The sequence below is a fragment of the Lepisma saccharinum genome, chromosome 9, assembly GCF_977018435.1.
Source record: "Lepisma saccharinum chromosome 9, izLepSacc3.1, whole genome shotgun sequence".
Lineage (NCBI taxonomy): Eukaryota > Metazoa > Arthropoda > Insecta > Zygentoma > Lepismatidae > Lepisma > Lepisma saccharinum.
This window is the reverse complement of record NC_139237.1, coordinates 85,428,199-85,572,377: the sequence shown is the minus strand read 5'-3', so window position 1 is coordinate 85,572,377 and position 144,179 is coordinate 85,428,199. Positions and strand designations below refer to the sequence as shown.

The following is a 144,179-nucleotide window of genomic DNA, read 5'->3' as shown; positions in this document are numbered from 1 at the left end:
ACAGCTTCGTAAAAAACACTCAAAGACACCATAGATGTTTTTATGCTTGATGAGAAGAAATGGACAAACACACATACTGAGATGGTTCCGGTACACAATGTTAATGCATAGAAACAGAGGAGTCGAGTGGTAAAAAATGTTCCGATTTCACGTTCTGATTAAAATGACAGCCTTACAGTGGCGACGATTTAAGGGATAGTTGCTCCCCATTTTTTTGCCTCAATATTATGCCCTGTTAATGTTAAGCCTTGTCTACCAAGAGAAAATAAACTTTCCTTGCACCACCCTCCCCCCCCCCCGTTTTTGAACCCAATTGCCACCACTGGTCTTAAACATACAATTGTGAGGTTCTTACTATACCCCTTAAAAAAATTGGTGTTGAGCCCCCCCCGAAAGGAATTCCTGGATACGTGCCTGGCAGTATGAATATATTATCAACTGTAGATCTATTTGGTCTAAATCCCATTTGATATTCACCCAATTTGTTTTCTGTAATTTCAGAGATTCTATTTTGTAGAAGAATTGCAAAGATTTTGTATGCGACATTCAGAAGCGTAATTGGTCTGTAGTTATTACACTGCAACCTGTCTCCTTTTTTAAAGATTGGGCAAATGATACCATGTAGCCATTCTTGTGGCATTTCCTCTTTATTCCATATGTTGAGTATCAAATTATAAATTTTATTCCTTATCATATATCCTCCGTGTCTTATCAGTTCTGCTGTGATATTATCTGAACCAGGTGACTTATTCATTTTTAAGGATTTTATGATTTTATTTACCTCCTCATATGTTGGTATTGGAATTTCAGTATCATTTTCCAATTTTTCGGGTATTTCATCTTCAGACTGTAAGTGTTCCCAATTTAATAATTCCTGAAAGTACTCTTTCCAACGGAGTAATACTTTTTCTTTCTCAGATATTACTTCTCCAGATGCATCTTTACATAATGAAGTTGCATGAGTGTAGTTCCTTACATGAGATGTCACAGCCTTAAAAAAATTTCTTGAATCCTTTCTTCTATGGTATTCCTCAATCTCTTTGATTCTATCATTTATCCATTCTTTTTTCTTCTTTCTGCATACATTGTTGGCAATTCTCCTTTTATTCTCATATTCTTCACAATTTGCCCTTGTGTGTCTCTGTAAACATCTTTGTCGTGCAGTATTTTTCTGATTTATTACCATTTTACATTCATTATCCCACCATTCATTCCTTGGTTTACCATCTTGCTTTTGTATTACTTCAGTTGCTGTTTTCAGAATAGCTTCTTTGAGTTGTTTCCAATCTTCATTTATATCTTGGGTATCAATAATGTTTTCCAAATTTTGACTCATTTTTTTCCTATATTGTTTCAGAATTTCTTTACTATGCATATTGCTTTTATTCCATTTTATCTGTTGTCTTGGAATACTTTTTCGTACAGGTATTAATTTCTGTTTGATTACTGCCTTGACCAAAAAATGATCCGAATCACAATTCAGACCCCTCATTGTTTTTACATCCTGCACCATTTCCTTTTTATGTTCGTTTACTAAAACATGGTCAATTTGGTTGGTAGTTTTCCCATCTGGGGACACCCAGGTACCTTTATGTATCTTTTTATGTTCATACTGTGTACTCATTACAGTCATATTATTTGCAATAGCATAGTTACATACTAATTCTCCATTATTATTGGTTATCTCATGCAATGTATGTTTACCTGTTACTTCTTTAAATGCATCCTCTTTTCCTATTTTTGCATTTAAATCTCCCAACAGGACTATCAGGTCATGTCTCGGGGTTTTATCTTGCACTACTTGCAGTTCTTCTTAAAACTTATCTTTAATGTCATCATCTTTCTCTTCTGTTGGAGCATACACGTTTATAAATGTCACATTACAGAACCTTCCCTTCACTCTAAGTTTAGATATTCTTTCACTACACGGTTCAAATCCTAGTACATGTTTTACCATTTCTCTCTTTACTAGGAATCCAGTTCCATGCTGACCCGTAGTTTCTTTACAACTGTAATACACAGAGTATTTATCTTTCTTGATTTCTCCTTGTCCTTTCCATCTTACTTCCTGTAATGCGACTATCTGCAACTTTGTTGCTAAGACTTGGTCAGCTATTTCTTGCATTTTTCCAGGTTTTAGCATAGTCATGATATTCCATGTTCCTACACAGATTATATCTTTCTTATTCCTTTTCATATGCCTAGGTCGTTTTCCATTAATCCATCCGGCTTTCTGTAATTGAGCTTTTTTAGCGGAAGGTTATTTTTATGAGACCAGGGTGCTGGCCTAGTGCTCAACCCCCATTTCTTTGGAGGACCAGGATTTTCTGTTAGGGTTTACTCCCTTAGCTGATAACATCCAGTTTAGGCAGGGAGGTGCAGTCTGGCGTTCGGAAAAGTTCGGAACCATTCGTAAACCTCCACGGATGACGTCAGACACAGGACATGTCAAAGACGAGCACAAGCAACGGCATAGGAATTCATATATACTTCTTCCGTGTTTTTGGACATAAATTTGTCTTAAAAATCGATTGAATGTTCTAGCGTGTGTGTGTAAGTAAATGTATATGTATAGAGCAGACTATATCTAGTAAACTGTGTCGCCGAAGGTTAACTATCAATATAATTAACATGTAATGAAAAGCGGGAAAGCAGGCTCGGGGGTGGAGCAGAGGTCTATTCAGAATTTTCTCTTTTAGGGGTGTAAGTTCGTGTTTATGGGGGTGAAAAGGTATACTTAGAGCCAAAATAACCACAAAGTTGTCCTTTTTTAAAAACTGTGTGGAGTGTTAGGGCGAAGTTAGTGAATAAATCACTGGGGCCGAGACATTACAATATCAAAATACCAAAATGTAAATACAAATGAAAGAAAATATACTACCATGCACAAGTTAAAATTAATTGATAAATGTGACTTACCATGTCCAGGAAAGAAGCATTAACAAAACGCCAGGAAATACACAAAAAGCACACACACTGCACTGCGCACATGTAGCAAACATAAATAATCCAAACACTATTGTTATTTCACTTCACACTCTGTTCACGCTTCATTTCAGAGTCTGGATAGATGGCTTTTTATATCCCGTGAAGCGTCAACACACACAAAATATTGAGTACTTGTTTCTCATTTGTTCTCAAAGTCAAATATACATTAATGTAAATTAGATCACAAGTTCCCGTTCCAAAGTTAGTCATGCCTGACTACGGGTTGGCATTAATTAGATAACAACCATTTTTTACCTTTCTTGAGCAGACTTCGATTGTGTTTAATTTTCGAATTTAAATGCCTGATACGAATGTATGTCCGAGTTTTGACAAATAAATCTATAATTTCCTTCTTTATCATAGCAAACCTGAAAAGTAATAATTTCCTCATTGCTTTCATTACTCCACATTCCCTGCTTAAATCACCAGGAGGATTGTATAAACAAAATGCATTTTCCATTTGTTCAATGATTTGGAAAAATTCTTCAGTAGGTTTATACAGTCCACCACGCGACACTATGTCAACCCATTTTTTCTCTTTTTGACGAACGGGAGGAAGACTGTCCGTACGAGAACCCAAATCTTTATCTAAATGCCGACACTTTTGCGCAATGAAACCTGCGATATAATATAAACCTTCCTTGGAACAGTCGTGGGCTTCGTTGTCACTGCACTCTGTTGGAAACTGGAGTTCGCTGCCATCGGTGTTATCCTTCGTCTTTGATTCGCCTTCCTCTTTGTCAAGTAAAATGTCAGACACCATCGTACTAAAAACACTATTGTATGTCCTACTGTGTAATTCATCATTCTCGCACTGATCCCTGGTTGGCATTTTTAGGGGAAGTTGTCCTATATTCACTCCTAACAGCAGCAGCCTAAGTCGGTTTTTAAATTCTGTAGGGAGAGGGTGATCATAGAAACCTCCCATGCCACGAAGACGCGAGAAAAGATTTTCAATTACATCCTGATTCAACCTTGCAGTCAGTAAAAAATTCATATTGTGTTTCTGTTTCATATCCTGATAGAGCCCAAATAATGCGTTGATAGATTGTATCATTCCTTGCTGAAAAGGCAACAATTTTCCACGTCCTTTCCCGCGAACACTTTCGATGACCTGCTTCATTTCATTTAACACCTTGGTTTGATGTCCAAGATGCACTCCAAAAGCACTTTTTAATTTAACATCAAAATTCTCTTTAACATATGAATTCATTATGTCAAACCAGTTGTTAATTAATGCGAAAAATTCTGCACTTTCAACTTCATTTGGAAATAAATAACATATAGCACTGCTTGTCCTTCTAGAAAATAAATGAGCGGCATAGAATACTCTTTGTCTCTCGCGACCTGATACGGAAATGTGTGCATCCGTTATCGATAAAGGCAAATGAAGTTCACTTTCATTTTTATCTAACACTGACTGTATGACTTTTTTTGTTACGACATTCTGCGATGGCAAGACTTAACCTTTGTCAATAAAATGGTTTCTTAGCAATTTAAGCATGTGTGGAGTATCTGCAAATACCCAAATGTTCCGTCCCTTATCATTCGGATTCACAAACGAAGGATGACTCGAAGCGACACCTAATTCTCGCCAAACCCTTATATTTCCACCTCCCAAGTCGGAAACACACGCAACAACTTCATAGCCCGCACTTTGCACTGCTGATATTACTAAATATAAGATATCCTTAGTCATTTGTGTGTCGAAGTTGTAGTATACAGTTTGTTTCCATGGGGCGTACAACCCGCGAACCAGAATGACCTGTAAAAAAAAGAAAAAAAAAAAAAAACTTTCTAAAATCTTGTCATTAAAATGTTGAGTTTCGAGCAATAATTACGGTATTAATACTTGATAATAATCTCATTATGAACTACTAATAAATTTAGTACTTCATCCTGATAACACAGTCTATCGAGATGTGTCTTTCCAAATTTTAATATGTATTTTTCATTCTTAATTATGCTATGTAACACTTTTTTAAGGACTTTAAAGTAGTTAACTTCTATTAGAAAAACTTCAGTCAAAAAATTAACGCTGAGTTTTGGTGAACACACCCTAGCAATTTTATTCATATTTTACCTTATATCTTTTCACATTGATTTGGTGTTTTAAGTCCACTTTATGCACAGTAAGGCTAATCGGGACTGGACCTACAGTTTAAAGTGGGATCCTAACCACTATGTGCCTCCACCGGGAATCAAACCAGGGACCACTTGATTGAAAGGTGACGACTCCAGAACTGCGCCATCGGAAAGGCTCTCAATGATGAATGAATGAAAATGATTACTTGCTCATTCGTTATGCTAGAATTTGACTTCTGTTACGTTCTAACATTATATAAATAACTTGTTAATTCTACTTGTAAGTAAAGTAATAAATTATTTACCTGTGCATTCTTGAACGGTCCCATGACAGTGTCACTCTCAGCGTCGTACGCAACTTTGGAGTATATATTCATTTCGTCGAAGCATAATACGCAGCACTTTTGGTGTGGTTGAAGTGATTCTCCATAACTCTTCATAACATCAATAACACTTTTCAGAAGGCCTGGTCTACACTTGAAACTTTTTGTCCAGTGACGCAAAGTGGAAATGCTTGGAAGAGGGATTTTCATATTTTTCCTCATGTAGGTGTAAGCTTTTCTTGACACATGCCTAAGTGCTAATGCACTTACAATATCACTTCTCGACCACAGTTTCGGTCTGCTTTTGTGGTTAAGAAGACATTCGATTTGGTTGGAGGAAAACACTGGTCGAAGAATTTCCCTTACTTTCTTAGACACATTGAAAGCAGATTGCTTTGATTTGTGAAGTTTTACTAACTGTTGCCTCAAACTTTTATTGCTAATTTGTAAATTCTTCACTTTATGTAATAAACGATTGCATTGTTTCTTTACTTTGTTTACTTTCTTAGCACTTTCATCATGTAGTGTCTGCAGTTTCTTTATTTGTTCTTCAGCACATTTTCATTTCTTTGTCAGCGTTTCGAACTCACTATCTTGTTGCAGATTGGATATATTTCCAGTACTCAAAGTCTCTGAATTATGTGCCATGCAAATTCTTTTGCGAGGAGACAACTCTTCAAGTTTTTCCAATGCTCGCTTTCTAATCTGACGTTTATTGGCACGTCCACTTCGATCAATTATGTCATTTGGCTGTTGCACACTACTGCAATTCACCACACAACCAGGCAAATTTAAACTTGGTACAGCGTTTTTATTAAGTTGCGATCTACAGGCAATGCTCAGCAGTTCTGCTTTTAAGTTCCGTTCGTAATCAGCATCCAGAAAATGCGATGAGCACACTGTCGCTGTTTTGGCGTTAACAGGATCTAACCTCTTACACTTTGAAACCCATATCTTGCACGTAATCGGATCCTTTGGGAACGAAAAGTAGCTTACACCTACAGTATTTCTTGCGTTGTTCGGGCACAAAGCAACAGCACAATTGCACGGCATCTTCCTTAAATGTTATTGTTGTTGCAAAAAAAAAAATTCTCCACTATCACACAAGCTACAGAAAAAGGAAAAACAAGGCACTTTCACACTCTCTCGCACAAATGCAGATCCTATAACAAGCGGAAAGGTCAGTGACAGAGTCACCCCTGTCCTGTGAGTGACGTCAGGGTTGGGACCGCCCACGACCCTCTTTTTTCAGCTTCGGGAGGGAAGACTGCGCTACTTTCTCAACTATATATATACTTACTTTGCAGTTTAGGCGCTGGATACTCGCCTTCACCCTCCTCCGTCTGCCTGCATTGCCCAGGGGTCACGCGGCTAACAGCCTTCGGGGACGTGGAGGTAGGATTTGTTGGTAGTATTGGTAGTTGTTATACCCAATGGCGTTCCTCAGTATTTACAGAGTGTTCATATCAGCATCTGAACACTCCCTGAGACCATACCTACCTTTGACCCCCTCTTTGACGACTTCATTGTTAATAATTACTTATAAGTTTTTTGTTTGTTTTATTGGATTAAAAATTTATTAGAACTGTTTTATTAACATTCAGGGAACGCTTGTTGTTGTTTAGCCAGGTGTTTAGTTGTGTCGTTGAAGTTGCTCATGTTCCAGGCTTTTTACTATGATATTTGTATCATCCGCAAATAGTATTGTTTGAGACTTTGATAAAGTTTCTGAAAGATCATTTCGTAAAGTGAAAATAAAACTGGTCCTAGAATTGAACCTTGCCGGGACTAAAAACAGACTAATGCTAATGAGGCAAGTTACTAATTTTTAAGGAATATCAGACATTCCCCGTTAGTGGCTTAGATGAAGTAAAATATAGCACTGCTACACACAAAGCTAAACCGACTTTCTGCCATATCACCCCCTCTCAATATTTATTGATACACCACTGTTTACAATAAGTGTGGTACTATTCGCTTGTTTTTTTTTGTAGGTTTTCAAATGTAAATCTACATGTGTTATTATCTGCTCAATTTTTTTTGCGCCTATTTGATTGGCAGGGACATCTTCAACCTTATACTCCTTGAAACACGCAACTCAAGCAACATCTCTTGAAATTGGATGTGTTTGAGTCTGTACCACTTGATCAAGTTTTCCATTTACATGTGACTGCTCTTCTGAACTGTAAAATTAACGAAAATATAATGTACATACATACATCGGTAACTCTCTCACATTATATTGAAGGATTCTATTCGATATAGAGGCACAGTTTATTGACTTGCTTGAACTCATCTTTAAACTGTAGTAGATTCAATTAAGACCAGCCTCTCTAACCGTACATTACATATTGCAATAAATGTAATCTATTTATTAGTAAAGGGTGTATGTAATTGTCTAATGACTGAACTTACAATTGTGCATAGCAAGATAGCACCGAGAACGATTGTTTGATTTGTTAAATTATGTTATTTTACGTCACTTTTCTGTCCCTTTTGGCTAATCGCGACGAAAATGAGAACGTTTGATTATATCATTCGAACAAGCGTTCTCGGATTATCAGCCAGATGAAGTCAATGTTAACGTCCTAGCGTCGAGCTCGCACGATGAAACAGAAACACATCTTTTACGACATGATAAAATTGAAATAAGTGAAATAGATAAAATGAAACGCACGATTAAAGATGAATTTAGTATTGTCTTGTAATTCTGTTTTTGCTATTTAGCGTCGCGTTTCTGCAACTTTTGCCTATTCGAGACGATGAGGATGAGTAATCTCATGATGAAATTGAGAAGGGGAACTTACAAAGAATCAGGGTGCGAAATCCTGGGGGGACGGGGGGGATTTTCACTCCCCAACAATCTTGACCTAAAAAATCCCCCCACCAAAAATTTCCCGTTTTTCTTGTAACAACAAAATATAAGCAATTAGTATTTATTTCTTATGTACTTTACTAGGGCCTCCCCCATGGCGCAGTGGTAGCGTCATTGCCTTGTAATCAAGGGGTCCCGGGTTCGATACCCGGTGGAGGCACAAGTGGTTCGGATCCCACTTTAAACTGTAGGTCCAGTCCCGATTAGCCTTACTGTGCATAAAGTGGACTTAAAACACCAACTTATGTACTTTACTAAGGATAATATCGAAAACACACAAAGTAGTGAGTGCAGAATGCTATTTCTTTTTTTAAGAGATTATTACTGTCTACACCAATAAGAATATGCGTGCAAATAAAAAAGAATGCAAGTCAAACATGATTATAAATTATAATAGTTTTGTATTAATACAAAAACTAAACAAAAGCTTGTACATAACAGAACTATTTTGTAATTTATTGACATCTTTAACCAGTTAGTGAAGAAATTAATTTGCTACTTTACACATATCTGATAGGTATATATAAAAGTAACTAATTAATTACTTTGTGTATTTAATAATAATGTTTTTTAAAAATATTTAGTAATTAATTGACTTTTATATTTAATAACATTATAAATATGCATATTATAATAATTTATGTATCTATATGTGTGTGAGTGTATATATATATGCATATGGGGTGTAGATTAAGATCTTCTTCCCCCCACAAGTCTTCAATGACTTCGCTCCCTGCAAAGAATACCCAAGTCAATGCCAGGATTTGAACCCGGGAAGCCTGCTACCGTGGCGGAGAGGTTAGCGCTACGATGCCAGGGGTCCCGGGTTCGAATCCCTCCCTAGACATGGATGTTTGTGAGTGTCCATTCATCACTCATTCCCATCTTCGCAATTAGCCAAAAAGTGGCAGAGAAAAGAAGTAAAATAAACCAAATTAATAAATTGAACTTGGGAAGTTCTTGGCAAGATCGAAAGTCGACCAATTAACGCACTTGACCACTGAGCCGGCTGAGTATTGTTCTTGATCAGAAATATATAAATCAGTGTAGCCTACGTACTGATATCGTGTTCTATTTTTTAAAAAAATATATCCCATAATTTACAGAAAAACTCAAATGTAACTATGCGTAGTGCTAAGGTCGTCGCCTTGTAATCAAGGGGTCCCGGGTTCGATACCCGGTGGAGGCACATGTCACATTGATTCGGATCGCACTTTAAACTGTAGGTCCTGTCCCGATTAGCCTTCCTGTGCACAAAGTGGACTTAAAACAACAAATCAATCAATCAAATGTAACTAGTCGTCAGATTTGAAACATCAACGAAAACTCCAGGATTTCATTCTATTTTAGGAGTGTTTATTGTTATTTGTACTTTTACCAACAATTAAACAGATTAGCAATGAGTGTAACCATGGTAGCCAATACTACTAATTGAGATCCATTGCAGCATTCGTTAGGACAAATGGGACATTTCTTGTAGCCTCCCTCGATAATAGGGAGATTAGTTATAATGTCCCTAATAAATTTGCAGTAACGAAAATTTTCAGGATGACCAACGCAACACTTTCGAATACAAGTAATATGGGAGACTCTTCTCTGAAATTTTATGTTGAAGGAATTTCATCACAAAGTGGTAAGCTGCGATTGTGAAGTACATTACAGAAGGAGATAAAGATACGTTGATCGGGTTTAAAGTTTTAGGATATCAGCACGGTAAAGGAAATGCAAATGGCTCAAATCCTCCAGGCTAAAACCTTGGTTTCTGCTTTGAACGAATTATACAAAAGCCAGCCAACGTTGACAGCACTTTTCAAACGCAAGAATGATAGCTCCCGGGTACAAACCGATTCTCCGAGTGCTGCAAGATATAAACATTGGACCCCCAAAGCAGGGCTGGTGGAATATTCTATTCTTAAAAAGAAAATGAACAAGATGGAGACGTTGTGCAAAATCCGTCATGATGACCGAATGCAGAGAATTTGTGAACGCCGCAAGATGCATTTCGGCAAAGGAGTCGGGTCAACTAACCACTGTAACAGCTCATCTTTGAATAGGGTATCTGGAACACCTCTGCTGTTGTCTACTGCACGTAAAACGACGCACTCCAAAAGCCAAACGAGGCATGTTTGTACTGACGCCAGGAATAGGAAATCACACTACGACACATTAGGCGTGACTTGCAACGCTACTCAATCCGATATTAAAAGTGCATACTACAGGCTGACTATGAAGTATCACCCAGACAGGAACAAAGGTAGTCACGAATGTGTGAAGCAGTTTCGATCCATTGTTACGGCATATGAAGTTTTGGGCAATTACAGACGAAGGAGAATATATGACAGAAGTCTAATACGAACGGCAGACAACTATAGAAATAGGGATTTATACAACTACAGATATCGTCGTGACAGACAACCACAACCTCGAACAACAAGGATATACGACTTCGAAGAGTGGGCAAGAACGCATTGCGATGATGGGCTTAACGGAAGAGAAGAGGAAAGACCACCACGTTGGGATGATACATCAGCAGGCATGTCAGACTCCGATAAAGATGCTCTCATAACGCTAATGTGCATACTCGCTTTCTTGGTTGGAGTATCGTCCAGAAAATACAAATGGTCCGAATTTCGGACTATGAATGGTAGAGAAAGCTCGCCAAACTCCACCTGTACAAGTAGATAGTCTTAGAATGTGACCCAATCAACATCTCTTGGACATTCTTTATCTTGGTATCATGTGCATCCTTCCATAATAACCTAGTGATTTGTAATGTTTCGTTCGTAATAAATATTCCTTGTTACTCTGTGAAATTAAAGAATACAATACCATATACATGTATGTAGTATACATGTATGAATTATGTGATTAGTTGAAGACTATTATTTTCATCCATTCATTGAGAAGAATTGCAAAATATATAATTCAACCTACATGATTAGATTGCGATAAATTTATTATTCCTGCAGTCCATAAATTCGTTGACCCAGGCCAAAAAGCTGTTTCTTATCGGGGCCTCTGAGATACTATATTTCGGAAGCCCCGTTTTTATAGTTAGACAATCAGTGTATATAGACTGTAACATTACATAAATGTAACATTACTTCAAATAATATATAATAGTATAAGGTGTGAAATATAATTGAAGGGTGACATTTATTTCCCAGGATAGCAGGGGTGTGCGGGACGGACATATTTAAAATACCGACATTTGGGATGTGAAAAAATCACAATTTTTAGACCAAGACATTTCTGGAATGAAAACTGTCATTTTCAAGAAGATATCGAGAATTAACCCTAGCAATACCAAGGGGGGGGGGGGGGGAGGGCCTCTCAGTCCCACTGATTCATTTTTTGCGTATTACATGTATATCCATCAATGTAAAAATTCATAGAAATAGTAATTGTTCTTTGCAATAATTAGAATGACATCGCGTGATTTTTCCCAAAAATGTTAATTAAAAAGTTACTTTATTTCGTTGATATTCCTCGGTAATTCTAAGGAAAGATTTCGCAATGATGTTTTAAAGGTATTTTAATACATGAGAGGATATATTCAATTGCTAATTATAGTAACAATTTGAAATAATGAACGTATGGGTAGTAGAAATAGAAAAAAACATAACTTTGCTAGAATTTTGCACAGTTTAAGCATTGTTCCAAGTATCAATTGAAGAAAAGTAATACATTTTACAGTGATTTACTATAATTACTTAAAAATCATTATGTAATTTATCTTTCATGTATAATTCCATGACATGAAAGTAGTGTCTAATTAGATAACTTATGTGTACAAATGACAGAAAACACACATCAGTCCAGTTCAATTGAACTTTCATTCATGGGCCTCTGAACCCCTCCCCCCCTTTGGTAATCCGTGTAACAAAAAATACCTTGGCATTGCTAGGGTTAAGTGCTTTTAAATGAGAGACAATGGACATTTCCACTCAATTATTTTTACAACAATTTTAAAAACTACACCCTGGAAAAATGACCCCTGCAAGTTCTCGCGTTTCTCTGCGTCCAGTTTAAAGCAGAAACGAGACTTCCAAAGTTGCGAGGCTAGCGTTGCGCTGAAAACACGCCGCCGCCATGTTACTACGTCACTCCTTAGGGAGAGCTCGCTTGTCGTCTGCTTCAAGTGTCCAGTTCCGGATGGGTAGCCCACGGTGAGCGAACACGTGCAGCAGTTTTACAAATCTGTACCGATGTAAATAATGGAAGAAGGAGCGATAGGAGAAAGGAAACAAATACAGAAAAGGGGCAAGGAAATGAACATATCGTGTCGAGTCGAGGTTGTGTGTTGCAAGACAGAAATGTGTAATTATTATCGAAAGAGCACGTTCAATTATATTAGGGCAGAACCATATATCACACAATACAGGTGAAATTGTTGTAGGTTGACGTGAATTGTTAATCTGCCTAAACTCTTAAAATACTCTAATATCTATCCCTATGCTTTGTAATGATAATTCTTCTATGAAATATCCCTGCTGCTCACGTGCAAAATAAATGAAAGGGTTCAGCTGCGTGTGTGTTCTCAGGCCATGCGAAAAATATTGCTTATAAAATTGGTTGCTGACCAGACACTCAAAAATATTTTTTAAACTTATATTTATCGATATTTACCGTAACCTATGTAGTGCAAAATAGGAATTTTCACATTCTTCACTTTATTTATAAAGCCTATTTAACTTTCATTTCCATAATGCAATTTCAGTTTGTGATCCATTTCTGTTGCGCAAATTATGATCAAATATTTTTGTGCAGATAAGAGAAAATACACTGAGAAGATTACATTAGTTGCACAGTACATATCTATACTTAGTTTATGTATAATTATTACAAGGAAATAATGTGAATAACCATGGGTGTATATAAAGGGCATTCAACGGGTCCGAACCCCCCTCTTTTTTTTTTGTTCACTAAAATTACCAGTTTCCTTATTCTACCCGCTTGTTCATAAAAAAATTCCTTCGGACTTATTTCATTCTCTTAAATTACAGACGTATAGGACGGGATACGGATGGGATGGAAATTTCGTAATTCCACACACCAGATGGGACTGCAGACCAATATCTGCAATTTCCTGATAGTTTCGGAATTTCTGCGATAAGAAACTACATTGAGACTGTCAAATCAGTTATTTTCTCCCCCTCGAATCATATTAAAGAAATTTGGTTCTTAAAAACGTATGACACAAGATGAACAGAAAAGTATCAATCAGTGGCGTCTCCTGACCCTGAACTTCAGGCGTTGGCAAAGAAGGAATGTTAATCCTCTCATTTCTGTGAACCAATATTACAAATTTTCTCCGAACATTTTTGGTGTAAATTTAGAAATATTTAGAAAAACATTAAATTACATATATTATTTTAAATGAAATAAATACTTCATTTAAAATATTAATATATTTGAAGGATAAGGAGAAGCAAGGACTGTTTAAACGAGAAAATTTTTGTTCAATACTTCGCCATACAATTAAAGCACGATTTTGAAACCAGAGGGGTTGGTGGAACACCCATCACCCCAGAGGTCAGTTATTTTATTACTGCAATACAAAATATCAACATTTTTAGACTGCAATATACTGAATAATACGTCTGAATAGGCAAGCAAGTTGGATAAAGCCTTTATTAAAAATATATTTTCGAAATCCTTCAGGAAGCTAGAAAATCCTCTTGAAGTCATTACAGTCAAATGATCGAAGTCTTCACTGTCACTAACATGTTCAAAAAACATAAGCAGTGCTTCTCTGTTGTCATTGACAGTCCACACTAGCCTAGAGGTGAAATTCCATTTGGTAGGAACTAATGACGGGAGCTTTCTGGACATGAAAGCAGAAAGTTAGTGTAACCTCTTTGGAGAATGAGAGAAAAACGTACAGTGATTTAAGACCTCAAAAGAACACCTTAAGATCTTTGTTACAGTCTAAACGTAACACGGTTGATGCAATGTCTGATGTTTCATCGACCTATGATAGCCACAAAGTGTGTGTTTTAAAACTGAAACTGAATTTATTAAATCATTTTGAATGCCTGCGGAAGTACGCGAAAAACTGTAGAATTTAATAAACGTTCTTTTAATGAGGGATCAAATTCGGCACTTGCAATAAGGAATTCCATGTAATTGGCCTTATTGAGAGATGCTGCATTTTCCTCATGGCCTCGTAATGGCAGTTCTTGCTTTGCTAAATAGCAGACGGCGTTAATCAACCTCTTTATTATTTCAGACTCACTGTGTTTTTTTCACTACAGTATTGGATGATTCAAATCCTCATACCCTTGATAATTCCAAACACCTTTCTTAGTCGAGAATAATAAACATGTCCAACAGTAAAATTTATTCACATCACACCCGCAAAGCCAGTCTGAAATTTCATAGAGTTCTTTTCGAAAATGTCTTTCAAAATCTTTTCCAGCACCACTTTTTCGTTTAACACATGTTGACATCGTGAGATTCGGACATGGTCGACCATTGTCAACAGTAGCGCAGGAACGGGGGGGTACAGGGGTACATTGTACCCCCGCAAATTTTTGAAGGGGGGTACTGTACCCCCCTAATTCCGTAAATCGAGTTGTACCCCCTGTACCCCCCTTTGGTAATTTGACAGCAGATGGAAGGTGCTACTGTTAAATTTACCTATTATCAATTCGCCCAATAAAAAAATGTATTATTGTTTATAAATTTTAAACATTATAGTCCTTACCACAGAAATTCAAAACATTTAATTGTAAACTTATTATACTACATTGTGCTTGCTACTAGTTAGTTCATTGACCTAAGTTCTTGGAAACCTCTTTAAGGAGATGAAAATTGTTTAAAATGTGTGTGGAACGATGGAATCAGATTGACTCTCAGACAATTACGCTGCAGACGGTTGCTGCTTTGCGCAAGGGGGGGTACACATTTCTAAAGCAGTGGTCGCGTCGATTCGAAGATAAGATACAAATCTTCATCAGAAGAGTATATGACTGACCCCATTTTCTTTTGAATATTTATAATGGAATTTTCCGAAACGGAACACTTACACGAACGAGACGAGACACGACAGACCAACTTTGGGGGGAAGGGGGTTACAATGCACTCCTGTACCTCACCCATTTTCATAAATTTGTGAGAGGGTGTTGAGAAAACTATACTTATACCTATATATTAAGATATATATTTTTAAAAAAATAAGAGTGCCGATTAGCCTATCTGAGAATGAGGTGAATTTGGAATAAGTTTTCATAACTTCAGAGTGGAAACCGAAAGAAAAATAAGCACAAACAAGAACGAGAAGGACCTCACCACACAGGAGACGAGATGAGGCTGTGACAATTCTCGACTCATCGCATCGCGATATCATTCCTAGGTGAAATGAAATCTTTCCTAGACATTTAAACAGGGTGCAATTTGCGATTTTATCAGAGGGGGACTATTTTTTACCTATGTATTAGGTATACTTATAATTGGACATTAATTGCTTAAAATCTAATTGTGATATCGAATGCAACACAAACACAACGCCATTTTATGTTAAACTCTAAAGTCAAATTGTAAGAAAATTACATTAGTCAGATGAATGCACGAGATAAATGAGACTAACTGCAGGTTCTATTGGTAGATTTTGGATTGGATTTACAAGATCTTTGAATGAGATGGGAATATTTGATTGATTGATTTGGTTTATTTTACTTCGCATTTCTGCCACTTTTGGCTAATCGCGAAGATGAGGATGAGTGTTGATGATATGATGATGAAATTGATAGACACTAAAAAATAACACCCATGGGCAGGCCAGGATTCGAACCTGGGACCTCAGGCGTCATAGCGCGCTATGCTAACCCCTCCGCCACGGAGTCCGGCGAGGTGGGAATGTGTTTTAGATTTTCTTTGTAGATGCGAAAATCTTTAACTGTGACGCGCACATGCTTCTGCTTACATTAAAGTTTACCTTTTCACATAAACGAGAAATTGACATGTCATCCTAAAACACACGCATGTATCTGCATTTAATACCACTTCATACAAAAATAAACCTTGGCCGGCTCTTCACATTGTCCACCAAAAATTGAAAAGAAAGAATAAACTTTTGAGCGTATGGCTTTCCTTGCTACTTCTGAGAGCTGAAGGATTTCGGTTTTGTAAATGTACCGAATGATATTACTTTCAGTACTTGAAGAGCGACATTAGGTACAGCTAATTATATTACAAATAAATGATTTGTCAAATTTTTCACAAATATTTCAACTTCTTACGAGTTGATTGGGAACCATCTGAACTCATTTTTTTCTTTTTTAATACAACACACTATAGATGTCTGAGAAAATACCAAATACATGGCTTCTAAAAGGCATTGGATGTGGTACACATCTGCCATAAATTGTTTAAAGATATTTTTATGCGTAGCTATGGGACTTTTAAAATTAGAATGAACGGAACTGAAGTGGAACTCTATAGTATAATGTAGTTTCTATATCCAGTGGGTGGGAGATGATTATTCCTGGTTGGTGTGGCTCAAGAACCCCCCTGATTTTCCGTTCCGTGAAATCCAAATAAGCCCAGAATGAGGTCCAGAGCTTAGCCTTATATGTTTCAGAATTGTTATCTGATTTTAAAATCTGTTTTTTTTTTTTTGAAAACTTAAATTCTAACAAAAACAATGAAAAATATTTATGCATATTTTGCATTAAATAACAGGACATTCGTGTGTGCTGTTCTAAAAGAGAATATTTCTCATGGCTTCACATTATACCTAGGTATCAAGGTCGTTTTTGTGGGGGTCCAGGGGGTCCGGACCCCTTCCCCCCAAAAGACTTACCAAGTAGTAAAAGTAATTTATCAAAATATAATTGTTTAGCATTTGTTATACTCAATTTCCATCAATGTCAATACCATGCTTGAACAGCGTAACAATTAAAAGTTAGGGTGCGGCAGAAATATCTCCCGGATTTCATTTGTGAATAACAAAGCAACGATAGATGTTATGCAAAACTTTATTGCACAGTTGGAAAGAACAAGGTTTACCATTTTATTACATATTTGCAAATAACAAAATGTTCCAATTATTTTTTGTCAAAATTGCCACAAGTCACCATTTTGTGTGACATAGTTGACTTTGTTTTAAAATGATATCGTCCAAATGCCGATCTGCACAGTGTACGCATTTCTGAAGTCTCGCCCTGAAGCTCTGCATTACCCTCCTAGTCATGTCTGGTCGGTATTGCCGCTCTTTCCTGTCTGATACCATCTTTCAGATCATTGGCTGTCCTCGGCCTTCCTTGGTAAACTTCAGCCTTCAGGTACTTCCACAGAAAGAAGTCGCAGGGTGCGAGCTCCGGGGAACGAGTTGGCCATGGAAGGTGACTTCGAAGTGAGATCAGACGCCCTGGAAACATTTCACGTAGCACGTTCATCGATACGCGTGCTGTGGCACCATCCTGTTGGAACCACACAGCCAATTTGCCACGTTCGTTCGATTGCGGTTGCAGAAAGTTGCGTAACATCCATACATAACGGTCAGACGTTACATTAACTTGGTGCCGTCTTCCTCAAGAAAGTAGGGACGTTCATGGAGTTGTCTCGGTACATATGGGAAACAAAATGGTAATCCTTGTTCTTTCCAACTGTGAAATAAAATTTTGCATAACATCTATCGTTGCTTTGTTATTCACGAATGAAATCCGGGAGTTATTTGTATACTCGATGGTTTTCTCCGCTGAACTTATTGGAAGGCAAGGAATTTGGCTCATACGGCTTTGAAGGATTCCAAAGTTTTATGCACACTACTAATGATAATATCCATAAAATATTAATCAGGAACTTTACTTTTCGTTAATTGGATCTAACTCCTTTGTTTGTTATTCAACAAATATTCAATTCTTTTTCTATCCGACATTAAATTCCTTGCCAGGGCAGTTGTTTTTGTGCAAATCTTGGCGATCTTAACTACACGTACGCTAGATAATGAATACTTGCTGTTATATTTCTATTCTTTTACTATTTTTTACCTATTCATGAAATAATAACAATACAATATTAATTAATGTACATATTTAATTAATTAATATATTAATTTAATTAAATATAATTATCCTAATTATTATTATTGCGACACTTGATTGGACATATATATATATATATATATATATATATATATATATGTACCCCCCAAATGAAAAACGTTCCTGCGCCACTGATTATCAATCACTTGTTTCTTCTCTGAATACGAAAGCGAAGAAAATGAATTATTTTAATACTTTTGCACAACACTTTCACTATTCTCCATCTTAAAATAATCACATCACTTCACACCACACGTTTAAAAAAGAATGCACAACAATCAGGAGCAAAACAACGCGGGGCGAATGAAAGCCAAATCGTTGGGAACAAATACAACGCCTTGAGAAGCTAACCATGGTGGTGGGTGGCAGGGTGCGCATGCGCGGTCATCCTATGTTTTGGCAGTGGTAAGACGTTGTATTTCCTCTCCAACGTCCTGGCAGTCCGGGACCGATCTGCCTGCCTGACAACCACTGCGAGCTGCGCCGCGTTCGAAAACTACCGGGCGCTCGAAACTGACAATTAAAGATAAACGCTCAAAATCGTAATTTATAAAAGTACAGATACTTTCTTCTTTATTTCATTTTCCTTTGGCCGTTGACACACGACTTACACACCCAGAGAAATCGCCACTGGTATCAATACTAATAAGTAGTGTGACTACATACACACAACTTTGTCGGGTCCAGCACCCCTCCCCCCTGCTCCCCAACAAGCTTCCGGCCAGCAGTGTCCTGGATTTTCACTTACGAAATAAAGCAACCCTAATCATACCAAAAGTTGATCCATCCCTCCCCCCTGTGAACAATATATACGCCCATGTGTATAACAATATCCCATACTGAAATGGTACGATATAATTATTTTGAATTTTGTACTGCGAAAAAAGCAGCCTCATCTCGTTACCCCGAACGCATTAATTGGTTGGTTCACAACTTCACCACTAAGGATCCTATCGAAACGAGACATGGCAGCCTTGGTCTCGTTCTCGTTGAGAGTTGTAAATGTCTGTCTCGTGTTTATTTGTAAATGTCTCATTGACAGTCTCGTCTCAATTTATAAACATCCGTCTCGGGTTTTGGAGGGCAATTCTCGTTCTCGTCTCAAGTCTAGAAAAATATAGAATTAACAACGTATGCAAAGGCTTATCACTATAAATACAAAAAAAACTTTGTTAATATTTTTTTTTGTTCCTCGTTTCGACGGTACAGCCCTCAAAAACTAAATATTATCCTGCTTATATATGCAAACCAAACTGCAGGTTCAGAATTACCAGGAATGAATTGGCGTTGTAATTATTATACACAAAATTCATGATTTATCTGAGGAAGTCGCATGTTCCAGGTTTAACTCGGCCTGGGCATGACTGTTTCCTTGTGAGTGACATTTCATTGAACTGGAAATTGTTACATGGGAGGATGTGTGCTCGAGACTTTGGGGACAGTTAGGGGGATGCTTCTATTGTTAATGTTAGTGTTGTTCACGAGACGAGGCATGTTCCGTCTCGTCTCATAAAAGATGGGACAAGTGAATGATTTCGAAATGAGATGGGACAGAAGAAAAAGTTCCTATCTTATCGTGGCTGGTTGGGTGATATTTAGATTGTGCAGTTGGTGGTAGTGTGTGTGTGTGGGGGGGTGTACTCCTGCACCCCGACTTCGAATACTGCTTGCAGTTATTCATCTTCATTGTAGCGATTAGCCAAAAGTGGGAAGAAATGTAATGTTAGAGATGATACATAATAAATTAACCATGCGTTCTCATCGTTGCGGTTAAACAAAGTGAACGGAAAAACGACGTAAAAGTAGGCTAAATACAAAAATTTGCAATATATATTAACTGAAGAAAACTGTCATTTACTGCAGGAAATTTAAAAACTTACCGTATCTTTTTATACCGTATCACCTCTTATATTGCAGAAATTGACGTGTAAACCAGTGTGTTCTAAAATTATTATCTTAAAATTTGTGAAGAAAATATTATGACGAAAATAATTGTAATTCCAGAAAAGGCATTCCTATAACATTAAGTTCTTGCCAGTCAGAACTAACCTATGTATTCGCAATGAACAAGGCTGTTCACGTGTTCAGCCATTGTTACAAGGTTTGCTTTGTCACCCTAATGGGAAAACCCTCCACCGAGTGGCTGAATTATAGTAAATACTACTATACTGCTAGGGCATAATTCATCTCCAAGAAATGGAGCACAGAGTTTTGCACTGGAAGTTGTAAGATACTTGTTTTACACAGTAACAAGTGCATTTTCTGTCGCTTCCGCGGCTCAAGCTAAGTTGACGGGACGAGCAGAAGCCCCGCCTGCACGCATTTCTAAGTGATGACGTCAGAGGACCTCCTGTCTGTGGAGAGGACGTTTTCAAATCCGTGACGTAGGAGGTGAATTTCAGCGGTGTTTGAAGCCGTGTTTCTCAAGAACCGAAACAAATATCGCCGAGATATTTTGCACATCTCATGTTTGTGTCATTATCTGTAAAATGATTGGATTTAAAACGTTTTTCATGTCAAAGTGGAAATGTCCATTTTACAAATTTTCTGGAATCAGAAAGTAGGGAAATCAGTTCCCGAAGTTGAGATGGCGTATTTTTCCCGATTCCGGTATCGACTTTTCGGGGCCCGGCGTACCCACCCATGGAGAACGTGCCGTGCGTTTCGTTTGCAGTTTTCGTGCGATGCGTGAACTTCGTTCTCGCATGAAACGCACGGAGCAGACAACGCGCGTGCATGATGGCTTCAAACTCCACTAGTTCGGACTCACACTTCTAACCTGTGGTTCGGATAATGTATTTAATTTGGCAGTGTCTGCTGCCACGATTTTTCTGCTGGAACCTCAAAAGAGATGCGCGTGCCAGCAGACTCGGTTTTTGTCTTATCGTGAATTCATACTTTCACAAAAAAATTAAGATTGTGTGTCTTAGGGCCGGTTGCACCATCTCCACTTAACGTCTTATCCCCCACTTAACACCATTTTGCGGTTGTTCAATGTCCGCCTAACGTTACCTAGCACTTAAAGTCCCGTGTAACGTAAGTGGCGGTCGGGGCTCCGCCTAACGCGTTAAGTGCCAGGTAAACATGGAAAAGCAGTACACTGTGCAGCCAACAGATACGTGCAGCACCTAGTATAATCTGTGTTTACACTTTTATAGTTGATAAAATGGCAAAGTCTCGATCAGCTGTTGCAAATTGCGAAAGTTTGCTGCATGTTTTGCATTACCAAATAACAGCAAAAAAAGGCGGATTTGTTAATTATCCCAGGAACGGCAATAAATAAAGCAACGTTTGTAAATATATGTGTAGAAATGAATATTAGATGGTCATTTTCGTGTGTGTTCCGAAAATTTTGTATATTGATATTAGCATTAGCAGTTTCACTGTAATTTCGTATGTAGGATTTGAGTGCATGCGGGTACAGAAAATAAAACCAGGTTAAAGTAATGCGTTTGATGCTTGCAAAATTGTATTAAAATGCCGTTCCAAATAAATGAATGTGTGTTTGCTGTAACAATTTTTTTCAACCAAACGCAATACACGAAATGTACACCATGCATCAGTTGCTTTTTCGCAATCCTGGTAATTTGTAATCTTTAAGATTAAAACACGTGTAATATTATTAGAGTCACTTCCGTCGCCATTGGTGTGAATGTAACATTGCAAATAAACAAGTAATGTGTTGTTTTCGAATAACAACTGGCAAAGAATGCACGTATAATATTTAGCAGTAGCTACTCTCATACATATGTATGTACAAGGAACAATTTCCGAATGGTGGTGTGTTTTTTACAAACACACACATTTACAATAATAACCTTGCAAGAAACTAGATACCTAGTAGTACATAAGACGTAATACCAATCTTTTAAGAAACGTATACATTGTATATGTGTGATTTTGTATGTTAACTTCCAAAATTGGCAAAAAAAAACGTTTACTGTTAACAAGCATCCTTACGATGTTGACATGCATGTACAAGGAACAATTTCCTACTGGTTTTGTACCTAACGTAACCAATCCTACCCTAATATTCATGGGAGAGCATAAGACGTAAATGCCAAAGTTTTTTTTCGTAGTTTACTACTTAGAGGAAACGTTTTATGCGAAGTAACATATTTTTCATTACATTGTGCGAGATTTTGTACTTTAACTTTAAAACTGGCAAAGAATAATAATAATAGAGACAGGTACAGCAGTATCTTTACGGCGTTGATACGTGTAAACAAGGAACAATTTCCGAATGGTGTTACGTTTCATAGATACAAAGAAAATGCACCATTGTAATAAACCTTGCACGAATCTACATGCCTGAAGATGCATAAAACGTGCACTCAAGTTTTTTCTGATTTTTTTTTAACATTCATATGCAATACACATGACCTTGTATTTGATTTTTCAAAATAACTGGCTTAAAAAGACGAGCGGCTAGGGGCAGCATTAGCACCTTGGGAAATACATGCTAACAACACCAAACCTGGCCTGCCTAACCTATCCACGTAGGCATATAATAGCATAAATGAGCATGTAAATAGGTTTGGCAAATTATAATTAGTTTATTTAAGCTATTATATACATACGTGGATAGGTTAGGCAGGCCATGTTTGGTGTTGTTAGCATGTATTACCCAAGGTGCTAATACTGTCCCTATCCGCTCGTCTAAAAAGGACCACAGCTTGTACGTATGTACAATGTATATTTTCCTGGTGAATATTACTGTTTTTTGTAAAGAAATATATACGTTCTTGCATTGCACTAGCATATAACGTTGCACGAAACTGCCTACCTGAAAGTATATACAGCCTGGAGTTTCTTCTTTTTTCTTAATAAGAATAAAACATGCGTACATACAGTACTGCGGTACTTTACATTACTATTTGATTCTTCCTTTTGTGCTAAGATGATAGTAATTCCCAAAATGTACCTTGTACATGGAACCGTTGATTAACGATTTTTTTTGTGCTATTCGAATTTGTTTTGAATACAAAAATTTAATTTTCATCTGCATCGTTAACCAACTTTCACAAAAGCTGCATTATAAATAAAGAAGAAACCTTTAACATGGTCAACGTTGATAATACTAATACTCGCTATTCGCTAAAGAAGGGGTTACGGATTGATAAATTATTAACAGAAACGAATGATAAATTAGTAAGAGCAGAATAGAAGATTGCTCTTCTCATTCCGTATATTTACACAAGCTCAGATATGTCAGCCTTGCACTAAAAATTGAATAAATGTAACTTGCATTTGTTACGACTTCGTAAAATTTTGGTCACTGTTTAGTAGTGTTTAATATTTTTAAAAAAGTGACCGTATGTCTTACTGAAAGATAAGACGAGGAATATTCTTTTTTGCATTATGTTAATTGGAGTACGTGAAAAATAAATTGAAAATTTTGTAAGCTTCCCACTTCTTCGAAAGATTACGGGTTATATTGTATCATATAACATACATTTCATATTATATGAGAGTACGACACATGCATTACCTACTTCTATCAGCTGTTTCATTTTATTGCAATAAATATTTAGTTTTTTTAAACATATTTCAGTTGAAAAAGCATGCATTTGGAATTGACAAGCAGATATTTGCACGTAAACAACAAACAAAACACAATCGAAAACACAACTTTCTCCAGTTTCTGTTGCCAGGTCGTACGGCAAGCAGGAGAAAGTTCCACCTTACAAGGCCGAGGATAAAAATGCTTGGTGCAACCCACCGCCGCCTAAATCTCCCGCCTGTCGTTATCCAGCACTTTGTAAAGTGGCAGATTAAGTGGCGATGGTGCAACCGGCCCTTAGCATTCTTCTAATAATAAACCTAAATGCTCTCGTAGGTTAGGTTCTGTTAGCATTAAGTCGGAAAATTTTCGGGACGGGGAAATGTTCCGAAGCTCTGGAAATTTCAAATTCTACACGTAATTTTCAACTTAAGTGATTGTTTTTGTATTTCTGGTACAAAAACGAATAATTTCCGATAAGTTCCAGACACTTACAATGCAGAAAACGTCGAGAAGTAACGACTTTTAAAACGACCATTCGGTATTTCGCGACTACTCGGGATCCCGAAAAGTCAGGAAGTTATTTCCCGAAGTCGGGCGGGACGGGAATTTATTTTCCTGAGCTCGGTCCCAACTTTTCGGGATCCCGCACACCCCTACTTTCTTCAAACAAAACGCGACACCGCTTTCACAGCGTCCCATAACCAGTCTGTAAAATAACTGGTTTCACCCTGGGTCCTACCTTCGGACACCTATGAGTGAGATGCATGAGCATGACGTGTTAAAAAAATCACAGGGAATACAAACAGTCTCGAGAGAGGTGTATTAACTTTATAAGATCATTTAAACAAACGAACATCATTGCCCGAATCGAGCAAAACAAATGGCACAGATGTTATGTGTTAAAAATGTTGTAGGAGCTACAAACGAGTTGCATCGAAGCAAGACAAAAATAATTTCGCTTTTGAAACACAATGACGATGCTACTGGGATAGTAACAAGAGTTGCGGTTTTTACGAAGTGTATGTACTGTACCAACAAATCACCTATGGAACGTTCAAAGTATGTTTTTCGCAATGAATTGTGTCGAAAGAAGTGGTACGGCAGAAAATGCACTTTTTCTTTATTAAGGCAATCCTGTGATCTGCGATTTCTAGGAAGTCTGGAACGTGTTAGTGAAACTGTACATTTTACTGGAGAACTTCGAAAGGCGACTTTCAGTCGCGGACTTTGTTTATTAGATATAGTAGCTGTACCCATATTGTGCCCTAGACTGGAATTGCTAGCTATTCAGATCATGCAAAGGAGAGCAATTTTTACAAGCGTGACCTTTGAAAAGTCTCATTACGAAGCACTGGGTGTCACTCCCAATGCAACTCAAGCAGACATCAAAGATGCATACTATAAGCTATCAATGAGGTATCATCCTGATAGAAATGAGGGCAGTGTTGAAGCTGCAACACAGTTTCGTGCTATTAATGCAGCATACGAAGTACTGGGAAATTACAGACAAAGAAAAATGTATGACAGAGGTATGCTACATAGACCTGATGTAACTGAAGAAGATGTGGCTGGAGAAACCAAATTTTACAGGTCTAGGTTTACCCGAGAGAGAGCACCTACTGCTACAGGAAGAACACAAATATATAACTTTGATGAATGGACTAGAGCACACTATGGCAACACTTTCAACAGGAGAGAGTCAGCAAAGGCAAGGTGGGAACAGGAAGTATCATTTGTTGAAACTGATAAAAAAGAAGCTCAAACAAACATTGCTCTTTTAGTTATATTGGGTGCATTTGTATTTCTTTTGTCATTTTCAATCAAAAGTGAGGATGTTGTTTCAATTAAAGAGGCAGATAAAGAAACTGAAAATGCACGAAGCAAAAACTCTCCCGAGCCTTAAATGTTATTTCTGATGGCAATTGCATCTGCTGCTGTTTAGTATCAAGTCATTAATTGTGATATATAAATTTTATACATGTATACCTACATCAGATTTTATATCATGTAATAAGAGCTAAAAGAAATGGACGTTACAACTAAAGTATTGTACGAGGTTAAATGTGAAGATATTAAGTTGATTCAGCAGTCAAATCTGATAAACCTTATTTACCTAATATTTTAATATAATGTCTTCTGAAGACTTCGTGTAGTCAAATAGCGAGTTTGTAACACAATACCTAAGGAGAGTTTACTAGTTTTGTTTTGAACACCATGCTATGCTATAAAACAAAGGCCATGTATATTTGTGTATATAGAATGTTGTAAATAGATAATTTATTTTTGTTTGTATATAGAAAGTTTATGTGTAAATGAAGTTATAAATAGAATTGTAAAAATATGCTACTTTTCTGATTGAGATGCTGAAACATTCCATGAATGAATACATTTGGATAGCATAAATAACTTGACAGAGTTCATTTGAATTACACGTAATGCATGTGATGAACATCTCTCTATATCCGTATTTCCACAAGGTTCAACATTGATGCAAGTATGCATTAAAAATATAAAACCGTTTGCCATGTTTATGCGAAACTGACGTCAGTTTTGATTCATGCAATTTGGAGAGCAAAGTAACTAATTATCACGCACCGTGGCCAACCAGTACAAGGTGTTAGGCTTTGGGCTTCAGGATGTGCTGGTTTGGGTCTCCTGGAGGTAAGTGGAACAACTTTTTTCCCCGAGATTTATGTCCGTGTATGGGACCGTTGGACACCCACCACCACAAGTAAATTGGAAAGCTACGAGTAGTTATTGACCAACTCTCATGTATTTCTTGGGCTCTCCCATATTAAAGCCAAAACCGGGGGGGAGGGGATCGTGCTTACCACATGTCACCCCTAAACTGATTGCATGAACTCGCACTGGTGACAGTGAAGCTGGCAAGCAGTAGGTAGGCTGACTGTTGCACCATGGATTAGTAAAAAATAGTAACTAATTATAACATACTGAAAAGTTATCAAACCTGGGTACTGTGTCCACATGCCCAGAACTAGCTTCAGAAACCCCAACCAGTGTAACTCATCCACTGTGATGCTTTTTAATTTTTTTTACACATCAAGTCTGAATGAAAAAATGTCTTTGCCAATTTCTCCAACCTGCCTTTTCTCAGAATTTATTAAAATGTTTACAATACAGGAACCTTTATTTACTCCGTAACTCCACAATGAACATTTGAGATTTACTGAGGAATGGCTGTTTTCTCAAAATGTTAAGATTCATGAATAACTGAAATTTGACAATAATTCAGGAGTGCCAAGAGTCAACATTTCCCAAATATCTCACAGACTCGGTATTCCAAAGAAGTGTAAATTTTCCAGGAATGTTCTTTGAGATTGCAGGTTCAAATATTGAATTGAATTGAAAAGTCTTTTTATTTACTACAGAGCGAGATTCAGCCTTGGGCTGCTCTACCACCTAACTCTGGTGAATAAAAGTTACAATACATACATTTATAATACTGAATAATACTGAAATCAAATAACAAAACATGAATGAATTTGACATAAATGAAAAATAATAAAATTATAAGAGAATACAATGACAGATACATTAACACACGCACACACACATACACACGTGTACATACGCAATTTCCAAATTGATACTAAAATAGCATGCATACAGGATGAAATAAATATTCGTTGTGTCAGATAAGTGTTTGCAAAATACATGGTTTTACTTTACTTGATTCCTGTTGCTTAGCCGTACGAGCTAATGCTCAATTGTTGTCTTTGCAATAAAAATAGTACGATATATGGATAACTTGTGAACATTTATTTCATTCTGGTTGTTCCTCATTTTAAATTTTTTGTTTAACTTTACTGTCAATGTGTTAGTGATCCTCTGAAAAATGGAGACTTTGTTACAGGTAACCCATACTTGTGGCCTATTTCCAATACTAAGCTGACATATGTAGGCACTCAGACTGGTCTTATGCAAACTGATACATCATAAAGGCTGCAATGCTTCAGTTTGAAATTTCTACATAGTACATCTCCTGTGTGTACCTAATCTTCATGAATTTACATCTCTAATGCACAGACAGGCTAAGCAGGATTGGGCCTACAGTAGAAGTGGGATTCAGGGTGGCCACTCTAGGATCATGATAAAATTCAAGTATAATTCCCAGTTTTCAATACGAACTTTCTAAAAATGCAAGGGTATACAAGCAGATGTTTTCTCTAATTCAACCTTATGCATTACCACCTCTCACCACCCCCACACAAATACATTAATAATATCAAGGGTCTGAGATTTCAATGTATCCAAAAATTCTAATTCAATTCAATTAAACGGCACATGTATTTAAAATATTTAATTAAGGTGCGGAGTTTACCTTTGCCATTTTACATACTGAGACTCGAAATACATCTACCAACACAAGTCACAAATGTTAGGGAATATACTAATCTACGAAAAATTGTTAATTGTATAAAAATTTAGAACTCAAGGTAAATATGCGATATCGCCCGGATGGATTTCTTCAAATTTACAGGAGAAAGTACTTACTGAAATGAGTATCTTTAGCATTCTCGACGTTCTTGGAGGTATTTTCTTTCATGGGAAACTAAAAACTTCGTATTTGAATGCTGCCGAACAAGAATTAATCACTTTTTATGTAAGAAACTTGCATTGCCTGCCATATTATGCCGTTGTTTCCATTGTGTGCGTGCAGATAGCGAGAGCGTCGAAAGTCACACGGTCTCGTCAGTGTTTCCAAACGTGCATTTTTTTTACGAGAATTTTTTTTTAACTATGCTTACCTAACCTAACCCAACCTAACCTTGCCAGAAATGGTTTTTGGGGCTATCCGGCAATGGTTTGTGGGGCTTTGGGGCTATCTGTCAGTGGTTTGTGATGACATAATGAACACGAAAGTAGGTATTTTTCGGTTAAGAACGTTGAAACACTGCATACCCACTCCAAAACAACAAAACACAAGCACGGCACGATGATCCATGATGAGTGCATGCCATATTGTCTGTTACCCAAGCGGAACAAGGAAGACAAATAATCACTCGTAATATGAAAAGTTGACACTATTTTATGGAAAGAGGCATAACTTCACCTTAAAGAATGTTCCGCAATGCAGAAAAGGCAAGTACCAGTGGTAAAATTAAGGAAATAAATGAGATAAAGGTGTCCGGGCGTTATCGCATATTTACCAAACTCAAATTTACCTAATAAAGTTAATTTCTTATCTTGCAATTATCTTCTGCCTGTCAGATAGATTGTTCTGCAAAGAACACTAACCACGTAAATGGTACGAGAGAATTCTGTTTTATTTTCCTTCCTCGATTAAAATAAAAGCTAGACTGTGAAAAACTTGCTTCGGGGCATTTGTAAATGTATGACTTCATTTGGATTAATAAAAATTGCAATTTTCACGTCTACGGAGAAAAAATCACGTAGAATTCATGCATAATTCCTGGAATTCAAGGAATTCCCGGTGAGTTGCCACCCTGGATCTGAACCACTATATGCCTCCATGAGGTATCAAACCTGGCACTCCTTGTTTACAAGGTGACAACGTTACCACTACTCCATCAGGGAGGCAATGCATTTGAAAAACATAACTAAGTACCGACTTATGTTTTACTTTGTTCCTGATCTTTGTATGCCATAAAACAAACTGAATAAACGTTATTCTTGAAAATCTACATAGTTGACATTTGTTGTGCCATCTTCCTTTGTTACATTTGTTGTGCCATCTTCATTACACAGTAAAGAAATAATGTCTCCTTTCCGACACTTCTGGATAATTGTGATGACGTGCATGAAACTGATGAATATACACTTGCAGAGTTGCCCAGGCCAAACAAGTATGAACACACAAATGTATCTTTCCATGCACTGTGTTGGCTATACTGATCGCAACTCGAACTGGCGGCTGACCTTGAAGGCTATTTCTGTCCCCCAATCATTTTCGGAGGCATGTGGTCCAATGGGTGTCGACAAACTCAGTTCAGAAGTAAAAGCTAAATGGATCACATCGCTCTCCCGAAGCAACGTTGCCAAGTGTACTTCTGTTTTTGTCAGTTGTCTTTATATGACTGTGGGGTCGTCTGCATTCCGACCTCTGGGTGGTCTTTCCGGAAACTTCTTCCTTCAGAACCGTGTGGCAGTTGTACCATTAACCCCCGCTTATCTCTGGTACTGACAATACCATTGCCCGAGAAGACTTTCTTGATTTACAGGACTTTTGGCAACATGTGGTGGACACAACACCCAGTTGTTAAGTCCCACGAACAACGTTCGCTACCTTGTGACTCGAAAATGCCCGATCTCAGTCGAAGAAAATTCAAATGCTCGCTGATTCATTGTTTACCAGTCGCCAGTTGGAGTTAAGTTCAGTATAGTGGCAAGAGTCGAAAGGGCGTTCAATTTAAAACAGGACCGCACATTGACAAGTACATAATTGGGTGCATATTTAGCTTGTAGTGGTAACCTGATTCCTGTATTGTTGAAAATTATCAATTTTGTTTTCCTATATAAAAATAAAATTGCCAAAATATAGTTATTGCAGTTACCATTTTGCAACATGATCAATAAATTTCGAATACCTTGATTAATTTTAGGGAGAAGAGCAAAAAAGTTACTAATCACAAGAATACATAATATACATGCAGCAGCAGGTACTGCAAAGTGCTTTATTTATAATAAATCATGTATACTTTTTGTACAACCACATATAGAAATCCTTAGAATAATTTACAAATCAGTGTCCATAATCATACAATACATGCAATTGTCTTCCGCTGTGTATGTTTTTATTGTTGAGAGGTACCATTACATAATATGAATCTGGTCTAGAAATTTGGATATCCAAACTGGCCCTGGTAAGGCATTGGCATCGGCATAGATGTCGGCATCATAGGGTATGGGGCTGGACTGGCTGGTGGCGGCGAAGCAAAGTTTTGATAAAAATTTGTTGGTGTTGAATTCTGTGAAGACATCGACGTTCTTCTGCTCATGAGCTCGCTCATTTTCTCGGCTTTGACCTTCCTGAAATGCATCAGTTTCCTCGACACGGCAAATTTCTCTAGAAATTCATCTACTTCTAGGTCCCCAGCAAGAAACTTTTCTCCAATTTCCTTTAAAAAAAAAAAGAAAACAATGAAAACTGTGGTTCAACATGCAATATACATGGTGTATAAAGTACGAGGGAGTATCAAAACGTTTGTACAATCACTCTGAAGGAAAATAACTAGAAATCCACAAGAACATTGTACATTGGTCCTTCTAGATTAAGCACACAAATTTTTGTCACTTTTCACTGCTTGCTTCTGTACTTTTTTTTGCCTGTGAATACAGAAAAGTGTCATGATTGACAAAATTGAGGCATTGAATGTCATAACTTCCTGTATCGCCAGGGAAAACCAGTGAAGAAAATCAAAGATGAGATGAAAGCAGTCTATGGGGGAGGGAAGTCCATCATATGAGATGATTTCCAAATTGAAAAGGCAATTCCAAACTGGTCAAATGGCTATTTCCAATGTATGGAGTTCGTCCTTCACAGATGATGCCACTGTGATGGACAAAGTGTTGAAGATGATACTTGAAGGCAAGAGGATCATCATTGAAAGTAATCTTTGTTGGTTATGGGTCCATCTGGAATATGATACATCAACAGCTGCACCTTCAGCACAGTGGGTGACAAGAGAACTGGAGCGAAAGCAGCACTTGAGATGGTATGCCATTGTGAACTGAATGAAGAGATTTTTTTTAGCTGCTTGGTCACAATGGATGAAACTGGAATGTAATGTCATGAACCAGCAACAACAAGAGATGGGCAAGCAGTGGAAACACAGGTGCTAAGGTGATGCTATCAAGTTTGTGGGAGTGTAACAGAATCATCTTGACTGACTACCTGCCACAGGTCAAACAATCACTTCTGACTATTGTAACAATTATTGACTATTATTGTGATCTCCCAGTTCAGTTATATGAGGAATTGAAAGTGAAATAGTGAGGAATGCTGTTGGCAGACAAGGCACCAGTCAATCCATTGGAATTCAAATATTGTCCCACCATCCATATTTCCCAGATTAGGCACTATACTAAGGTGCAAGCTATCTTGACAGTGACGTCAGCTGGGACCGCACTACAGGTTGATGCGAAACCATTGTATCACTCCGCGGAAAGCATGAAAGATTCTCCGTCACAGTTGTGTCTCAGAGTCCGCAGAGAAAGCACACAGGAGGAAGGGAACGTTTTTGTGTACAGCTGATCAAGGGTTGGGTCGGGTGGGAGGTGGGGGGGGGGGGGGAGGTAGCAAGGACTGCTCGACTTCTGACACCCTTTCAATGTTGCCAAACTTACATGGACGAAAGGTCAATTGAGTTCGAGTGCGTCTGTTGTTTTTACCGAAATGAAGGGCAAAACCGTACATAGTGAGAGCCGAGAGGTTATTTCGAATATTGTTAAATTTTTTGACAACGAAGCCAGAGAAGGATGTTACACGTTTCCGGTCAATGAAACTACAAAGCGTGCAGCGGCCGCAGTTCAAATGTCGGACACTTTCATTAAGAAAATTAGAAAGGAAGGAAATTCAGGGGGGAAATTTACGACACCAGGTAAGCACAGGTCTGCCGAAAAGCGTAGAATTGTTGTAGACGACTTTGACAAGTGTTTGATTAGAAGAACTATTGGTAATTTTTATACGGTTGAACATGAAGTGCCAACAGTAAAAAAAAGTGCTTTCGAAATTAAAGAAAGAAATTAATTTTCGGGGTAGTCGTGAAACTCTTCGCAACATTATTTGCAATGACTTAGGATTATATAGTATTATATATATATATATATATATATATATATATATATATATATATATATTAGTTATATCAGCTAATCAAAACCAACAAAAAGCCGCCGCAATATCGGGTCGACACTCTTGCAGCAGAAAACGGCCACACCGTACTTCGTCTTCCACCTTATCATTGCGATCTAAACCCTATTGTGTATGTTTGGGGTATCATAAAGGGTCGTATTGCATCACAAAATGTGGATCGTAATTTGGGCAGAGTACTGGAAGTTGCAAGAGAAGAATTTCAGAACTTTCCCAAAGAAGAATGGAAAAGGTCTTGCGAAAAGTAAAGTCGAAACAAGTTACCGCCTCTGGCCTGGTACCTCCAATCGCCGCCACTGTCTCTGAGGATATAATTATAATTAATAATTAAATTGAAGATAAAATCTGTTTACTATCGCATAGTAAGAATCACAACCATGACAATAGATTTTATTGTCATTAATTATTTAAATCGGGAATCGTCACGAACGCTATCCATTCTTCTTCAACCACTGATCGCGCCCCACTGAACGTCGCGCTTTGCGGCAGGTCCGCCAGAATTTCATCTATCATGAGAACAGCTGTGAGGCATCGTGGCAACAGCGTGCCATTTGAGAGCAGAGGAAGAGAAGGATTTCCCCCAGATTCTGGTCTCCTGCCGTTCACCGCGACAGAAACAAGTGGGGGTGGATTTTAGTTCGCATCGTTTTTTTTTTCTTCTTTGTTGAGCAGTATATATAATTTTAACTTTGACTTGTAGTATCTAATATTTTTAACACATTTATATGCTCTGTATACGCTGTAACGTGTTTTCATTAAGGAACTATATTTTTGTGCTCAAGCCTCGCGAACTCTCCGTTCAAAGGCATGTTGCCATCTCGTATTCATTATCCGATTCCGTTCATTTTCTTGTATTTATACATCGTGCTCGTTTTAATTGCTCTTTATTTTACATGATTCCATTCTAAAAGAAACCTCGCATTGCGACATGTTGGACTTCCTTCCCTTGCATTTCAAACTATTGAAATTCTTTCCCTTGTTTGTCTTTTTTCTTAGTGCAGACAGTGAAAGTATCAACGATGGAAGTTTGCAATGCTGGTACTACGTCACTGTCAAGATAGGTTGCACCAGAGATTAGTAACTACTTCCTCTTTCTGGAAATAAAGCATCCACTCAAAGAATGTGGGATGGATGTTATTTCTGAGGTGCAAAAGTGGTTTCACACCCAAAGTGCAGTGTTCTATACTAATAACTTACACAAGGACAACGACTGCTGTCAGAAATGTGTCATCAAGCACATAGTGACTATGTGGAGGACTAATTCCACCTTGCGGTCATAATTGTCCAAAGTTGTTTCCTTCCATGTGATTGCACGAACTTTTGATACCCCCTTTATAGTGACCTGCTGATAATAAAAGTCTTTTAAGATCACTCTTACGTCAACACAAGTACATGAAAACATATACAGGGTGAGACAGTCAACCAGGAAGATTTAAAAAAAGATCGACGAAAGAGGAACGTCTCCTCAAGTTTAGTCCACTTATGGTGGCTAGACTGGATATAATACTGTAGCATCTGGTTATGCCAGCCCCTGTTGCTGTCCCAAGTCCCCTTTTAGAAAAAGCTTTGATTTTGTGGATATTTCCGTATTTGATTAATTGATGCCCAAAAGGAGAGAAGGGGTAAGGAAACGCATTTGAAATGAACGGAATATCATTTAAGCTGAGGATAGGCCCACCGAGATAGTTATGCTAACTCGGTGGTAAGGGAAGTGCCGATGGTTATGCCATAGGTGCGCAATTATATTGATTTAGAGATTTGGTAATTTTGGTCTATGCAAGACACTCATGGAAACGCTCTGTAAAATATGTATATATATAACTACGTATAATAAACCAATATATCCTACGAGAATGTTATGATTTCAAGAACAACGATACTGTCCATTTAACCAGTTATATATTCACTTGCTGTATATGTGTAAACGAACCAGGGACATAAAATATAAATTGTTATGTGAAACCCCCCTTTTGTAATTCCGGCGCAAATATAATCTGCTCGCTTTGCACCCAGGGTGAGGTGAAAGGAGAGATTGAGGGATGAAAGTAGGAAGTAATCCAGAGGGCCGGATAGAAACGAGGGATAGGGGGGCCGACACTTTCACATATGGGGGCTCTATTGTCCAGGATATATCTTGTTGTATAAATTGTCGTCAGGTCTATAGGTTTGAAAGATAGACGGACTGACGGACGGATAGATTTTTTAAATTTTTACAACGAAGATCGTACAGAAGTGAATGTTATTACGAAGTGGGAAAAGTAAAGTAGAAAAAATGGCAGTACAAATTGATAGAATTTTGCTTGGACAGTTATTGGGTAATCAGGATATAAGCGATAAATCTCAGGAGGAAATTATTAATGAATTAAATAATCTTGCTTTATCGTGCACGGAACAGCAGAGTGCTAAGGAAGAGCAGAAAAAAGTTCAGAAAATTCTCGAAAAATCAAATTTACCGATTCCAGTCTTCACGGGGAGCGATGACAAGATTTGCAAGAGTTGCGGAATTATAAAGATGTCATGGGCATTTCGGAGAGGTCATTGTTTGACAAGATTCTTCCGTTTTCGCTAAGGAGGGCTGCAGGGGATTGGTTTAGATTTTCACGCCCGTTTGAAGATTTCAAGAGCTTTGAAAATGCTTTTTTAGAAGAATATTATTCTGTAGATTATAAGAATGAGATCGACCGTTTGATTCTGAATCGCTTCCAAATGAGCGAAGAATCTCTGGTTTTGTTTATTCGTCGAATGAGAAAACTCTTTTCTATGAGGCAAAAAGAGACAGACGAATGTGAAGTAATAGAACATATTCTATCTCCTGCACACCCTAGTTTCTGAAGGCATTTGTATGGAATGCAATTTCATACTTTGAAGGAATTGGAATATGAAGCAGCCATTGTTCAGAGAAGGTTGTATTCAGAAAGGCTTTATTATTCACCACTCGCCGGTGAGACGGAATTATCTTTTTCTGAAGTTTGCAACACTGAAGAGGACACCTCGCGAAGAACAGGAGTAAAACATTTAGCTTTGTCTGCGAGGACAAGCGAGGGGGGAACCGAGAGTGACCAGCTACCCTTATGCTCTCTCAATCCAGGTTTAGGAAAAAGGGTCAAGGGCTGTGAAACAACCGTGTTTCTAAGAAGGGGCATTGGCGGTGACGCGACCGTAGGGCAAAAGAGACCCTCTTTTGATGCAACTTTTGGGCAAGCAGGGGCCAATAAAAGTTCTGCAAAGTTAATTTGTTGGGGCTGCCGTTGTGAGGGCCATAAACTTCAGGAATGTCAACAGACCAATAAAGGGAACCAACCCGCAGGAAAGGGAGGTCAGCAGCGTCCCCAAATAAACATTCTGTTGCCCGCCGGGAGAAAACGCAGAAACAAAGGCCGTTTTTTGAATGGAGAAGGCTGTTTTCAGCAAGACCTCGAACCTCTCATTCAATGTAGGATTAACAAGAAACGCTTTGTATTATTTGCAGATACGGGAGCTTCAGCTTCCACGCTAAGTTTGGAAACAGCCAAGTTGTTAGAGAGGGATGGAAATAAATTCATGAAGACGAGAAAATGGAACATTTCATTAGCTGTGGGCAGCGTTACGTCGAAGGGCGAGATGTATGCTACTGTTTGTATTAATAACATGAAATTTAAGCATAAATTTATCATCCTTGAGAATTGTTTCCGTGACATACTCGTTGGAAGGGATTTTTTGAGGCAGAGTGGGATAATTTTGCACATTGAGGAGAACGGTTGGTCGTTCAAGGATAGCGACGTGATTTACACGTTCTCGAATCGTGCATGTAAACGAGAATTCGCTGTTACAGTTATGCAGAGAAATAACGTGGTACAGGAAAGGAATAACTCGTCAGATCCCTCGAGCCTGGATGGATGCAACACACATGCACATGAGAATAGCGGGAAGTCTACGAATGAGGATACGGGCCAATTAGTGGATTCCCAAGGACTCGAAGTTCAGAAGACTGCAAACGCTGGTGCATTATGCTCTCTGAAAATCTCGAAAGAGGTGAAGAGAAAACGGAGGAAGGGAAAAAAAAGGGAATGCAAATTTCCTCGAAAAAATTCCATTTCTACGGACAAGAAGAACCATGCATTATCATTTTTGCCTTTTGCTTTAAAGGACAATGAAAATGATGAATTACTGGTTTCTGAGAGGCTACAAAAAACTTCATCGCTTGTTTCAGAGCAAATGAGAGACAGTTTGTTATCTCAAATAATGAAACAACTGAAGGGAAAGCATTTCTCTGGGAGTAGGAAGTATAAGGAGAAAGTTGCGAAGTTGGCCAATCAGTCGTTTTTGGATGAGGAGGGAGTTTTGTGCAGGAGTATAGACTGCAAGCAAGATCCTAAGGGAACAGCCAAGATATGGGTCCCGTTGAGTTTGAAATCTCAAATATTGACGTCACATCACGATTCTGAATTTGCAGGACACAATGGGAAGCAGAAAACTTTGTCGAAAATCAAGGACAAATATTCGTGGCTTGGAATGACACGAGATATCACTCGCTACGTCAGAAGTTGCGTTCCCTGTACTGTTTCCAGCAAAAGGAAGACAGAAGTGAGACCGAAATATAAGAAAACAAGCCCAGCTTTACATAAAGTGTTCCCGGGTGAAGAGAATGAGATCAAACGTAGGCCATGTAAATTTCGCATTGGAGGCAAGGTGTGGCTGAAAGAGCACACTATATCTGGCAGATTGCGTGGCGTGAATGGTGAACTTGAAACGGAACACTCAGGTCCATGTTTAATGCCTGGAAGGATTAAAGAAGATACTTTCAGGGCAAAGAATGGGAAGGATTGTCCGATTGTGGAAGGTGAACCAGGCCAGTTGTCCAGCCATAAACCACCAGCTTTTGCTGTGAGGTGGAGTGACAGAAAACAGCCAAGGGGAGCCACGCGACAACTCCTAATGAGGGTTAGCAAGACTACCGTCGGGCCGCCTAGCCAGCAATCCCAGCTGTCATAATAGCCGACTGCGGATCTTCTTTTATTTCTGATTTTTTTTATTTAGTTTTCATTTGTATATAACTTACCCCATTTTCTTCATTTTCACAACACTGTTTATTTATTTGCGTGTCTCCAAGTTGTGAACAGAAAGACACATTGTGGATTTAGGTTCAAGAGTCGAACCAGGACTCGGGTGAAGAGTCGAAGCCAAGGACTCGGTGGAGAGTCGAAGCCAAGGACTCGGTGGAGAGTCGAACCAGGACTCGGTTGAGAGTCGAACCAGGACTCGGTTGAGAGTCGAACCAGGACTCGGTCAGGAGTCGAACCAAGGACCCCTTCAGGAGTCGAACCAAGGACCCGGTCAGGAGTCGAAACCAGAGACTCTGTCAGGAGTCTAAGCCAAGGACTCGGTTAAGAATCAAACCAGGGACTCGGTGGACAGTCGAACCAGGAACCAGAGAAAACCAAATTCAAGGAAGATGCTGTCAGGAACACTTCATCCTAGAGAGGATACTTCAGTGGCGGACTTCACAAGGAAGAGGAAGCTTGGTGAATCTGTGAATATTGTGGACAATGTGATAAAGTGGATGAACTAGTGACTATTTCATTTTTCAGATATTCTGAGAACAGTTGAATTTTTAGCGTATATTGGATGATTTTGTAAATATGGTGATCTTGTTTTGAGTGTACTGTTTTTTCTAGTTCCTCTTGAAGGGGGGAACTATGTAACGGTCGGATTGACCATTACTGGTTTTGGTATATTGTAATAATTAATTCCTGGCCAGCTACGAGGGTAGGGTTAAGTAATATTTTTCCATGAGTGTACTTTTATGTTATTATTGCATGTAAGTGTATATTATTGGATTGTGCTTTGCTGGATGTTAGATTCCCCTGTTTTTTACCTCCCCGGTTGGGGGAGCTAGGTGTCTTTCAAAAGACCGTTGGCAGTGGAATTTTCCAACGCTACGCGGTCCACGTCCACGGACGTTTACCCCGGCTATAAAAAAGGCCAGTGGGCTTTAGCAGAAAAACAGTGTTTCCCCATTGATCGACGAAAGAGGAATGTCTCCTCAAGTTTAGTCCACTTATGGTGGCTAGACTGGATATAATACTGTAGCATCTGGTTATGCCAGCCCCTGTTGCTGTCCCAAGTCCCCTTTTAGAAAAAGCTTTGATTTTGTGGATATTTCCGTATTTGATTAACTGATGCCCAAAAGAAGGAGAGAAGGCGTAAGAAAACGCATTTGAAATGAACGGAATATCATTTAAGCTGAGGATAGGCCCACCGAGATAGTTATGCTAACTCGGTGGTAAGGGAAGTGCCGATGGTTATGCCATAGGTGCGCAATTATATTGATTTAGAGATTTGGTAATTTTGGTCTATGCAAGACACTCATGGAAACGCTCTGTAAAATATGTATATATATAACTACGTATAATAAACCAATATATCCTACGAGAATGTTATGATTTCAAGAACAACGATACTGTCCATTTAACCAGTTATATATTCACTTGCTGTATATGTGTAAACGAACCAGGGACATAAAATATAAATTGTTATGTGAAACCCCCCTTTTGTAATTCCGGCGCAAATATAATCTGCTCGCTTTGCACCCAGGGTGAGGTGAAAGGAGAGATTGAGGGATGAAAGTAGGAAGTAATCCAGAGGGCCGGATAGAAACGAGGGATAGGGGGGCCGACACTTTCACAACTTGCAAATATTTGGCATGCAAGCTGAGATAAAATTCGACATGACCACTTCCACTTGAATTCTACTTTCTTTCTACCATTTTTCGTATCGTTTGTTTACTTCCGGTTTGGTTACAGAACGTGTTTTCTCGTTTTGTTTTACGGTACATAATGTGGCTGATTGTAGCTATCATTTTTCACATAATATCGGTGTTCCTGGCAACCCTGGAATGCATCGCTTTATGATGGGATATGACGTCACAAATGCAATCAAATGTTGTGTGTGTGGTTGCCAGCATTCAGGTGGCAAAACGGGCTTTTTTGGGCGACTGTAGCGCCGAAATTACGCACCAACGAGAAAAATGTTACTGAGAAAAGTTGTTTGTCTTGACGTCCTTTGTACATTTCCATGGTTGCCATTAAAATGACACCCTGTTTATCATAAATGTCATTAAATATGTCAATTATAAAATATACAATATATCGACCGTCCTTCATTCAAAATTCGATTGTAAATTGAAGATTTTAATCTACTACTAATGGTATGAACAATGACTAGGAAAGAGGGCAAAAATTAAAGAGACATTAGGAAGATAATAGTTTCCTACATAAAAATCACATCTAAATGCTATTACCTGTTTTATTAATATATTTAAATACATTGTGGTAGCTGACAAAAGGCGATGGAAAATGGAGAAGAAATAACAAGTCGGACTCATTCCTGTATTCTGGGGATTGCTGAGTTCAGTGTCCTTAGATATGAGGCTCTTTGTGTATGTTTTCGATATTATTCCAGTCAAGTACATTCGACTCCTAAACTAATTGTTTATGTTTGTTGTTAGAAGAAAAACTCTCCTCCCCCGGAAAAGTTTGGGGGGGGGGGGAAATTTCAGGACAAGATCGTTGGTGGGGGAATTTCCCCCTGTCCTCCCCGGGATTTTGCACCCTGGTTTAACATCATATTTAAGGTATAATTTTAGGTATATTTGGCAGAAAAGTGTGCTCAAGTGAAAATGCATATTTTGGAAAAAATAACATTGAAAAGTGAAAAATATAACACTGAAAAAACAAGGTTCCTAACTATAAGACACTCACCTCTGTCTGTTCTTCTGCTTCTGCTGCAGCTGTTTGTAGAAGTGCTAGCATTGTATCTAACGATGTCATTCCCACATGTTTCTCTGTAAAGGAGAAAATGGAAAACCATGTTAAGGAGAGAAACACATTGTTGCAATCAAAGTAATAAAATCATTATAATACCCTCTACGAGATGTGGGCATCTTGCTACAGCAAGTTCCTTGACCTTTTCAGGTAGATTGATGTTGATTTGGTGTTTTAAAGTCCACTTTATGCACAGTAAGGCTAATCGGGACTGGACTTAAGAGTTTAAATTGGGATCCGAACCACTATGTGCCTCCATTTTTCAGGTAGAGTTTGAAATGCACTGCCACACCATCAGTGGCGGTCCCTCCATGGAACAGAGGGAACAGGCTGTTCCCCCTTCTACTTATCGCCCTTTTTAACTATTTAAATTATATATAATAACATAATACCATAAGAACACTTCTTTCTTCCGAAATCAAGACGCCGAAGACAAACTTTCACCGTGACTGGACGTTTGTTTACTTCACCTACCCTCGTTGCAGGCCCGTAGCTAGAAGGGGGGGGGGACAGCCTGCTTTGCCCCCCCCCCCCCTGTGAAAAATACAGAACACATTTCTACCTAAATTCTCATTAATCTTTACAATTATATCCTGTATTACTCTAGCAACATAACAAAGACATTTATTGATTTTGTGATTTATCAAGGTGTGTGGGATTCCACATAATGTCGTATCAGGATTAGGGGAAAAATTCCCTTCCAGATTCAGACTTCGTGAAATGATTTCGCAATTTTCAAAGTTCAATTTTCTAGAACAGTTGTGACATTTTTTGAGTAGTCTTGTATTAAAGGTGCCTAATGTATTTGGATGTTTCTTGGATGTGTCTACCTTTTGGTAATAGTGATTCATGTGGTAGAAAGAGGGAGTGGATATTTGATTTTTGTTACTTAGGGATGCTTTTCTGCCACATCTAGCTAATCGTGACAATGAGTGTTGACGTGAAATTTATGATGAGGCACTCACAAACAGTGCTGCAACCACAGGGGGCAGGGACATTGTGCCCCCCAATCTTGGAAGGAAGTCCAATCTGGGGGGGGGGCAAACATTGAAGTAAAGAAACCTGACTAGCAGACTCTAAGAATAGCAGGACAAATGGATACTCATGATGGAATTAGTTTTCACGTGTTTCTTGCATTTTTCTTCCAGACGGCTAAGGGCACTTGCAGGGGGCACAGAGGGGCAATTGCCCCCCTCGATTTCAACTTTTATACAAATAAAAGTACATTTCGTAAAATTTCCTAGCTCGCTTATGCAAATAAGATAAGCAACATAGGCATGTGTTATTTTAAATGTATCCTAACCAACCCTTAACCACAATCCCCATATTACATTTTTGATGCAGTACTATGTCAAGTACCTAGTTTTTTTATGAACCTGAAGAAGGAGATAGTCAATCTCTGAAACGTCGTTCTACAGGAGGAACAATATACTCACATACGTAAGTACAATTTTTAACTTTCCTTTTTATATTTTGGAATTGTGAGTAACTCGCAACTAACCTACAATATGCTTATGATACCTGTAAATATCAAGTTGATACAGTCCCTATTAGCCTATTTATGTTAAACTTTATATTCTTTGGCAATCTGGAAAGGTCATTATCGAAATATTGCTTTTGGATGTTGCTCGAACTTTTTTGTTCGTTGGAGTTTCAAGATATCATTCCTTTTCTGTTACTTATCTCTTTTGGGGGAGGGGCAAGTGCCTCTGTGTAACCTACTATATCTGCCAATGCGACACAATATATTAAAGATTTGCCCCCCTCTAGGAATGACTTCGGCCTCCTACAAAGAATTCCTGGCTACGGGCCTGCCTCGTCATCCCACCCTCTGCTGTCTGACGCCGAGTATTTCCGACCACGTGCGAAGGTAAACGATCCTTCATGGTGTCACAGAAGCTGAACTCTCTAGCTGTTCCCTACGAGAGACAGCGAATTCGTTTTCCTTCCAGTTTTTGCTATGTGCTCAAGTTTAATTGCGTCGTAATGATGGTTTTGAATGTAGTAAGTCTATAGTTTCCTAATCTCATTGCAAAATTCCGTCTGCCAGTCCTAACGAACTGGAAAAATCTTCTACAGTCTAAGCGTCTGCTAAATGCCTTGGCTAAACACTGAGAAATAGCTTTCGAGGGAACAGCTCGCATCCACCTGTTCCTCCAGCCCCAAGATGCACGCAGCAGCAGGACAAGAAAGCGAACGCTGCGAGCGTAGGGTTGCAAATGTTGTATGATGGACCAGCTGAAGACTAAAGGTTTTAGTTCATTGAACTTTACAGAAAAGACAGCAAACCAATACCTATCCTAATCGAATTAAAAACTAAAACTAAATCGTACACAAGGCATTTTCAAACAAGTTACTAATACTCTGTAAAATTATTAACTGGATACTCTTCCAGTGGCAAATTATTGTTGTCCTTGTTCCCGAGTAGGGAGTTTGGAACAGTTAGGGTTTTGTCACAATTTCTACAAATCTAGCCGACGTCATCAAAAAACTCGGCCATCTGAATGCAATTATTGCATTGAGGACGTTTGAATTACACAAAATGCTCAACTCTACAGAAAAAAGGAAAAAAATGTCAACTTAATCTACAAATAGAGAGATGAAACAGGTTTCGACAAAACATTATTTTTCTCTGATCACTCATAAATTGCTTTTATTAATTTTTTCTTTGTTGCACATCAACAATTTTGTTTTTAATGTTTTCTTTACATTATATCATATTTGCTTTAACATTGGTATTGTTATAATTTTAACGTGCTTCATGTATGCCACTTCTCACAATTTGTAACATATGTATCCTATGTTTATTTGGTTCATTTCAACAAGGGTTGAATTTTACTTGGTCTACTGTATTATATTACGACAGGTACGGGAGGGGAGGGGGCAAGTGCAGGTCACCTGTTCCCCTGCCTGATTTAGCATCGCACGCCACTGCACACCATACTGTAAAGCTTCGAGATTAAGAGTTGCAAAAAAAGCTGGCTTTCTTGAGTGGATGCTTTTTTTATTATTAAAAACCCAGCTTCTTGGGCAAAAAAGGAAATTTGGGCTTTTTACATATTGCGACTAACCCAGGAGTTCCCAAACTTTTTCATTTCATGGTGCCATTAGTGTTTCACTATTTTTCCACGGTGCACAAGTTAGAATTTAGGCCTATCTAACACTTGCAACGCTCAGTTATTGTGGTTAGGTTGCTTGCCTTAAGTTAAAGAATAAGTACATATTTCAAATTCAGAAACATTTTACGTGTCAAAAATACTAAATAAGCACATACACAGTCAATACACATATTGAATCATTTTCATATTCATAACAATCACTGTTATTTCGCGGTGCCCCCTGTAAGCCAGTCACGGTGCCCCATACTTTGGGAACCACTGAGCTGAGCTAACCAGTGTCAGTTAAGGAATTTGAGGAATTTTGAAATACCTAATTATTTTATATGATGACACATATTGGCCATTTCTTCTACTTACTAATTTGTTTTTGCGTATGTGTGTTTGTATTGGTGCCTACCCATTGCGTAGTGGTAACACTGTTGTCTTGTAATCAAGGGGCACCAGGTTTGATCCTCAGCGGAGGCATGATTACCCTATCTGAGCATAAAATTAACTTAAAACAAACTCTCATGTGTGTGTGCAGTTGATGTCATAAAAAAATAAGCTAACTAACTAACTCTCTAGCCTTCTTAAACCCGAAGGTTCATGGCTGCAGCAACACAGGCCTTCCATCTTTCCCTATCTTGAGCACGTTCTATATACTCTTTTCCATCCCTACCGATTTCCCTTAGGTCCATCTCAACGTTGCCCCTCCATCTTCGTCTTGGCCTTCCTACAGGTCTCTTACCATCAGGTTTCCCAACAAGAATCCTGTAAACTCCTCTTTCCTCTCCCATTCGTGCCACATGGCCTGCCCACTAAGTCTTCTTGATTTAATTATTCTAATAATATCTGGACATGAATACAAATTATGTAGTTCTAAATTATGTAACCTTCTCCACTCACCTGTCTCCTCATCTCTTTTAGATAAAAAAAAATAAGCATGTGTTAATATTAATTTATTAGATGTTTCAGGACAATTAAAAAAATCACTGTTCATAAAGTAATATTTTCACCTTGTAATCAAAGGGTTCCAGATGTCTGAGTGGACTTAAACAAAATTTTACTAGGAGAAAGTCAGATATTTTTTAAATGGACATTTTTGCCATTTGTGGTCAACCTATTCCAGTTTCAGCATCGATTTTATGGCAGTGTCTCTCTCTTGCCAGCCTCTGGCCTGGTACTAGGTTCTGACGTAAATGATATCGGGCCGCGAGACTTCATTAGATCCAGTGGTTACCAACTATGTATTTTAAACCCAATTTTATACTTGTCAACAAGCCTAGACACATACCCTACGCCATAATTTATTTATTTATTTATTTCAAAGTTGCATATGTAAAGGGTGGCGCAAAAGTCATCATCCTATTTGAACTGACCTTTAATTTAACATCTTATTGTTTATATCAGTAGTGTTTTGTCAGTTAAATAGAAGATACTCACGAAATTGATTGTGCGTGAAAATGAATAAGTATACCCCACAAGAACGTGGAAAAATTGTGACAATTTTGCGTGACACTTTTCCGGGCAGAGTAATATCCCGTTTTGGTGATTTGCCATGGCCAGCCAGGTCCCGCCGATTTGACCACTCCAGATTTTTTTCCTTTGGGGATATTTGAAGTCATTGGTTTATGTGAATAAGCCAGAGACGTTACAGCAACCGAAGGACAATATTCAGCATAAAATTGAAAACATTTCCCCTAAGATTTCCAACACCATGGAAAACGCAATAAAAAGAGCCCAAATTTCCATCAATTCGAATGGTGGTCATTTACTGGATGTTATCTTTAAAAATTGAGAACATAAAATTTATAAGTATCAATAAAAGTTTAACACAAAAACACCTACTTTGTTTAATTTAAAACCCAAGCTATAGGCTAAGAAAATCAGGTGACTTTGTTTGTTCTAAAACCTACTTTTAATGCACTACTACAAACATGTTGATTTTCCCTGAAATACAATAAATTTCTCTGACTTTTCAAGAAACAATCACCTCCCTGACTTTTCTAGGATTTCTGGATTTTCCAGACTCGTAAATGCCCTGAACTAACATTCATTCAACAATATTAATGAAAGTCCTCTTAATACAATTACTTACTCATTTCAGCCATTTTGCCTTCTATACTCCTGCATAACTCCTCTCCCTGGATGCTTAATTCCATCAGCCGTTCCTTTCCTTGGTTCAGTTGCGGTTCCTTAGCCAGGTTGAATTCTGCTAATGATTTGTTGCTAGCCATTAACATTTCCTTCTCTGTTTCAAACCTTTTGAACTGAAAAGTTAGGACACAATTATGGCACACTGACAACACAACAAACCACAAAAATACATCTGACAGATACATGGTTGCTTAAAAGTGAATCACATTCAGAGTTAATTTTGTTTCTTATGCATATTCTCACGGAAACAGAAAATGTGAAATAACACACTAATGTTTTTCATTTTTATTAAAGGTGTGAGGTGCATTTCCCTACCATGTTACCATGTTTTGTCATGAAATGAACTGCAAAATGTGAAATAAACTCTTATACATTAGATTTAGAGTTTTTTTTTTACTGGTCCGACACTTTCTGCAGTGTGAATTATCCTGAGAGTTATGCAAATCATGATTAATTCAGCTGTGAATATTTGAGAAGCAAAACTGGACCCCACCTTTACACCTAGTTTCCTCCAGGTACCCACTTTATACGATGCTGGGTTGGCACTGGAGATGCTTGAACAGGTGGGTAAAATTCCGGGACTTCCCCAGCGGGGATCGAACCTGGGTCTCTTGGATGGTAATCAGATGCCCTAATGACTGAGCTACCGTGGCTCAGGTATAAATTTAATACTGTGAGAACTACATAAATGTGCTATTAGAAGAAGAAAGTTTATTTTGTATCATAAGTACAGACTGGATGTTAGGCAAAATGCCTATTCTTTCCTGTTAGAGATATTGATTGATTGATTTGTTTTATTTTACTTCGCTTTTTGTGCCCCTTTGGGTAATTTGCGAAGATGGGAATGAGTGATGATATGATGAATAGACACTCAAAAACATCCATGCCCAGGCCAGGATTCGAACCCGGGACCCCTGGCATTGTAGAGCTATGAGCTACCAACTCTGCCATGGGAGCCGGCCTTGTTAGAGATATGATGAAAACAAATGTTGCGAAGGCCAGGGGGGAGAGATTAGCTTCATTTAAAGACAATTTAAGTTTGCCTATTTCATACGATATATTTCATAAATGCCAGATATTGCCTATTTTAGGCATTTCCTTTAAAATTGGGACATGACTGAACTCTGTGCATACAATTTCCTGTTCCAAGGATTAGTTTCCGATGCTTCCAAGAAATTTAAAAATAACAGTTTACAGTAGAAAGCTGAATGGCCTGCTCAAGGTCAAGCTCCACCCCGATTCATTGGAAGAATGTCGCCAAAGGGGTGATTGGCCTCTCCCCCTCAAACTTCCCTGGGCTGGCTATCTGAGTTGCATTCCACAGGTGCACATATTCTGGAGAAAGCTCTTCAAAGGATCATTGGAGTTTTCTCTCTCTCGTGATTTGTGGTGGAAATTTTGTGTGTATTTGTGCTTTTTTACTCGTAGAAATGCCCACAGAAGCATCTTTTCTGAGAACCAAATTGAGCAACTTTGTGAAAAATTCGGGTCCAGTGTGTTTACAACTGATGGATCGGTGTTATATTGTAAGTTATGTGAAAAGTCTGTGAATTGCACGAAAAAATATTATGTTACGCAACACTTACAAACTGCTAAACACAAATCGGTTTCTATAGAGAAGCAAAAGTCATGTGACGTAAAACCGTCATTACATCATACGCTATTTCTCCTAGGCAGTCTCAGTTTTCTGCAGATTTGTGTAAGGCATTCATAGAGGCAGACATTCCTTTGTCGAAGTACACAGGTGAACATGTACCGAATGAGTAAACACTGCGTAAAAATTACGTAGAAGGGTGTTACACGGGTGTCATTGAAAGAATTAGGGAGGAAGTTAGGGGGGGAAAAATTGGGTGTCTATTGATGAAACAACCGATGCTATGGGAAGGTTTCTTGCTAATGTTGTAATTGGTACAATGGAACACAATGTAGAGCCCAAAATATTTCTTCTTGCATGTGAGCAACTGGAAAAAACTAATAGTACAGCAATTGCTCAGTTGTTTACTTCCGCACTAAATTTGCTTTGGCCAGATGGTGTTAAGCATGAAGATGTGCTTTTGTTTGTAACAGATGCAGTGCCATATATGAAAAAAGCAGCAACGGCCCTTAAAGTTATTTTCCCTGCTATGTTGCACATAACATGTCTCGCGCATGCTCTCCATCGAGTTGCAGAGGAAATTCGTGTTTCATTTCCCAAAGTTGACTCTTTAATATCCAATGCCAAGAAATAATCCTCAAGCACCATCCTGGGTTCTTTTGTTTAAGGAAACAGCACCTTAACTTGCTTTGGCTCCACAGCCAATAATAACTAGATGGGGTACTTGAATATCTGTTGCAGTATATTACGCGACCAACTATCAGAAGGTGGCTGAAGTAATTAATTCCCTATCTGAAGATGATGAAAACATCAATTCGCGTAACACAGCATCTTTTGAAAAATTCTGTTGTGCGAAACGACTTAGGATTCATCACCACCCATTATTTAAATTTGCCAGACACAATAACATTACTGGAAGAGAGAAGTGAAACACTGATAAATTCTATGGACCGTTTTCATTCTGCAGTTGACCAAATTTGTACTGTACAAGGTGCTAAAGGTCAGGCTGTTTGTGAGAAATGTCAGCAAGTTATTGCAGCTAATAAGGACTTGGACAAATTAAGGGCAATTCAACAAGTTCTGAAAGGTGAAAATATACAAACTGAGTTAGATCCACACGTTCTCGCGTGCTTTAAGTATGCTCCGGTAACATCTGTGGAGGTTGAAAGATCTTTTTCAATTCTAAAAAATGTGTTGTCCGATCACAGACGTAACTTGTTGGTTGATCACCCGAAGAGAATACCTTGTTGTGATGTGCAACTGCAATTAGTGCTTCTTATTCAGAGACTGCCAAACTGTACAGTACAAACTTGAAATGCATTTAAACAGTTTCTTAGTTCGAACTGCTGTGTGAAATATATAGCCTAGTGTAAATTTTTTTAACTGAAATAACCCTGTGTGCAGTGATAAAGTGTATTTTGAAATAATTTGCGTACTGGTTGGAAGTAGCCAACAATTTCTTTTGTCAGACTATTGTGTGTAGCCATTATACAATGGAAAATTTTGGGCTGACGTGACTCCTGTTTGCAGTGATTTATTAAGTATAATATTGGACTGCTGTCTCTAATGATGAGCTCCTGGTTTATTTTAAGCAACTACACTGGTGAAAACAATTAAAGGGACAAATGGTTTTTAATGCAAAAACAAAAGATAACAATGAAATAACACCAAACGTGGCCACAATATCGTCCCAGAACAAAACAATAGATGAGAAAACAAACATGGGTACAACCGCCACCCATGAAAACCAAAAATGCCAAATGTCCAGCACAGCAGCTGACCGACGCTCTGTCAGTGAGGCCAAAAAAACATGTCTAATAGGGCGTATGATCGCCCCGTACAGCAATACAACTCTGGCATCGGCGATGCATACTGTGAACGAGGGTCCTTAGCAATTCCTGTGGCAACCGCACCCACTCTTGCACTAAGGCACACTTGAGCTCAGCGATGTGTGTTGGAGCTGGTTGGAGGGTTGCAATTGAGCGTCCAAGGGCATCCCATACGTGTTCTATGGGATTAAGGTCAGGGGACATCGCAGGCCACGGCAATCGTTGAATATCCTCTGATTGAAGGTATTCATCCACCAACTGCGCCCTATGTGGACGGGCGTTGTCGTCCATAAACATGAACTGCGGTCCATATGCTCCGCGGAAAAGTCGCACGTAGGGTGCAAGGATCTCGTCCCTGTATCGCTGACCTGTCAGAGAACCTCTATCGAACACACGAAGGTCCGTATGCCCGTCTGCCATGATGCCTGCCCACACCATCACACCGCCTCCGCCATAGTGGTCCTTTTCGACAATGTTTGAGGGCCGATATCGACTCCCCGTTTCTCGCCAGATGAGAACACGTCTTGAGTCGCTGTCCAGACTGAATCGCGACTCATCACTGAAGAGAATGCACCCCCAATCATTATCCGTCCAATACAGGTGTTCTCTGCTCCATGATAACCGGGCCCTTTTGTGCTGCACAGACAAAGGGATGCACACTACAGGGCGCCTCGCATACAACCCACCTTCATGCAGTCTCTGGGCGACTGTTATGCGTGAAATTGATGTCCCTGTTGCATTATACAGGTTTCGAGACAGCTGTGTTGCTGTCGCGGACCTATCCCTCTTGGCGAGAAGTTGCAAATAACGGTCTTCAGCCAGCATTGTAGCCCTTTTGCGGCCTTGACCACGTCGGCGGACCACTGTTCCTGTCTCTGTGAACTGTTTCCACAGCCTGGACACCACATTTCTCGGAACCCCGAGGTCCCTACAACAGGTTGCCTGTGATTGGCCTGCCTCGAGTCTTCCAACTATCCTCCATCTTGTGGCATCATCTAAACGATGCCGATTCGCTATACTAACGATGGGTAAACACAGAAATTCAAAACACACGGATTGCCCAATGCTACGGTGTTTCACAACGTACTGCGGCTCCGATCCACGCCGAGCAACTGGGTACCTCTACACACACGCGATCACAGCGCCACCGCCGTACGACGTCATCGACAACTGCATGGCACGGTTTGTGCGCAACACACGTCGCTATCGTCTGCTCCCTTCTTTGCTTCTCGCCGTTCCATATTTTTCTTTTCTTTTAACAAATACCATTTGTCCCTTTAATTGTTTTCACCAGTGTATAAAGAATGTACAGGTATGTTTCTATATTTTTTAAACACCTATTTCTTTTTGTATGTCTATCTTCATTATTTTGAGTTAAATTTCATTGCCTTTTTTATTGCCTATTTTGAAAATTATAAGTGCTTATTTGCCTGCCTATTTTATACGTTTTTGGTGCCTAACATCCGGTTTCTAATCATAAGTATAAATTTTAAATTAAATTTGGTGTTATTTTCACCATTTTAACACCAAAATGCTATTTTATATATGGCTTTTGATCCCAAAATGTGCCCATTTTTTGTACCAAAGTCTTGATCATAAATATGTGGCTCTAGCAATCAGAAATACTTACTTTTTTCATGAAATCTGACATCCAGTTGTTCCTTTAAAGTCACATTAGTTTCAGCATTTTTGAAGTTCTCTGCAGTGTATCACAGTATTTATTATTGAAAGTAAATTATATTGTTTTTTTAATCTTTAAATGTGGTAGTATTGGGCATGGTTCTGGCAAATAATTTTTACAAGTTGTAGGAAGTATGACGAATGTATTTAGAATATTTAAAATGATTATGGACATAAAAAGATGTCACGCTGCAGCAGCATGCCAGACTACACAAGCTTGCATTTGATTGGTGAAATCCTCAAGTGATATGAAATGACATACATAACCATATAATAAGTTTCTTAATCTTCTCTAAATCATCAACTATATAAGCAATGGCATTTTATAAACAAGAATTCAAATTCCAACATATCACGTGGAGCTGGCAACATCATCTTGATGTGATAAATAGTATCACACAAAACAATTTATTACTTTGCTATAAAACATCTTCATGAGCTAGAAAGGTCAGAAAAAGTTCACATGAACCAGAACCTTCATCATATGTACAAAAATTTCACTTACCTGTTCCGTATGTTCCTGTAGCTGGTCAATAGTTACAAACTGTTAATTTCCCAATAAATTTCAATTATCCAGTCTATTTCCCAATAAATTTCAATTATCCAGTATATTCCCCAATAAATTTCAATTATCCAGTAGGCTATATTTCCCAATAAATTTCAATTATCCAGTCTATTTCCCAATAAATTTCAATTATCCAGTCTATTTCCCAATAAATTTCAATTATCCAGTATATTCCCCAATAAATTTCAATTATCCAGTAGGCTATATTTCCCAATAAATTTCAATTACCCAGTATATTCCCCAATAAATTTCAATTATCCAGTAGGCTATATTTCCCAATAAATTTCAATTATCCAGTCTATTTCCCAATAAATTTCAATTATCCAGTATATTCCCCAATAAATTTCAATTATCCAGTAGGCTATATTTCCCAATAAATTTCAATTATCCAGTCTATTTCCCAATAAATTTCAATTATCCAGTATATTCCCCAATAAATTTCAATTATCCAGTAGGCTATATTTCCCAATAAATTTCAATTACCCAGTATATTCCCCAATAAATTTCAATTATCCAGTCTATTTCCCAATAAATTTCAATTATCCAGTCTATTTCCCAATAAATTTCAATTATCCAGTCTATTTCCCAATAAATTTCAATTATCCAGTATATTCCCCAATAAATTTCAATTATCCAGTAGGCTATATTTCCCAATAAATTTCAATTATCCAGTCTATTTCCCAATAAATTTCAATTATCCAGTAGGCTATATTTCCCAATAAATTTCAATTATCCAGTCTATTTCCCAATAAATTTCAATTATCCAGTATATTCCCCAATAAATTTCAATTATCCAGTAGGCTATATTTCCCAATAAATTTCAATTATCCAGTCTATTTCCCAATAAATTTCAATTATCCAGTAGGCTATATTTCCCAATAAATTTCAATTATCCAGTCTATTTCCCAATAAATTTCAATTATCCAGTATATTCCCCAATAAATTTCAATTATCCAGTAGGCTATATTTCCCAATAAATTTCAATTATCCAGTCTATTTCCCAATAAATTTCAATTATCCAGTATATTCCCCAATAAATTTCAATTATCCAGTAGGCTATATTTCCCAATAAATTTCAATTACCCAGTATATTCCCCAATAAATTTCAATTATCCAGTAGGCTATATTTCCCAATAAATTTCAATTACCCAGTATATTCCCCAATAAATTTCAATTATCCAGTCTATTTCCCAATAAATTTCAATTATCCAGTCTATTTCCCAATAAATTTCAATTATCCAGTATATTCCCCAATAAATTTCAATTATCCAGTAGGCTATATTTCCCAATAAATTTCAATTATCCAGTCTATTTCCCAATAAATTTCAATTATCCAGTATATTCCCCAATAAATTTCAATTATCCAGTAGGCTATATTTCCCAATAAATTTCAATTACCCAGTATATTCCCCAATAAATTTCAATTATCCAGTCTATTTCCCAATAAATTTCAATTATCCAGTCTATTTCCCAATAAATTTCAATTATCCAGTCTATTTCCCAATAAATTTCAATTATCCAGTATATTCCCCAATAAATTTCAATTATCCAGTAGGCTATATTTCCCAATAAATTTCAATTATCCAGTCTATTTCCCAATAAATTTCAATTATCCAGTAGGCTATATTTCCCAATAAATTTCAATTATCCAGTCTATTTCCCAATAAATTTCAATTATCCAGTATATTCCCCAATAAATTTCAATTATCCAGTAGGCTATATTTCCCAATAAATTTCAATTATCCAGTCTATTTCCCAATAAATTTCAATTATCCAGTAGGCTATATTTCCCAATAAATTTCAATTATCCAGTCTATTTCCCAATAAATTTCAATTATCCAGTATATTCCCCAATAAATTTCAATTATCCAGTAGGCTATATTTCCCAATAAATTTCAATTACCCAGTATATTCCCCAATAAATTTCAATTATCCAGTAGGCTATATTTCCCAATAAATTTCAATTATCCAGTCTATTTCCCAATAAATTTCAATTATCCAGTATATTCCCCAATAAATTTCAATTATCCAGTAGGCTATATTTCCCAATAAATTTCAATTATCCAGTCTATTTCCCAATAAATTTCAATTATCCAGTATATTCCCCAATAAATTTCAATTATCCAGTAGGCTATATTTCCCAATAAATTTCAATTACCCAGTATATTCCCCAATAAATTTCAATTATCCAGTCTATTTCCCAATAAATTTCAATTATCCAGTCTATTTCCCAATAAATTTCAATTATCCAGTCTATTTCCCAATAAATTTCAATTATCCAGTATATTCCCCAATAAATTTCAATTATCCAGTAGGCTATATTTCCCAATAAATTTCAATTACCCAGTATATTTCCCAATAAATTTCAATTATCCAGTCTATTTCCTAATAAATTTCAATTATCCAGTCTATCTAGATGCCTTAATTTCTGTTGAAAATGTGTTACTGGTTTATCAAAGGTACACCAAGGAAATAACAAGTAACACAATGCTGTCTTATTTAATGACTTGCAAAAATAAAACTTCTTGAGGTTAAATGTTGTACACATGTAATGGCGAAGAAAGTGAACCTGCCTAACCTACCCATGTAAACACAATATTTTTGGACACACACAAAAACAAATCAAACATATATGTAAAGAAAACTGCACCTAATTTTGCAATTACCTGATTGAGGTCCTTAATTGTGTCTTCTAATTTGGTATCATCATTCAATAACTCTTTTAGCTCATCAGCATTTAAATGAGTCAACAATCCCATAGCTGCTGCATGGTCGGGTTCAAAATAACCCATGCCTCCTCCATACATTGTCAAACTTGATCAAAAACACAAATCTAAACAAAAAAAACAAAAAAAAAACAGAATTACATCATGAATCTTGCAAAGTGTACAATGATATTCTTGTGCACTGTATGAACATAAGTTTTTAAGAGGTTTTTTTAAACATCGAATGAATGAAATCAAAACTGACAGCTATTTGATGTGATTGCACCACAGATCAAAGTAATTTCACCTGCGATTACAGTAGATCGCAAAGTTTTGCAACCAGGATGGAAATAACAGATTTAGGGTAATGTGATGTATGGTGTAACTAATTCATCTTTATCATGACCCTGTCGACTTTGGACATCATTTCTGCTATTGAATTTGTTTTAATGTTTTTTCTTCTGAAGTTAGTAGTCTCTCTAGTTCACCAGTATCATATACGATTGTATGAATAAATCACTTTCATCCTTTTGCTGTTTTTTTTTTCCTTCTTAATAAAAATCATAATTCAAGTTTACATTTTCAAGCATATGCATACAGAAGACATATTAGTGTAGGAGATAATTCTGATAGAAGAGAAGAGAGTGATATTGGAAATGAAATATTTAAACGTTGGGTAAAACTTTCAAAGCCGGGAATTGTCTGGAACTTGTTTATTCTGTAATTGTTGACATTCGTACTTACTTATTCTGCATTGCGAAAGATTAACAAAATTAGTATCTATTGTCACCATATCAAGTAATTATTGTTCGTTCTTTTCTCGCTTCCTGAACATGCAAAATGGTGGGCAAATCTTGACTAGCGTTGTGTTTCAAACGGCAAAGCAGTGTTTTAACCTTCTTAACAGAAAAATTCCCGCATAGCCCCGAAAACCATGGCTAGACTCTACTTTACGTCCTTATTGCATTTTGGTGGTAACCGATGGCAGTTAACAACACTGCAGGCTCGTCTTTGTGTCCACGTTGAGAATGGGCGTGCTTTGCTCATTTGCGTTCTGCGTGGTGATTGCTTCTTTGCGTTTGCGGTGCGCTGTGCATGAAAAACAACAGGTTCCAAAAACTTGTCGATAGTGTAAAATATGTTTATCCCCAGTAATAATTTAGTGCATCGTAAAAAACCATGCTTGCAGACAGCTGGCATTTCTTCGGGTAAGTACCGTTTTCTTTTTAAACTTTCTGTTCACGATAGCCCCACTAACCATTCACGGGTAGCCCCAAGAACCATTCACGATAGCACTCATTTCACCCCTAAATATGTGCTACATCATCGAAAAATTTCCTCAGTATGTTCAATTATGCATCGGTATTTATCGATTTCCTCCTCCAGATAATTTTTCCTCGCTTTGGGATTTACGTTGTTGAATTCCTTATACAATAAGTTTTCCAACGATATATGACACGTATTCCTTAGAAAAAGGATGTAAAGTAGTGTCTTACCAAAACCATTCCCACATAGCCCCAAAAAACATTTACGCATGGCCCAGCGGCGTAGTGCCCACGTAAAGCTTCTAAGTCCATCTTACGAGTTGAAATTATTGAATAAAACATATTAAATTCCCGTATTTATCGCTTGAACACACATAGCAATATCAGACTGCAAGTAGAACTTTTAACGAAACAATTGAAGACTTGTTTTGATTCGAGTTGTTTCTCTGTAAGGCTTCTTGAGAGGACTTACGTGCGGGTGAATGGAAGAAATGATTTGGACTCGCCCATGGTGGGTGTGTTTGCTTACGTAGTATCTTCTCAACCAATGACAGGGTGCCTCGATTCTCAAGCACTGTAAGGTGCATTACGAGTGGGTGCTAACTGGCGAGAATTTCTGTCCCCACTGCGTCGGCACGGTCGGAAGAGATCCAAGAAAATCGACTCCTGTGTTGTTTCAACAATGCTTGACGGGAGGTGTAGCTAACAAAACGGGTGTAATTTTAAATGTGTAAACTAACTATTAAGTTCACAAAGAGATGATATAATGTTGGATATTACCTTCATTAGAAGCAGCGAATTAAAGATAGAAGAGGAATGTCTGGCAATCCTAGATCCGGCAGTGCCTGCAAAGTTAGGCACGTGCATCCCAGTTGCCCGTAATGTTAAAAGCTTACGGGTAATACTTAGTGTTATATTTACAGATTGTTTTTACATTTTCCTTTCACTAAGTTGCTTGATATGCTTTTCAAAATGTGCGAAGAATATTGTAACCATGATAATGAGTAATATTCTCAAATGCATTTGCATTTCCCACAAATGTTTTTTTAGTGAAAGCAAAAGAATAATAAGAATAAAAATATGACGTGGCCTTTCCAGAAGAAGAGTTTGTGTACTTAACTAAGTTGTATGCGAAATTTATCAATTGCTACCAGTTGAAAGTTGAACTACAGGTAATTTATTCTGAACCTGAATATCGAGTAAAAAGTGTGTTTGAACTTCATGAGTACCTGCATACTACCCATTTGAATGAAGCTGTTGAACAAGTGTACAAACTAACAGAATTCTTCCTCACTGTTCCTGTCTCAAGCACATCGGTGGAAAGGTCGTTTTCTACACTGAAGAGGATTCATACATTTCAACGCAGCACACAGACTCAGGCAAGGAAATCTGACTTGGGACTGATATCCATTGAAAAGGAGCTGCTAAGGAAATTGACCAGAAACTCCCGATTCTACGACGACGTGATTGAGGAGTTACAGTATAAATGAGAATTTTCATTAAGTAATACATATGCTATTATTGTTAACATAGAGTGTGTGCATTTTGTGTTTGAAATTGAGTATGCCCATACATGACTTAGATTCAAATAAATTATATTTAGTTAAAATATCTTTGGGTTTTCTTTATCCAATATCAGGTCAGGTTTATCTAAGGAAGTCTTACACCTTTCATACAATCACACTGGCATGGCCCCAAAAACCAGTCGGGATAGTATGACCATCCACAAATAGCTCCAAAAACCATTCTGGATCATATAACCATCCACGAATAGCCCCACGCACCATCACGGTAAGGTTAGGCTAGGTTGCTTTAGGTTGGCCAATATAGTGAAAAAACTGTGTGTTTGGAAACACTTACTGGGGATTATGTCATCAGATGCTCGCAATATCCGGTTCAAGTACATGGATGGAAATGCAAGCAACAGCTTTTGTGCATCGGACGGACATTATTATACAAAAATACATGAATTAGCAGCCAAATACATTGAAAAATGCGAGAAAACACTTCTACGACCTTCCGAAATTACACAGAAACTCAATTCCATAAGTACTTTCCCCTGTAAACTTGAAGAAATCCGATTCCCGGCTTTGATAGTTTTACCAAAGGTTGTATACCTTTAAAGTGTGTGATTTGTTGATTTGAGAAAAAATAGGACATTCTAGAAATAAGTGTTGCGCATCAGGATTTTCATGACCACATTTGCAATTTTCTTGAGTTTTGATGTGTATTTTTGCTAGGTGTGCTGGTGTACGCACATGTCCCGTCCTTAACCTATTGATGAAAACTATGACTTGCCGTGGGAGTGGGGTATAAATAGAACCATGGGTCTTTGGTTGTAAAGACTGCTATCCATCTATATGTATTACCCAACCTTAAATTGTTCCTTGCACCATTTATGGTACTTGTTTACTATCCATCGAACAGATACTACTTACAGTAATAAGTTCCTGTAGTACTGTCTAACATCGGGAATGTGTTTTGTCTGAAATTCAGGTAAGTTTTCCGTATCCTGGAAACGGATTTCTTCAAATTTAAAAGTTTGGGGCTCATTTGGGGACAGGTAACTCCGGCCAATTTCTAACATGCCTTTAACAGGGAGTCTGTAGAAAAAGCCACAGAAGTCAGGTGTCTGGGACTTTAATAAATATTAATACAGTATTTTTTGTGTTATTGATGTTGTTCAACGGCAGAATAAAAATTGCACTAATAAAAGTAAAGAAAAAACGTTATAAAATTTCATTTGTACTTACCTCATATGCATAGCGGAACATTTTTCAACTTGGGATTACTTTTTTTTTTTTCAATGAAAAAAGCGTAATTTTTAACATTACAAGTATTTATTGGTCGTTGCTAATTGGCGGGCAAATCTAGACTCAAGTTGTCTATCGTCAGCTGATATGCAGTGTTTACAAACTTATGAACCGATAAATGCCGCACAAACTATTCACAAAAGGTTTTTAAGCGAAAATTGAACCACAAACCATTCACAGAAGGTAAGGTTAGGTTAGGTTAGGCAAACATACAAAATTGAATTGGGAAAAAAAACCTGCTCACATGTCATCTTGTAAAACTACCGCGTGGTTGCTACACTGACAGGGGCGAATGCACGGAACATTTGATTGACATAGTCGACGGTAATCGTGGAACGAGCTATCCTGCAACGGAGATACATGAATGTCGAAAAATACCTTACTTACAGGCCAAATAAGTTGCACGATTCGAAAAAAAAAACACTTTTCCCAGCTTTAGAAAGTCCACAGGAACTAAAGTCCGTAAGAACTTTCTCGTCTTTTCTCCTGTAAATTTCAAGAAATGTGTTTCTGCTATATCTAATTGTTACCAGTCACATGGTCTCGTCAGTGTTTCCAAACGTGCATTTCTTTATGAGAATTGTTTTTTTAAACTATGCTTATCTAACCTAACCCAACCTTACCTAACCTTGCCAGAAATGGTTTTTGGGGCTATCGTGAATGGTTTTTGGGGATAACGTGAATGATTTTTGGGGATATCCAGCAATGGTTTGTGGGGCTATCGTGAATGGTTGTTTGGGGCTATCAGTGGTTTGTGATGACATAATGAACACAAAAGTAGGTATTTTTCGGTTAAGAAGGTTAAAACACTGCACACCCACTCCAAAACGACAAGCACGGCGCGATGATCCATGACGAGTGGATGCCATATTGTCTGTTACCAAGCAGAACAAGGAAGACAAATAATCACACGTAATATGAAAAGTTGACACTATTTTATGGAAAGAGGCATAACTTCACCTTAAAGAATGTTCTGCAATGCTGAAAAGGTAAGTACCAGTGGTAAAATTAAGGAAATAAATGAGTTAAAGGTGTCCGGGCATTATCACATATTTACCTAAATTATTACATGTGTTGGCCATTTTTCTCTGTACAATGCATGTAGTCCTACATCTCTGAAGTGAATTGTACATTGTGTATACAGTGGTGGATTACCAAATAGGCCCACTAGGCACGTGCCTATGGGCGGCAACTCTTGGGGGCGGCAAATCTTTTTTCCAGAATATCAAGAATAAAAAAAAAAGTGTCTTACGTACACAGTGACAATTTAGACCTATGAAACCAATGTTTCAAATCAACAGTTTGCAACACTTTCGCTTCATACAAAAGAAACCTTGATGTATCGGATTTATGTGTTATCAAGAAATGTTTTATCTGCTCTGCCTCCTTCAGGCACCAATCAATTTGTTTTTAACCCATGCTGTGGCTTTTATCGCTTACAATGACAATGCAAGTCGCCCAGCCTTTGTTGGTTTGTTTTTGTAAATACATACCCCTCGCTCTTCCACTAAGCGTTTGTTAATGGCCAGGCAGGAAAGAAGACTGATTGTTTGAAACTCGCATCTGTAACAATGCCAGTCTTAAAAAAAAAATAAACACATAAACACTGCTGATAAGTGAGTGAGTGAGTGAGTGAGTGCAGCTTTCGCGTGGACCGCAACTAGTTTTTGTCTTACTGTATTCTCAGGCTGGTGCATTCAGTTTGTTGCTAGTGCGTTTGCGATTTGGTGTTTTTTTCTTTTTTATGCAGCAGGCAGCATGAAGCGAACGAAGTTAAGTGGGGCAGGTTATCGTAAACTTGCAAACGAAAAGCGTGACAGAGAAGCAACCTTACAGAAAAAGCTTGGTACGGTTACAGCTACGAATTTCCCACAAATGTTTTTTTAGTTAAAGAAAAAGAATAAAAATATGACATGACCTGGTAAATTTCTCGTATCGGACAAACAGCTGAAATTTCCTACTTCTTTTCATTTCAATATTCGTACTTACGTATTCTGCATTGACAAACATTGCTGAAGGTGACATTTCGCTAATTTCACCGAAAATAGCTATATTTGCGACATATCGAGTAAGTTTTCTTGGTTGCTTCTTCCCTTCCGTAACACGGGAAATGGCCGTCACAGTTTCACCACCGTAGTCCATATGCAATGTTTCAACCCCACCACGCGTAGAAAGTGCAAGATAAGAGAAATTGAGTGATCCGCGATCGGCACAATTGCTCATTATTTACCGGTGAGAAGGAATGTCGGAAATGTGTTCGGGAATGTAGTTTTGATCCATTTTAATGCGAATGCATGTGGTTTTCTACGAAAATCTATTTCCGACGAGCTATTGCTGCTGCCGCTATTTGCTTTCTGCACGAGAGCACAATACATGCTATTGCTGCTGCTGCTAGAAGCCGATGTTGTCCGAATGTGGGAAACGTGTTCGGGAATGAAGTTTTGATCCATTTTAATGCGAATGCATGTGGTTTTCTACGAAAATCTATTTCCGACGAGCTATTGCTGCTGCCGCCATTTGCTTTCTGCACAAGAGCACAATACACGCTATTGCTGCTGCTAGAAGCCGACGTTGTCCGTATATGCTAAATTGGACGAAAGGAGTGCTAATGGAACCTAACCTAACCTAGTAGGCATACCTCGTCCCCGTGATGGTCCGTGGGGCTATCGTGAATTTTTAGGCTAACGTCAATGGTTTTTGGGGCTACCCGTGGATGGTTTGAGGGAAATAAAGAACAACAGTAAGTACTCGTTAATGTAAGAAATATACATTATTGTCGTTACAAATTCATTATTTCACCTAAAGAAATGTTCCACAATGCAGAATGTTACGTTAACTACATTAACGAGTACTTACTGTTGTTCTTTATTTCCCACAAACCATGCACGGGTAGCCCCTAAAACCATTGACGTTAGCCCAAAAACTCACGATAGCCCCACGGACCATCACGGGGACGAGGTATGCCTACTAGGTTAGGTTAGGCCTGTTAGGTTCGGTTCCATTAGCACTCCTTTCGTTCAATTTAGCATCAGCGCATCCTGCACACGTCATTTTCAAAACGTTGATCACGTTCAACTGATCATACGTATTTAAACGTGTGACCAGTTACATAAACGTATGTTTGGAAACACTGGCCCGGATTACGTCATCACGCACAGGCTACATCCACCTGGAAGTAAATGGATGCAAGAGCTCTCGTGCAATGGTCACACATTTATATCGAAAAAAATATGATTAACCGGCAAAATTGAATGAACGATGCGAGAAAACACTTCCCCGAACTTCCACAACTATAAAGAAACCGTAAGTAATTTCTCCTGTAAATTTGACGAAATCCGTTTGTCCGATACGAGAAATTTACCCATGACCTTTCCAGAAGAAGAGTTTGTGTACTTAACTAAGCTGTATGTGAAATTTGTCAATTGCTACCAGTTGAAAGTTGAGCTACAGGTAATTTATTCTGAAGCCGAATATCGAGTGAAGTGTGTGTTTGAACTTCATGAGTACTTGCGTACTACCCATTTGAATGAAGCTGTTGAACAAGTGTACAAACTAACAGAATTGTTCCTCACTGTTCCTGTATCAAGCTCGTTGGTGGAAAGGTCGTTTTCTGCATTTCAACGCAGCACACAGACTCAGACAAGAAAATCTGACTTGGGAAAAGGAGCTGCCAAAGACATTGACCAGAAACTCCAGATTCTACGACGACGTGATTGAGGAGTTACAGTATAAACGAGAATTTTCATTAAGTAATACATATGCTATTATTGTTAACATAGAGTGTGTTCCTTTTGTGTTTGAAATTGAGTATGCCCATACATGACTTAGATTCAAATAGATTCTATTTAGTTAAAATATCTTTGGGTTTTCTTTATCCAATATTCAGGTCCGGTTTATCTAAGGAAGTGTTACACCTTTCATACAATCACGCGATGCCACTGATATAATGGAATATCCAGTTGATAAATCAAAGGATGTAGGAGAGTGAAAGTCTTGGATCGAAGTTCTGGAACTAAGTAATGACAGTACATAAAGAAAAATGAGGCGTATTATGAGAAATATGGTGTAACTTATGCATATAACATAAATTATCCCATTTATAAAAAGAGTAGAGTTCATGACGCAATTGTGATTTCTACGTGCCTTTACTTTTGTAAACAATGATTTCAGCAATACATAATTTGAAATTTAACACAGATCTGGTGATTAATTATGCAATTATAAAACAAAACAATATTATATTGCATAAACAAATATATATCTCTGCTTACGTTTAAAAAACACTTGTACTCTCGCCTACAATCAAAAACAAACTAAACTACTCGTACAGATGATCATGTTGTTCATTCTTTCTTTATGGATGATTTTGGGTAAGCATTACTTTGGTTTGGTTTGAAGGAGGATTAGTTTTTTCTTTTTAACGTAAAGTATGTTTCATTATGCTAGATTTTGGACGTAACTGAAGAGAGACAATTCTACTGAAACTAGAATAATGCAATAAGCATTTGCATTTATGTGGAATTGCTCCTAAGTGAAGCATTTCCATTACTTGATGTATCCAGAAATCACCAATGATGGAATTGAATTTTGTTGCTGTGTAGCAACAACCAACAAGCCTACTTTGAAGTTGTGATGTTGCGTTCCATCGTGTGGACGATGTATAGCTTCGCACGAAAACACAACATTTCTGTAAACAAAAACAACAAGGATGTCCAAAGTGTGCAGTATATCGTGAAAGTGGAACAACGAGGAAGAAGACACGAAGAAGTAGGATCAAATAAAGCAGTGCCGATGGCTAGAAACCGCAAAGGATAGGTGATATGAGCCAATATACAGCAACAACAACAACTCCTGCGATAGCTGTTACTGCTGCCTCTCAACATCTCGGAAGCAAGTGACAGCAAAGGTCTCTCAGGTCTCTCATGTTGAGTTCTTCTGGAGGCGTCAAAATAGGGTAGGCCTGAAAGGTTGTACCCATAGACATGGGTTGTACCGGTTGTAGACAGATTTGCTTTCAGTTGTATTGTATTTTAAAATTCATTATAGGGATGAGAAAAAGAGCCTGGAAAAAAATCTTTATTTGTATCAAACCTTACCAGTCAAAAAATAGAGCCATAGACTGATTTACAGTTAGTCTCAGACCTTGCTAGGTGTTATCAACCAAGAAATGAAGCCGTAAACTGATTATAGCCACTGTTTCGAAGTGTACACCTGAACTTTATGCATACCGTTCAATGGATTTTGACATATTGGTAACAGTAGTATAAGCCGGAGACACATTAAACTCGTTTATTTTCAAATAAATATCATTGCTACTTACCTCATATGCATACCGGAACATTTTTCAAGCTGGGAATCACTTTTTTCCATGAAAAAAGCGTTATTTTTAACATTATAATCATTTATTGGTCGTTGCTAATTCGGCGGGCAAATCTTGACTCACGTTGTCTGTCGTCAGCTGATATGCAGTATCGTCAGCTGATTTGTCGAGGTATTTTCTTTCATCGTGGAGTATATTTAACTGGGAAATCATGTATTTTTCAAGATAAATATCTCACCGACGCACAATTGCCATTACTTTCATTTGCTTGCCATACGACAACCGGATGCTGCATACGTTTGATGACGTAAGCCCCTGTCAGTGTTTCAAATCCCCCCTTTTTTAATATGCTTGCCTAATGTAACCAAACCTAACCTAACGTTATCGGAAATGGTTCGTGGGGCTACTACACTGCATGCCCACTACGGTAGTCAAGATTTGCCCACCATATTCTGTGTTATGGAAGCGAAAAAATGAGTCAAAGAAATTACTCTGAATTTTTTTTTTCATGTAAAAAGCATAATGGCACCTTGAACTATGGGAGCGATTTTACAATACAGGGAATTTCTCCATTTTGTTTGAAATTCGGCATACTCACTAATTTTGACCCCCTAATCACGAATCTGCAGTCAAAATTTGGCGCTCACACGTGGAAATAGCAAAATAATCGAAATTAAGTTCTTATTTCCACACCCTCGATTTCCGAATTTCCCGCCGGTTCCGGGCTCCGCCCCTGGGGTAATCGACCTACCACCCCCAACCGCTATCGCGGCCCCGCCTCCGCTCCGCTCCGGCTTCCCGCCTATATCTATAGACTCCCTGTTAAGGGCATGTTAGAAAGTGGCCGGATTCACCTGCCCCGAAATAAGCGCCAAATTTATACGTGAGCGCCAAATTTTAAGTGCAGATTCGTGATTAGGAGACCCAAATTAGTAAGTAACCGAAAATTCAAACAAATTGGAGAAATTCCCTGTATTGTTAAATTATACCGAACTATGTTCCGCAATACTCAACTGGGTAACATTATCGTATGGGCAAAACGGATTCATTGAAATTTCCTTCAAATTTACAGGAGAAAGTACTTACGGAAATCATTTTCTTGAGCGTTTTGGAAGTTCCTGAATGTAGATTTGATCCATTTTAATGTGAATGCGTGTTGTTTTCTGCGAAAATCTCTGTCCGACATGCTGTTTCTCCTCACGCCATTTGCTTTTTGCATGAGAGTGCAATGTTCCGTGTGTTAAGACGATGCAACAAGTAACAGTAAGTACTCGTAAATAGAGAAAATAAACATTATCTTAGTTAGAAATGCATTATTTCGCCTTAAGAAATGTTCCGCAACACGTTAGCAATGTAAAGAAGTCCGAAATATATGATTCGGAAGTGTTTTGCCCATACGATAATAGTACCAAACATTCATCTATGTTACTACTTTTAATTATGTATTTTTTGCAACATATGCACACCCACCTCCCCCTTCCCATGTTAAGGTTTGAGTATATCTTGAAGCTATGTCTTAATATGTGTTAACTTTTTTACTAGATAAAGTTCAGGTATTTTTTCTACATTCTGCCCTTTATATTTTGATGCAAAACTTTCAGGGTTGTTGATGTTCTGCTACCTTTTGCTCTATGATTCACCACATTACAACTATTTTTATTGTGACTTTTACCTATCTCTTTAACACAAAAAATATATTTGTGAAACTTCCAGGATTTTTTTTTCTGACCGTTGCATGGACAGTATATACCACACTTGTTTTGTTTTTAACTTCCTCCTTATGAAACTATTCCAGGTTACTTTTCCTTGCTCTGGGCAATATAATCCACATTTTTCTTTTATCATCAACATTTGTACTACTTTACTATACCGGAGACACCTATCAATGATTCATTTCGCAATTTTTTACATTGCTAACGTACTATTCTGCATTGCGGAACATTTCTTTAGGTGAAATAATGAATTTATAACGAAAATAATGTCTATTTCTTACATTAACGAGTACTTACTGTTGTTCCTTATTTCCCACAAACCATCCACGGGTAACCCCAAAAACCATTGACATTAGCCCAAAAATTCACGATAGCCCCACGAACCATCATGGGGACGAGGTATGTCTACTGGTTAGGTTAGGTTCCATTAGCACTCCTTTCGTCTGTCGTGCAGAAAGCAAATGGCGGCAGCAGCAATAGCGCATCGGATATAGATTTTCGTAGAAAACCACATGCATTCGCATTAAAATGGATCAAAACTACATTCCCGAACATCAACAATGCTACAGAAAATGATTTGCGTAAGTACTTTCTCCTGTAAATTTGAAGAAATCTGTCTCTGGTATAGTAAAGTGTTACCTCAACATTTCCATTTTAGATTTGGTATACTTTCCTTTATCCAAAGTATTTTCAATAACTTTGACTTTCCATAACGTCACCCTGTTGGCAGAAAATTTGTTTCTCAATTCCTTCTGCTATACTGTCATGAAATTGATTTTCTCTGTGCAAGAGGAATTACTTTACTTGGACCCACACATTGCTCTTCATTCATTAGTTTAAGAATTACATATTGCTATCAGTTTTATGCCCCGTTTCCTAAATTACAGTTCCATGTATTTTATGTCCTTTCCATGTCAAGGTATACCCGGTAGAGGCACAGTGTTCCGGATCCCACTTTAAATTGTAGGTCCAGTCCTGATTAGCCTATCTGTGCATAAAATTGACTTAAAACAACAAATCAACCAACGAACCTTGTCAAGGTGTCAATCTTCAGAATTTTTACATTTCTGAATCATTTACAAAATCACTAATTTTTGTCCACATTTTTTTATTTCCATATTCACAAATCTAGGGTGTTTGGGAAAAAGCACTTTAGTCAAAATAAGGGAGTTTTATGTCAGGTATTTTTTATGTTCATTCTTTTAATAGTAATAATAATAATAATATTTAATTGTCATTAAGCTTGTACAGCAATAGACAACGTCAAGAGTTATACATGTGAAATATATTATAAAATAAGGAGCAATTACAGAATACCTGGAGTATCTCCGATTGCTTTCAAATTTGGCATACTCACTGATTTTGGCGTCCTAATCACGAATCTGCAGTTAAAAATTGACGGTCACTTTTAGAAAATGCGAAATAAGTAGAAATAAGGGGGTCCGTGAACGAAGTAAACACTGGTGATTTATGAAGGAAACAACAATTTTTTGCAATGATTAGCGTTCAGAAACTATCTTTATGAATATCCTGAATTTTAACTTAACTATGCTTGCCTAACCTAACCTTACGTGAATGGTTCGTGCAGCAAGTATGTTTTCCAAATTTACTGAAGATGCCATATTGTCACATGTAAAGCAACGCTCTATGGAACTGATAGCGAACTTTACTTGTTCACATCATCAAACATGGCAACTATTAGTATTGATAATCATGTGCACAGTATTTCATATTTTCTAGACGTGACCGCCAATTTTTAACTGCAGATTCGTGATTTTGAGGTCAAAATTAGTGAGTATACCAAGTTTGAAAGCAATCTGAGATACTCCCGGTATTCTGTAATTATACCTAAAATAATATAAAATTATAACCCCTTTTATGTTTAAGTTGCACTAAAATACAATATTTTTAATTTAAAGAAATTCTTGAGTTGAGTACAATGGTGTAGCAACTAACCAGGCATACAGTTTATGTTTAAATACATTCATAGGCATATTTGTCACATCAAGAGGTAGCTTATTAAATAGTCTTAATCCTAGAGCTTCATAACTATTCAGGGATTTTGAGAGTCTGTGGTATTTATATGCCTGCTGTTTCCTGTAGTAGAATGTACATCTTGTCTACTTTGTAGTTGTGGCAAATTTTTGTTTACATACAACAGCACAGTGTAAATATATATATTTATCACAGTCATAAATTTTAACTTAATGAACAGTGGCTTACAATGAACTAATGGTACTACTTTACTATACCGGAGACACCTATCAATGATTTATTTCGCAATTTTTTACATTGCTAACGTACTATTCTGCATTGCAGAACTTTTCTTTAGGAGAAATAATGGATTTCTAAAGAAAATAATGTCTATTTCTTACATACGATAGCCCCACGAACCATCACGGGGTCGAGGTATGCGTACTAGGTTAGGCTAGGTTCCATTAGCACTCCTTTCGTTCAATTTAGCATATACGGACAACATCGGAATTAAAAATTCCACGGCATCTTCCACACCCGGCAACAACTTCACGACGTATCCTCGACACGTCATGTAGCAGCAGCAATAGTGCGTCGGAAATAGATTTTCGAAGAAAACCACATGCATTCGCATTAAAATGGATCAAAACTACATTCCCGAACATCAACAATGCTACAGAAAATGATTTGCGTAAGTACTTTCTCCTGTAAATTTGAAGAAATCCGTCTCCGGTATAGTAAAGTGTTACCAAACTAATTTGTGTGAGTTGGTAATTATTATCATGGCTTTTTTCTGCAGTATTAAAATTTCTTGTACATAACTGCAGTTCCCCCAAAGTAAAATTCCATATGAAATAGTACTTTGAATGAAAGCAAAGTAAGCTGATCTTATGTAATCATCAAGTACCTGACTGTTTAGATTCCTCACGGTAAACATTGTAGACATTGGAATTAAAATTATATGTATTTTTTTCAGTACACAAGACCATTTGGAACTGTTTACATTTTGCCATCATGTTTTTCATTCAGGAAAATATGAAAAATGTCCCATTTTGTTATTTTGAAAATCTTGTCACCATACTTATATCAAGTCAAATCATGTGCTTTTTTGATGAACCACTCACCCCACCTTATCCAATAATGTTGCACATTGTTTCTTTACATATTTACAGATATCTTCTCATATTTCAGGCCAACCATATAATTGCACTAATTTTGACCAGACGATAATCCATGAGGAATTGGATGAGATGGAAAACTATAGACCCACACTGCATCCACTTGAAGCCAAGATATTATGGGACCATGAACTTTGTACCAGTACACACACCACCTAAGGTTACTGAAATGGAAGCCCTGTGCGACTTCATATCATTATCCTCTAACCTGCTTGTCGTTACTGGAGCTGGAATATCAACAGAAAGTGGCATTCCAGACTACAGATCAGAAGGAGTTGGTCTTTATGCACGGAGCTCTACGAGACCGGTCCAGTACCAGAATTTTATAAAAAGTTCCAGCATTAGGAAAAGATATTGGGCTAGAAACTTCGTGGGCTGGCCGAGGTTCTCTTCGTTCCAGCCCAATCCAGCTCACAGGGTGTTAAGTGATTGGGAAGCTAAAGGGAGATTGCAATGCTTAGTGACACAGAATGTTGATAGATTGCATCAAAAAGCTGGAAGTAGGAATGTAGTTGAGCTACATGGCAGTACGCATGATGTAGTGTGCTTGAACTGCGAGTTTCTGGTGCAGAGGCACGAGTTTCAAGACATCCTGTCGCAGATGAACCCTCTTATGAAACTCGGTGCCACAATGATAAGACCGGATGGCGATGTCGATTTGTCCCAGGTAAGTTGATTGTTATCAGTTCAAGTATTAATTTCAAGTAATTTTGTTGTTCATGTACCTAGTAGGTGATCCCAACTTAAAGAGTTCATGCTGTTTCCGAAAGGTACAAGACTTGAATTATGGTCTTGCCAGAAGAGACATAACCTAGTGCACTTCAAAAGTGCCAATTAAACATGCAAAAGAGCACACAGTACAGAGCATCCATTCTTGCAAGCTTGAGTACTTGACTCATGGATTCGTTGTTTATTTCTTTGATGTCACGTAGGTAGAAATTCAGCAAGTTGTTGGTTGAAGTTCTTCTAATGTGTGGAAATGTATGTATGAGAACATTTTAAAATGCTATGTGATTTCTATGATGAAAAACTACTGCTTAAAACGTAGAGTTGGAAGTAGTCGTAAGAAATCCATATTTTTTAAAAAAAAGAGTTTTTTGCGTGGCTTTTTTGGCTGTGATTTTTTTGGCTTTTCCCCCAAAGTGTTTCAAATCAGTGAAAATACACAGGCTGGCTACTCACCGGGAATTCCGGAAATTCTGTGTGAATTATTGGCTCCGGGAATTATGTGTGAATTCTGCTTCAATTTTTCTCGATAGACGTGAAAAATTGCAACTTTTATAAATCCAAACCCCATTCAATTTATACATATTTATAAATGCCCTGAGGCAAGTTTTTACAGTTTAGCTTTTATTTTTATTGAGGAAGGAAAAAGAAAGATATATGCATGGAAAATAGAACAGAATTATCTCAATCTCTTTGCTTTGTTAGTGTCCTTTCGAGAACAATCTTTCCGACAAATGGAAGATTATTGCAAATATCTTGAAGTTTATTACGTAATTGAGTTTGAAATTCTCATTCAAAACAAATTTTTGGAGATTATTATTTATCCCGTAACGTTTGTGACTTGTGTTTGTAGATGTATTTCAAGTCTGAGTATGTGAAATAACAAATGTAAATTCTGCACCTTAAATTATTTTTAATGTATATATACCATTTAATTTAATTGAATTAAAATTTTTGGATAAGTTTGAATCACGTGGACTATTTGTATTGTTAATATATTTGTGTGGATATAGAGAGGCGGTAATACGTAAGGTTGAAATAGATAAGACATATGAGTCATTCCATGCCAAATCAACACAGATATGTGCAATTTCCAACCTGACCATCTCCGATTTTCTTGAAATTTGGGGAGTTGAAACTATGCATGGAACTTAGTAACTATGAAAAATTTTTGTCTCGTGCGTCTTGTAATTGTTAAATTATTCAACGTCAAAGTTCGCGTAAATTGCCCTTTTTGAGCCCGCTTAGCTGTACTGAATGTGCTGTACCTCCGCCACTATTTCACCTAAGAAGCTCAAATAAAGCTTATTGTACAGGGAATTGAACAAGCTTTCCAGTGATATATAACAAGCCCACCTATCGATAAAAATGTAATTTTGCCACGTGACCTTTGACCTTGAATGTCTCAAAACATGTCATCACCAAAATTCGTGAAAAAAATATATTTGGTTCCTCATGCCATACTCTAAAACATATGAAAAAATCATTTTGGGACTGCAATGGGATCAGAAGATACAAAATAATATGTGTAGCTATGTGTCTAATTACATTGTAGAATGTGGCCCGAATTTTTGGAAAGACCAACATATCCTGCAAGCCAAGGAAGGTAAGAAGTAAGACACCATTTGACAGGAGCACTGTGGTATTCAGGGCCGATTACACTATTATGCAAGGATTCGAAGGTAACAAATAGAAAAATTAAGATGTTTTGTGCATAAGGCAGCAACTTATATATTGAGGTATTTACTAAAGGATTAAAATGAGTTGAAAGTGATTAGAGATTACAATGGACAACCAACTAGAATGAGAAGTAAATTAAACAACACACTTTGACTATAACTATTTCAGTAACATAACTGGACGTTTGACCATAAATAATATAAAAATACATTACAAAACATACCAAAAATACAGTTGGTATGAATCCCCAGAATATCAAAGTTCAAGAAACATATTTCATTTAAAATGAACCTTCAAACTGCAGAAGGTATGAACAATAACTTCAAGTTCAAACTAACTGAAAAAAATAAGAGAATGCACACAGAACTTACACCAACATCAATACTGACGCACAAGATATTCGACCCTTCGTATTTCTTGTGGCGACATAACGTAAGTTCTTCTTGTTGGCGCTCTGACATCAACCTTTGTAAGGATGGCTATCTTGTCCACAACAAATATGTCAGGTTTCTCAGGATATGTAAACGAAGTGGATGGCCCATGAGGATGGAGAAAGCTTTTCCAGCTTAACCCAGTAATATCAGTGGGCTCTGATTCATGTCGCTTTCTCGTCAGTGATTCCTGTTTCATGTCAACAGAATGTGAGAAGACTTTTACATGAATAGTAGTGTGGCTATCTGGCACAACACAGTGTATCTTTTGTGTACCTGCAATTGTACGAATCTTTTCAAATCGCTGTTGAAGGAAGGAAGCCTGTTCACCGTATTCCATATTAGTGGTGAAATGAAAATAACACAATGTAATATTTTGTGAACACCATTCAAATAGCTGTATTGGTGTCATGATCTGAGAGTTGTATGAAGACTGCAAACTTGCACGGGCAGCAAGTCTCTTGACAGTACCAGCGATACCGTCACATGGTCCTTTGCCGTGTGATGTGGCAAAGAAATGCCACTCTGCCGAGACACTGAAATCAGTATAATGGTAACATATGTTAACAAAATTCTTCCGGTTCTTATACTGGGCTGCAGAACCATCAGAAAAGTAATAAATATGCTTAGGTGTTCTATTGAAGTGGGATATAAGAAACTTTATCAAATGGCACTGGAAAAGATGCACACTGACAGTATCATGCTGAAGGCATTCTGATATTATAACAAAAGAAATGTGATCTAATGCACGGATTTTTAAAATTTCTGTAATAAGCAAGAAAAGGATGAGTAGTGGCCAGTGCATTGTACGAATGGAACCCCTGTATTTCAACCTTGAAGAACAAATGCATAATTCTCTGCAAAATCACACAAAATAATGTATTCATTGTCGCAAACCTTCTCCTTCAAATCCCTTAGGAAGCGAGACTGCTGGGTTGCAATGAAAGAATGAGGCAGGAGCTGTTGCAATTTTTCTTCAAGAATTTCCAAAAAGTCTTGTACAGGAGAGATAACTGAGTGGAGAGTTGTCCTGTCTGTAGATGTCCACATGTGGTATGTTATTTCATCAATTCCGTTTACTTCAAACAATTGAGCTATTGTGCTGGGCAGAGCGGTAGCGAAGGGTTAAGAATATTCAGAGCATGAGACTCCCAGGGTTCATTCTTCTCCGCTGCCACTCCGACCAGGCACTGGGAAAGGGTAGCTGCCATTCACTATTACTATTGTTGGTAAAAAAGAATAAAAATAAATAGCTGTGAATTTATACTACAATCTATTCTAGAATTAAATAAACAAAATCAATAGGTACAACTCTCCCACCCATTTTTGTTTACATAAAAATAAAATCCCATTGGCCAAAGAAAAAAAAAATTAAAAAAAGGAAATAGCTATTTGAAATTTTGAGTTCAGTTCGTGCACGTTCCAGATTCAACTAGATAAATTTTAGGTCCACACGCTTAACTTCACATTTTCTCAGTCCGTGAGGGTCCAGTAGACGCGGGGCGATAGTAAGAAATGCCACTGGCACTACTGCAGTCGGGCTTCACTTACTTGTCTGGATCAGCTATCTCCCCTCGGCGTAGCACAACTCAATGGAAGATGAGTCCTCCCATCCACTGAACTTGTGTTTTATCCACTTCACCACATGACACAAAGGACAACGAAAGTTCTTCTCCTTCCCTCACTTAACACAATTTCACAATCCTCCTCTCGTCAGATCTAAAAACACACTCTCTGGAAAAACGCACGTTTTTCTCTTCCAGCACAATTTTCTTAAAGAAGGGGAAGAGATAGCCAATCAGTTCGTCAGTTTTATCGCCCTTTGGCTCCTCTGTCCTCCCTTGGACCAATGGTCACCCGTCTTTCATGGTTCCAATTAACATGTTGCACAAAAAGAAGAAGGAAAAAGTTACTTCTTGGAGACCCCTCTTTTCACCACACACACAACTGCCAACTCGTGTCCTTATTTACCCCTAACTGTTCCTGTATAAAATCTATGTTGAAGCTTTTGCACTCTATTATTCCATGTATAACAACTCATCACGCCTATGCACTGGATAGAGGATCCGATTATTAATTATTTGAACAAAATTATGACAATGTAAAGTTTAGTTAATTTTATGGGGGTTTGGTGATACTGGATTCTGGGGTGTCGCTGGAATGTAGGAGTTGGGGTAGCCGTACGGCCTCTCTGTCTTCTGGGTCGACAAAGAAAAAAAAAAGAAACGGTCGACTAAGAAAAACGAAGAGAAAAAAAAATGATGGGCTTGCCAATGGAAAGAAAATACGAAAAATCAATAGCATAATCTACTAATAATAACAAAATAAAGGTGCGCAGTACACTATATATTCTATTAAATGAGATGTACCAGGGCAGCTCTCACATGATGACAGGTAGCATTTTGGCTGTGCAGGATTACATATTATTTGCGCAAGACACTGTTTATACATGTTTAGTGGCCACTGTGCATCCCGTGTCAACTGTCTTATTCTCGAATCCTGCAACATTATCTTCACGTTTTGGTGTATAGTGCAAATACATACACTATGGGTACCACTTGCACCAGCCAGAATACAGTTCTTGGGTCGTAATTGACAAAATTTAGACAGACCTATTTTCAGTTCCGGATTCTCATCTTTAAATGCTCGATGCACTTCTTTCAGATTTCCTAAAACCAAATGCTTCTGCTTGTGAACCCTGGTTCCATTTTCCTTCATGGACACAAAATCTTTCTTTCCAGGCAAACATCGGCTTATGTCATCACTGTTATAGAATGCTGTCACCTCGAGTACAATATTTTCACTTAGGAGTCGTCCAGGACTAGGATTAGGGGTTTCTAGTATACCACATTCTTTTACTAACTGTTTCGCCTTCCTTACTAAATAGCTTGAAGCTTTGAATTCGTTTTCAACCTGTCGAATGCTCCAGCTTTTTGGTAGAACTGTCAATATCTCAATCTTTTCACTGTTTGTAACACTGCTATTGAATTTCTCTCTCAGTTGATTCACGATTTCGGATTCCACATTTCTTTCACAACTTTCATTTCTTTCCACATTGGATACGTACGTATTTGTCAGTACCTGAGTAACTCTCTTAAACTTTTCCTTTGGATATTGTTTTCCTTGCAATTTCTTCCTTTTTACTGGCGACTCACCGAGAAATGTAAGACTTGCATTTAATGAATCTAAAGCAACACTTGAGGCTACATAAGTCTCATACGTCTCTGATGACAGTGGACTAGAAGGGTCCTGCAATTCTGTGCTTCCTGCATCCTTGGATGTACTTGAAGATGACAATGGCCCTTTCATCTGTGAGAGTTTCTTTCGACATTTGTCGCATATCTTTTGCTCCATTCTTATACCATTGGCTATACGAACCATCCACACTTGCACATTACGTAAATATTTCTTGTATCTTTTGTGGTCATCTTCCCGGAAAGGATTACAACAGTATAGCAGCTTCTCAAAATCCATTTTCTGGGTTTGTTTTCTCACTAACAGCTTAACTGCTGTGTCCTGTGTAACTTAAAAATACTATTTCTGGAACCCTATCTACTTATTCACTGACAGGTAATATGTGATAAGTTAGGAATTCCTGCGATTGGCTTTCTTGTAATTGGTGAAAATAAAAATATCTGCGATTGGCTTAGTGACATTGTTAGCTCGCTGCGATTGGTCAAAATAAGAATGCCTGTGATTGGCTTGTTGGCATGGCAAGCTTACTGTAATTAGTCGAAATAGGAATGTGTGCTATTTGAGTAGTTAAAATTTATAAGTTATTGGAATTGACCATAAGAGCAATGAGATATTATCGAAGATCACATTGAGTGACCTTAATTACGACCATCATTGTTTAGTATATATTGGAATGATATTATTTTCGTCTCTTTCAATATAATTAACAACAAAATTACACCAATTCATTGCTCAGATTGACAAAAATTAACAAAATGTGGCTTTTATCAGTCACATAGATACACATATTATTTTGTATCTTCTGATCCCATTGCAGTCCCAGAATGATTTTTTCATATGTTTTAGAGTATGGCAAGAGGGACCAAATATATTTTTTTCACTATTTTTGGAGATGACATGTTTTGAGATATTCAAGGTCAAAGGTCAAGGTCACTTGACAAAATTATATTTCTACCCAAATGTAGACTTGTAATATATCATTGGAAAGCTTGTTCAATTCCCTGTACAATAAACTTTATTTGAGCTTTCTAGGCGAAATATGGGCGGAGTTACAGCACATTTAGTATAGCTAAGCGGGCTCAAAAAGGGCAGTTTATGCGAACTTTGACCTTGAATAATTTAACAATTACAAGATGCATGAGACTAAAAATTTTCATATTTACTAAGTTCCATGCATAGTTTCAACTCCCCAAATTTCATGAAAATCGGAGATGGTCAGGTCAAAGGCTGTGTTGATTTCGCATGGAATGACTCATATGCTTGTACCCTTGAAGTTTTGTAAAGTTTGTCTTGAAAACTGGGAATTATACTTGAATTTTATCAGAGTCCTAGAGTAGCCACTCTGGTACATTACTTGACTGCATTTTTCTTGTTTCACAACTTATATTTATCTTTCTACTGTAAAAAAATCCCCATATCTAAATTTAAAGTACAACTTTTGATGTAAAATTCATAGCTAGACGTAAGCAGTTTGCAAACATATGGCTTTTTTGAATGGATAATCTCTCCCAAATGATATCTTTTATCCCTTAAGTGTGGAATTTGTTGAACAAGTCACTATTGGAAAATGTAGGTTTTTCGTTAAATTCAATTAAACAAAATTTTTTGAAATAACACACCAATATTTGCATAAATATAAAGTTTTTATCTATACAAAGGCTTTCATATTTCACAACAAATGTAAATAATTCAATGATACACAAATACAATAATACTCAAATACTTATACAATAATACACAAATACTTATACAAGAATACCAACATACAGTAATACACAACATGTTAGGGGTGCCCCCTTCACCCACTTTTTGCCACTTTTGCCCCCGCACTATGCTAAATCGTATCTACAAAGGGAAATATACTGTCTTTACGTTTTGGAACTTCACCCCCCCCCCCCCCCCCCTTCCTTGGTTTTGGACCCCAATCGCCTCCACTGGTTGGCATGTAATTCAAGTTCATGTAGAATTTTTCTTCCTAGTGTCTTTTCATCTTCTACTTTTTCGTCTTTTTCCTCCCTTGCTACTATTTTTTGTTTCTACTACAGCTATAACTATCTCACCAAACTTCTGTGTGACTTTATACGCCACAGATGATCGAATATAGTTGAAACAAACATAAAGCATATATATGCCTTCCGCACTACAGCAGCACAATGCAGAGGACGTATATATACGCGATCCACACTTAAGAAGTTAAATTTCAGTAGGTTTTTAAATATATATATATAGATACTCGCATAACTTGAGTAGTTTTGCATACATATTTTAAAAATATAATCTAATAGTGTAATACAGTATAATTTTCAATGTTTGAAGTCCACTTTATGCACAGATAGGATCACTGGAACTAATTAGTAAAAAGCCAAAAAAGCCAAAATTTCCGGTTTCCCTCCCCAAAAAGCTGGCTTTTTTGCAACTGTATTAAAACGTGGGAAGAACAACATGTCCTCAATTTTATATACTGATTGTATTTCGCATTGCAGTTGAAGTGCAAATTTGAGAGACTTTTGCTTTCAGTCCATGACTTCAAGACCGAACTGCGAGACCATTCTCCGAGATTGTTCGCTTCAAGTATGGTCCTGCACCTTTTTTGGACATGGCCTCATTATGGGATGCTGCAGGTTTTTGCTTTTGATATTACTGTCAAGTCTTACCAACCCTCCCGGAATGGCCAGGCATCTCCCAGAAACTCTCTCTCTCTCTCCAAGACAAACTTTATCTTCTGGAATGATGATATCTGGTATTATAATATTTCCATTATTTTTAAGTTTGTCTTTTGGTATGCATTTGCCACGCGAAGAAATTTGTGATTGCAAACTAAACGAATAGAGTTCATGATATTATTGGAAGACTCATGAAAAATGAGTCATTGCTTAAAGAAGTGGGAGGAGGGAGAAATAGAAAGTTTAAACACATTGTTGCACCACACAACTGCAGAAAACAAAAAGAAATTCATTGTTGCATCATAGTCTAGTGACTTGTTTGTTTCCCTCCACCTAGTTTTGCTTTATTGTATAGATTTTGTTCATAGTATGTTATAGTGAGATTAAGTGCATTTCAGTGTTCTTATTGTTGCCATGGTCAGTTCGAGTCTTGAGAAATGAAAATCTTCAGTGACACATGAAAACGTTCATTCAATTGGTTACAGAAAAGGAGTAAGCTTGAAGTGGAATGTAGAGACTATAAAGACATTTATTGTATTTCAATTTGAAGAATTTTGTTGTAGTGTTATGGCTTCAGAAGAATTTGTTTATCTGCGTATTGAACTTGTTATGTTTACTTAGAAATTGATTCAATTTTCCAGTCACAGTAGCAATACCGAAAACAGGTAACAGCTGATATTTAGGACATTAGTTTTCCAGAACATTTTAATCTAAATGGTTGAAAGCTGTAAAGAAATCTTCTGGAATATTATCCCGTAAAGTTGGCAAACCTATCCCCACCCCAAAATAAGAGTGTTTTTGTCGGAAAGGAAAGTCTTTAATATTTGAAGAGAGAAGAATCAATATGCACCAAGCATACGGAATGTAGTGTTATCATTTTCTACCCTTTCTCTTACAGAAACATATTCATTCCTTGGGTTTTCTTCAGTTTAGAAGCTTAATATAACAGCCTGCTGGCTGCAAATGTGTTGGGAAGGGGCTAGGGAATGTCCAGGAAAAAGTCCGTCAATAGCCTTTCCTGAGTGTCGAGTGGTTTATTGCACCTGTTTGTGCTTTCTTGTCTTGAGTGGTTCCTGAAGCTGTGAGGAGGCAATGGATGGTTTTGCTTATTTGGAATGAGAAGTTAGTAGTATTCTGAGTACTCAAATCTTCATGAGTCTTTTACTGGTTCCCCTTAATTGCTTTTCAAATTGGTGTTTCTTAACAGAATCGATTTGTCATGATTTCTCTTTCACAATAAGCAGTAAAGGTGGCTCACTAACTTTTGTTTCGATGTGTACTACAGCGAACATTCACTGAGCGGTGTTGCTCCTCACCACGAGGCAACACTGTTGCCATAATTAAAAATGAGGATCACCAAAAGTATAGCTATTGTGCATGAAAAGTATTGTTTTGAGCATCATAGAAACTTTGGTAATATTATTGTTTTGTATTTTATACCAGTTTTGTATCTGTGTATTAACTTCATTGACGAGTATAAATGTGACATGATGAATTTATTGATGAATAACTGACTATTAGAATTGTATGACCAAACAGTTATTTCCTCCAGGTCAGGAATATTATTAGATGCCCTATATAACAGAGTGAGTGTAACTTTGTGGCCGGCTTATAGTTTCAAAGTAGAGAATAAATTATACAAACTGTACAACACTACCTCACAAATAGTGATCTCATTGCAGGAGGGAAGAGTACCGGAGAGGGGGGAAGGGATGTAAAATGATAATGATGTCCATCTCATTTGAATTTTGTGCTCATGTGCTGTTATCAGTGCCTGAAGTGTAGGAAAAGGAGATGGGATGATATGTAAGCATCCCCCCACCTATCCCCAAAGTGAATAAGCGTAGGATTTTTCATTGAGCAATGGCTACTAAAGAGTACTTATATCTTCCATGTTAAGGTGCTCATACCCATTGAGTTATTTATTATTAATGAAACATCAACTTACAGGGTTTATTCCGGTATAGTGTGATAAATGCAATAACCTCATGGTTGATGCACCAACCTATCATATAGAAAGTGAATTTTTGTGGTCAGAACTTCTTTATTTTTCGATGTTTTGTCACAAGTGTAGGATGTATATGTGTAGAGGTAGACAAATACAGGTCACCCAATATCAATGGTTCCTGAATTTTTAACCTTCCGGCACTCGTGCTTATTTCTGTCACATGAGTACTCGCGAGTTGTATTGTTACAACACTCACTATTTTCAGTCATACAATTGTAATTCTTCAATCAAGTAGTTTTTCTTAATATTTATTAACGCTTTTTACACTAATTCTATCAATCATGAATACAAGTAATCACAGAATAAAAAGGTGAAACAAAATATGGAATTGAAAAAGGAACACAAGAGTACTCGCGCGTTTTAAAAAGTACAACAGAGACACAATCACTGTTTCATTCTTCTGTTGCAACTAAACAAGTGACTAATAAAACAACATATTTAGTAGTAACTATGAGGAAGGACCAACAAACGAATACATTGGTGAGCAAACCTTCTCACTTTACTTTTAAAAATTATACATTGTTGTACTTTTTACAACAGCGCGAGTGCCGGAAGGTTAAATTAAGTTCTAAAAAATTATATTTTTCTTCTTTCAAGTTCTATTTCGTGAATATATTCATTACCTTCTTTTTAAATAAAAAGTACAGTACATGTTTTTGTTGTTCGTGTATCATTATATCAGAATAATTAATATGCCATTACGGTTTTCTTAACCTTAGCCTTAAAAAAAATATTGTGTGGACATAATGAAAAAATGAATTTAATAATGCAACTGTTTTTAGAACTCCTATTGTTTATTGATTTCTGTTATTGTTATTTCAGTTCTCATTGTAATTTAAATTTCTGATACAGTTTACATTGTTTAATCTTTTGTTTGTTTTTGAAAGAGACACATGTGCAGGTATCAAAATGACAAGTAAATAAAGAAATCTAAACTAACAAATGCATTTGTTATATTGTAATATATCTATTTAATTTTCAGGAGCAAGTGGAAGGATTTACAGTACCTGATTGTGAACAATGTGGAGGAATATTGAAGCCAAATATTGTGTTCTTTGGAGACAATGTGCCAAGGGAAAGAGTAGAGAAAGTCAGAAAAGAAATAGAAAAATGTGATGCACTGCTAATTGTTGGGTCTTCAATGTTTGTTTTCTCGGGCTTTAGAATAATTTTACAAGCCGCAGAATTGGGCAAACCTATAGCCATAGTAAATATAGGTGAGACTCGTGGTGATAAATTTGCACAGGTAAAGGTTAGTGCACGATGCAGTGATGTGTTAACCAAAATTAATGTGTGATAGGATTTTTAATCAGTTGTAGTGCGTTGTTACCATTGAACCGTATGTACAACTGGAAGGACTGCTTTATGGTGCAAAATGTGAAGATATTCCCTCACTTAGTTATAACAGGTCACAAAGGAATGAAAAGCTGATGCATACGATTTTTTTTATGGTGGCAAATATGATTGATTATTTGATAAAAACAAACTATATTAGAGAACTCTTGCATAGCAAAATGGTTAGCACTCAATTCATTGATCCCCATGTCATCCAATGAAAAAGCTGTTCTGTGCTTAAAGGGCTGTTGCACTAATAAAAATTATTAGAAAAGGAGTACCTCACCTATATTCAAAAACTGCGAGTTTTAAGATTAAAGTAATCATGTCACTGTATTCTTAAGAGCTCCTTACTAAAGTTAATTGACATTGAGGATTCTGGTGCTGCTTCTGTCAGCATCATGTTAGAACTTGCCACCATATTATTTCTCCACTCATAAAACAGCCATTTTGTCACTTCAAATTGAAGATAGCGCTAACCCCTGAGCCACGGTGTCATGATCAAACAACTGAACATGATTGACATGGACGTCCGCAGGAATTTTTCCTGGGGGGGGCAAAGGGGGAGGGGCCACCCCCCACTGCCCCCCCCTTTCCGGACTTCCATGATGATTGAGTCAAAACCATAGAAGAAATATATATTTCTAGACTGGATATCATATTGTGCAAGGTAGAGACTAAATCTTTTTTTTTGTTTAAATAAAAAATGGTATATGCCTCAAAGCAGAAAAACTTTAAATTTAGTAACCACTGCTTATAAGCATGTCTACAATAAACAAATTACTTACGAGTGTGCCCTTGTAGATAAATTAATATTTTATGATCAGAGCTTCTCCACGACTCAATTTCATATATTAAGTAGTGAAAAAATCCAGTCTGTTATTACAAGTTGAATCACTTGTGGGTGTATGGAACACTGTGAGTGTAAAAGAACTCAGTGTTCCAGAAGGCATCCGTTTGCAACACCAAATGTTTAATTATTTTTGTTCTATAGCAATGCCAAAAGGTGAGAAAATACCTAGCTTATCAGATTGCCACCCGCTCTTCCCTCATGACATGAAAGAATTAGTTGCAAAGGTGGAAACACTTTTCCAAGTCAATGAAACATTGTGGCGGGCATTCCAGTTATACATAACTGGTTGTTACAGAGATAGTTGTTGTTAATAAATTTTATTTTTTATTTCTGCATTTTTATTTTCTGATCCACATTTATCTAACCTTATTACTTTGATTTGTGGATACAAATCAATGTTCCTTCTGTTGTACAGCATTTTGGTATTCTCAGCATTTTTACATACAAATCAAAGTTCATGCTGATATCACAGACTACTGTAAGTGCAAGGAAGTTTACTACTTTGCACGGGTCTAAAATTTACCTTTAGATTACAACACTAATTTGTAAACTGAAGTTATGATTACATGAAGTAATAGGGTAAACAAAATGGAGAAGAAATATATGTGGCGTAATTTAAGGCTAAGTACACACAGGAGGTAATGAATTGGATTGGAAATGGAAATGTCTTAGGTCTGTGTTTACCTCTCTTGCAGAACGATCCTCATCAGTAGGTTGTAAGAAGCAGTTGTGGAAGATTACAACTCTGGAGTGATCATGTTATCATCAGACAGGAATCTTCCGTATGCTTTCAAATGATACTCTGCAAACAGGGTCTAAGATGCTGTGCTTTGGACTCCGACTGCGGGATGACATGGGTTTGAGTCCACCTGGGTTCAGTCTCTGGGTATTCGACCTGTGTATAGGACTGGTGGCAACTCACCATCATGAGGAAATAGGGGAGCTAATCCGGTTTTGGAAATCTATAATGGCAGGGGGTTCGACATACTGACCCCATGTCATCCTATTATCGGTTGAAGAACTCCACATCTCTAGATAGAATTGTGGGAGGGAGACTGTCAGTTGGGAGATAGGCCAAGGCCCTTCCAGGGCTGTCGAGCCAGGGATCATTATTATTATTATAGTGCATTATAATATTGTCATATGAGGAGAAGAACACAACTCCAAAATATGCTGTTTTTAGTTTTGTTTAAATAAACTCCTCAGAAGAGCTCTATTCGGAGTCACAGTGACATATCTCCACTTCGAATCGTTAGCAGTACAGTGGAATCGTGTATTCTCAATTTACTGGCTCTTTTTTAAGAGTTAGTCATATTCTTAAGAATACGTTATTTCCTCTCTCCTGTAAATTTAATATTGGAGTTATATCTCTCTGGTCTCATGTGATTGTATCGAGTCCACCACATGAGGTGAATATGATTATTTAGGACCAGTGGGTCTATTTTTTGTCCAACTTTTGCATTGGGGGTTCTTGGGTAATTTTTTCTGAAGAAGTTTCTGTTCATTTGCTTATCATATGTTTTGCATTGGTGCACAATGTTGTGTGCTATTCAAGTGCTCTTTCCACCGAAATAAGCAAGTGGTCCACCTGAATTGATGATTAAAATATGTGCACGTTTTGCTATAATGTAGCACTTTCAAAATGTGCCATTCTTGGGAAGCTAAGACACAAAATGTTTAATAAATGAAATCATGCAGGATAGCTCGGTAAAGGTTAATATGTGTAAAAATAGTATGTAATAATGATTATATGCAGTGTTAAAATGATTCTCTCAGGATATCGACCAGGTGAGTTGTAGAAAAAATTCCAAGCTTTTGAGAGCTAACATCACTCTCATCTTAAGGTGAAAAGTGCAGTGCTGAGTGTCAACCTGGTGTATATGTGTTCTTAGATGGAGGGAGGTGCTTGGTAAAGATGGTGGACGAATCGGAAGCCATGGCTGCTGCATCTGCACTGCAGGTTGACTATCGCTAGCCAGGCTGGGTCTAGTTCTTCCCTGAAGATGAGAGTGACATTAGCTTTCGAAAGCTTGGAATTCTTTTCACAATTCACTTGGTCCATAGCTCGAGAGAATCTTTTCATCATTTGTTGCCAGGAAGGCTTCAGGACTTACTTATATACAGAGCGCCCAAAAATTTGTGTCAATTGGGTCACAGTTGAGTCGATTGACAATAAAGAAATTCTGATTCTAGATGTTTTATGTTCTGGTTTACATACACACAGACAGGCAGAAAGAGTGAACTTGATGTTGCTGGAACACATCATGTAAGGAAAACGTAAGGTATCAGAAACACATGGTGCTCTTTCCTCAATACACTCTTTAAGACGCAACACAGCACAACTTGTTCATACAAATAATAACAGCTGAGGAATCATGTGGAACAAGTTAGGCATGGAGACGATTTTCTTTCCAGTTAATTCAGCATGAGAATGAATGACAATTTGAAAGGATTAATTTTACAACACTCCCCATGTTTTTTTAATCATATCTGCACCTTTCTCCCCAATCATCAAGCAAGGTGCAGTGAGATGACCAGTTGGAATAGTAGGCATAATGGATGCATCAATTACACGCAGTCCTTGGACACCATACACCTTCAATTCAGGACTAACCACCGCATCAGAATCGGAAGAAGGGCCCATTTTACATGTACCACACTGATGATTGGCAGGAAATGAGAAATGCCTCATTGCACACTCCCAGTATTCATCTGAGCCAAATTCTAATTCTTCACATCCAGGCACCGGTGTTCGATAAAGAGTGGAGTCAAATTTCTGAAAGGCATCTGTTTCACTTAATGCAATTGCTTTCTTTATGCCTTCAATCACTATAGCAATATCTTGACGTTCACCAAAGTAATTTTGATACATAAGTGGTGCATCAAAGGGGTTTTTGCTTCGAAGCTTAACTAGGCCTCTACTCTGAGGCTTCTGTATTATTGGAAAAGCACACCAAGCATCATTTTTTGCAGTTGGCCTTACATAGGCATTGTAAGTTTCATCCTTTAGATTTAAAGTAAATAAAGAACCTGGAAATAGTGTCTCTGCACTTATGCAAGCACTTGCCAGTACGATCTCAATATCAGGACGGTCGTTATTTGGATCTGCATATTTAGTCTGTTCAAATCCCATTGCCTCGCTGCCTCCTGGAATAGTTAGAGGACCAGTGTGACCAATGTAATAATCAAGAAACACTTTAGGGTTAAATAAACGGATATCTTTTATAGATACGGTATCATTTATAATAAACACTGTTGCAAGTGGCGCCACACGATCCTGAAGATTTTGCCCAACCTTCAGATCTTGAATAACAGGAATGTCTAGTTCTTGTAAGTGTTCCCGTGGGCCTATACCTGACAGCATTAAGAGCTGTGGGGAATTTATGGCTCCAGCTGATAGAATTACCTCTTTGCTGGCTCTGGCAGTTTTCATCATTCCATTTGTGAAATACTCAACTCCATATGCTCTTGTGGTGTTGGGATCAATGAGCACCTTGGTAACATGTGCATGTTTTGCAAGATAGAAATTGGACCTGTTCTGTATCGGTTTTAAGAAATCCTCTGCTGTAGTTGATCTAGTTCCGTTTCGTGTTGTTACCTGTTCAGGAGAGTATACCAGCTGAGTTTTCCCATTGTGGTCCCCAATTTCTAAACCTCTTTCCTTTGCAGCATTAATAAATGCTGTTCTTAATGGTGTGTAGTATGGAATTGCCTTTACATTAACGTATCCACCTGTAGAATGGTAAGGAGAGTCCATAAGTTCAGGTATAGTCATGTCTTCAAACTTTAGAAAATAAGGAAAGACGTCATCAAATCCCCAGCCTGGGTTTCCCATAGCCTCCCAATCATTATAATCTTTCCTGTTGCCGCGACTATAGTTCATGTCACTGAGAATTGATGTTCCACCTACGGCTTTCCCACGAGACCATGAACATTGGTTGTTTTTCATCGCAAGGCATGCAGAATCAGAAGGTTCTGTTTTATAACCCCAGTTATAAGGAGTGAGTTGACCCAAACTTGAGAAAAAAGGAATATCGGTTAATGGAGTCTCGTCTGTTCCTGCTTCAAGTAGAAGAATATTCCACTCTGTAACTTCCGTGAGTCGATTTGCAACTACACAGCCTGTTGTACCAGCTCCTACGATAATGAAATCATACTCTTCAAGTAAGTTCAACTTATTATGGACTTTTCTGTCAGAGTTTGTGATAGATAGTTTGTGTACTTGCAAGATTTTTTCCCAGAATGCAAAATGCAGGACAGCTTTAACTTCAATAAGGAGCAGGAAGAAAATACAGTTAAACAACCCTCTTGTCTTCATCCTTATTTGGTTGATTAATAGTCAATGAACCTGAAAAGGAAAGGGAAAAATACAGGAAGTATGAAAGTCAATAACTGTGCACATATAATCGATGGATAATATTCAGCGAACAACTTTCCCCCACATTTCAGTGCACAATATCACGCTCAGCTATATTTCCGGCAAACAGATCATATCCTGTGTTGAAACATTCCAGGTAAGCTTTGTGCTTATGGCCTTTGCCGAAGTAAATGAAGACATGATTATCGTGATCATACGAGGAATGTGCACGTACAAATTTTTACAAATTTCTCGCTGTGAGAAGGCTTCTTCTGCACTTTCCTTAACATGTGCTAGCCTGTTTACTAGACTTCATGCATATTTCTTCCCAAATGTACTGTGTGATGACGTAAAGTTAAATAACATCCATTATTCTGATTTAAGTGTTTTCTAGGAATTCAAAAGAAATTATAAATTTTGGAGTAAGTATTTCTTTACATAATTTGTTGGATGTGTTGCAGCTTTTGATTCAATTGGAGATGAAAATGAAATTTGTATGATGGATAACCAGTTTTATAAACCTTTTATATTCATTTTGAATGCCAGATAATTTGAATATCCACATACAGAAATGTGGGGTACCAGTACACGACATCTTAGCAAGAAACGTCAAATAATAAGGTATTCTGGTTGACATTCCTTAATGTTGTATACCTATTTTTGTGTTTTATTCTGGTTTTGAAAACTCCTTTAATATAGGAAATGAAGGTTTGATTTCCTGGAGTGTGTCTGTTGTGGCTTATTATGTTTTTACTTTTCAACACACTTCAAATGTGTCTTTCTCAAGAATAGAAGCAATGAAATGCTGTATAATGTCTGTCTTAAAAACAACAATTGGGTTCCAAAACGGGGGGGGGGGGGAATGTCTGTCTTAAAAACAACAATTGGGTTCCAAAACTAGGGGGGGGGGGGCAAAGACAGTATATTTCCCTTTATAGATAAGGTTTAGCATAGTGCAGGGCAAGAGTGGGGCAACTGCCCCCTCCCCCTTGCTGCCACTGCAGAAAAGTATGAATACATGTGTGTTTCGTTTTATCATGCCAAAATTACATTCCTTTGTTCAAACATAGTTATGTTCTTATACAGTAATGAGGTTACAGAACTGCAAGGGCAGCTTACTTTCCTTTGGTAGATTAGGTTTAGCATAGTGCAGGGGAAACTGCCACTCGTAATGCCGATTGGTTTGGGTTCCAAACCTCGGTGGGGGGGGGGGGGTTGCAAGGACAATTTTCTTTCTCGGTAGACATCGCTTAGCATTAAGAGGCTGTGGCGCGGGAAAATTCCTCTCCCAATAGCGGGCACTGTTCTGAACCTAATTAATATCCATCGCTGTTAATTGAATGTATATAGTTAAATGATGTAAGAAACTGCCAAAAATTTAATTGACACATGGTAATTGTCTTTTTAACTCAGTTTCCTTCGATTACTTATCCTTAAAACACAAACAAAAATCAAAAACACGTACATCATTTAATCGGTGTTATAACGTCTTTACAATTATAAAAGAAAATTAATATCAAATTTTAAAAATAAGCAAAACAATTTCAAATCAATCTGTACCGAGAATTGACGTTTTAATTGCACGAGGAAAAATGATAAAAAACGACTGTTACTAACTTCTAACAAATTGCTCCTTGTACAGCTAAGAATCTATTTCGAAGCTCGTGAACGTAATGCGTTGATTATACCTGACAGGTATAATGTTATGCTTAAATACACATAATTTCTTAACCAATGCATTTTCAGTATCAGGTGGTTGAACCCACCTGTAGGTATTCATCTTGTTCCCGAACAAGTTTCGGCTTGACCCTCGCAGGAGGGGTAATAAGAAGCAAGAAGCTTATTCTGTGTGAAGTATGATGTTATGTTCGTTTGTTGGAGTGTGTTTTGTCAGATGTGTTAATTTTTCCTTCTAAATATGCTTAAAACCTTTTGAGAGAAAATAAAATTGAAAGGATTGTTATTGAAAGCAAGTTAACGTTTAGTAAACTGTTAGTTTCTGTTCACGAAGTGTCCGGTGACAGGCTTACTAAGGTAAGAAATCAATTTAAAATTTATATTTTTCGGAAACGTACAATGGTGTACTGGCAAGAAATGTTTTCATGTTTGCCAAGGATTAATTTACCTCCGGTTTCTTTTAAGTGTCACATTCATATCTGTAGCACAAACTGTTTTGAACGCGATAGTGTATGTAGATCGAGATTCTGTTCAGAGGCGAAGCGTCCGGTCATCGGGAGATGCAGCGATGACAAAGCAAAATAATAAAAAAAATTGCATTTTAAATATTTTAAAGAAGAAGTAAAAAATAGTCAGAATACTCGCATATTTGAGCGAAATTAGTCACTCGACGCCATGAAACAGCCAAAAATACGCAAGAAATTAGCTAACTTTAGCGAATCGAAAGGAGAGCCCAGTTCTATCGCCGTGCCCAGCCATCCCGCTACGTTTGCTGTTAAGTGCAATGGTGTCAGGCGGGCCAACTCATCGCAGCAGGTCTGCGAATCCAAGGTCCTTCGACCGCTTTTCCCCCGCTCTTGAATGTCTGGTCATAAGAGGCCTTTTTTTTCAGCCCCCTTGTTTACAAACACGGCAGGCTTTCAGTGACGTCATAAGTAAGCAAAAACATAAATTTCCCCACGGTTAGTGCTAGAAAGAGCTGGGGGGAAAAAGCAGTTCTGAATCCATTGTATTTCCTTCACAATATTTCTCCTTTTCCATTTTTTTTCTTTCTTTTGATCCTGTGGTTCAAATATCGCTTTCTGAAAATAATGTTCTTACTTTACAAAACACGAAGTACTTCAATGTTGTTTTGTGTTTACTCTGCTAACAAATGACAAGACTGATCAAGATTTTTGTTCTCGAGGTGTCAGACATACTTAGACAGAACCTTTTCCCTAACATATCTTACTTTCACACCAGGGATGGTCAACAACATCAGGATTCCAGAAAATTTAAAATCTCCAAGCGGAAATTTTACTACCCGGATTTCGGAGAGAGACGTTTAACAATTTTTCCATTTTTCGGGTAGAATTTAAGAAAGTTTAATCTTCCTTATTTTACGATCATATACAACTTAGAAGAAAATGAATTTCACCATCTCTACTTCACACGTCTGTACGAACACTGTTATCATCATTATCAATGTAGAAATCCCCCCCTCCCCCTCCACGGTTGAAAGATTGACCCTGACTTTTGGCAAGTCTTGCGATGACTACGTAAAAATGTCACGCTTCGCCACTGATTCTGTTGGTATTATTATATCCCGCCTAGCTTTTGCTTATTTTGGAAAACACTTAAAGGCTAATCACTACTTCCGTCCTTGCCTCATTTTTCATTTTCAGTGTGTTTGCACTTGCTCGTAAAGGTTTATTTATATTGAAACATTACGTTTCGTAGATCTTAATACCTTAGTCATGCCAAGATGGAAGTACACTTTCTGTGAAGGATAAGTGAAACAGTGCGAATTCAATATAATCATAGAATATAATAAATAAAACGTTAAAAAGTTCTAGATTCATGTCCATATACATTTTTGCTGTAACTTCTTATTTTCATACTTTTGAGTACAAACCTGTATCTGTTTATACAGGGTGTCGCAAAACTCTTTCAACAACGCTTGGGAGCTGGTAGATATCATAAAAACAAGTAACTTTTCCCTATAAAGTTTACCTCGAAAGCGCTTAGTTTCTGTGCTATAAGCGCTTAAAGTCTATCCTGTACGTATGCAACCCAACACAGCAAACGCTTGCTCTGACATAACTAGCAGGGGCGCGTGGCAGGGTTGCCACTAGCGTTCCTCGCTAAGAGAGACGACTTAAAAACAACAACTTGGGAGTCTTGCTTGAGCAAAATCGAAAACATTAATGATACTTGCGATGTTGTAAGAAGTATTCACAGTATTTATAAACTGACCAAAACAAATAATGGGCAGACTGGAAATCAAGATTTCTCATTCTAAAATATCTCCATAATTGATTTGGTTTATTTTAATTCGCTTTTCTGCCACCTTTGGCTAATCGCGAAGATGAGGATGATAGGATGAAATAACAAATGACATCAATGTCTAGACCAGAATTTAAACCCGAGACACCTGGCGCCGTAGCGAGCTGTGCTAACCACATCACCACGGAGTGTTTCGTGTATCATGCAATATCAACAATTGCAAGGGACACGTGATATAGGGGAAATCCACGAACGAACAAATGTAAGCATGATGTGTTTGCTGCCTCGTTTCGAACACGCAGACTGTAATGTAATTACAATTTATTTATTAGAAATAAAGTGAACTAGCGCTATTGCAAATCGAGTTCGTTATAAAAAGCAGGCTGAAAAGAAACAAAAATCTCCGGCAGATGAATATTCTTGAGCCATTTCGGTGACTGAGTACGTTTAGTGATCAACACATGATCCCCCTCTACCGAATGTTCCGGCCACGAGTTTCGACCTGGACAAACATGTCACTGAATCTTATGTCCTCGTATTTAGTATTTGCCCGAAAGTGTAGGAAAATTACGTACAATGAAAATAATATAAATTCACACGAATTATTTCGGAAATTCATCTAGATGTCAGAATCTCGCTCGTTTGCTACAAAACGTTGTTTCCAGGGTGAACTAAAAGTTGACATTTTGGTGCCTTCCGAAAATATTACTCTTACATTTCAATGTTGATATCAAGTTGCTACAATGAATGATAAATATGTACAATTTATGACGTGTACTGAATGGTTTCCTTTTGATTATTTTTTTTTCACGTTCCATGATAAGAATGCTAAGCAAAGACACAAAATGAGAAAACTAATTCGCACACATGAAAAGAGTGTAAATTACGAGGATTTCTCTTGATGTACCAATATCAAACGATATCGTAAAGTGCAGAACAAACTAGTATACAGGCAGTAAGTATGCACCGAACTCAATGTAATTCCTTTCAATGAAATATTAATTTTTTCCTACAATTTCTTTAATAGAGCATTCAAGATTAACCAGTTTGAGTGGAGAGAAAGAGAGAGAGAGAGAGAGAGAGAGAGAGAGAGAGAGAGAGAGAGAAAGAGAGAGAGAGAGAGAGAGAGAGGGGGGAGAGAAAGTTTTTAATTCGCATGTTCCTAGTATTGCAAATAATCCTTGGAATTTTCTTGATACCAATTTTTGAAACACATAATTTTTCTTACATGCATATCAGTTGTCGGTAAAATTTGTAGGTTGCCACTGTTCTCTAAAATAAGCTAGGGGTCTTGGGTTCGAATCCCGCCTTGGGCATGTATGTTTGTGAGTGTCCATTCATCAATTTAATCATATCATCACTTATCACCATCTTCGTAAATTAGCCAAAAGTGGCACAAACAGCTAAGTAAAATAAAGCAAATCAATCAAGGAATGAATCAATCAATCATTAAATTAAAAGAGCCTCGCAATTATTTCCTTATGAGACAAACACGATTAGCAATAAAGCTATTACAGATAGGAATAATTTTCAAATAAATTGTAATAACCCGGGTTCGAGTCCTGTTCGAGCCTGCATTTTTCGCTGAAACTTTCTACATTACAGTCTGCGTGTTCGAAACGAGGCAGCAAACACATCATGCTTACATTTGTTTGTTCGTGGATTTCCCCTATATCACGTGTCCCTTGCAATTGTTGATATTGCATGATGTACGAAACACTCCGTGGTGATGTGGTTAGCACAGCTCGCTACGGCGCCAGGTGTCTCGGGTTTAAATCCTGGTGTAGACATTGATGTCATTTGTTATGTCATATCATCCTCATCTTCGCGATTAGCCAAAGGTGGCAGAAAAGGGAATTAAAATAAACCAAATCAATCAATCAATTATGGAGATATTTTAGAATGAGTAATCTTGAATTTCAGTCTGCCCATTATTTGTTTTGGTCAGTTTATAAATACTGTGAATCCTTCTTACAACATCGCAAGTATCATTAATGTTTTTGATTTTGCTCAAGCAAGACTCCCAAGTTGTTGTTTTTAAGTCGTCTCTCTTAACGAGGAACGCTAGTGGCAACCCTGCCACGCGCCCCTGCTAGTTATGTCAGAGCAAGCGTTTGCTGTGTTGGGTTGCATACGTACAGGATATACTTTAAGCGCTTATAGCACAGAAACTAAGCGCTTTCGAGGTAAACTTTATAGGGAAAAGTTACTTGTTTTTATGATATCTACCAGCTCCCAAGCGTTGTTGAAAGAGTTTTGCGACACCCTGTATTTTGTCTATTGTACGTCGAATTTACCTTCATGTAGCAACACTGTTTCTGACCCAAATGGTTCATATATCAGAGGCTGTTGGGTAGTGGGATTCGTGTTAGAATAGCCGGACCCTGTGGCCGAGTGGTGTCGACCTCCGTGGGGGAGTGGTTAGCACAGCGCGCTGCAACGCCAGGGGTTCCGGGTAAGGCATGGGTATTTGTGTTTGTCCAAACGTGATAAACTGAGAATACTGTAAAAATTGAAAAAGTGTAAAAGTAGTGTATATTGGGGGGTTCAAAATAGTACTTAGTAGGTATGGTCTTTTTTTACCAATTGAATATCACTTTTTGACATATTTTGACAATTTTTTGTCGATGTTTTAGCGTTTAGCGATGTTTTAGTACAAATTTTTACTATACTCATTTTTCCCCCACTCGTACTTGGTAGGTATATCATGATGTTACGTGATACAACTTAACCTATCCTTTTTTTACGATTATTTAATTTTTTTACGATCCTAAGTGATATAACTTAACCTATCATTTTTTTTATTTAGGTACTGTTTGAACGTTATTATTTGAGGATCATATTTTGTAGGTATTTTTTTTATCAATCGAATATAAGTTTTTGACATATTTTGACAATTTTTTGTCGATGTTTTAGCGTTTAGCGATGTTTTAGTACAAATTTTCACTATACTCATTTTTTTTTCTATTTGTAGTTGGTAGGTATATCACGATGTTACGTGATATAACTTAACCTATCTTTTTTTTTTACGATTTTTTTAATTTTGTTTACGATCCTAAGTGATATAACTTAACCTATCATTTTTTTTATTTACGCACCGAACTAACCTACAAGGGGGACTCCGTTTGTTTTAATATTTCAGTATTATAAGGTTTTCACAAATTTTATATAACCTAAAATGTGTTGGATGTTGATTTTTAGTATGTGGCAATTTTTTATGAATTTAAAACTGTTCCGTCACCCTCTCGTTCTTCACGTCGTAGGCGAAGGACTTCTCTGCAATTAGGATGATGTTGCATAGGGTATCCTCGGGCAAGGCATCGTGGAACTTGCAAATACCTACTCTACAAAAATTCTACTATATGATCTTTTACTGGCTAAGCTAACCTACAAATAGGAATTGGCAGCACTGACTTATAAACCTACTGGGTCTTCTTGACATGTTTTTTCATGATGTGTTGCCAGGCTATTGCGCATCTTGGCGTATACAATGTATATATTTTGAGAGGGGGGGTTATAGCTTTTTATGCTGTACGAATACTAAAAACTTGACAGTGACAACCAACAGAGTAAATAAACCTACATGCGGAAATTAACAACACTAGTTTCTGACAGTGAATTTGAAATAAAATATTAAAACAAAATACATGAGTAAGCACTGTGATTACAAATAATACCAGTGTTATGCCCCCCCCCCCCCAACTCCAACTGGGCAACTGGGGAAAATAATTGTACAACAATTTGTACCTAATTGTACAATATTTGTACCTAATTGTACAACATATACACGGACATAAAAAATAGAGCCTTCCCGTAACTTACTTCATGTACAACTGTGAAAAGAAAGCATATGTGTTCTGTATGCACACATTCATTCTTATTTTTCGAAGTTGAATGGAAGCACGTGTTTTTTACGCTCTCGTAATACTGACCTTGCCCCAGTGATTTTAAATTGCTTCCATCCGGTCTTTTTTCCTCTGCTATTTCCGCATGCACGCAACATTCGCTTTCAATAGTTTAATGAAACACAGAAGGAGTATTAGTTTAGCAAGTTCCGAGTTTACAATTTATTAAATTAAACAATAATTTATTAAATTAAACAATAATTTATGTAAGAATATACTTGTACTTACCGAACACAAAATAATAAAAGCACATGTGAATATTTGCGTGCGTTCATGTTATATGACGACTGAGTAAAAAATAATGTTGACTCCCCGAAAGATAAAAGTTCCCGGTTCGACATCAGATGCATGCAAATTTTATGTTTTGCTCTCCAAAATCTTGATTTTTATGTTTGCGTTATTTGTCATACAGCAGAGGAGAAGAGGGGGGAGGGGGTACTATTAGCGCCATCTATTAGCAAACAATAGAAATAAAAAAGTAGCGTCAAACTTTTTCAACACCCAAAAATTTTAAACGTCCTCGTTTAGTAATACGATCAGCAGAAGACGTTTGAAAGAGTACTCTTAGTCGAGAAAGCTAATTGCTAGGGCCCATATATTGCTAAAATGTTCTTTAATTTACATATTTCTCATACCGCCATATGTTGTTCTAGTTGACTTCTTCCAAAAAAAATGCTAATTAGCGAGAGTTAATTAAGCAAGGCAAGTAAAAGAAGCAAATAGGACAATATGTGGCGGCGCGGAAATATGTAAAAATTCGACTCGATTCGAATTAAAATTGAAGGATATTTTGCATTTTTTCCCTATAATGTACAAAATATTTACCGTACATAATCTTTTCTATTTACAACAGTATAAAATAAGAGAAATGTGTGACAATATCCATATTAATTAGGAAGGTGTGTTGTATGCTAGGTTAGCTAATTGCGTCTTCTACAGCTTCACTGTATAGAGGAAAAATGGAAAAAGAGAGCTCTACAAAAACTAACGCTCTTGACAATATTGTACGCCCCGTGAAAATTCTATATAAATAAGGCATAAGCATATTATCTGCTTTCATGTCAGATTTTCCCGACCTGTGAGCTGTAGTGTTTAGGCGACAAGCGACGTGCTCAAATATGATACCGTTGACAATATTGTACGCCCCGTAAAAATTCTATATAAATAAGGCATAAACGTATTATCTGCTTTCATGCCAGATTTTCCCAACCTGTAAGCTGTAGTGTTTAGGCGACAAGCAACGCGCTCAAATATAATACCGTTGACAATATTGTACGCCCCGAGAAAATTCTATATAAATAAGGCATAAACGTATTATCTGCTTTCATGTCAGATTTTCCCAACCTGTGAGCTGCAGTGTTTAGGCGACAAGCGACGTGCTCAAATATGATACCGTTGACAATATTGTACGCCCCATGAAAATTATATATAAATAAGGCATAAACGTATTGTCTACTTTCATGTCAGATTTTCCCGACCTGTGAGCTGCAGTGTTTAGGTGACAAGCGACTCGCTCAAATATGATACCGTTGACAATATTGAACGCCCCGTGAAAATTATATATAAATAAGGCATAAACGTATTGTCTACTTTCATGTCAGATTTTCCCGACCTGTGAGCTGCAGTGTTTAGGTGACAAGCGACTCGCTCAAATATGATACCGTTGACAATATTGTACGCCCCGCGAAAATTATATATAAATAAGGCATAAACGTATTGTCTACTTTCATGTCAGATTTTCCCGACCTGTGAGCTGCAGTGTTTAGGCGACAAGCGACGTGCTCAAATATGATACCGTTGACAATATTGTACGCCCCATGAAAATTATATATAAATAAGGCATAAACGTATTGTCTACTTTCATGTCAGATTTTCCCGACCTGTGAGCTGCAGTGTTTAGGTGACAAGCGACTCGCTCAAATATGATACCGTTGACAATATTGAACGCCCCGTGAAAATTATATATAAATAAGGCATAAACGTATTGTCTACTTTCATGTCAGATTTTCCCGACCTGTGAGCTGCAGTGTTTAGGTGACAAGCGACTCGCTCAAATATGATACCGTTGACAATATTGTACGCCCCGTGAAAATTATATATAAATAAGGCATAAACGTATTGTCTACTTTCATGTCAGATTTTCCCGACCTGTGAGCTGCAGTGTTTAGGTGACAAGCGACTCGCTCAAATATGATACCGTTGACAATATTGTACGCCCCGAGAAAATTCTATATAAATAAGGCATAAACGTATTATCTGCTTTCATGTCAGATTTTCCCGACCTGTGAGCTGCAGTGTTTAGGCGACAAGCGACGTGCTCAAATATGATACCGTTGACAATATTGTACGCCCCATGAAAATTATATATAAATAAGGCATAAACGTATTGTCTACTTTCATGTCAGATTTTCCCGACCTGTGAGCTGCAGTGTTTAGGCGACAAGCGACGTGCTCAAATATGATACCGTTGACAATATTGTACGCCCCATGAAAATTATATATAAATAAGGCATAAACGTATTGTCTACTTTCATGTCAGATTTTCCCGACCTGTGAGCTGCAGTGTTTAGGTGACAAGCGACTCGCTCAAATATAATACTGTTGACAATATTGAACGCCCCGTGAAAATTATATATAAATAAGGCATAAGCGTATTATCTGCTTTCATGTCAGATTTTCCCGACCTGTGAGCTGTAGTGTTTAGGTGACAAGCGACGCGGTCAAATATGATACCGTTGACAATATTGTACGCCCCGAGAAAATTCTATATAAATAAGGCATAAGCGTATTATCTGCTTTCATGTCAGATTTTCCCGACCTGTGAGCTGCAGTGTTTAGGTGACAAGCGACTCGCTCAAATATAATACTGTTGACAATATTGAACGCCCCGAGAAAATTCTATATAAAATAACATACCTGAAAATTATATTCACAGTAGATTTATTTTTTGAGTTTTGTAATTACCCCAAGAAATTCTATATAAAATAACATACCTGAAAATTGTATTTACAGTAGATTGAATTCTTGAGTTTTTGTATTCGCACACAAGAAATTCTATATAAATAACATACCTGAAATTCTATTTACAGTAGATTGAATTTTTGAGTTTTGTAATCACTCCAAGAAATTCTATATAAAATAACATACCTGAAAATTGTGTCGCTATATACTAGACTTTTTGATTTCTGTGATTTTGGAGAAAGCAATGGCATCCACCACCAGTTTCAATCGTAAAAATGATAAAACTGAATGTGTTACTTGTGGGAAGCTAATCTCAAGGAACAATTTATCGGTACACAGGGCAAGATGTAGCGAAACAGGTTCGAGAATTAATCGTTCCTTGCCTTCTAAGCCTTGTGCTCGATGCGGAAAGATGATTAGCATTACAAATTTAAGTAAACATCTCAAAATTTGCAAACCATCGACCGGACAAGCAACATCGAAAAGGAAAATCGATAATTCAGAAACAGAAGCTTCCACTTCCAAGCAAATTAAATTATCTAATGAATGTAAACCAATTAGATCTGCATTTAACGACCAACTACAGGATTTTTCAATTAAGTCAGAACCAGGTCGTGACATTCTTAGTTTCTTGGATGAAACGAAAACATCTGTAGTAAATATTTTAAAAGATAAACTTGAAAACAACTCTATAAAAGTATACGTTGTTCTGTTTTCTGAATACAAGAAAGTTGATGGCACAACGAGTATTTTTTATCATCGTACAAAAAACCAGACTCTTTATTTGGCGGACGTCGAAAATTTGGACAACTTCTATTATAAAGTTTCCAACGAGCTGGTTAAGAAACATGACGATTTCGAGGCTAAAGGGTCGGGATGGTCTCTATGTGGAAGTCCTCACACGTTAACTGTTTACGTGAACCAATTCTCGCCTCTTCGCGCTTCCAGCTACGTTCCTCTTCCACCGAACATTCAACACAAGAGGGCTGTGCTAAATATACAGAACAGCGATAAAAAGTGTTTTCTCTGGTGTGTGTTGGCTGCACTGCATCCTGTTCATTGCAAAAATAATCCACAGTGGGTTGGACATTACAAACAATACGAGACCGACTTTCAAAGTGTAATGTCTGACATTGAATACCCGGTGACATTGTCGGATATAACAAAGTTCGAAAATCGTACAGGAAAACGCATCGCTATTAATGTGTATTCCTTCACGTCAGATAAATATCTCGTGCACCCTATCAGGATAAGCGATATCGACGATGACGATGCCTGTGTAATAAATCTCCTTCTAATTTCAAACGAGGATGTTCATCACTACACGCTAATTCGTTCACTATCACGTTTGGTCAGAAGTCAATCAACCAAGCATAAAAATTGCATCGAAGTTTGCCCGAGATGCCTAACCACGTTCGACGATCGAAAACAACTCGATTATCGAAATTACACCGGAAGTCAAATTGCTCTGGAGAAACTTGCCGAACATAAAATTTATTGCGGTGACAACAGACCGGCTAGAATGTTGATGCCCGAAACGAACGAAGTCGAAGAATTCAAAATGCACAAGGCATTGTTGGAACATCCCGCAATCATCGTCGCAGATTTCGAGGCGTTCCTCAAACCACTCTCCTACTGCAAACCGGATCCTGAAATTTCCTCCACAACACCATACCAGCTTCATCAACCCAATAGTTTCGGCTATGTTGTTGTGCGACGTGATAAAATAAATGAAGCATATATATACCGCGGGCCAAATGTAATCGAACACTTCCTGGAAAAAATGGTGGAGGAGGTTGAGGTAATTGGTAGCGTACTGCTTACATCAAAACCGATGGCACCTTTAACTGAAAATGAACTTCAAAATTACAATTCCACTGAGGTGTGTCCGGTATGTGATCAAAGTTTCACTGATGAGAACAAAAAAATATTCCACCACGATCATTTCAGCGGAAACTACATAGGTGGAATTTGCAACACGTGCAATCTTAAAATCCAGAAACCTAAATTCATCCCCATATTCTTTCACAACGGAAGCGGATATGATTTTCACCACCTGGTGAGACATCTTGGCTACGATCCGAAACGTATAGGTGTCTTGGCCGAGAATGAAGAACGCTACATTAGTCTCAGCAAGCAAGTGTCGATTCCGGGAACGAAAAATACAATCGAGATGCGCTTTCTGGATTCGTATAGATTTCTCTCTGCAAGTCTGGATGCTTTAGCGAACAAACTCACCGACGATCAATTTAAAATAACTAGAGCTAGTTTTCCCAACGTAGACATAGAACTCGTTAGACGTAAAGGAGTTTATCCTTACGAATATGTTAGTGATGGTTCTAAATTTAACGACGACGCTCTTCCACTTCCAAGAGAATTTTACAGCAGACTCAGAGAGAAAGGAATCGCGGAAGAAGAATACCAACACGCGCAACTCATGTGGGAGAAATTAGAATGTAGGACACTCGGAGACTACCACGACGCATACTTAAAACTGGACGTGACGATACTCGCGGATGTTTTTCAAGCGTTCAGGAAAACGGCAACGAATATTTATAAATTAGATCCAGCGTATTTCTACAGTCTACCGGGATTAGCGTGGTCGGCAATGTTATTCCAGACAAAGGTCAAGCTGGAACTGATATCGGACGTTGACATGTTACTTTTCATCGAAAGAGGGATACGAGGTGGAATGGTGCAATGCGTACAGAGACATGCAAAAGCTAATAACGTACACATGAAAGAAGATTACGATTCAAATCGAGCATCGAATTACATCTTCTACGCCGACGTTAATAATCTCTACGGACATGCCATGGTTCAGAAACTTCCTTACGGGGGATTCGAATGGTTAGATCCCACTTCGATAGACATTATTCATTTCGACGATAGCGAGTGTGGTGTCTTCGCAGAGGTAGATCTCCAATTCTCCGACCACCAGCACGACACGTTTTCGGATTTGCCTCCGACTCCCGAAATCAAATGTCCACCCGACTCGGTTCAAGACAAGCTTTTGTTAACATTGGACCCTAAACAGAGATACGTCGTCCACTACAAGAATCTCCGGTTTTTGATTGGGAAGGGTGTTCAGATAGTAAATGTTAGAAGAATACTAAAGTTTAAACATTCCACGTGGTTAAGACCTTACATAGAAACTAACACACAACATAGAACAGCTGCCACTTCCGATTTAGACAAGGACTTTTTTAAATTAATGAACAATGCGGTGTACGGAAAGACCATGGAGAATGTTAGAAAGCACGTAGACGTGAAATTAATTTCCGATAAGAATAAATGTCGGAAGTGGATAGCCGATCCTAGATTCAAGTCGAGAAAAATTTACAACGAGAATTTGGCACTTTTCAATCTACATATAAAATTGATGAAATTCAGAAAACCAATTTACGTTGGCGCAACGGTTCTCGACTTGTCGAAACTTTACATGTTCGAATTTCATTACGACGTGATGAAACCCTTCTACAATGATAAAATATCACTTTTGTACACGGACACCGACAGCTTCATTTACAGCATACAAACACCTAACCTATACGAAGACATAAAAAATCCTTCCATGCTTGAGTATTTCGATACTTCTGCGTACCCTCAACCTAACAGATTTGGAATTCCTTCCCTCAACAAAAAAGTCCTAGGTAAGCTGAAAGATGAATGTAACGGTGATATTATTGTCGAGTTCGCGGGTTTGCGTTCGAAGATGTATGCTATGAGAACAGAGAGTAGCGTCACGAAGAAAGCAAAAGGTGTGGGCAAAAATACGGTGGAGAACAAACTCACCTTCCACGATTACATCGATTGCCTTTACTCACAATCGACGATACTAAGCATAGAACAAAGAATCCAGAGCGTCAACCATATCATCAGCACAAACGAAGTTAGGAAAGTAGCATTAGATCCGCATGACGACAAGAGGTGCGTCCTCGAGTGTGGTATTCACACATTGCCTTGGGGACATCGTCGTTTAGAAATAAATAAGAATTGCGCACAGTGCAAATAATTAGCACTCACCACCACACACAACAATTTTCACTAACTCAAAAAAAAAACATTTTGTTACTCAGTAAAAAAAACACTTTGACTCTCATTACAAAAAACTATGACCGTATCCTTAAATAACCAGCATGCCTATGAATTTGTTCGGTTTCAAAAAACAGATCATTATGGAAACCATACCAGATCATGAAGTCTTACCTTCCGTGTTACCTAAACTCAACGGTCTGTTGATCATTCACCTCAACAGCATTTGGACGAAACTGAATGACGATGTGGGCAAGATGTTTTATGTTTTTAATAACAATTTACATTTCTACGAAATTCCGATCGACGGGAAACTTCAAATCACCGTGAATCCGGAAAACGCAGGCGAAATCAAAATTTCTACCGGCAAGAACATTTTTCGAATCAAGCACGACAAGATGCTTTCTAACATTACGTACGATGTGTCTGCAGGAGATTATTTTTACATAGAACTCCTCGGAGATTACGACAAACTTATTCCTCTCTTCGTAGAATTACGAATCGTCTATCCTATTATAAATAACCGTTAACCAAAAATGCCTAACGACATTTTCGGCAACACCAAGCGTGTAGACCACGCAGAAGAGATTCTCATGTTGGACATTCGAGTTAAGAAGTTAAGGACCGATTTGATCGCTTTGCAGGAGACCTTAAACAAAAGTTTAGAGTCGGAAATCGCTACGCTCCAAACGCAATGTCTCGACCCCATTCTGAAAATCGATTCCGAACTGAAAACGCTCATAAAAAATTATGTCGACGTACCTTCTTACGACAACGTTCAAAATATACAGTTGAGCGTGGATTCGCTTCAAAATGATTTGGCCAAATTACAGCAATTTCAATCGAAAAATGAAGATTTGGAAAAATTGAAACTCGAAATCGAAGAACGAACTTCCGCAATAGAAAAGAATTTCTCTGAACTTCAAACCGTCGTGAACGATATTGATGTAGAACGCTTGCATGTCGTCGTTTCCAAATTACAAGAAGAATTCACCAGCACGTTGGAAGAAATTAAATCCAAGTTGCAGACTTTGGAAGATACAATGACGAACCTACCATCGTCGGACGAACTGCAGGTCATCGGTAAAAGCGTCGCGAACATAAAAATTCAATTGGAGGCCTATCGAGATTTCGAACACATTCAAACCACCATCGCTACGCTTCAGGCGTCCTTGGAATTGATCAACGAAGAAATTAAAAATATTCACGCTGAAGCGAGAGCGTTGACGAGCATTCAAGACACGCTGAGCACGGTTCAGCAGAAGATCGAATATTTAGAAAATTTGAACGTCGAAACGAATCTCGCTCATTTTCATCACGTACTGGACAACATACAGGGTGACTTGGAATCGTTACGGACGAGCGTGCCTTCGAGCGAAGATTTGGAAAAATTGAAAACGGCGGTGACGGCACTATCCGATTCGAGCGACATCAAAAGTTCATTGAGCGATCTCGAGAGTAAAGTGGCCAATCTCCCCACCTCCAAAGAATTGCACGCTTTGAAAAGAAACATATCTCGAATGCTGAAACGACTAGAAACGGAAACGGCGAACGTGGAACAGATTCGAGACGAAATTAGTTCGCTGGTGTCGACGCTGCCCACTTCGCAGAGCGTCGCCGACCTTCACACGCAGTTTACAGAGATGCGAAGCATCGTGAACGATCTTACCGAGAAGAGCTCGAAATTGAATCAAGTCGAGAACCTTCAGAACATTGTCGTCAACATCAGAGATCAAGTTGGAGTGCTGGAATCCACGCAGGAATCGACGCTGGCCTCTTTCGGTGCCAAGTTGCAAGAACTCAACGAAAACTACAAGCAGTTGAACGTGGAAGTGAAAATCAAACCGTCGTTTTCTGCCGTAACGGATACCATAGTCGAGCATTTGCTGCCCATCGAAAATAAACTCGGACAAGTTCACAGTAATCTGCTCGGCGTCGACACTAAATTCGCTAAACTGCATTCTCTGCAAGCCATCGAAATCAACAGCGTACCCAATCAACAGAGAATCTCCACGTTCGTCGAAGGTAACAAACTGTACATGTTACATCCTTATCATCCGTACTACAAGTTTCTCCTCGATGGCACGATTCAGATAAACGAATTTTCGTACTGGTCTCACGGCAGAAAAGCTAGCGTTCCCACCATGACTTTGATATCGAATCGTGGTGTCCAGAAAGCAGGAAACATTCCTCTGGCACGTTGGAACGAAACGCGCAACATATATGAAATACACGAAGACGAAGATCTCACCGTTTTCGACGTGAGCGCCGGCGATAAGCTGATTATTCAAAACACGAGCGAAGTGCCACCTTCTTTGAATCCCATCACGCTTGTGCTTCTCTTGAAACGTAATCTCTAAGAAAATGTCTAGGCAAGCCATCGTCGAAGAATTGCATAAACCTGCACGCCGCAACTACGAACGTTTGGCTGTGGTAACCAAGGGCATCGACGACCTCTGGCAAAGTGACCTCGTGGAGATGAGTAGCGGCAATTTGAAAAACGTACATAAATTGAACAAGGGCAACAAGTACCTCCTCACCGTCATAGACACGTTTTCGAAATTCGCATGGGCTCTACCTTTGAAGGCGAAAACGGGAACGTGCGTCACGGAAGCATTCAAATTAATTTTTCGCGAAAGCGGCGGCAGACGACCACGGTTTCTGCAAACGGACAACGGTAAAGAATTTTACAACGCCGTATTCCAAAAATTTATTCAAAAACACAAGATTCGACATTATTCGAGCTTCAGTCACATCAAAGCCAGCATCGTGGAAAGATTCAATCGAACCTTGAAAACACACATGTGGAAACGATTCACGCTTCGGGGAAATTACAAATGGGTCGACATCCTGCCGGAACTCGTCGATACCTATAATGAAACGGTACACAGAACGATAGGCATGAAGCCAGCGGACGTTGCCAAGTCCGACGAGCAGCGTTTAATTTCTACCGTTTACTGTCCAAAATACACACCCACGACAAAAAAAGCTAAATACAAAATTGGAGACCAGGTGAGGATCAGCAAATTCAAACGCACCTTCGAGAAGGGGTTCACAAAAAATTGGAGCACGGAACTCTTTACGGTGGTTCGAGTTCTACCTGGAAACCGACACACGTATATAATAAAAGATAGTAGCGGCGAGATTTTGAAAGGAAGATTTTACGAAGAGGAACTCTCTAAAACGAAACACCCCGACACGTACCTCATCGAGAAAGTATTGCGTAGGAAAGGTGACAAACTTTTGGTCAAATGGCTGGGACTTCCGGAAAAGAGTTGGATCGACGCGGACGAAGTGATCTTGTGAGTACGTGGAACGTGGTGAAGCGTCTACCGGATCCGGAAAGTCAAACGAAGAAAAAGAACGGCGAGTTGCTTCCCGACAGCATCCGCTGTCTGATCGTAGGTCCTTCGGGGTGTGGGAAAACGACACTGCTCGTGGACAATTTTCTCCTCGCACCGAATTGGTTAGATTGGAAGAACAGGCACCTGTACGTGTTCTCGAAAAGTTTGGAGCAATCCAAATACCAGCAACTGATGAAACTGTACGATGGTCTGGACATTGCAACGTTTGCCTCGGAAATAAAACCACTCGACGATTGTCGTGAAAATTCAGTCGTTGTGTTCGACGACGCCATCCTGGAAAATCAAAATGAAATTCGCAACTTTTTCACGCAAGGTCGTCACAAAGGAATGGATTGTTTTTACCTAGCTCAAACGTTTTCCAAAATTCCAAAACAGTTAGTGCGCGACAACGCCAATTTCATATGTTTGTTTCGTCAAGATCACACCAACCTCAAGCACGCGTACGATGACTACGTAGGCGGAGACATGAACTACAATCAATTTTCGGAAGGCTGCTGCTCTACTTGCTGGAACGGTGACGATTTCGGATTCGCGACGATCGACATGACGAGGAAACCCAACGACGGAAAATACAGAAACAAAATCAACGACTTTCTAAACGTTGCAACGTTGTGAGAAACGACGTATATAAATAACGTCATGACGAAACGAAAAATCGAAGACGAAAATCTCAAGTTGCGAAAATACCTCGCGAAACGCTTCAAAGGTTGGAAATCCGAGAATCGCGGATTCTACGAAGAGAAGAAACGTCAGGATCAACCCGTGATCGATGCCATCAGCGGTCTAGGTAAAGAAATTAAAAGTGTCACGGAACAAAATAAAAATTTGATTAATGAACTCGTACCGCTCGCAGCTAAAAGTTACGCCGTACCCACGCCTATTTCGAGCATTCCTTCGACGCCGTTCGAACTGAAGGATGCACCGGCACGACGTCGAGCCATAGGTAGCACGTCGTCGTCTTCGGATAAAATCGAGTTGGGACCTTTGGCACGAGACTACCTGAGCACGGGGAAATTCGACAAGGATGAAGTGTTCGGATTGTATCCCAGCATGGAAACCAGCGAAGGCGGCGGTGTGGTGTGGAAGATTGGGAAATCGAAGGTGACCTTCGAAGGCAACGACATTAAAGTCAATTTAGGCGACAAGGATAGTTGGAACAGGTATCCGGGTACGGTGGGACTGTGGGAACTCGTCGCCAAAAAGCAGCCGAAAGATTACACCGACGAAGATTACCAAAGTTACAAGGAAATTCTGATCATGACGGATGCCTTGTACCAGAACAACGACGCCTCGCAGAATAGGGTGAAATCGAGCAGCGGCGAGAAGTACAGGAATCTCATCAAACCGATTTGGAACCAGGTCAAAACAGGCAGCGGCGTCAAACGCTACAACACGTTACCCAAAGAATTTGTTTGGGTGGACGACGTTAGGAAACTCGTGGACCGATTGTTGGTGATAGCCGGCGAAGAGAATGCAGGTAACCGTAATTTCTACAACGAGAAGGTTGGCATCGTGGACATGATCAGCACGAAACTTTCCAACTTCATCGTGAACGACGACAAGGGCATAGGTTACCTGATCAAAATCATCAACACGCTGCCTCCGAAATTTTGGAACGTGGCCGAAGGAAAGGGACTCGTGAACGACATCATCAACAAGTTACCTTTCGAGATGCATTTACCTGGCTACCAGTACTGCGGGCCGGGTACCAAACTCGAGAAAAGATTGGAGAGAGGAGACAAGGGTGTGAATCCGTTGGACGCGGCATGCAAAGATCACGACATCGCCTACAATACCACGCAGACGGATCTGGACGCACGTCACGAAGCAGACAGAAAGTTAGAGCACGCAGCTTTCGAAAGGTTCGTGAGCAGAGATGCATCGCTGGGTGAACGAGTCGCCGCACTGGGTACCACCATCGCCATGAACACGAAACAAAAATTGGGGTGGGGTATATAAATAACATACCGTAAAAAAAACTTGATATATAAATAACACACATCGTAAAAAAATAATTTTTGGTATATATAAATAACACACATAGTGAAAAAAAAGCAATTAAATTTCTCTCTAACACTCTGACAACTGAAAAAATGAGCGATCTCCAAGCACTAAAACAAATGCTAAATTTGTCAGTCGAGTATGTAAAAATTCAGGAATTGGAAGTCGGCAAACCTTACACGATAACTTCCGGTTCAATCGTTTCTACCCAGTATGGTCCCAAGGTACGCCTGTTGCTCAACGCACAATACAGTCTATTTTTACCAGATCGATACGCTAACATGTTATCCGACGAGAAGCTATCTATTTTAATCGAGAACAAAACTCGAATCGTATACAAGGGGACAAAGGAACTTCTTGGCAAGAAAACGAAGCACGTAATAGAATTTGTGTAACGACTGCGAGGCCTTGAAAATATATAAATAACATACCGTAAAAAACTACACAAAAAAAATCTCAGAATATATATATAAATAACATACCGTGAAAATAACACATAGAGCATCAACATGAAGCCCAAGGGTGTCGTGTACCAGATACCATACTCCAATCTTAAAAATCTAGGTGCCCTCGATGGGTTACTCACCAAGAAACAACGTGAGAAGAAACGTTCTTGCTTGTCGAAAGGACATGGAATGAAATTGCTGCTCAGCACACCTCAATTGAAAAGATTGCAGCGTTCGCGGAAACAACAAAAGGTCGGAGGTTTCATATTCAGCATCCCGGCCATCCTGGCAGCATTGGGGGCCGTTGGAAGTTTGGCCGGCGGAAGTGCCGCCATCGCGAAAACGGTCATCGACTCGAAGAAGAACAAGGCGGAATTGGAAGAACAGAAACGTCACAACCTGGCCATGGAGAAGAAGGGGAAGGGCGTGATGAAGAAGTTTAAAAAAAAGAAACAGAAGCACTCACCAACCGAGATATTGAATCTCTGATCGAACCGTTACAAATCAAACACTTCAGAGGAGTTTTCATGTCCGACTCGTTACCTTCAAGCGTCAAAAGAAGAGAATGCGGAGTAGTCAACTTGGACGGTCAAGAAAATCCAGGCACGCATTGGATATGTTACCACAAAAATGATGATAAAGCATTCGTTTTCGATTCTTTCGGAGGTGTTCCACCTACAAATTTAATTCATTATCTGAAAACGAACAAAACCTCCATATACTACAACGACGAACGCATTCAAGATTTCGGAGACGTGAACTGCGGTCATCTCTGCCTCTCCGTGCTCGCGTTTCTCTCTAAAATAAATAACCCTACGATCGAGGATTTCCAGAAAGCATTGTGGAACCTCAAACAACATCACTAGGATGGGCGTGTTCCATCTCACGAGCGAATCTTCGATCTTGAAACTCACGCTGCACGACGACATCGTCTATCCTAAATCCGTGGCTCTGCGTGCATTCTACAGCATGTACCTCATACCTAACGTCACCCAGCACAACAACAAAATTAGCGTCGGAAGCGAACACATCGTCGTCACGCCAGGACAATACAATCTTTCCACTTTGCAAGCTCAATTACCCAAAGGCACATACCTTTCTCAAAATTCGGTCACGCACAGAGTGGAAATCCTATCCGCGACGGAGACCGTGGACCTGGGCACCATAGGAGAACTTTTAGGTTTCGAGAACGACACCAAACTCGAAGCTGGCATCAAGCACGTAGCAACCAACATTCCTAAATTCTTGGCCATAGAGACTCTGAACGTACACTGTAACGTGGCCGAAGGTATGATCACGAAATCTTCGGACGGATTGTTAGGAAGTCACAAGCAGACGGGAATCATAGCCACTTTCAAACCAAGTTCCGAGTTCATGGAACCGATCATCTACACGCCCTCTTCGCCGATCTATTTTCCAGTATGTCGCAACCGCATAGACGACATAGAGTTGGTGGTGACGAACGAGAAAGGAGACGTGGTGGATTTCGCAGGTGCCACTACGACGGCCATCGTGGAGATCAACGTATAATAAATAACCATACATGTAAAATGGAGCAAATCGAAAGTTACGAATTGCAATCTTTCCCTCCCAACCGTCGCACGTTCGCCAATCTCAACGAGGCAAACAGGGAGATCGAATACGACGTGGACGTAGGCGACGGGTTTATTCATCCTCACAGAGCGGACCTCTACCTTCAATTCGACGTGGTGAAGAAAGAAAGCGGAGACGCGTTTCCCGCAGCAGCAAACTTGATACTCGTGGACAACTTCGTGCCCCACCTGTTCTCGCAGGTGGAGGTGAGGAAACACAACACCGTCATCGACAGAATAGATTATCCAGGCATCACGTCGACGGCAGTGGGAACGTTGAAATTATCCAAAACGGACGCAGCGTACTACCAGGCCGGGGGATTCGAAGCCGGAACCAAAATATCGACGAAAAGTCACACGGTGCTCTTTCCCATGCGTCTGCTGCCAGGTTTCTTCTCGGATTACAAGGAGATCATGTGGAAGGGAGGACTGCGCGTTACGTTTCGAAGAGCAGCCAACGACAACGACGCGCTGATGCGATACGCTACTTTGGGTCCGGACGGCACCACGCCGATAGCCAACACTTTACCCGAAGCAGCGAAATGCGTCATCCGAAGCATGGAATTGAGAATGCCGGTGGTGGAATACGAAACAAACTACGCCCTCAAGTACAAAGCGGAGATCTTGAAAAGTCCGCAGGTGTCGATTCACTTTCACGGTTACCAGTGCGTGCAGAAGATGGCGTCGGGAAGTCACATGGAATTCGACGTAACGACGCAGTTCAACAACATACAGTTCGACATGCCAGATTTCGTCGTGGTGCTTTTTCAGACCGGGAGGGACAAGAATCAGGAAAAAGATTCCAGCAAGTTCGACGACTGCAAGATCAAGAACGTTTATCTGAAGAACGGACGCAACGAAGTGTTCCCGCGCGAGAATTACAACCTCGACGTGACCAAAAACGATTACCTCAAACTTTACGAAGCTTACACGGCTTACAAACGCGTGACCGAGGGAAGCGTGGACATGTATTACACGCCCAGCGAATTCAAAGCACGGAGACCCATGACCGTCATCAACACATCTAAGAGAAGGCAGGTGGTGGTCAACGATCGAACCAACATCAAGGTCGTCTGCGAGTTCCACGACGCGCTGCCCGAGGATACCCTATGCAGCGTCATCCTGATTGCAGAGAAGTCCTTCGTCCACGACGTGAAGAACGAAAGGGTGACGGAACAGTTTTAAATTCATAAAAAATTGCCACATACTAAAAATCAACATCCAACACATTTTAGGTTATATAAAATTTGTGAAAACCTTATAATACTGAAATATTAAAACAAACGGAGTCCCCCTTGTAGGTTAGTTCGGTGCGTAAATAAAAAAAATGATAGGTTAAGTTATATCACTTAGGATCGTAAACAAAATTAAAAAAATCGTAAAAAAAAAAGATAGGTTAAGTTATATCACGTAACATCGTGATATACCTACCAACTACAAATAGAAAAAAAAATGAGTATAGTGAAAATTTGTACTAAAACATCGCTAAACGCTAAAACATCGACAAAAAATTGTCAAAATATGTCAAAAACTTATATTCGATTGATAAAAAAAATACCTACAAAATATGATCCTCAAATAATAACGTTCAAACAGTACCTAAATAAAAAAAATGATAGGTTAAGTTATATCACTTAGGATCGTAAAAAAATTAAATAATCGTAAAAAAAGGATAGGTTAAGTTGTATCACGTAACATCATGATATACCTACCAAGTACGAGTGGGGGAAAAATGAGTATAGTAAAAATTTGTACTAAAACATCGCTAAACGCTAAAACATCGACAAAAAATTGTCAAAATATGTCAAAAAGTGATATTCAATTGGTAAAAAAAGACCATACCTACTAAGTACTATTTTGAACCCCCCAATATACACTACTTGTAAAAGATAAAAAAAGTGTGAATGACGGGGAATACCACCGCGTAGGTGTATTTTTTTTAAAAAAAGTGGTTAGCACATCGCGCTGCGACGCCAGGGGTCCCGGGTTCAAATCCCGTTCGGGCTTGGTTGTTTGTGAATGTCCATTCATCAATTTCATCATTTCATCACTCATCCCCACCTTCGAAAATTAGCTACATAAGAGGCACAAAATGCGAAGTAAAATAAACGAAATCAATAAATCAATCGCGTTGGAATATCTGAAGCCTGCCTAGGAACATATATGGATACAGGCTATAATTTTCTCTCTTATGTAATGCAATGCAAAGTTAAATTTTCACGCAAATAATTTCTTAAATAATTTGATAGTTCTGTAATTATTCTTAATGCACAGCTTGTCTGGCAGCGCCTTAAACTAGACCTCAAGAGGGCTTCCCTGTTGTCAAAAGTTTTTCTTACCTCACTCTCCGCCCAAATATTGCCAATCACTCAATGCGGCTTGCAAATGCCTCTGTTGGGGCAACACATGCAGATAATCGCGTTTTACTTGCTGCTAACGGGATTTATCATTATCAACGTAGATATGAACCATTCTCCCCCCATCCTCCTGCTGGGGATGATATAAAATAAACGTGTACAGAGATATGAACGTATTCATGCTTTCTAAACTCGGCAAGAGGCCCAACATATTGAGTACAATGACTGCCTCTTCTTTCTAAATTGAATTTCATACCTTGCTTGGTTGGTTGGTCGATTTGGTGTTTTAAGTTCACTTTATGCACAGTGAGGCTAATCGGGACTGGACATACAGTTTAGAGTGGGATCCGAACCAATATGTGCCTCCAGCGGGTATCGAAGCCGGGACCCTTTGATTACAAGGCGACGACACTACTAGAAGTAGCCTATTCTATAACGATTGCTACTCCCCCAAAATTTCTCGGTATCGCTATCGGTTCAATGTGTGTCATCTTATCATCTCAGCCCTAAATAGGATACCTAGTATTTTAGAATCATCAAGTAGTAAGTTTTACATTATTAATGACATTGCCTTCAAATTTCCTTAAAAAAGCAAACAAAGAGAACAGTTAACCTAGTAAATGCTGTATTGGTTTTCACAGATCCAGTCTCAGGCTCGATACCAGTTGGAGGGATATGGTGATTCGGATCCCAATTTGAACTATAGATCTAGTCCCGATTAGCCTATCTGTGCGGGACGTCACGGATTGACAATGCCGGCATCCGCGCCGTGCCTCGACGTTCTGCAGTCACACGCTATCTCTGCCAGGAGTCAAGACGAGCGCACTGTACAGTAGGGTGGAACGAAAAAAAATATATTCTAATAGTGCGGAAAAGTTGCCTTTGATGTAAAAACGACAAAAATAAAATTTGATGGTAATCGGAGCATGTTTTAAGGTGCCGCAAGTACGATAAACACATTTTTTCCCTTTAGTTTCTCTAGTTTCTTATTTGCGCTACTAAAGCCCAAATCCAAAAGTTCGTACTTTTTATGCCATTTTATTATTAGAACAAACGTTTTTTGGGGGTTTTAAATTTAATATTTTAATAATTATTTTTTTATCCTCACCATTAATTTTTCTATTAATAAAAAGGCATAAAAGTACGAACTTTTTGATTTGGGCAAATAAGAAACTAGAGAGAAAGGTTGAAATAGAGCAAAAAAATCAAATTTATGAAACTTTATCGTACTTGTGGCACCTCAAGACATGTTCCGATTACCATCAAAGTTTATTTTTGTCGTTTTTACATCAAAAGGCAACTTTTCCGCTCTATTAGAATTTTTTTTAAAAAAATATTTTTTCGTTACACCCTACTGTGCAGTCAACGGCAAAGATAATGGTAGGCAAATTGTCCACCGCTATTTTCATTACTTTTTTATTCAACATTCTGTGTTGTTTTAAGGAATGAAACTATGGTGGGTCGAAACATATTGACGTCATTATTTCAATTCATTGTCATCACAATGTGTAATACAAACCGAATTAAAATGGTAGTGGACAATTTGCCCACTGTTTCTTTCGCCGTTGGGTGTACATCCTTCATGTATTTACCATAATCAAAATCAACGTATTTCCTGTGATATATGGATCTTAATTCTTTCTAGTTTGTTATACGGAAATACAACATCTGTTATTCTATGATCGTTGTTGCTGACTCGTGCATCAAGGCCATGTTGATTGTACTTTGCGTGTGACTGAGAAATATCAGATCAATTAATGACTTAGTCGTAGTGGTTATTTGGTCAGTTTGTTGATTATTTGTTTTGATTGCAATTTATTTAACCAGTCTTGAATATAAACCACGTTAGCAGATTCTGGTTGTAAAATTAGAATGTATTGAAATCTTCAGGTTTCACAAGTTCATTAACTAAAGAATAAATTTTTGTCACTGTGTTTCCTAAAATTGAACCTTGTTCATATGGAGTATTATTAGACTTGCACACAGGGCCGGACTGGGACTGCCAAGAGGGCGGTGGTAATTTTCCTCAACAGGGCACCGATTGTGAGCAGTAGGGGAAAAAGAATGCGCCGAATGTGTGTTTTCAGAAGGGCACTGAGAGGGCTTACCGGGATTTTTCCCGGTGTCCTAATCCGGCTCTGCCTGCACACAGCAGAAATACCGAGACGTTCTTTTAAAATTTCCACCGCGGTTGCAATGTACTAAACTTTAAACTTTTCTTCAACTTCAAAAGTTAATGAATCCCTCCAGTACGTGATTGCAGACGCCCCCCACAAATGATGCCCTGCCGATAAGAGCTTGTGAAGTGAGAACCTGTAATTTTCAACCCTGCTAAATATCTACGTTTCTATTAACACAAGAATATCAATCTATTTCTATATAATTTATTTTACCTTATTTTCAAAAGTATCCGTTTACAATTTCCTCCATGCTTTCTTAATCAAATCCGCACCCTTCTCCCCAATCATGTAGCAAGGTGTTGTGGTATGACCAGATACAATAGTAGGCATAATGGACGCATCAATTACACGCAGCCCTTCGACACCGTACACCTTCAACTCAGGACTAACCACAGCGTCTGAATCTGAAGAAGGGCCCATTTTACATGTACCGCACTGGTGATTAGCAGGAAATGAGAAATGTCGTATTGAACACTCCCAGTATTCGTCCGAGCCAAATTCTAATTCTTCGCATCCAGGCACTGGTGTTCGATAAAGTTTAGAGCCAATCTTTTGAAACGCATTGGTTTTACTCAATTCTATGATTTTCTTTATGCCTTCAATCACTATTGCAGTATCCTGATGTACACCAAAATAATTTTGATACATAAGTGGCGCATCAAATGGGTTTTTGCTTTGAAGCTTAATCATTCCTTTACTCTTTGGCTGCTGGATTATAGGAAAGGCACACCACGTGTCGTAGTTTAAAACCGATCTGACATATGCGTTGTAAATTTCGTCCCTTAGATTTATGGCTAGTTTAAGACTTGGAAATATTTTCTCTGAACTTATACAACCACTTGATAACAATATTTCAACATCAGGACGGTCCTTACTGTGATCTGCATATTTAGTATGTTCCCATCCTAGACCTTCAACACTACCTGGAATTGTCAGAGGTCCAGTATGATTAACCAGGTAATCAAGAATCACTTTAGAATTGAGCAAACGAGTGTCCTTCAAAGATACAGTATCGTTTGCAATGAAGACTGCTGTAAGTGGTGCTACATGATCCTGAAGATTTTGTCCAACCTTTAGATCTTGTAAAACAGGAATTCCCAATTCTTCTAAGTGTTCCCGTGGGCCTATACCTGACAGCATTAACAGCTGTGGGGAATTTATGGCTCCAGCCGACAGAATCACCTCTTTTCTAGCTTTCACAGTTTGCACTCTACCATTTCTAAAATACTCCACTCCATATGCTCTTCTGGTGTTGGGATCAATGAGGACTTTCGTAACTTGTGCTCGTTTTGCAAGATGGAAGTTGGGCCTGTTTCTGATTGGGCGTAGAAACGCCTTTGCTGCACTTACCCGAGCTCCTTTCCTTGTTGTTGCCTGTACATGAGAATATACAGACTTAGTTCTCCCATTGTAGTCCCCAATCTCAAAACCTCTTTCTTTTGCAGCTTCGAGAAATATTGTTCTTAGCGGAGTCTGATAAGTAACTTTCTCCACGGTTAGGTACCCTCCTGTAGAGTGATAGGTGGAATTCATGAGTTCTGGTATAGTCATATCCTCAAACTTCAAAAAGTAAGGAAAGAGATCGTCGTATCCCCACCCTGGGTTTCCCAAAACCTCCCAGTCATCATAATCGTGCCTGTTACCTCGACTATTAATCATGTCGTTGAGAACCGATGTTCCACCTACTGCTTTCCCACGAGGCCACGAGCAGCGGTTTTGCTTCATTGCAAGGCATGCGGAATCGGAAGGCTCAGTTTTGTAGCCCCAGTTATAATCCGTGAGTTGTCCATAATTTGATACAAGTGGAATGTCCGTAAATGCAGATTCATCTTTTCCTGCTTCAAGAAGAAGAACTTTCCATCCTGGGACCTCAGTGAGTCTATTCGTAAGTGCAGATCCCGATGGACCCGCTCCCACGACGATGAAATCGTACTCTCCGAGCAGTTTCAGCTGGTTCTGGACTTTTGCTTCAGGGTCCGTGATCGCCTGTCGATATTCTTGAATAATTTTCTCCCAGAGTGGAAAATGCAGAAGTGTATTCACTTCGGCCAGGAGCAGAAGAATGGTACATTTAAACCACAATATTTTCTTCATTGGTTGATGTGGGATCAAAGAACCTGAAAGAAACGACATTTTATTTCAGATGTAGCAAAGAAACCACGAAAGTCAATAGCCTTGAACACACAACTAATTATTTTAATTTAATTTCTAGAAAGGAAATTAAATTGCTGAATTATCGAATCTTTCTACAAAAGTTAATGATTATAAAAAATATTTTGGAATTTTCATTTGTCACCGTTGACATTTTGAAGAATACAATTAACCATCTCAACTGAAGGAGAATTATTTGAAGCTTAATTGAGACTGAACTTAGCTTATAGTAAGAATCAAACAAATTGAAACATGCTCACTTTGGAGTCAAGTCTGAGGCACATTGATTGACTATTGTGTTATTGGTTATTTTGACTGCAATGTAATTTGTACTTTCATTTGTCATGATCGCAGAGACATATTTCGTCACAATGATATTAAATTACTTATATTATGCTGATTACAATTTATAATTCTTTAGAATATAGAAGTACATGCGTCAAGCTAAAAATTTGCTTTAAGTTCTAGGTATTAGTACAATATAATATACTGTGTGCTGGCCAGCGTGCCGGAGTGGTTAGCACATCGCCCTACGACGCCAGGGGTCCCGGGTCCCGGTCCGCTCATCATATTATCACTCATCTCCATCTTCGCAAATTAGCCAAGAGTGGCACAAAAAGCGAAGTAAAATAAAGTAAATCAATCAATAATATGTATTTCATAAAGGGAAGTAGGAGGGGCTTATTCCCTTAATTTCTTCCTCAACTTGACGTGCCCCTGAGATGTAAATTGTATTTTTCTTCAACCAAAACATGATGATATCCTATGATCCAAGTAGAGGGGGGTGCGGGGGGGATAGTATTCACCAGATAGGTAAAATTGATGCTAGCCATTCCCTAGCTGTTTCTTTGTCTTCATGTTAAATCATAGGAGAATCCTTCCAGCTAGACCCCAAGCAAAGATCCCACCAGCTAACAATTTCCACTCCCAGCACTGAATCCACAATGCTTTGTATTTACGTTGTCAATCAACAAATACAAAACTGTCCCTGAAATAATAACTTTTATGGACTCCTAACATTGTCATCAATAAGAACTATAATTTTACAATTGCTGATGATGTCTTGTCTATTACTAAGGTAATTGGATGAAAGTTGTGTATTCACTTTATCCGCAGGTCATGCATATATCCATCCGTGTCTGCTATCGATATCTCATGCATAGGGGTCGGAAGTTAACGACAAATCATATTTTTTTCTTGGGCCTTGAAGACAATGTTAAACCTGATAGTAATCTGTTTCACTTTAGTTAGAACCAGAAAGCATTGTTTTTATATTTCATTTTTCGATCCTTCTTGTCTCTTACGTCATTTCCCAGTAATTGTTTTTGCCGTTTTTGTTGCATTTTTCTTCATTTTTGGAGTTTATTTTTCTCCTTACTTGTTGTTTCGTGAATTTCAAATGCATTACTAGCATAACTTACATGTTTAAATTTTCTACCATTGTCTTCTTAGCAAGTGTGCCATTAATGGTAAATATGGTCAATACAAAAGTATAATATTATTTTTTAACCAACATTTTTGGAATGCATTAAATAATTAATTAATTTTCCTTCAAAGAATTTAAAATATTTTCTGAGGTTCCCTTGCGGTGTATGTAGCCTTGGAAAAAAAGAAATATATAAAACTACATTAGCTTCCTTCGGCAGTTTAAACCACCAAACAACAGTTTCAATCAAATTATTCAACCAATCTCTCGTAATTTAGGGCCCGACTTGTTTGTGAATGTCCATTCATCAATTTCATCATTTCATCACTCATCCCCATCTTCGCAAATTAGCCAAGAGGCACAAAACGCGAAGTAAAATAAACTAAATCAAATCAAATCAAAAATCAAAATCGTAATTTAGGAAGAAAAAAATGAAGCTTTCATTTCAAGAGCGAAAATGATTTTAGGTAATTGTTTGAAATTTTGTGGTAACTTTTTAATAATTTTAAGGTCATTCTGTAGGTAATTTTTTGAGATTTGTTTAGGTCATCAACTTCCGAGTACTACTCATAAACTACAAGAGTTATAATAGCAAAATTTGTTGGACTGATGGTCCTACCAAATGATAGTCCAACGCAAAGAAAAAAAATCAACTCGATCAGCCTAGGCATGAGAGGCAACCAATGAAAAGTTATCGATATTTCGGAGGCGAATGTGAAGACTTATAGAATTTTCTATGTAAATAAAGTTTTAGTAAATACCAGTTTAACGGGACATAAATTTCATTGGCACTCCAATGTTCAATTGGAAGTCGACAATTGACACATTTTTAATGCTTCCATATCCACGAAACCATACGAAGCGTTGGTGGGTTGAATGAAATGTGGATTGTCTACGTGATGTGGTCTGCACGTTCTCACCCACACATTTGCCTATTCTAGTCAACATTCGAAATCAATCGATACCTGTTGATTTTTCAGAAACTGCTAAGGATAGAAACATAAAATTCGGTGGCCAGAAATATCTAATTGGTATTAAACGAACGTGATATAAATAGAGCTGAGTCGATGCATCGGTATCTGAAATTATCGGTTGGATTTTATTTACCGATACTGGCCGGTACTCAGCGGCGGATCCACGATCGCCAAGTTTGTGTATACCATCATCATTCGTAATATTTTGAAAGACTCAAAAATGTTCTTTATGCTCATGATAGGGTAATGGGAACTAGACCTACAGTTTAAATTTGCATCCGAATCCCTGTGTAATAAGCCTCCAAGGAGGATCGAACCCAAGAACCCTGGAGAGAATAGGTTTTCCTTTTCTTTGATCATTCTTTACTTCTCATACATAATAATTCAGTTTACCGTGTCAGTGGTAGGAATTATGAAAACGAAATACAGTAATAGCCATCTATTCGGAGCTTCCCCGATGGCGTAATGATAACGTCGTCGCTTTGAAATCAAGTGATCTCAGGTTCGATACCCAGTGGTTTGGATTCCACTTTAAATTGCAAGTCCTGTTCCGATTAGCATAAATAAAAAAAGTGGATTTACAACAAAACTCAAACACAATAACGATACATTCAATCCGTTGACCCCCATTTTCCAAAACAATACACTAATCTCCAGAACATGTAAGTCTGCTTGGATCCTGTCAACAACACTATGTACTGTTTATATAAAATAGTGCAAGTGTAGAATTGATTCTCGGTGAGATGAAATACCAGACTGAAATTCGCCCGTTCAACTGTAACTTCTGGATCGGCCTCTGCCATCACTTTTCCGGCGTTTTGTTCGTTTAGCGGCTCCGTAAAAATGCCGCGCAATACTTTTCCCAGAGACTGATTCCTAGACTATAGGTATTTTCTACTGTTACGGCGGCCGATCCTCATGATGTCAAAGGAAGCGGGGAAGCGACCAATCCAGAGCAATAAGGAATGCAGCAGCCTGTAGAACGAGGTGTTGGCAGAACTTCCTCCACTCGACGTATCTCTCGGCGCCACCGCTGTTGTCTGGTTGGTCCGCTGCGTATTCCCCGCTCCCCACTTCACTTGCCAGCATGAGGACCGGCCGCCGTAACAGTAGAAAAGGCCTATAGTGGTTCTCAAACTTTGTAGCCCTCGGTCTGGTATCTTTTTAAAAGCCGATACCCCGATCTAATAATTGTACTCGTAAATACCTTTCTAATCTTTTTAACTTTATGCGTTAAATAATATGTACTCTTGAAATAAAATATTAATAAATAAATTAGGAAGTAATCAAAGCATTGGTTCGATTATGTCTAGGCTTCTTGATAAATTTAAAATTTGGTTTAAATTAGTTTAGAGCAAACTGGATCTAATGAATTTTCTGGCCAATATCATTAAATTAATTTGGTAAGTGCTGATTTTCATTGGCAGGTCTCATTTCGGAAACCAGAAATTTCAATTAACCAAAATGTTATCACTTCAATATACAGGGTGTCTCAAAAGTAATAGCGCAAACTGACACATGTGAAAGTACAAGATAATAGAAGCAAAAAAAGTCTCAGTAAACATGGGTCCGCAAACGAGCCGTTTTCGAGATAATCGCGAATGTGTGATTACAAGCCACCACTGACTTCATTGTTTGTAAACGTCGTCCTAGTTGGTAAAATGCTAATAATACAGTAGGAAAAGTAATTGGAGACCTCATTGCTTTTATTGAACATTCTACTTACATTCTGTTTGATTCCAACGCCACCTCTCGGAAATCTTCTGTTTTGTAAACTGAGAGCAAACCTCGGACCGCGCAAGGAGTGAAGCACTCGGTGTTCACAAAATGCAATCAATGACGGCTTGTAACCACACATTATTAGCATTTTACCAACTAGGACGACGTTTACAAACAATGAAGTCAGTGGCGGCTTGTAATCACACATTCGCGATTATCTCGAAAACGGCTCGTTTGCAGACACATGTTTACTGAGACTTTTTTGCTTCTAGTATTATCGTGTATAGAGACCTGCACAAGACCCGGAAAAAACCCGTCTGCGAGGAGGCGCGCCTACAATAATATGCAACACGCACGTCAAGCCCAGGTGTTCGACATCGCGCAAACGAGCTACACGTCACAGTTGTGCACAGGCAGTGATGCCTGCCAGGTGTTTCTATTACCCGCGTCTTAAGAAGACCCGTGAGACTCGATGTAGTTCTTGCAGGTAGACGGCGAACACTACTGTCAGTGTTGCCAACGGCCATTATATTTCACTACGCATGGAAATATTTGAATTTCTGCTAGCCGCAGGTGCCTTGAGGTTGTATAACCATTGGCGTAGTAAGGGGTGGGCGAAGAAGACGACCACCCTGGGCCTCGCGCATATAGGGGCCTCGCGTCCTATGTGGTTGATACGAGAAACCTAATAAATGGAAGTGAGAAAGAGAAAAGGCTAATTTTTGTAGGCAATAAAATTAAAACATTTTTTTATCTGGCTTTATATTCTAGTTTAACGTTATAATTTGAATGAATATGTCAAATCAGAGGCGGGCGGGAGCTCTAAGCCAAAGAGGTCCCAAAAGTAAAAACAATTGTCATTTCTCATGTGAAACATTAACGCAAGAATTGCTTGGACAATAATTTTATCCAATTATTATTTTCTTTGTCTTGGCTTTTCTTCTGTCTCGTGACCTTGCATAGCCTACACGATTTTAATATGTTAACGATAAAGCACCTCAAACTGCCACGGAGCAAAGTATGGGGCATTTAAATGCTCCCGGTGTTTTAAACTGAAGAAGGGTATGGATAATATTAGCAGTTCTTCCTTCCTTCCTACAACTTCAGATGCAGCTATTGCCCTCTGTAACGGGCACGAAGGTGATTTATCTTCAGAATATCCTGATAAAGTTTTACGTTTCAGGAGTGTGCTTAAATCTGAAATCAAGTGCTTTGGCAAAGTTCCTTCTCCTGATAGCTCTACACTAGCTTCCAGTGTCCTCTGTATCCTGTACCGCCTTCTTTTTTTTTCCTACTCTTCAAGTAACAACCACGAGAAAAGAACTATCTTTCTCAAAATTAAAACTTAGGAAAAACTTCTGGAAGGTAGTGTCGAATGGCATGATTCAGCCCAAATTTACCGGACTCAGTAATCTCACTCTTGAACGAGAAAGGGCAAGATCTAATGTAAAAGTGTCATTCGCTGCCCAGAAGCCAGATTTCTGTTAAGCAAGGTGGTTTGATCTAAATCAAAATTTAAATTGGGGAATTATATTTTTTAAAAAAATCACTTATTGAAATCACTTTAAATAAAATTACAGAATAATGTACACAAGAAATTTGTAGATATCAGAATCACCTTTTGTGAAAGTATATTAATCTCGTATTCATTTATGGTGTTTATTATGCTCTAAGAAAGGAAATAAACGAAACAAAATATATGAATGGCTTATTGCAGAAAGGGACCTGAGTCACATTTTTGAGGTATCGGAGTCACAACTTTTTCATCTCCTCTGTCTCTAGCAGCATACTGCAGGAGGGCGCATTGAGGGTTGCAAAATTCATTATGCTAAAAATTTGAGCCAACAACATCACATTTCTTTCTTACACTCTCAATATTATACGATTTTTCTTGTTTTTCTCAGAATTGTGCAAAAGTGACTCAGGTCCCTTTCTGCGATAAGCCATTCATATGTGCTGATGGGGTGAAGCTCATACGAAAGTAAATGTAATATGTCATCTGAAAAAAACACTTAAATTTCCATTGATTTAAAATTCAATAATTTTTATAAGCAAAAATAGCACACTTTTTAAATAGAATAATATCCAAATACTAATCACGTTAAACCGTAAATAGTGTCATTTTCATTAAATTGTAAATAAATATGGCAGCTGATATTTGGCTAACTAATATGTTGTAATATGTGAAAATTCAGAGGTAGAGCATCGATTTGTATAATTATTAATGTAAGTGTAGCCACAAACAGCCATTCTAAGTAATTACATACATTTCCTGGAAGAATCTGACTGTACTTGAGGGACCCAAATTGGTTTCTTGCGGACGCGTACTTTGCGATTTTGTTACACCACTGCGTCAAATATTTAATATTACAAGAACATTAAGACGTAACAACAAAATGAGATTCACAATTATTATTATCATCTAAGCCCTAAAATTCAAAGTAAACTGGTACAATTAATGTGCAACAAAGTCAAAATTGCTAATTAAAAAAAGTCAAATTAGCTGTATCAATTGATAGATTTCACACTTATGGTGCAAATGACTATCGTTTTAAGATTTGTTGATGTTGAAACCGATTGTGTCGAAGAATAGGTAGATACTTTGGGCCCCTAGACAGGATTGTGGTTTAGCGCAGCCCCTTCCCCCCACTCTATCAAGCACAGACATTTTATGTGCGTCCTTCGATATTTTCTACTTAAGCCATGGTTTGTGACATTTACATCCTACAAATTTTGAAATGAGGAAACAAAAAACGACTCATTAAATAATATAGTATAGGTTATATTTAAAGGTTCTTAGTTTGTATTTCTGATTTTTTAAAAATAAAATTTAGCATATTTAAGGATATTTCAGATGTCTTACTGTCTATAGAACATCTTAAAAACGTACTATTACTACTGCTTTGGTTAATGAAAATTCCAGCAGCGTGTTAATGTAGCTCTGCCAAGTGTAAATTTCCCTGTCGCGTACTGCCCGACCCTGTGGCCGAGTGGTTAGCACATCGCGCTGCGATGCCAAGGGTCCCGGGTTCGAATCCCGGTCGGGCTTGGTTGTTTGTGAATGTCCATTCATCAATTTCATCATTTCATCATTCATCCCCATCTTCGCAAATTAGCCAAGAGGCACAAAACGCGAAGTAAAATAAAACTAAATCAAATCAAATCAAATCAAACCCTGTCGCGTACTATTAAATATAATTTTCGTCAGAAATTTATTATTATTGTATACGAGAATACGTAAATATAATAATTTGCTGACATTTCCTTGATGGCTGTATATCGATTCACATTGATATTTCAAACTTAAAGAACGGATGGAGCCTTGCATTTTAATCTCGCCCAGGGCCTCGCGATATGTTGCTCCGCCACTGTACCTAAGATTTTTGTAACTTCTCACATTAGTTTCATTATTATGTCAAACCAACTACCACAGATTTTCCAAATTTGTTTCGAAGGTCTTCAAATAGGTTTTTGTGTCTTGTTCATTTTATGTCACTTTTCTGGTCTTGAAATCGTAAATCTCCTCTCGGTTTCATTTTTACGTTGCTCGTTTGTTGCCATGTGTAAATAGCATTGCCTGCTATTTGCACCCGTATGAAGGTACAAGCTAACAATAATTATATTTTGCATCGTATTACTATCAATGCGGTCTGTAGAACTAGATAACTAGCAACAACACTTTTTTTGTACTGGGTACAGAGTCTGAAGAAAACTTGCTAGAAGGTTGAAACGTTACGTTTATAAACAACATGAGTGAACGACGATTTGTTGAAAGAGATGACAATATTCAAAAACCCTTTATAATGCATATTCTGATTTCATGTTCCATTTTATGGACCATCGTGCCTTAGTGTTCGGAGGGGAATATTGAGCAACTAATTCGGATATTGAATTGGCAAAATTACACCAGAGAGAAAATCTGTTTGATTGATTGATTCATTTATTTGGTCAATTTATGCACAATAAGGCTAATCGGGACTGGACCTATAGTTTAAAGTGGGATTCGAACCACCATGTGCCTCCACCGGGTATCGAACCAGGTACCCCTTGATTACAAGGCGACGACACTACCACTGCGCCATAAGGGAGCACCCCCCCAAAGTATAATGTAGAACAACCACCAGTAACACAAAGTCCAAAATATTTACGATGGCACATTTGCAAGACTATGTTCGTACTCCTTTACAGGTGTAAGCAGTGGCGGCAATTAGGGGCGGGGCCGAGAGAGTGCAGTTGCCTCCCCCCAACTTTTTGAAACTTTTGCACCACGCCAACCTCATGTATCAAGGGCAATTAAACTGTCCTTGTCCGCCCCCCCACTTTTGCACCTTGGCCCCTTAGTTTTGGAACCCAATCGCCGCCACTGGGTGTGAGTGATACAAATGTTTTCTAGCAAGGAATAAATGTCTGCAATTTAAAATTGATAAAAGTGATGAACATTTTAAGTGTTCCTAGAACAGTTTAGAATCTAAAAGTTGGCAACGGTGACTGCGTGACTCATGTATCTGGAGAAGGTGCAAAACCGGAATGAGCGTTCGCTGAAGATAAGCGAGCATCGACTTGCAAGACTTTCCAGGTACCCGTGGGCTTTTGATGCTTGATGGGTCAAAACTCAGGTATATAGTTTTACTCGCCCGCCCGACCAGCCAGGCGGGCCTAGTAAGCGATTATGACCGATATGCAGCCCTCTGATCGTGTACTTTCACCTGTGCCAGTTTGCGTTATTACTTATGAGACACCCTGTATATTTTAATGAAAATTGCTGCGCAAAGCTAGATTGACCGTTGTGCCCATCCAACAACCACCAAATTTGGGGGCGGGAAGTTATGCGACCCCAAGATCGTTTGATCCATCGCCGCCACTGTCGGGAAAGTGTTCTCTGTTATCGCAGTGGAACCTGAAGCAAAGGCAATCTTTCCAGTTGGTTGGCAGCTCGGTCTTAAAGTTGCAAACTTCAGGAGAACCGGTATGCCGCCGGTTGATAAACACTACTCTAGACATGCAAATTTAGAACTTTCCATTGAATAATGCCCAGTATTATGTGCAAAAATTGTATTTTGTGGTTTCATAACAGGTATTTTAATATTCTGATATTTGAATATTTTAAAGCGAAGTTCTGGTAAATGGATGCTTAAAACCCCTTAAGTGTGCAACTTGTTGAACAAGTGGAAAATGTTGTGTTTTTTTTCGTCGAATTCAATATGCGCCCTCTGCATTGTGCTGCTGTAGTGCGGAAGGCTTATATATACGCTTTATGTTTGTTTCAACTATATTCGATTTACTGTGGCGTATATAGTCCCACAGACGTTTGGTGAGATAGTTCTAGCTGGAGTAGAAACAAAAAATAGTAGCAAGAGAGGAAAAAGACGAAAAAGAAGAAGACGAAAAGAAAGAAGAAGGAAAAAATTAGTTTCGTCTTCTTCTTTTTCATCTTTTTCCTCACCAGAACACTATGGGAACGTTGTGAAGCAGTTTCTGTCCAAAGTTAGTTATCAGATGACAAGGGTCGCATATTCTGTTTATTAACTTCCTTATGAACATAAACATTAGCCTTGTCACTGTGAAGGACATTTAATTCAATTGAAGCGTAACAATGTAAATTGTTCGCGACAACCATTCATAATGCGCAGCTCTTCGTGGATGTATCCGTTTAAAATCATGTCCAATGGCATGTGAACTTCTCTCCCGAGACATCACTTTGATGTTGGCGATCTTAACAACACGTAAGCTAGATATTAAATGCTTGCTGTTATATCTCTATTCTCTTACTATATTTTACCTATTCATGTAATAATAACAATACAATATTAATTAATTTACATATTTAATTAATATTTTAGTTTAATTAAATATAATAATAATAATTATTATTATTTATTATAATTATTATTGCGACACTTGGTTGGACCCCCCGAAATGTATTTCCAGATACGTGCCTGCTAGGTGTAGGTAGGTATCTGTGAAGTAGTATGTGTGTGTTTATATATATATATATATACACACACACACACACACACACACACACACACACACACACACACACAGGGTGTCGCAAAACTCTTTCAACAACGCTTGAGTGCTGGTAGATATAAAAACAAGTAACTTTTCCCTATAAAGTTTACCTCGAAAGCGCTTAGTTTCTGCGCTATAAGCGCTTAAAATCTATCCTGTACATATGCAACCCAACACAGCAAACCCATGCTGTGACATAACTACCAGGGGCTCGTGGCAGGGTTGCCACTAGCGTTCCTCGTTAAGAGAGACGACTTGAAAACAAAACCGTGCCTGAACAATAAAATAATGATACTTGCGATGTTGTAAGAAGCATTGACAGTATTTATAAACTGACCAAGACAAATAATGGACAGACTGAAATTCAAGATTACTCATTCTAAAATATCTCTATGATTGATTGATTGATTTGGTTTATTTTAATTCGCTTTTCTGACATTTTTGCTAATCGCGAAGATGAGAATGATATGATGTTATAACAAATTACACCAATGTCTAGACCAGGATTTAAACCCGAGACACCTGGCGCCGTAGCGAGCTGTGCTAACCACATCACCACGGAGTGTTTCGTGTATCATGCAATATCAACAATTGCAAGGGACTCGTGAGATAGGGGAAATCCACGAACGAACAAATGTAAACATGATGTGCTTGATGCCTCGTTTCGAACACGCACACTGTAATGTTATTACAATTTATTTGAAAATTATTCCTATCTATGTTATTGCTAATCGTGTTCATCTCATAAGGAAATAATTCCAAGGTTCTTTTAATTTAATGATTGATTCATTCATTAATAGATTGATTTGCTTGATTTTACTTCGCTTTTTGTGCCACTTTTGGCTAATTTGCGAAGATGGGGATGAGTGATGATATGATGAAATTGATGAATTGTCACTCATAAACATCCATACCCAAGCCGGGATTCGAATCCAAGACCCCTGCCATCATAGCGCGATGTTCTAACCACTCCGCCACGGAGGCTGACTTTCAATTTAATGAAAAACGTCGTTTAGACATGAATAAATTGACACATTAAAACTAGTGCTTATTAAAAACCAAAGCCAAGAAATGCATACTTATATCAAACACTGAACTGTAAAGGGCACTCGTATTGCACATTTGCGTATTATTTACATTTGTTCGTTCGTCATGTATTTCCCCTATCTCACGTGTCCCTTGCAATTGTTGATATTGCATGATACACGAAACACTCCGTGGTGATGTGGTTAGCACAGCTCGCTACGGCGTCAGGTGTCTCGGGTTTAAATCCTGGTCTAGAGATTGGTGTAATTTGTTATTTCATCATATCATCCTCATCTTCGCGATTAGCCAAAGGTGGCAGAAAAGCGAATTAAAATAAACCAAATCAATCAATCAATTATGGAGATATTTTAGAATGCGTAATCTTGAAATTCAGTCTGCCCATTATTTGTCTTGGTCAGTTTATAAATACTGTCAATGATACTTACAACATCGCAAGTATCATTATTGTTTTGGATTTTGTTCAGGCAAGACTCCCAAGTTGTTGTTTTCAAGTCGTCTCTCTTAACGAGGAACGCTAGTGGCAACCCTGCCACGCGCCCCTGCTAGTTATGTCACAGCAAGCGTTTGCTGTGTTGAGTTGCATACGTACAGGATAGATTTTAAGCGCTTATAGCGCAGAAACTAAGCGCTTTCGAGGTAAACTTTATAGGAAAAGTTACTTATTTTTATGATATCTACCAGCACCCAAGCGTTGTTGAAAGAGTTATGCGACACCCTGTATATATACACAGTGCGTCCATTTCGATCTTCAGCCGAGAGATCGGGAGAAGCGTGGCGTGCGGCGCTTGCGGAGATGCCGACATTTCCGGCCTGTAATGCCCGCTTATGTTTATGGACATATGCAGACAATGATATAAATATTGCAAAACGAGCACTAACCTGTGTTATAATTTTTCATCTGTAATTCATCCAAGTTCTGCACTTATATACACAAAAAAATACGAGTAGATGGTAAAACACTTGGTGCCTAACAATAGACCCTTTAATTGACATTAATGGCTTTTTTATTCATTTTCGAGGGGTGACGCTATTGTTATTTAATCTTGCGCCACGTGTCGTGGGTGGAGGAGGAGATGAGTCATTGATGACTCATGCACACGTGTGAGTTTGAAATTAATGGTTTTCCATTAGTGCACAAAAGACACTATTATGTATTCCGTTTTTGACCTAAGCTAACACTATTGTTGTATTTTATTAATGCGTTTCTGCCGGATATGAGTCACAGATGATTTATACTGACGTTGGAGAGTAGTGGAAGTGCACGGGTTCTGCGCCCGAAAATGAGGCTCGCCTTAATGGATTTTTCTTGTAAGGCATGAGCCTCATTTTTTCGCAGTGTTGCCAACACCTTACTCGAAAAAATCACCAAGGTTTTTTTTTTTGGGGTCTAACGTAACCTAAAGCAAGGAGCTGGCAATCTTGCTTGAGGTTTTTTAATGGTTTGCTCTTGTAAGGCATAAGCCTTATTTTCTTGCAGTGTTGCCAACACCTTACTCGAAAAAAAATCACCAAGGTTTTTTTTTTTGGGTCTAACCACCTAAAGCAAGGAGCTGGCAACGTTGCTTGAGGCTTGGTTTACAGGGGCATAAAGCAAGGTTGGCAACCTGGTGGTTTTGCCATAGCTTTTTACAAAAAAAAGAGAGAGGAGAGAAAGAGAGGGAAGAGATAAACAACCGACAGCTGCCAACACCCACCCTAACCTAACCTAACCTAACCTAACCTAACCTAACCCACCCTAACCTAACCTAACCCAACCCAACCCAACCCAACCCAACCCAACCCAACCTAACCTAACCCAACCCAACCTAACCTAACCTAACCCACCCTAACCTAACCTAACCCACCCTAACCTAACCTAACCTAACCCAACCCAACCCAACCCAACCCAACCTAACCTAACCTAACCTAACCTAACCTAACCTAACCTAAAGCAAGGAGCTGGCAATTTTGCTTGAGGCTTGGCTTACAGTACATAAAGCAATTTTTGCCAACCTACATATACTAAACAAGGAGAATTGGTACTGCCGTAAAAGAGAGAGAGGTGGGTGGATGGCAACACAAGCGCGCGCGCGCACACACACACTTATATTATAACACAAACAAACAAACAAAATAATAATAATTGTTGTTTTTTAGGATTCCTGTCCTCCATAACCCCGCCAGGAGTGCGTGGTGCCCAACCAAAAAAAAAGTAAAGGTTTACAAATAGGAATTGGCAACACTGACGAGGCTCGAATTATTATTTGAGGCTCGAAATTATTATTTGATGCTTGTTGGTGTTGCCTACCCACAGGAGGAGGGGAAAGAGGGGGAGAGGAGAAGAGGGGGAGAGAGAGAGGAGGTACTATCAGCGCCATCTATTAGCAAACAATAGAAATAAAAAAGTAGGTCAAACTTTTTCAACACCCAAACATTTTAAACGTCCTCACGTAGTAATACGATCTAGCTGAAGATGTTTAAAAGAGTACTCTTAGTCGACGAAGCTAATTGCTAGGGCCCTTATATTACTAAAATATTCTTTGATTTGCATATTTCTCATACCGCCATATGTTGTTCTAGTTGACTTCTTCCAAAAAAAATGCTAATTAGCGAGAGTTAATTAAGCAAGGGCAAGTAAAAGAAGCAAAATAGAACATATGTGCCGGCGTGAAAATATGTAAAAATTCGATTCAGAAGTGGATCGAATTAAAGTTGGGGGGTATTTTGCATTTTTTCCCTATAATGTACAAAACATTTACCGTACATATTTTTTTCCATTTACAACAGTATAAAATAAGAGGAATGTGTGACAATATCCATATTAATTAGGAAAGTATGTTGTATGCTAGGTTAGCTAATTGCGTCTTCTACAGCTTCACTGTATAGAGGGAAGATGGAAAAGAGAGCTCTACAAAAACTGACGCTCTTAACAATATTGTATGCCCCCGTGAAAATTATATATAAATAAGACTTAAGCGTATTATCTGCTTTCATGTCAGATTTTGCCAACCTGTGAGCTGTAGTGTTTAGGTGACAAGCGACCTGCTCAAATATGATACTGTTGACAATATTGTACGCCCCGTGAAAATTATATATAAATAAGACTTAAGCGTATTATCTGCTTTCATGTCAGATTTTACCAACCTGTGAGCTGTAGTGTTTAGGTGACAAGCGACCTGCTCAAATATGATACTGTTGACAATATTGTACGCCGCCGTGAAAAATTATATATAAATAAGACTTAAGCGTATTATCTGCTTTCATGTCAGATTTTGCCAACCTGTGAGCTGTAGTGTTTAGGTGACAAATGACCTGCTCAAATATGATACTGTTGACAATATTGTACGTCCGTGAAAATTAAATATAAATAAGACTTAAGCGTATTATCTGCTTTCATGTCAGATTTTACCAACCTGTGAGCTGTAGTGTTTAGGTGACAAGCGACCTGCTCAAATATGATACTGTTGACAATATTGTACGCCCGTGAAAATTATATATAAATAAGACTTAAGCGTATTATCTGCTTTCATGTCAGATTTTACCAACCTGTGAGCTGTAGTGTTTAGGTGACAAGCGACCTGCTCAAATATGATACTGTTGACAATATTGTACGCCCGTGAAAATTATATATAAATAAGACTTAAGCGTATTATCTGCTTTCATGTCAGATTTTGCCAACCTGTGAGCTGTAGTGTTTAGGTGACAAGCGACCTGCTCAAATATGATACTGTTGACAATATTGTACGCCCGTGAAAATTATATATAAATAAGACTTAAGCGTATTATCTGCTTTCATGTCAGATTTTACCAACCTGTGAGCTGTAGTGTTTAGGTGACAAATGACCTGCTCAAATATGATACTGTTGACAATATTGTACGCCGCCGTGAAAATTACATATAAATAAGACATAAGCGTATTATCTGCTTTCATGTGAAATTTTACCAACCTGTGAGCTGTAGTGTTTAGGTGACAAGCGACCTGCTCAAATATGATACTGTTGACAATATTGTACGCCGCCGTGAAAATTATATATAAATAAAACTTAAGCGTATTATCTGCTTTCATGTCAGATTTTCCCAACCTGTGAGCTGTAGTGTTTAGGTGACAAGCGACCTGCTCAAATATGATACTGTTGACAATATTGTACGCCCGTGAAAATTATATATAAATAAGACATAAGCGTATTATCTGCTTTCATGTCAGATTTTGCCAACCTGTGAGCTGTAGTGTTTAGGTGACAAGCGACCTGCTCAAATATGATACTGTTGACAATATTGTACGCCGCCGTGAAAATTACATATAAATAAGACATAAGCGTGTTATCTGCTTTCATGTCAGATTTTGCCAACCTGTAAACTGTAGTGTTTAGGTGACAAGCGACCTGCTCAAATATGATACTGTTGACAATAATGTACGCCCGTGAAAATTATATATAAATAAGACATAAGCGTATTATCTGCTTTCATGTCAGATTTTACCGACCTGTGAGCTGTAGTGTTTAGGTGACAAGCGACCTGCTCAAATATGATACTGTTGACAATATTGTACGTATATTGTATTGTATAGGAGACTAGAAGCATATAATTTGGCGAAAAAAAACAAAAAACCCAAGTAAGGTCATAGAGAATAGTTAAAAAAAAAGTGAACAATTATATTTTGCATTGTACAGCATTGGATATTAAATAACATACCCCCAAAAAATCTCTGCATTATACGTTCTGTAAAAATTGCCCTACGTACCAAACTGCTGTGTCAAGTAAACATTTTCAAAGACACTGTCGTACTTGTGTGCCGGGAAAACAAATATGTGCGACCAAACTGTGCTCTAAGTGTGGGAAAAATATTTCTATTGCCAACTTCAAGCGACACCAGCTTACTTGCCACTTACACTTACTTGTAGCAAAAATAAGCACCACCCATATATAAATAAACCCCCCAAACTAACGCTAATTAGAATTAGCTTACAAAATTTTTCTCATAAGATATTTTTCGTAAACACTCTACCACCAACAGATCACATATAAATAAACATACCCCCCAAAAAAAATGCGCTCCATGAAAAGTTGCCCTGTGTGCAAAAAAACAAACATATCAAGCAAAAATTTTGCAAGACATTGTCGCACCTGCGTGCCAGGCAAGCATTTGGCTGCCACCGAACTGTGTTCCGGATGCAATATACGCTTCACAATTGCGTATGCCAAGAAGCATAAGCTTACTTGTCTAAGCGAAAGTACATCTGGGGCTCAGCCTTCGACCTCCACCAAGAGGAAGGCAGAAGCAGCCTCCATCAATGCACCACCCACGAAACGCGTCAAGCCTGCGATGAAAGCGAACCAATCTGCTTTCGAGCGTTTGTTGGAGGATTTTGTCCTCACTTCGGAGGGCTTATGCGACGTTCGTAGCTTTTTAGAGGAGAAGCGAGCAGAGATAATTTCCATCCTCGGTGATGCGCTTGCAACGCACTCCACCAAATTCTACGCATCGCTACGTTGCCAGTACAAGAAGCCGTCCGATGAAATTTACAGCTTCTGCCACAACACCAAAGCGAAGACGCTGCATCTGGCGGATGTCGACAACCTCAAAATCATCTACAACCAGTTTGCCGAGGAGCTGGTGGTTAAACAAGAAGAACATGAAGCTGAGGGCTCGGGGGGTTCGCTGTGTGGCGGGCCTCACGAACTGTGCGTCAAACTTTGCAAGTTTACGCCTCTCTCCGCCTCCAGCTACGTCCCCTTACCACCTTTCATCGCGGCAAAGAAGGCCGTCCTGAACATTCAGAACAGTGACGCCAAGTGCTTCGTATGGTCGGTGCTTGCAGCTTTGCACCCTGTCAGCAGGAAAAACCATCCACATCGAGTTAACCACTACCTACCCTACGAGTCGGAACTGAAAGATGCTATGGCTGGGATCGACTACCCGGTGGCGCTTTCGGACATTCGCAAGTTCGAGGCCCGTACACGCAACCCTCGGTTGGTCATCAACGTTTACGGCCTCACCGACAAAAATGTGGTGTACCCCATCCGGGTGAGCGATGTAGACGACGATGATGCTCGGGAAATTCACCTTCTGCTCATCAAGGATGAAACCCATCACCACTACACCCTCATTCGCTCCCTCTCTAGACTTGTTTCGAGCCAACGGAGCAAAGACAAAACCCACATAGAAGTTTGTCGCAGGTGCTTGTCTATATTTCATAATCAAGAACAGCAGGATTACCAGCGCATCAGAGGTCCCAACATCGCTGCAGAGAAGCTCGCTCGCCACAAACTTTATTGCGATGCCAACGAGCCTGGGGTGGCAGTCTTGCCCAAACCTGGCACCGTGGAGCGTTTCCACATGCACGGTGCCATGGTGGAGCACCCCGCTATCATCATCGCGGACTTCGAGGCCTTCCTCAAACCCCTGTCCACTTGCGATCCCGATCCCGAAGTTTCCTCCACCACCCCTTACCAACTCCACGAGGCATCCAGTTTCGCCTACGTTGTGGTGCGACGAGACCAGCACATCGCCCCCGAGCCCTACGTGTATCGCGGTCCCGACGCAGTTAAACACTTCCTCGAGAGGATGGTTGTCGAGGCCATCGAGATAGGGAAGGTACTGTTGGCCCCCAAGTCTATGCTCCCACTGTCCCCCGACGATCAACGTAGACACGACGAGGCCGTCGCTTGCCCTGTCTGCGTCGAGGAGTACACTGCCAACAACCGTAAAGTCCAACACCACGATCACTTTAACGGTAGGTATGTTGGTCCTTGGTGCAACGATTGCAACCTAATGGCCCGGGACCCGCGCTTCATCCCTGTGTTTTTTCACAATGGCTCGGGGTACGACTTCCACCATCTGGTGCTTCACTTGGGGTACGACGACATGCGAATCAACGTCCTGGCGCAGAACGAGGAGCGTTACATTAGCTTGAGCAAACGAGTGTCGATCCCGGGATCACGCTCTACCGTCGAGCTTCGCTTCCTCGACTCCCTGAGGTTCCTCCCGGCCAGCCTCGATGCTCTCGCGGGGAAACTCAGCGACGAGCAAACACTCATCACCTCTGCGAATTTTCCGAACTTGGACGCCGGTCTCTTCAGGCGTAAGGGGGTCTACCCCTACGAATACGTCACGGACCCTACCAAGTTCGCGGAGACGTCGCTACCTCCTCGAGCAAGCTTCTATAGCAAGCTGCGAGGCTCGGACATATCTGAGGATGACTATAACCATGCTCAGTCCATGTGGCGCGAGCTGGATTGCCAAAATCTCGGGGACTACCACGATGCGTACCTCAAACTTGATGTGACGTTCCTCGCCGACGTGTTCCAGGCGTTTCGTGCAACTGCGAAGACCATCTACAAGCTGGACCCTGCATACTTCTACAGTCTTCCCGGACTGGCCTGGTCGGCCATGCTTCTTCTTACGAAAATCAGGCTTGAGCTTCTTTCGGACGTGGACATGATGCTGTTCGTGGAACGTGCCGTGCGGGGTGGAATGGTCCAGGTGCCGCTGCGATACGCACGCGCCAACCATCACCACATGGCCACCGGTTACGACCCTTCGCAACCGTCCAGCTACATCATGCACACGGACGTCAACAACCTCTACGGATACTGCATGATGCAGCCACTCCCCTTTGGAGGCTTCGAGTGGGCCGACCCCTCCAACTTCGACGTTGAAGGTTTCCACGATTCGGAGCGTGGATTTTTTGCCGAGGTGGACATCGAGTTCTCCGAGAAGGTGCAGGATTTGTTCTGCGATCTTCCGCCAGTCCCGGAATTCAAATGCCCACCCGGCTCGAACCAAGCAAAGCTCATCATGGACTTTGTGCCCAAAGAGCGTTATGTCCTGCACTACCAAAACCTCCGGTGGTTGATGAAGCGAGGGGTTACCGTCCGCACGGTACATCGAGTTTTGATGTTCGAGCATTCTCCATGGATGAGGCCATACATCGAGCTCAACACCGAACATCGTACAGTCGCCACTTCCGATTTCGATCGCGATTTCTTCAAGTTAATGAACAATGCGGTGTTCGGGAAAACTATGGAGAATGTGCGAAATCGTGTGGATGTGAGGTTAATATCAAACAAAGCACAATGTTGCAGGCTCGTAGCAAACCCGTTATTCAAATCAGGGACCATTTACAATGAGCAGCTGGCTCTGATTCACATGAATCGAGGTGAGGTGAGGCTCAACAAACCAATCTACGTTGGAGTCACGGTTCTGGATCTGAGCAAGCTACACATGTTCGCGACGTACTACGACATATTACGTGCACACTACGGCCCCAACATCTCGCTTCTCTACATAGACACGGACAGTTTAATATATCAGGTTCACACAGCCGACGCGTACAAGGACATGGCCACGGTTCCATCTTTGGTTAACCTTTTCGACACCTCAAACTATCCCCAGCCGAACCGATACGGCATCCTGGCTCGCAACAAGAAGGTGCCCGGCAAACTCAAAGACGAGAAGAAAGGTGATGTGGCTCTCGAGGATGTCGGTCTTCGCTCCAAAACCTATGCTATTCAGGCAGAAGGATCCATCACGAAAAAGGCTAAGGGTGTGGACAGGCGGGTCGTCCGAGAGTTACTCGAGATAAAGCATTACCGCGAAGCCCTTATAAATGGGACGTCAATTGCAGGAGTGGAGCAGCGCATCCAGAGCGTCGACCATGTGTTGACAACCAACCAGGTGAGAAAGGTTGCCCTGGACGCACGCGACGACAAGAGGCGCGTTCTGAAATGTGGGATTCACACGCTCCCATGGGGGCACTATCATCTAGAAATTAGCTTAGAATGTGGTAAATGGCATGTATGTATGAAAAAAACAATTTATGTAACAGAAGTTCTAATTTAATATAGCCAAGATATAAACAATATTTTGTTTATCTTCAAATGCAAAAAAAAAAAACAGGTGGAGGTTTGGAATTTTTAGCGGGACTAACTCCCTGCCGCACCCTACGGGGTGAATATGGGGCACACGCAGGGCCAAAGGGGAAGTTCCTTTGTGCGTTCAAGTGTGATTTATTATAAATGCATTAAAATTAATTTGTTTTTTTTTAATTATTTTTTTATTCCAGATTATTCTCACAAATGTAAGAAGGTGTTCCTCGCAGTACATCCTAAACATTGCGTTGCAGGTTAATCTAATATTTGAACCTGCGGTCAGTATAATTTTTTGAGAATTATGTGATTTTTTTTACTTAAAACTGTTCGGTCACTCTTTCATTTTTGACATCATACACAAAAAACTTCTCTGCAATCAGGATGACGCTGCACAGAGTATCGGCAGGCAGCGCGTCGTGGAACTCGCACACGATCTTGATGTTGGTTCGATCGTTGACCACCACCTGCTTTCTCTTAGATGTGTTGATGACGAACATCGGCCTGCGTGTTTTGAATTCGCTGGGCGCGTAGTACACGTCCACGCTTCCCTCGGTCACGCGTTTGTAAGCCGTGTAAGCTTCGTAAAGTTTGAGGTAATCGTTTTTGGTCATGTCGAGGTTGTAATTCTCGCGCGGGAACACTTCGTTACGTCCATTTTTGAGATAAACGTTCTTGATCTTGCAGTCGTCGAACTTGCTGGAATCTTTTTCCTGATCGTTATTGCGTCCGGTCTGAAAGAGCACAACGACGAAATCTGGCATGTCGAACTGTATGTTGTTGAACTGCGTCGTCACGTCGAATTCCATGTGACTTCCCGACGCCATCTTCTGCACGCACTGGTAACCGTGAAAGTGAATCGGCACCTGCGGACTTTTCAAGATCTCCGCTTTGTACTTGAGGGCGTAGTTCGTTTCGTATTCCACCACCGGCATTCTCAATTCCATGCTCCGGATGACGCACTTGGCCGCTTCGGGTAAAGTGTTGGGCAGCGGCGTGGTGCCGTCCGGACCCAAAGTAGCGTATCGCATCAGTGCGTCGTTGTCGTTGGCCGCTCTTCGAAACGTGACTCTCAGTCCTCCCTTCCACATGATCTCCTTGTAGTCCGAGAAGAAACCAGGCAGCAGACGCATGGGAAAGAGCACCGTGTGACTTGTCGTCGATATTTTGGTCCCGGCTTCGAATCCCCCGGCCTGATAGTACGTTGCGTCCGTTTTGGATAATTTCAACGTTCCCACTGCCGTCGACGTGATGCCTGGATAATCTATTCTGTCGATGACGGTGTTGTGTTTCCTCACCTCCACCTGCGAGAACAGGTGAGGCACGAAGTTGTCCACGAGTATCAAGTTTGCTGCTGCGGGAAACGCGTCTCCGCTTTCCTTCTTCACCACGTCGAATTGAAGGTAGAGGTCCGCTCTGTGAGGATGAACAAACCCATCCCCTACGTCCACGTCGTATTCGATCTCCCTGTTCGCTTCGTTGAGATTGGCGAACGTGCGACGGTTGGGAGGGAAAGATTGCAATTCGTAACTTTCGATTTGCTCCATTTCACTATGTGTGTTATTTATTATACGTTGATCTCCACGATGGCCGTCGTAGTGGCACCTGCGAAATCCACCACGTCTCCTTTCTCGTTCGTCACCACCAACTCTATGTCGTCTATGCGGTTGCGACATACTGGAAAATAGATCGGCGAAGAGGGCGTGTAGATGATCGGTTCCATGAACTCGGAACTCGGTTTGAAAGTGGCTATGATTCCCGTCTGCTTGTGACTTCCTAATAATCCGTCCGAAGATTTCGTGATCATGCCTTCCGCCACGTTGCAGTGTACGTTCAGAGTCTCTATGGCCAAGAATTTAGGAATGTTGGTTGCCGTGTGCTTGATGCCAGCTTCGAGTTTTGTGTCATTCTCGAAACCTAAAAGTTCTCCCATGGTGCCCAGGTCCACGGTCTCCGTCGCCGATACGATTTCCACTCTGTGCGTGACCGAATTTTGAGAAAAGTACGTGCCTTTGGGTAATTGAGCTTGCAAAGTGGAAAGATTGTATTGGCCTGGCGTGCCGACGATGTGTTCGCTTCCAACGCTAATTTTGTTGTTGTGCTGCGTGACGTTAGGTATGAGGTACATGCTGTAGAATGCACGCAGAGCCACGGATTTAGGATAGACGATGTCGTCGTGCAGCGTGAGTTTCAAGATTGAAGATTCGCTCGTGAGATGGAACACGCCCATCCTAGTGATGCTGTTTGAGGTTCCACAATGCTTTCTGGAAATCCTCGATCGTAGGGTTATTTATTTTAGAGAGAAACGCGAGCACGGAGAGGCAGAGATGGCCGCAGTTCACGTCTTCGAAATTTTGAATGCGTTCGTCGTTGTAGTATATAGAGGTTTTGTTCGTCTTCAGATAATAAATTAAATTTGTAGGTGGAACACCTCCGAAAGAATCGAAAACAAATACTTTATCATCATTTTTGTGGTAACATATCCAATGCGTGCCTGGATTTTCTTGACCGTCCAAGTTGACTACTCCGCATTCTCTTCTTTTAACGCTTGAAGGTAACGAGTCGGACATAAAAACTCCTCTGAAGTGTTTGATTTGTAACGGTCCGATCAGAGATTCAATATCTCGGTTGGTGAGTGCTGTTGTTTCTTTTTTTTAAACTTTTTCATCACGCCCTTTCCCCCTTTTTTCTCCATGGCCAGGTTGTGACGTTTCTGTTCTTCCAATTCCGCCTTGTTCTTCTTCGAGTCGATGACGGTTTTCGCGATGGCGGCGCTACCGCCGGCTAAACTTCCAACGGCCCCCAATGCTGCCAGGATGGCCGGGATGCTGAATATGAAACCTCCGACCTTTTGCTGTTTCCGCGAACGCTGCAAGCGTCTCAATTGAGGTGTGCTGAGAAGTAATTTCATTCCGTGTCCTTTGCTCAAGCAAGAACGTTTCTTCTCGCGTTGTTTCTTGGTGAGTAACCCATCGAGGACACCTAGATTTTTAAGATTGGAGTATGGTATCTGGTACACGACACCCTTGGGCTTCATGTTGATGCTCTATGTGTTATTTTTACGGTATGTTATTTATATATATATTCTGAGATTTTTCTCGTGTAGTTTTTTTTACGGTATGTTATTTATATATAAATGTTCCGAGATTTTTTTTTACGGCCTCGCAGTCGTTACACAAATTCTATTACGTGCTTCGTTTTCTTGCCAAGAAGTTCCTTTGTCCCCTTGTACACGATTCGAGTTTTGTTCTCGATTAAAATAGATAGCTTCTCGTCGGATAACATGTTAGCGTATCGATCTGGTAAAAATAGACTGTATTGTGCGTTGAGCAACAGGCGTACCTTGGGACCATACTGGGTAGAAACGATTGAACCGGAAGTTATCGTGTAAGGTTTGTCGACTTCCAATTCCTGAATTTTTACATACTCGACTGACAAATTTAGCATTTGTTTTAATGCTTGGAGATCGCTCATTTTTTCAGTCGTCATATCAAAAAAATTTCAGAGTGTTAGAGAGAAATTTAATTGTTTTTCACTATGTGTGTTATTTATATATACCGAAGAATATTTTTTTATGATGTGTGTTATTTATATATCAAGTTTTTTTTTTTACTGGATGTTATTTATATACCCCACCCCAATTTTTGTTTCGTGTTCATGGCGATGGTGGTACCCAGTGCGGCGACCCGTTCACCCAACGATGCGTCTCTGCTCACGAACCTTTCGAAAGCTGCATGCTCCAATTTTCTGTCTGCTTCGTGACGTGCGTCCAGATCCGTCTGCGTGGTGTTGTAGGCGATGTCGTGATCTTTGCATGCGGCGTCCAACGGATTCACACCCTTGTCTCCTCTCTCCAATCTTTTCTCGAGTTTGGTACCCGGTCCGCAGTACTGGTAGCCAGGTAGATGCATCTCGAAAGGTAACTTGTTGATGATGTCGTTCACGAGCCCCTTTCCTTCGGCCACGTTCCAAAATTTCGGAGGCAGCGTGTTGATGATTTTGATCAGGTAACCTATGCCCTTGTCGTCGTTCACGATGAAGTTGGAAAGTTTCGTGCTGATCATGTCCACGATGCCAACCTTCTCGTTGTAGAAATTACGGTTGCCTGCATTCTCTTCGCCGGCTATCACCAACAATCGGTCCACGAGTTTCCTAACGTCGTCCACCCAAACGAATTCTTTGGGTAGCGTGTTGTAGCGTTTGACGCCGCTGCCTGTTTTCACCTGGTTCCAAATCGGTTTGATGAGATTCCTGTACTTCTCGCCGCTGCTCGATTTCACCCTATTCTGCGAGGCGTCGTTGTTCTGGTACAAGGCATCCGTCATGATCAGAATTTCCTTGTAACTCTGGTAATCTTCGTCGGTGTAATCTTTCGGCTGCTTTTTGGCAACGAGTTCCCACAGTCCCACCGTACCCGGATACCTGGTCCAACTATCCTTCTCGCCTAAATTGACTTTAATGTCGTTGCCTTCGAAGGTCACCTTCGATTTCCCAATCTTCCACACCACACCACCGCCTTCGTTGGTTTCCATGCTGGGATACAATCCGAACACTTCATCCTTGTCGAATTTCCCCGTACTCAGGTAGTCTCGCGCCAAAGGTCCCAACTCGATTTTATCCGAAGACGACGACGTGCTACCTATAGCTCGGCGTCGTGCCGGTGCATCCTTCAGTTCGAACGGTGTCGAAGGAATGCTCGAAATGGGCGTGGGTACGGCGTAACTTTTAGCTGCGAGCGGTACGAGTTCGTTGATCAAATTTTTATTTTGTTCCGTGACACTTTTAATTTCTTTACCTAGACCGCTGATGGCATCGATCACAGGTTGATCCTGACGTTTCTTCTCTTCGTAGAATCCGCGATTCTCGGATTTCCAACCTTTGAAGCGTTTCGCGAGGTATTTTCGCAACTTGAGATTTTCGTCCTCGATTTTTCGTTTCGTCATGACGTTATTTATACACGTCGTTTCTCACAACGTTGCAACGTTTAGAAAGTCGTTGATTTTGTTTCTGTATTTTCCGTCGTTGGGTTTCCTCAGTAGTGGTATTTGTGGTAGGGACAGTGCCACTTACAAGTGTAGAAAAGGCGAGGCTATTTGATTGAACAATCAGATTTGCTTACACTTAAAACAATGCCAAGATGGGGCCTGTACCCCAATTCTTCAGGTGTGATATGCTCTGATTTTTAAGAAATTCTGAATTTCTAGTGTGGAAAAGGCGAGGGCTCAACAGATAGATTTACCCATACTTAAGACAATGGCAAGAGGGGCTTGTACCCTAATTTTTCAGGTGTGGAGGTTTGGGTTTAAGTCCTCATAAAATATGAAGCCTCCCCTGATGGCAAAATGATAATATTGTTGTCTTGTAAACAAAAGGCTCGGGGTTCGAGTCCTGATAAAATATTTAAGATTGAAATACATGTGGCAAAATAATATGTCCACAAGTGAGATTTTGAGAATAATTACTGCTAGTTGATAGCCCCCAAATCTGAAACCCTGGTAAAAAAATGTTTTACAACAATATATTGTACAAAAACTGAATTTCTCAATTTTCTTATTTTCTCATGTTTTATAACCACTTGCTCAATACAATAGAAGAATAGTGGGTAGGCATAATTAATTGCCTCCATGTCCTGCCGGCACGCAAGAGATAAAATCTACACGCTAGAAGGGAGCATTAATGATTTTTCTGTACGATTCACTGAAGGGGCCATTAATCTTTCTGTGCGACAGGGGGAAAAAGTGTAACATGTCTGCAACATGTAAAAGTGTGACAAAGATTATTGAGATAAAAATACATATTTTCACACAGTGGCAATGAACTGACCCCCTTCACGCTGAAAGCAATTCTATTCTGATAATATGAGCCTAGGCAAAGACTTAGAAAATATTATGGCAGTTCAAAATCCAATTTTGTCTGTATTAAGGTCTCAGAACCCAGTAAAATGTGGGCATATTCCATATTGAGAAGTGTTAATAGTGTTGCATTGTAATCAGGGGCTTTGGGTTCGAGTCCTGATATAAGATTGAAATACATACAACTGCCCACACATAAGATATTCACTGCTAGCTGATAATACAGTTGAGGTTTCAAAGCTGGTAGAGTGTCTGGGGGCTCTCTGACAGCAAAGTGTTGGTATTATTGCTTTGTAATCAAAGGGCTTTTGTGTTTGAATCGGACCTCTAGAATTGCTCCGTGACTCTCTCATTTCTTACATCATAAACATATGATTTTTCACCTATGAGAATAACACTACATATGGTGTCATCGGGTAATGCCTCATGGAATTCACAGATAATTTTAATGTTTGTCCTGTCATTCACCACAACTTGTTTTCTTTTTGAAGTGTTGATGACAAACATGGGTCTCTGTGCTTTGAATTCATCTGGTGTGTAATACATGTCAGTATTGCCTGTAGTGACCCTTTTGAAAGCCGAAAAAGCCTCATATAATTTGAGAAAATCACCCTTGGACATGTCTAAATTATAATTTTCTCTAGGAAAAACCTCATTTCTGCCATTTTTAAGATATACGTTTTTGATGTTGCAGCTATCAAATTTACTCGAATTTTTTTCCTGATTATTGTGTCTTCCAGTCTGAAACAATACCACTACAAAATCCGGCATGTTATATTGTATGCTGGAGAATGAATTTGTAGCATCAAACTCATAATAGGTACCAGATGCGGGCTTCTGTACAGATTGATATGTATAAAATTGCAGAGGAACCTGTGGATTTTTTAGGATATCAGCTTTGTATTTAAGAGCATAACTGGCTTCATATTCAACAACAGGGATTCTTAACTCCATAGTCTGAATAATGCACTTGCCTGCATCTGGTAAGGTATTGGGCAAAGCTTCTCCTGTAGAGTTTATCGCACTGTACCTCATCAAAGCATTATTATCATTGGCAGCTCTTCTAAATGTAATTCTTAAACCACCCTTCCACATGATATCTTTGTAATCTGAGAAGAATCCTGGCAACAGGCGCATGGGGAACAGTACTGTGTGGCTCTTGGTTAATATCTTCTCACCAGCCTCAAATCCGCCTATTTTGTAGTAAGAAGCCTCGGTTTTGGATAATTTTAGTGTGGCCAAAGCTGTGGAGGTAATGCCGGGATAATCTATTCTGTTTATAACAACGCCATGCTTTCTGATCTCAATTTCAGAGAACAGATGCGGCACAAAATTGTCCACCAATCTTATATTTGAATTTGCCGGATAATCTGTTCCATCGAGCTTTACAACATCAAATTTGATGTATAGATCTGCTCTGTGGGGGTGTATAAAGCCGTCCCCTACATCAAGATCAACCTCGATTTCTGTGTTGGGTTGATTTAAATTTGCAAATGTCCTCCTGTTTGGAGGGAATGATTGTAGCTCATAACTCTCAATATTTTCCATTGTATGTATTTTTATTTAAATGTTAATCTCTATGATTGCAGTTGTTGTGGCTCCAGCAAAATCAACTAATTCTTCTTTTTCATTAGTGACCATCAACTCAATGTAATCTATTCTATTATGGCACACAGGAAAATATAATGTTGGGGATGGATTGTAGATGATTGGCTCCATGAATTCGGAATTAGGTTTGAATGTTGCAATGATACCGGTTTGTTTGTGAGTGCCTATGCCATTTGATTTGGTGATCATACCCTCGGCCACATTACAGTGAATATTCAGAGTCTCTATGGCTAAGAATTGAGGTATATTGATAGCAGTGTGTTTGATGCCTGCTTCAAGTTTTGTGTTGTTCTCAAAGCCTAACAGCTCTCCTATAGTACCCAGATCCACTGTTTCTGTAGCAGATACAATCTCTACTCTGTGAGTGACAGAATTTTGACTTAACACTACACCTCTGGGTAATTGAGCATTTAGAGTGGACAGATTATACTGCCCTGGAGTGATGACAATTTTTTGATCCCCTACTGCAATTTTGTTGTTGTGGTGAGTAATATTGGGGATCAGGTACATGCCGTAAAATGCTCTGAGAGCTATTGTTTTGGGATACACTATGTCATCATGCAATTTGAGTTTCAATATTGAATTTTGGCTGGTGAGATGGAATACCCCCATGATGTTTCAGATACCACAAGGCTTTTTGAAAATTTTCAATTGATGGTTTATTTATTTGAGACATATATCTGAGAACAGATAAACACAAATGTCCGCAATTAACATCTTTGAAGTTTTGAACACGGGCATTATTGTAATAAAGATTAGCTGAATTTAGATATTTTACTAAATTTTCAGGTGGAACACCTCCAAATGAATCAAACACAAATGCCTCATTGTTTAAATATTTAAGATAACAAATCCAGTGAGTGCCCTGATTTTTGTACTTATCCAAATTAACAATGCCACACTCTTTGTTGAGTGGTTGTTCTGGTAAAGAATCAGACATGTACACACCTCTAAAATGTTTGATGCCCAGTGGCTTGATTAAAGCTTCAATATCTTGGTTTGTAAGCGGCTCTTGTTTTTTTTAAACTTATTCATGGCTCTCTTAACACCTTTGCCTTTTTTCTCCATGGCCAGGTTATGGCGCTTCTGCTCATCTAATTCTGCCCTATTTTTCTTGGCATCTACTGTTTTTGCTATGGCAGCTGATCCCCCGGCCAAGCTCCCAACAGCCCCGAGAGCAGCTAAGATGGCCGGGATAGTAAATATAAATCCCCCCACATGTGATTTTTTTCTTGATTGCTGTAATTTTTTTAATTGGGGGGTACTAAGCAACAATTTCATACCATGGCCCTTGGCAATACAAGAGCTTTTTTTCTTGCGCTGCTTTTTGGTCAAAAGACTGTCAATAGTTTTAAGAGATTTGAGACCTGCATAAGGTATTTGATACATAACACCCTTGGCCTTCATTGTAGGTTTATTATATACATATTCACAACCCCCACCCCAGTTTTTGTTTGGTGCTCATAGCTATGGTGGTTCCCAATGCTGCTATTTTTTCACTCAAAGAAGCATCTTTGCTTACAAATCTACCAAATGCAGCCTCTTCTAATTTCTTGTCTGCAACATGTCTCTTGTCAAGATCAGAATGTGTGTTGTATGCTATGTCATGGTCTCTACAAGCAGCATCTAAAGGATTAACACCAGGATCACCTCTGTTTAATCTATGGTCCAATTTTGTACCGGGACCACAATACTGATAGCCTGGTATGTGTAGTTCAAATGGCAGCTTGTTTATAATGTCATTAACCAAGCCCCGACCCTCAGAAATATTCCAAAATTTAGGTGGTAGAGTATTAATAATTTTTATGAGATATCCAATCCCCTTAGTGTCATTCACTATAAAATTAGACAATTTTGTGCTTATCATGTCCATAATTCCAACCTTTTCATTGTAAAAATTGTGGTTGCCAGCATTTTCCTCCCCAGCTATCACCAATAACCTATCTACAAGTTTCCTGACATCATCAACCCACACAAATTCTTTAGGCAGGGTGTTGTATTGTTTGATTCCACTGCCAGTCTTGATCTGTGACCATATGGGCTTGATTAAATTATTGTATTTTGCTCCACTGCTAGACTTGACTCTTTTTTGTGTGGGATCATTGTTCTGGTATAGAGCATCTGATTTTATTAATATTT

General features: G+C 38.8%; 3 protein-coding genes and 3 pseudogenes across 8 annotated transcripts; 3 read left to right on the top strand and 3 right to left on the bottom strand.

Annotated features, from left to right (window-relative positions):
• Window positions 1–9,708: 9,708 nt before the first annotated feature.
• On the top strand, window positions 9,709–12,028 carry LOC145992530 (uncharacterized; annotated as a pseudogene).
• Window positions 12,029–25,120: 13,092 nt separating this feature from the next.
• On the top strand, window positions 25,121–25,729 carry LOC145992529 (dnaJ homolog subfamily C member 30, mitochondrial). Its single transcript, XM_083128887.1, has one exon. It carries the CDS (start codon window positions 25,121–25,123, stop codon window positions 25,727–25,729), a length of 609 nt encoding a protein of 202 aa, XP_082985013.1.
• A 4,714-nt stretch (window positions 25,730–30,443) lies between these two features.
• On the bottom strand, window positions 30,444–62,563 carry Vps37B (vacuolar protein sorting 37B). Its single transcript, XM_083129190.1, has 5 exons — window positions 62,460–62,563; window positions 54,072–54,238; window positions 45,679–45,850; window positions 40,420–40,502; window positions 30,444–30,926 (listed from the first exon to the last, which is right to left on the bottom strand). The coding sequence occupies exons 2-5, from the start codon at window positions 54,210–54,212 to the stop codon at window positions 30,642–30,644; spliced, it is 681 nt and encodes a 226-aa protein (XP_082985316.1). The 5' UTR covers window positions 54,213–54,238; window positions 62,460–62,563; the 3' UTR covers window positions 30,444–30,641.
• A 486-nt stretch (window positions 62,564–63,049) lies between these two features.
• Window positions 63,050–81,539, top strand: Sirt4 (Sirtuin 4). 6 transcript variants are annotated; one of them, XM_083128540.1, is made up of 4 exons: window positions 63,308–63,317; window positions 66,353–66,401; window positions 68,386–69,039; window positions 80,058–81,539. In XM_083128540.1, the coding sequence occupies exons 3-4, from the start codon at window positions 68,428–68,430 to the stop codon at window positions 80,370–80,372; spliced, it is 927 nt and encodes a 308-aa protein (XP_082984666.1). In that variant the 5' UTR covers window positions 63,308–63,317; window positions 66,353–66,401; window positions 68,386–68,427; the 3' UTR covers window positions 80,373–81,539. The 6 variants fall into 6 exon arrangements, with proteins under 6 accessions (XP_082984668.1, XP_082984669.1, XP_082984665.1 ...); XM_083128542.1 differs by lacking the exons at window positions 63,308–63,317; window positions 66,353–66,401 and adding an exon at window positions 63,050–63,142; XM_083128543.1 differs by lacking the exons at window positions 63,308–63,317; window positions 66,353–66,401 and adding an exon at window positions 63,137–63,155.
• Window positions 81,540–83,721: 2,182 nt separating this feature from the next.
• On the bottom strand, window positions 83,722–93,620 carry LOC145992528 (glucose dehydrogenase [FAD, quinone] pseudogene; annotated as a pseudogene).
• Window positions 93,621–112,638: 19,018 nt separating this feature from the next.
• LOC145992527 (glucose dehydrogenase [FAD, quinone] pseudogene) lies at window positions 112,639–114,498 on the bottom strand (annotated as a pseudogene).
• Window positions 114,499–144,179: the final 29,681 nt, after the last annotated feature.

Bases quoted from the DNA above. Each gene is read 5' to 3' on its own strand.
- Sirt4 (XM_083128542.1), top strand. From the start codon at position 68,428: ATGAGGAATTGGATGAGATGGAAAACTATAGACCCACACTGCATCCAC. The intron at 69,040-80,057 runs GTAAGTTGATTG...TTTAATTTTCAG, and splicing joins GCGATGTCGATTTGTCCCAG to GAGCAAGTGGAAGGATTTAC.
- Vps37B (XM_083129190.1), bottom strand. From the start codon at position 54,212: ATGTATGGAGGAGGCATGGGTTATTTTGAACCCGACCATGCAGCAGCT. The intron at 45,851-54,071 runs GTAATTGCAAAA...CTAACTTTTCAG, and splicing joins CAATTAAGGACCTCAATCAG to TTCAAAAGGTTTGAAACAGA. The intron at 40,503-45,678 runs GTAAGTAATTGT...TCTCCTTTACAG, and splicing joins AGGCAAAATGGCTGAAATGA to AGAAACATGTGGGAATGACA.
- LOC145992529 (XM_083128887.1), top strand. From the start codon at position 25,121: ATGCAAAGGAGAGCAATTTTTACAAGCGTGACCTTTGAAAAGTCTCAT.